The sequence below is a fragment of the Rutidosis leptorrhynchoides genome, chromosome 1 (assembly GCF_046630445.1).
Source record: "Rutidosis leptorrhynchoides isolate AG116_Rl617_1_P2 chromosome 1, CSIRO_AGI_Rlap_v1, whole genome shotgun sequence".
NCBI classification, from domain to species: Eukaryota; Viridiplantae; Streptophyta; class Magnoliopsida; order Asterales; family Asteraceae; genus Rutidosis; species Rutidosis leptorrhynchoides.
The window spans coordinates 237,813,616-237,957,794 of NC_092333.1; the positions used below are offsets into that span (position 1 = coordinate 237,813,616).

Genomic DNA, 144,179 nt, shown 5'->3' on the forward strand with positions numbered 1-144,179 from the left:
GTGGGGTCGACTTGCTAGGCCGGCTTGCCAGCCTTTCCCAGCCAAACTTTTCCTATAAATTGGGATTTTTGGGCTCATTTTTACATACACTCAATTTTCTACTTCAATTTAGATTTAAATATTAGTTTTTAGAATTAGCTAGCTTAGCTTTTATTTTTCGAAGGATATTCCGGCGAGTCTTGCGATATCTGGCAGAGTTCTTCGACCTTTTTAGGTTTTTATCTGAAACGCTTGTCTTGTTAATTAAACATGTATTGTTACCATTTATGTTTAAAGATGCGTTTTGATATTACTATGTTAGCTTAATTAATCTGTATGTTGCTATGATAGAAGTTTGGGTTAGCGTAGTTATGTTAAATTAGTACGATTACTGTTGTTATACTGAATTTGTAACCTTGATTGATTTGTATGCTAGCATCTTAAGGATTGACCAACTAAGACCCCCTGATTATACTGTACCTGAGGATTCTATGAACTCGGTATGGCCGGTGTTTTCGAGAAGCATCTAATGTGCTTTTAGGACACATAACTTAGGAATTGAGACATCAATGACATAGTATACCTATTACTTGTTCCAAGGAGACCTCTTAGGAGCCATTAAGTTCTAGTTAGTGCCTTAAATGTGTGACCCAATCCTATTGCATGTTCTTGTTTGATTGTTGCCCTAGGGTAATTAAGTCATATCAACTGTTTCAGGTATCTATTAGGTTTCTATCTGCTTTACTTTCAGTATATCAACTATAATGCTGTAAAATGTTTAGATTAGTATGATCTCATTAGTATGATGGAATGGTTGTTAGTTTACATTAGTGTTTTGTCAACTTGACCCGACGGACTCCTTCCGTTTGTGATCAGTGTTCACTCAACACGACACATTATTCAGTTCTCTAAACTGATAACGAGGGTTAGGATTAGAATTCAACTCACTAATAAACCTAGTACTTTACTAAGGATAACCTCTGAAGTTTAGATACCCTTCAATTATACAACCAGGTGACATACTTCTCACTGCTCAACGAGAACTCCGAGAGTCTAGATAAGTAGGTCTGTGTAATTGGCTCATCCAACTAGATCTACACCATTCTAATCACAGCTTTAACATAAACATAATTACATTTCCCTAGATCAAACTGATATCTTGGTTAACATTTCTCTGATCTGCATACTCCAGATATCCCTCCATTACATTTTCGCAATTAGGATTATCAGCTTAAAATCAACTACTATCTTTCATCTAGATAATTTAATCAAATACATTTATCCACTTGATTTTCAATTCGTTAAACCATTCAAAAACACGACCCTAGGTTAACTTACACTTTCTACCCTAGAAAGTTTAAAAGTAATTTTAGGCCCCGCAAAATATAAATAAGAAAAAGAGGAAACACTGTTGATAAGTTCATACTGCCACCTTGCGACACGACACCGTATAAATAAAACCGTCAAGTTTAGACATATCATAGGGAGACTAATTTATTGGCGCCGTTGTCGGGGAGTCAAATATTTTGATTAAGAATGGTTTTAAACAGACAAAAGTGCTATTTGGTGGTGTCTAAGAAAGACAATTATACATGGACTTGGTTGTTGGATTTTTCGAACAATCTCCAATTTTATTAGAACCAAAAGGATCCTGCCTCTCTGTAGTCGATCTGGCCACTTAGGTACGAACTAATCTATAAGAAACACTATTAATTGGAATATCCGATAAGGTTAGCAAATTTTAAGAATAATTGTTTTAATTAAATTATCGATCCTTTTAGTTAATTGATATTTTCTGAAAGTTACTTTTTGAGCCTTAAAACAGAAAATCTTAAAAATAAAACAACAAATCACCCTCGCTTCTGTGCAAAAGCCATGCTTAGATGAGAGAGGAGCACCAATCATCTTAGGAACCGAAGGGATCCCTGAAATCAGTTCACATATGATCAAATTGGTCAGTATAATCTGTAAATTTTAAGGATTTCCAACTGACGATCTAAACTTTCACTTAAACAAATTTATCAGTCTGGTTGAATCTATCAAGAAGGAAGAAATCGAGAAAAACATTTTGAAACTTCACCCTTTCCAATATCTTTGTCTACAAATGCTTTAACATGGGTTGGTGAGCTTAAACCCAATTCAAATCATTCATGGGAAGAATTAGCCACAAAGTTTCTAAACAAATTTTATCCACCTTTCCTGCAAACCTGTTTAAGAAATGACATCACAAACTTTTCTCAAAAAGAAAATGAGTCATTGTGTCTAGCTTGGAATAGAGTAAAGATGATGTTTAAAAGATGTCCGAATTATTCGTTAAGTCGGGCAGACATAATCTGCATAGTTTACAATGGTTTGACCAAGGATGATAAGTCTTTCCTAGACATGGCTTCTCAAGGAAATTTCATGTCACGAACAACAGATGAAACATTGAATCTCTTAGAAACGATAGTTGCACAATAGGAAGATTGGAGCAATGAAGCTGCTGAGAAGGATGACATCTTCATCAAACGGTAAAAATGCTAGAAACCAGGTTACAAGATCTCACCCTCACTCTTCAAAGTTTATCAATTCCAAAAAGTCTCGATGTTACTAGAACCAGTCTAAGGTATCTTTACCCTAGATGGGCATATAAACAACAAACAGCTCGAACTCTAATATATTCTTCCCATTACACCAACCTACTCTCCATCTCAGAAAACGTTAGCTGACTTTATGACAAAACAATATATAATAAATATTCAAGAACTAATTTGACATTTTAATAATGACTTTTGAAGAACTAATAACAAATTTTCAACTTATTCTTAAACGATTAACCACTAAAGTTGAAATAGAGTGTAGTGAGTCTGATGCCCTAGTAGTAACTAGAGGTGGGAAGAAAATGACTGTTAACATACCCATACAAAACTTTTCTGATACGGAACCTGTGCCAATTGACCTAGTTTTCAATCCACTGGAACCTATATCTCCTAAAGCTTCAGAAATTATTCCGCGAGCCCGCATACCTTTTCCAGGTAGGCTTAGGAAGTAAAAGCAAGAAGCGTGATTCGCTAAGTATTGGGATATTATCAAAAACCTGTATTTGAATGTACGACTAGTAGATGCCGAAATGCCAAACTGCGCTAAATTTTTCAGAGAATTACTTTCAAACAAAGAGAAATTAAGAGAGATAGTTAGCTTACCCTTAAGTGAGGAATGTTCGTTAGTGTTACAACATGGTATTCCCCCTAAGTTAGGAGATACAGGAAGATTCATTGTACCTTGCTACCTGCAAGATGTCCAAATTAGCAATGCGTTAGTAGATCTGGGAGCCATTTGTTGGTACGATTTTCCGTGTAGCGGTTGTAAGGTACCAGTACAAGACAATAGCTTCTCAGTGTAGTGACCCGAACTTTTCCGAACCTTTATATGATTATATGTTTAATGAAAACTATATTTACATGATTAAATGTTTCCAACATGTTAAGCAATCAAACTTGTTAAGACTTGGTTAATTGAAACGGAAATTTTGTAAACGTCTGATTACCCAGTTTGACCAATGATTCACGAACGCTATAAGTTGTATATGACATGATGATACATAAATGAATAAATATATATGTTTAACATGATATAATGATCATCAAGTATCTCATTAAAAATAGTAACAATAAGTTATATACTTAAAAAGAGACTATTGACGTATGAAACTGGAAACGATACATATAACGATTATCGTTATAACCACGTCTTACTAAATATATATGAAGCATATTAATACATTGTTATATTATATATAACATGATAATATGATAATTAAATATATCATTAAGTGTATTAACAATGAACTACATAAGTAAAAACAAGACTACTAACTTAAGGATTTCGAAACGAGACATATATGTAACGATTATCGTTGTAACGACATTTAAATGTATATATCATATTAAGATATATTAATATATAATAATATCATGATAATATAATAATTTAAAATCTCATTTGATATTATAAACTTTGGGTTAACAACATTTAACAAGATCGTTAACCTAAAGGTCTCAAAACAACACTTACATGTAACGATTAACGATGACTTAACGACTCAGTTAAAATGTATATACATGTAGTGTTTTAATATGTATTCGTACACTTTTGAAAGACTTCAAGACACTTATCAAAATACTTCTACTTAACAAAAATGCTTACAATTACATCCTCGTTCAGTTTCATCAACAATTCTACTCGTATGCACCTGTATTCGTACTCGTACAATACACAGCTTTTAGATGTATGTACTATTGGTATATACACTCGAATGATCAGCTCTTAGCAGCCCATGTGAGTCACCTAACACATGTGGGAACCATCATTTGGCAACTAGCATTAAATATCTCATAAAATTACAAAAATATGAGTAATCATTCATGACTTATTTACATGAAAACAAAATTACATATCCTTTATATCTAATCCATACACCAACGACGAAAAACACCTACAAACACTTTCATTCTTCAATTTTCTTCATCTAATTGATCTCTCTCAAGTTCTAACTTCAAGTTCTAAGTGTTCTTCATAAATTCTACAAGTTCTAGTTACATAAAATCAAGAATACTTTCAAGTTTGCTAGCTCACTTCCAATCTTGTAAGGTGATCATCCAACCTCAAAAAATCTTTGTTTCTTACAGTATTTTATCATTCTAATACAAGGTAATAATCATATTCAAACTTTGGATCAATTTCTATAACTATAACAATCTTATTTTAAGTGATGATCTTACTTGAACTTGTTTTCGTGTCATGATTCTGCTTCAAGAACTTCGAGCCATCCAAGGATCCGTTGAAGCTAGATCCATTTTTCTCTTTTCCAGTAGGTTTATCCAAGGAACTTAAGGTAGTAATGATATTCATAACATCATTCGATTCATACATAAAAAGCTATCATATTCGAAGTGGTAAACTAGTAATCACTAGAACATAGTTTAGTTAATTCTAAACTTGTTCGCAAATAAAGTTAATCCTTCTAACTACACTTTTAAAATCAACTATACACATGATCTATATCTATATGATATGCTAATTTAATGATTTAAAACCCGGAAACACGATAAACACCATAAAACCGGATTTACGCCGTCGTAGTTACAACCGGGGGCTGTTTTGGTTTGGATAATTAAAAACTATGAAAAACTTTGATTTAAAAGCTATACTTCTGGGAAAATGATTTTTCTTATGAACATGAAACCATATCCAAAAATCATGGTTAAACTCAAAGTGAAAGTATGTTTTTCAAAACAGTCATCAAGATGTCGTTTTTTCGACGGAAATGACCACCTCTTTCAAAAATGACTTGTAACTTGTATTTCCTACTATAAACCTATACCTTTTCTGTTTAGTTTCATAAAGTCAAGTTCAATACGAAACTGTGGCAGCTTAAATCACTCAAAACGGATTAGAAACGAAGAAATGGCGAGCAAAACAAAATTGGTAAAAACTACTCATTTTAGCTACGTGAAAATTGGTAACAAATCTATTCCAACAATAACTTAATCAACTTGTATTGTATATTATGTAATCTTGAGATACCATAGACACGTATACAATGTTTCGACCTATCATGTCGACACATCTATATATATTTCAGAACAACCATAGACACTCTATATGTGAATGTTGGAGTTAGCTATACAGGGTTGAGGTTGATTCCAAAATATATATAGTTTGAGTTGTGATCAATAATGAGATATGTATACACTGGGTCGTGGATTAATTCAAGATAATATATATATCGATTTATTTCTGTACATCTAACTGTGGACAACTAGTTGTAGGTTACTAACGAGGACAGCTGACTTAATAAACTTAAAACATCAAAATGTATTAAAAGTGTTGTAAATATATTTTGAACATACTTTGATATATATGTACATATTTGTTATAGGTTCGTGAATCGACCAGTGGCCAAGTCTTACTTCCCGACGAAGTAAAAAATCTGTAAAAGTGAGTTATAGTCCCACTTTTAAAATCTAATATTTTTGGGATGAGAATACATGCAGGTTTTATAAATGATTTACAAAATAGACACAAGTACGTGAAACTACATTCTATGGTTGAATTATCGAAATCGAATATGCCCCTTTTTATTAAGTCTGGTAATCTAAGAATTAGGGAACAGATACCCTAATTGACGCGAATCCTAAAGATAGATCTATTGGGCCTAACAAACCCCATCCAAAGTACCGGATGCTTTAGTACTTCGAAATTTATATCATATCCGAAGGGTGTCCCGGAATGATGGGGATATTCTTAAATATGCATCTTGTTAATGTCGGTTACCAGGTGTTCACCTTATTAATGATTTTTATCTCTATGTATGGGATGTATATTGAAATATGAAATCTTGTGGTCTATTGTTACGATTTGATATATATAGGTTAAACTTATAACTCACCAACATTTTTTTGTTGACGTTTTAAGTATGTTTATTCTCAGGTGATTATTAAGAGCTTCCGCTATCGCATACTTAAATAAGGACAAGATTTGGAGTCCATGCTTGTATGATATTGTGTAAAAACTGAATTCAAGAAACTTATTTCATTATAACATATTTGTATTGTAAACCATTATGTAATAGTCGTGTGTAAACATGATATTTTAGATTATCATTATTTGATAATCTACGTAAAGCTTTTTAAACCTTTATTGATGAAATAAAGGTTATGGTTTGTTTTAAAATGAATGCAGTCTTTGAAAAACGTCTCATATAGAGGTAAAAACCTCGCAACGAAATCAATTAATATGGAACGTTTTTAATCAATAAGAACGAGACATTTCAGTTAGTATCAGAGCGTTGGTCTTAAAGAACCAGAATTTTGCATTAGTGTGTCTTATCGAGTTTGTTAGGATGCATTAGTGAGTCTGGACTTCGACCGTGTTTACTTGAAAAATGATTGCTTAACAAATTTTGTTGGAAACTATATATTTTTAACATGTGAATATTATGTGATATATTAATCTCTTAACGTGTTTGATATTATGTGATAGATGTCTACCTCTAGAACAAGTCCTATTGACTCACCTAATAATAATGAAGAGTCAAATGTAAATTGGAATGATTCGTGGACTGATTCACAAGTTCCCGAAGAGGAACCGGAAGAAGAGTCGGAACCGGAAGAAGAATCGGAATCGGAAGAAGAATCGGAATCGGAAGAAGAAATAGAACCAGTGGGGGAAATAATAAAATGGTTAAGTAGAAGAAAATCCTCAACCAACCGACCAAAGTTAATTATGGTCAATGGTGTTTCCGCCAAGGAAGCAAAGTATTGGGAGGATTACCAATTCTCCGATGAATCGGATCCCGACAAGGATTCCGATGATGTTATAGAAATTACCCCAACACAATTTAATAAGGCAAAAGAGAACAATAAGAGAAAGGGCATAAAAATAGAGAAATTTGATTCCAAACCCGATGAACTTTATATGTATCGTCAACACCCGTATTTCTTAAGTTGTGACAATAACCCGGGAACCTCTAAACCACCAGGTGGAAAACGACGGCTCGTATTAGGGGAACATCATATATCCCTAGAAACTTGGCAAAACGAACCAAAACCGAAGAAGAAGAAACGAGCGAGTCGGAATAAGATAGTTGTATTCGTGTGGTGTAATATATGTAATATAGTGTGCTTATGCTTTATGATATATGTAAAAATTGCTTGTATTAATAAGTATTTTTTTTATGAATCTAACTCTTGTCTATTTTACAGTATAAAAACACAAAATGGATAGACAATTCAATATTTTAAGAGACCTACCCGGAGACATGATTGATGAAATCTTGTCTAGAGTCAGTCAGAATTCCTCGGCACAACTATTTAAGGCGAGATCAGTTTGTAAGGCATTCGAAGAACGTTCTAAGAATGCCTTGGTTTATAAAAGGCTTTCGTTCGAAAGATGGGAGATATCACATTGGGAAATCCATAAGTTACGATGTGTTTACTCTGACGCATATATTGCGGGGAACCCAAATGCTATTTTATGCAACGGGTTAAGAAATTATTTTGACTCAATATATCCGAATATAGGACTTTGTGATTTACAAAAAGCGGCTAACATGCAACATAAAGAAGCATGTTATGCTTACGGGTTAGTAATGTTCGCCTCTCACCAAAGTGAGAACAAGAACATCGGGCTACAACTATTAAACAAAACGTTCCCACAGGTGACGGAGTCGGTAATTGGGGTAAGAAATGAGGTTTTTAGATTGTTACAGGACTGTTGGACATTACGTAACCCTCGTCCCTTTGACGACGTTACAACACGATGTCTTATCAACGGCCATAACGGTTATGTTCCACAAGACCAAGGATGAGAAGTAGTCCTAGTAAAACCAGAATGCATGACTTGTTTCTGGACGTATGAATTACGTGTCTTTATTGCCTTTGCTGAACGACTTGTGTACTAGCTAGAATTATCTTCACAACCATCTTGTATCAAATTTATTATGTGTTATATTTCATGCTATATGTAAAATAAGCGGTATTGTAAGTTTGTAAAATATTGTGTAAAAGTTTGAACGCGAAATATTATTATAATCAGTTTTTCATATAGAATTGTAGTAGTTGAATTGTATATTAGCTACTAAGTATGAACTTAACGGGTAGGTACTATCCGAATTTAAACTTATAAAACGCTAATATGAAGAAAAAGCTTTTATAAATGAGTTCATATTATGCTACGAGATACTATTGACTACTCTTAATATTCTGTATGATTAACTTGTTTCATTTGACTATTTTGAAGGAAATGGCACCAACTACTCGACACACCTTGAATATGAGCGAAGAGGAATTTCTTGCCTTTCTTGCTTCAAACATAGCCGCAGTACAGGCTGCGCTACATACCAACAATAACCTTGGATCTAGCAGTTCAGGAAATCGTGTAGGATGCACCTACAAAGAATTCACTGCCTGCAAACCTTTGGAATTTTATGGAACCGAAGGACCGATCGAATTGAAACGGTGGACCGAGAAGGTCGAATCGGTGTTTGCCATAAGTAAGTGTACTAAAGAGGACAAAGTGAAGTACGCTACGCATACCTTCACAGGTTCTGCGTTAACATGGTGGAATACCTATCTAGAGCAAGTGGGACAAGATGATGCTTACGCACTACCATGGTCAGCATTCAAGCACTTGATGAATGAGAAGTACCGTCCCAGAACTGAGGTCAATAAGCTCAAGACAGAACTTAGAGGGTTACAAACCCAAGGATTTGATATTACCACGTACGAAAGACGATTCACAGAATTATGCCTATTGTGTCCGGGAGCGTTCGAAGATGAGGAAGAGAAGATCGACGCGTTTGTGAAAGGATTACCGGAAAGAATCCAAGAAGATATAAGTTCACACGAGCCCGCCTCCATACAACAGGCATGTAGAATGGCTCACAAACTAGTGAACCAGATTGAAGAAAGAATTAAAGAATAGACTGCTGAAGAGGCAAATGTGAAGCAAGTCAAAAGAAAGTGGGAGGAAAACGGTGATAAGAATCACCAATACAACACCAACAGCAATTACAACAATAATCGCAACAACTATCCCAACAATCGCAACATCAATCGCAACTACAACAAACGGCCCAACAACAACAACAACAACAACAACAATAGCAACTACAACAATCATCCCAACAACAATAATAACTGCAACAACAACAATCAGAAGCAGCTATGCCAAAGGTGTGAAAAGTATCACTCGAGATTCTGCACCAAATTTTGCAACAAGTGTAAAAGAAATGGTCATAGCGCGGCAAAGTGTGAGGTCTACGGACCAGGGGTTAACAGAACGAAAGGAACAAATGGTGTCGGAACGAGTAATGGCGGAGTAAGTAGTGTCGGAGCAAGTTATGCCAATGTAGTTTATTATAAATGTGGAAAACCGGGCCACATTATTAGAAATTACCCGAACCAGGAGAACACGAATGGACAAGGCCGCGGAAGAGTTTTCAATATTAATGCGGCAGAGGCACAGGAAGACCCAGAGCTTGTTACGGGTACGTTTCTTATTGACAATAAATCTGCTTACGTTTTATTTGATTCGGGTGCGGATAGAAGCTATATGAGTAGAGATTTTTGTGCTAAATTAAGTTGTCTATTGACGCTGTTGGATAGTAAATTTTTACTCGAATTAGCAAACGGTAAATTAATTTCAGCAGATTATATATGCCGGAATCAAGAAATTAAACTGGGTAGCGAAATATTTAAGATTGATTTGATACCAGTAGAGTTAGGGAGTTTTGATGTAATAGTTGGCATGGACTGGCTGAAGAAGGTGAAAGCAGAGATCGTATGTTATAAAAATGCAATTCGCATTGTACGAGAAGAAGGAGAACCCTTAATGGTGTACGGAGAAAAGGGCAACACGAAGCTACATCTTATTAGTAATTTGAAAGCACAAAAACTAATAAGAAAAGGTTGCTATGCTATTCTAGCACATGTCAAGAAAGTACAAACTGAAGAAAAGAGCATCAATGATGTTTTTGTCGCAAAAGAATTTCCCGATGTATTTCCGAAAGAATTACCGGGACTACCTCTACATCGATCTGTTGAATTTCAAATAGATCTTGTACCAGGAGCTGCACCAATGGCTCGTGCTCCTTACAGACTCGCACCCAGCGAGATGAAAGAACTGCAAAGCCAATTACAAGAACTTTTAGAGCGTGGTTTCATTCGACCAAGCACATCACTGTGGGGAGCTCCTGTTTTGTTTGTCAAGAAGAAAGATGGTACATTCAGGTTGTGTATCGACTACCGAGAGTTGAACAAACTTACCATTAAGAACCGCTACCCACTACCGAGAATCGATGACTTATTTGATCAACTACAATGAAAGGACCCATCCTAATCCATCCGGATGAAGTCCATATCGATTTCAAACGATTCACAATAGTTGATTTCATTGCGAGGTACTTGACCTCTATATGATACATTTTACAAACATTGCATTCGTTTTTAAAAGACGAACTTTTGTTACATCGACAGTTGATAGACATGTATAGCATTTCATAATATATCCAACTATAATTGACTTAATAATAATCTTGATGAACTCAACGACTCGAATGCAACGTCTTTTGAAATATGTCATGAATGACTCCAAGTAATATCCCTAAAATGAGCAAATGCACAGCGGAAGATTTCTTTCGTACCTGAGAATAAACATGCTTTGAAGTGTCAACCAAAAGGTTGGTGAGTTCATTAGTTTAACATAAATAATTATTTCATAATTTTAATAGACCACAAGATTTCATATTTCCATTTCTCATAAACATACATCCCATGCATAGAGACAAAAATATCATTCATATGGATTGAACACCTGGTAACCGACATTCACAATATGCATATAAGAATATCCCCATCATTCTGGGATCCTTCTTCAGACATGATATAAATTTCGAAGTACTAAAGCATCCGGTACTTTGGATGGGGCTTGTTGGGCCCAATAGATCTATCTTTAGAGTTTGCGTCAATTAGGGTGTCTGTTCTCTAATTCTTAGATTACCAGACTTAATAAAAAAGGGCATATTCGATTTCGATAATTCAACCATAGAATGTAGTTTCAATTACTTGTGTCTATTTCGTCAAACATTTATAAAAAATTTCTCATGTATTCTCAGCCCAAAAATATAAAGGGTAAAAAGGCAAATGAAACTCACGCATATAAATATTGTAAAACAGTTAATAAAGTATTTGCATGTATTCTCAGCCCAAAAACGTAAAGAGTAAAAAGGACAAATGAAACTCACAATACTGTATTTTGTAGTAACAATACATATGACGACATTGCACAGTGCAGGGTTGGCCTCGTATTCACGAACCTATATCATTTGTATATTTATTAATATACATAATTGTAATCGAACAATTATATGTATATACATTTATTAGTTATTTCTTTTTTTTATATTAATAATATATATATGTTTCATATATCCATTTTGTATTTAAATATGTTAATTTTTGTTATGTTATATATATATTAAACATATCATTTGTATATCAATAATAATAGTTATAATAATACCAAAATAATATTAATAGTGGTAAAGTAATAATAATTATAATACTTAATATTACTAATAAGATAATAATGTTAATAATTCTATTATTAATAATAATTATGATATTAATAATTATAATTGTAAAAATATTAATTTTTCTGTAAATGACAGTTTTGATAATGGTTTTGATAATTATATAATAACAATACCCATGATATTATTAATAATCATACGTATGTTAATAATAATAATTCTAGTATTTATAAAATGATATCAATACTAATATTTGCGAAAATAATAATAACTTGTATTATTTTCATAATAATAGTAATAATAATAATCATAATCATATTAATACCTATTTTAATATTAGTAGTGACAATAATAATTATAGTTATGATAATAATACTCATTTATTTGATATTAATATGTAATTTTATTATTATAGTGATACTAGTAATTAACTTAACCATAATATTAATATCTATAATAGTAGTTATACTTATGATAATAATAATAATTGTTAGTTAATACCTTTTACTAATGATAATAATAATATTGATAATAATAATCATGTATTACTAATCATATTAATAATAATAATAATAATAATAATAATGATAATAATAATAATAATAATAATAATAATAATAATAATAATAATAATAATAATAATAATAATAATAATTCTATTTCTAATATTACAATTAACATAATAACATATCAAAATGATTTATATCAACAATAATAATATTAACAACAACAATAATATTAATAATAATAATGAAAATGATAATAATAAATTTTGGTATTAAAAACTACCTTAGAAGCCCTTTAAAAAAATAGTTGCACGAAGCGAGGATTGAACCCGAGACCTCTCGCTAAACCGACACTCCTCCTAACCACTCTTCCATTATGATTTTTCTGAATTAACACAGAACTGTATGTATATAACTCGTATAAATTAATTGTTCATGTTCTTCATCTTCTTCCTTAATAACATCGACCACATATGTTTCAAAACTAAAATATCGAATATTATGGCTTCATTTAAGACTTGTAAACATTAATAACATCATAACATGTGGTTTTGAACAATAAAAAAAAAAGAAAAAAAAAGAAACAGCAAACTCGCTGCAGTCGCTGAAATTTAAAAAAAAATAAATAAAGATTTCGCATTAGAAGTTGTTTTGGACAAAACTTATAATATGAATTGTGTTTCAAAACACTTCTGTAAACTTTTTCAATCGTTAATTTAACTGAAAACATTGAAACAAACCCAAATTTTAATGAAGAACAATTTAGTTGACTTTTTGAAATTTATCTTTGACTCAAAAATTCGAAGTCAATTTAACGAATTAAGACTCGAGAATTTGAGGAAACATTCACGAACGGATTTAGAACATTTTTGTATTAATAGATTTTTAAAAAGGATTTGATTTCGAATCTTGAGTAAAAAGCTACATAACAGAGAAAAAAATAAATAAATAAACCCAGTTTGATTCTACAAATTCAATGCTGTAAATGGTTAATTGTGATTGATAATTGTTGTTTAGATCGATGGTACCAGACAAAAACTTGAGTGGATCGTTTATATATTGATTTTGAAGTCGACCAATATTTTCTTCAGTACAGATATATATAAAAAAAATAAAAAGAGAAACCCATAAATATCTGATTTTGTTTGTTTGCAATGATATTATTTGATTTTTGTAGATAGAAAACAAAACTAGTACACTATGATTTTGACAAAAGAAGATTTCAATTTGAATATATCTGATTCTTTATAATTCGAATAATGTAAATAATATTAATAAATAATTAAGTATTAATAATAATAATCCTAATAATAATAATGATAAATATTAATGATAATAATAATAAATTTATTAGTGATAATAATATTAATAGTAATAATAATAATAATAATAATAATAATAATAATAATAATAATAATAATAATAATAATAATATGATGTTATTAATAATAACAATAATAAATAATAATCTTTAATAAGCTTAATATTAATTAATGATAATGATAGTAATAATAAAAATGTTAATAATAATAAAAGGTATTAGTTCCTAATAATAATATCAGTTAATAATTCTTAATAATAATAATAATATCTAATAAAAAAAAAATAACAAGTTACATGTATTCTATTTTCATATTAGGATAATGATATTAATAATACTGATATAGATATTAATGTTAATATCAATAAAAGTAATCATAATATTATACAAATATATTTCCAACTTATAATTACATTTAATATATTAATGTTATAGTTTAGTAATTATATCATATTACTATTAACATATATTGAATATTTAGTATTTATATATATATATTATAAATGTTATAATATAATAATTACTATTAGAGATCTTATATATATATATATATATATATATATATATATATATATATATATATATATATATATATATATATATATATATATATATATATATATATATATATATATATATATATATATAAACTTATTAATAGGAATCATATATAGATTCATATATATATAATTATATAATAGTAACTTATTAATTCTATTTATTAATTTACATATTATGTTCTAATGATTCAATTATATCATATTATTTCCACTACTTACATTTATATATATATATATATATATATATATATATATATATATATATATATATATATATATATATATATATATATATATATATATATATATATATATATATATATATATTTATAGTAATTATTCGTGAATCGTCAGAATTGGTCAAAGGTTAAATGAATCCATGAAAATAGTTCACATGTTTTGATACTCAACAGTACAGACTTTGCTTATCATGTCGGAATCATATAAAGATTAAGTTTAAATTTGGTCGAGAATTCCCGGGACATCACATACAAGGCTCATCTGTTTATTCAAAGATTGACTTACGTTCCGGGTATCATCAAATGCGGGTGAAAGAAGATGATATTCCAAAGACTGCTTTCAGAACACGTTACGGTCATTACGAGTTTATGGTCATGCCGTTTGGTTTAACTAATGCACCAGCTGTGTTCATGGACCTTATGAACCGAGTGTGTGGACCATACCTTGACAAGTTTGTAATTGTTTTCATTGATGACATATTTATTTACTCAAAGAATGACCAAGAACACGGTGAACATTTGAGAAAGGAGTTAGAAGTATTGAGCAAGGAAGAATTGTACGCTAAGTTTTCAAAGTGTGCATTTTGGTTGGAAGAAGTTCAATTCCTCTGTTCCATTCCTCGGTCACATAGTGAACAAAGAAGGTATTAAAGTGGATCCGGCAAAGATAGAAACTGTTGAAAAGTGGGAAACCCCGAAAACTCCGAAACACATACGCCAGTTTTTAGGACTAGCTGGTTACTACAGAAGGTTCATCCAAGACTTTTCCAGAATAGCAAAACCCTTTACTGCATTAACGCATAAAGGGAAGAAATTTGAATGGAAGGATGAACAAGAGAAAGCGTTTCAGTTATTGAAGAAAAAGCTAACTACGGCACCTATATTGTCATTGCCTGAAGGGAATGATGATTTTATGATTTATTGTGACGCATCAAAGCAAGGTCTCGGTTGTGTATTAATACAACGAACAAAGGTGATTGCTTATGCATCTAGACAATTGAAGATTCACGAACAAAATTATACGACGCATGATTTGGAATTAGGCGCGGTTGTTTTTGCATTAAAGACTTGGAGGCACTACTTATATGGGGTCAAAAGTATTATATATACCGACCATAAAAGTCTTCAACACCTATTTAATCAGAAACAACTGAATATGAGCAGCGTAGGTGGATTGAATTGTTGAATGATTACGACTTTAAGATTCGTTACCACCCGGGGAAGGAAAATGTGGTAGCCGACGCCTTGAGCAGGAAGGACAGAGAACCCATTCGAGTAAAATCTATGAATATAATGATTCACAATAACCTTACTACTCAAATAAAGGAGGCGCAACAAGGAGTTTTAAAAGAGGGAAATTTAAAGGATGAAATACCCAAAGGATCGGAGAAGCATCTTAATATTCGGGAAGACGGAACCCGGTATAGGGCTGAAAGGATTTGGGTATCAAAATTTGGAGATATGAGAGAAATGGTACTTAGAGAAGCTCATAAAACCAGATACTCAATACATCCTGGAACGGGGAAGATGTACAAGGATCTCAAGAAACATTTTTGGTGGCCGGGTATGAAAGCCGATGTTGCTAAATACGTAGGAGAATGTTTGACGTGTTCTAAGGTCAAAGCTGAGCATCAGAAACCATCAGGTCTACTTCAACAACCCGAAATCCCGGAATGGAAATGGGAAAACATTACCATGGATTTCATCACTAAATTGCCAAGGACTGCAAGTGGTTTTGATACTAGTTGGGTAATAGTTGATCGTCTCACCAAATCAGCACACTTCCTGCCAATAAGAGAAGATGACAAGATGGAGAAGTTAGCACGACTGTATTTGAAGGAAGTCGTCTCCAGACATGGAATACCAATCTCTATTATCTCTGATAGGAATGACAGATTTATTTCAAGATTCTGGCAGACATTACAGCAAGCATTAGGAACTCGTCTAGACATGAGTACTGCCTATCATCCAGAAACTGATGGGCAGAGTGAAAGGACGATACAAACGCTTGAAGACATGCTACGAGCATGTGTTATTGATTTCAGAAACAGTTGGGATCGACATCTACCGTTAGCAGAATTTTCCTACAACAATAGCTACCATTCAAGCATTGAGATGGCTCCGTTTGAAGCACTTTATGGTAGAAAGTGCAGGTCTCCGATTTATTGGAGTGAAGTGGGGGATAGACAGATTACGGGTCCGGAGATAATACAAGAAACTACTGAGAAGATCATCCAAATTCAACAACGGTTGAAAACCGCCCAAAGTCGAAAAAAGAGCTACGCCGACATTAAAAGAAAAGATATAGAATTTGAAATTGGAGAGATGGTCATGCTTAAGGTTGCACCTTGGAAAGGTGTTGTTCGATTTGGTAAACGAGGGAAATTAAATCCAAGGTATATTGGACCATTCAAGATTATTGATCGTGTCGGACCAGTAGCTTACCGACTTGAGTTACCTCAACAACTCGCGGCTGTACATAACACTTTCCACGTCTCAAATTTGAAGAAATGTTTTGCTAAAGAAGATCTCACTATTCCGTTGGACAAAATCCAAATCAATGAAAAACTTCAATTCATTGAAGAACCCATTGAAATAATGGATCGTGAGGTTAAGAGACTTAAACAAAACAAGATACCTATTGTTAAGGTTCAATGGAATGCTCGTAGAGGACCCGAGTTCACCTGGGAACGAGAAGATCAGATGAAGAAGAAGTACCAGCACTTATTTCCAGAAGATGAGCCAACACCTCCAATCGCTTAAAATTTCGGGACGAAATTTATTTAACGGGTAGGTACTGTAGTGACCCAAACTTTTCCGAACCTTTCTATGATTATATGTTTAATGAAAACTATATTTACATGATTAAATGTTTTCAACATGTTAAGCAATCAAACTTGTTAAGACTTGGTTAATTGAAACGGAAATTTTGTAAACGTCCGATTACCCAGTTTGACCAATGATTCACGAACGCTATAAGTTGTATATGACATGATGATACATAAATGAATAAATATATATGTTTAACATGATATAATGATCATCAAGTATCTCATTAAAAATAGTAACAATAAGTTATATACTTAAAAAGAGACTATTGACGTATGAAACTCGAAACGATACATATAACAATTATCGTTATAACCACGTCTTACTAAATATATATGAAGCATATTAATACATTGTTATATTATATATAACATGATAATATGATAATTAAATATATCATTAAGTGTATTAAAAATGAACTACATAAGTAAAAACAAGACTACTAACTTAAGGATTTCGAAACGAGACATATATGTAACGATTATCGTTGTAACGACATTTAAATGTATATATCATATTAAGATATATTAATATATCATAATATCATGATAATATAATAATTTAAAATCTCATTTGATATTATAAACTTTGGGTTAACAACATTTAACAAGATCGTTAACCTAAAGGTCTCAAAACAACACTTACATGTAACGACTAACGATGACTTAACGACTCAGTTAAAATGTATATACATGTAGTGTTTTAATATGTATTCATACACTTTTGAAAGACTTCAAGACACTTATCAAAATACTTCTACTTAACAAAAATGCTTACAATTACATCCTCGTTCAGTTTCATCAACAATTCTACTCGTATGCACCCGTATTCGTACTCGTACAATACACAGCTTTTAGATGTATGTACTATTGGTATATACACTCGAATGATCAGCTCTTAACAGCCCATGTGAGTCACCTAACACATGTGGGAACCATAATTTGGCAACTAGCATGAAATATCTCATAAAATTACAAAAATATGAGTAATCATTCATGACTTATTTACATGAAAACAAAATTACATATCCTTTATATCTAATCCATACACCAACGACCAAAAACACCTACAAACATTTTCATTCTTCAATTTTCTTCATCTAATTGATCTCTCTCAAGTTCTAACTTCAAGTTCTAAGTGTTCTTCATAAATTCTACAAGTTCTAGTTACATAAAATCAAGAATACTTTCAAGTTTGCTAGCTCACTTCCAATCTTGTAAGGTGATCATCCAACCTCAAGAAATCTTTGTTTCTTACATTAGTTTATCATTCTAATAAAATGTAATAATCATATTCAAACTTTGGTTCAATTTCTATAACTATAACAATCTTATTTTAAGTGATGATCTTACTTGAACTTGTTTTCGTGTCATGATTCTGCTTCAAGAACTTCGAGCCATCCAAGGATCCATTGAAGCTAGATCCATTTTTCTATTTTCCAGTAGGTTTATTCAAGGAACTTAAGGTAGTAATGATGTTCATAACATCATTCGATTCATACATAAAAAGCTATCATATTCGAAGTGGTAAACTAGTAATCACTAGAACATAGTTTAGTTAATTCTAAACTTGTTCGCAAATAAAGTTAATCCTTCTAACTACACTTTTAAAATCAACTATACACATGATCTATATCTATATGATATGCTAACTTAATGATTTAAAACTCGGAAACACGATAAACACCATAAAACCGGATTTACGCCGTCGTAGTTACAACCGGGGGCTGTTTTGGTTTGGATAATTAAAAACTATGAAAAACTTTGATTTAAAAGCTATACTTCTGGGAAAATGATTTTTCTTATGAACATGAAACCATATCCAAAAATCATGGTTAAACTCAAAGTGAAAGTATGTTTTTCAAAACAGTCATCAAGATGTCGTTCTTTCGACGGAAATGACTACCTCTTTCAAAAATGACTTGTAACTTGTATTTCCGACTATAAACCTATACCTTTTCTGTTTAGTTTCATAAATTCAAGTTCAATACGAAACCGTGGCTGCTTAAATCACTCAAAACGAATTAGAAACGAAGAAATGGCGAGCAAAACAAAATTGGTAAAAACTACTCATTTTAGTTACGTGAAAATTGGTAACAAATCTATTCCAACCATAACTTAATCAACTTGTATTGTATATTATGTAATCTTGAGATACCATAGACATGTATACAATGTTTCGACCTATCATGTCGACACATCTATAAATATTTCGGAACAACCATAGACACTCTATATGTGAATGTTGGAGTTAGCTATACAGGGTTGAGGTTGATTCCAAAATATATATTTTGAGTTGTGATCAATACTGAGATATGTATACACTGGATCGTGGATTGATTCAAGATAATATATATATATCGATTTATTTCTGTACATCTAACTGTGGACAACTAGTTGTAGGTTACTAACGAGGACAGCTGACTTAATAAACTTAAAACATCAAAATGTATTAAAAGTGTTGTAAATATATTTTGAACATACTTTGATATATATGTACATATTTGTTATAGGTTCGTGAATCGACCAGTGGCCAAGTCTTACATCCCGACGAAGTAAAAAATCTATGAAAGTGAGTTATAGTCCCACTTTTAAAATCTAATATTTTTGGGATGAGAATACATGCAAGTTTTATAAATGATTTACAAAATAGACACAAGTACGTGAAACTACATTCTATGGTTGAATTATCGAAATCGAATATGCCCCTTTTTATTAAGTCTGGTAATCTAAGAATTAGGGAACAGACACCCTAATTGACGCGAATCCTAAAGATAGATCTATTTGGCCTAACAAACCCCATCCAAAGTACCGGATGCTTTAGTACTTCGAAATTTATATCATATCCGAAGGGTGTCCCGGAATGATGGGGATATTCTTAAATATGCATCTTGTTAATGTCGGTTACCAGGTGTTCACCATATGAATGATTTTTATCTCTATGTATGGGATGTATATTGAAATATGAAATCTTGTGGTCTATTGTTACGATTTGATATGTATAGGTTAAACCAATAACTCACCAACATTTTTTTGTTGACGTTTTAAGCATGTTTATTCTCAGGTGATTATTAAGAGCTTCCGCTGTCGCATACTTAAATAAGGACAAGATTTGGAGTCCATGCTTGTATGATATTGTGTAAAAACTGCATTCAAGAAACTTATTTCATTGTAACATATTTGTATTGTAAACCATTATGTAATAGTCGTGTGTAAACAGGATATTTTAGATTATCATTATTTGATAATCTACGTAAATCTTTTTAAACCTTTATTGATGAAATAAAGGTTATGGTTTGTTTTAAAATGAATGCAGTCTTTGAAAAACGTCTCATATAGAGGTCAAAACCTCGCAATGAAATCAATTAATATGGAACGTTTTTAATCAATAAGAACGGGACATTTCACTCAACGTGTGGCGTATTTTGTTGATTGTTGTTTGCCCTCGAGAAATAATCTCTGCAAACCCGGAACACATATGTAAGATCTGTGGGGTGGCCTCAATCAATCTGTGGATTAATCTGTAATGGTCCATCTAGCGTACTGCTGCTAAGCGGCTAATGTTATTTTTAGAGTGAGAAAGAACTGTGTGAGAGAGAAAGTGTACTTCTCTATGACTGAAGTTCAGATCCGAATGATGTGAAATGTGGTGACCTAGGGGGTCTATTTATAGGCGTAGAATGTCCGAAATTCACGGGATACACGTGTCAATCACTGAATGGTTCTGTTACGTGAAGTATCCGGAATGTCGGTTGATCATATACATATTTATGTATATGTATATTTTTAGTGCGTAAGGCCATTTAAAGGCAAAAGCATAAGACAGCTAAACCGCGGTGAATCTTATAGAACGCGGTAGGATTACGCAGAATATTAAAGAGTGCGAAGGATTCTCGCAGTGTTTGTGCGGAATGCCTAAGTGCCCGCACATCTTACTTCCGCGTAACTCCTGAACCTATAAATAGGGAGCTTGGCCTCTCATTTTAGGTTGTTGATTCTGGAAGAATTGCTCTAGCCATATTGATCTCTCTCGTGACTTTGCCCGAGACTTGATCATTGTTTAGTTAAGGTAATTTACGAAGACTGGGACATGGTTGTTGATCGTTTAGCACTTAATGAAATATGACAATAAGGTCCCAAAACCATAATCGACGTCCATTATACTCCCTAATTGCACTCAATCCTTGATTAACCTTAATAGGATAATCTAGGATTGATCAATTGGCGCCATCCGTGGGACGCGAATAGAATTGAAATGAGAAATTTGCGTTCGTTATAATCGAGCTATTAAACTCATTTTCTAATTCTAATCGTGTTGCTTTCTGTATTATATTGCAGGAAGGTGTTCTTAATCTAAAAGAAGTGAAAATTTCAAGTCATTCTTGAATAAGCATGACTACGTGCAATAAAAACAAGAATACAAGCACTATGGGTGCATTGGATCCAGAAAATGCTTCGAATTTTGACTTTCAATCAAGTCCTGAAGTTAGTCAGCAAACTAAAGAATTGCTTGTGAAAGCATCTGCAAATGCTAAAGCAATGGAAGAAACACAATCAAATGTTTTAGCTGAGAAAATGAATGCGGCAAGGCGGAATGTGCCGCAGACGCGTGAAGAGCAGAGAACAGAAGAAATAAATTCCAAATTAACATCTGCAAGTGCGGAGACAAAAATGGATAAAATGTCAGTTAATGAAGGTAATGCGCATAGTGACACTGAAATCGCTGAAAAAGGAATGTCAAAAAAGAATGCGAAAAAAGTGCTCACGCCTTTAGAGGCAAAGCAATTGTTAAAAGAAAGAGGTTTTGACCTCCGTATTCCAAACAATTTTGAATGGCCACTCAATGAATCATCACCGAATGCGTAAAGGTTAGTAATACAACATGATGAAGGTGTGCGAGATGAAGTGCAAGACCAAAGAGCTTTTGGTTCACCAGTGCTACTTTTAAAGAAAGCGAAAAGTGCTAAAGTTGTATTGCCAAATTTTGATAATTCTGAAAATTCTGAAAGTGATCCTGAAGTGGTGGAAATTGCGAAGTTAAAATACAAAAGGCCTTCCACGCCTGTTCTTCATTACTATGAAGAAGGAGAAACATCCCAGGCTGGGAAAATGGAAAATGCACAAACATTTTTAGCAGATATGTTTAAAAAGTTGGCACCAAAGGATATGCAACACAAATTTGAGCATCCAGATGTTATACAGCAAATGATTGAGAAATATTGCGTAGAAAATAAAGAAGTGCGGCCAAAAAGGCAACTGAAATTACATTTGTGGTTGATAAGTTTGTGGAGCACATATCTGATTACTCAATCACCACACCACCCATTGTGCCTGTAACTTTGGGTGTGTATTCAGGGTTAACAGATCCACTTGATTTTTTGCAAAAATTTGAAGGTGTTGTAAGCACGTATAATTGGGATGAGGTGGTTGCGTGCCGCGTTTTCCCAATGGTGTTATAGGGATTAGCGCATGAATGATTTCATAATCTAAACGCAAGAAGCATTGCGGGATTTGTTGATTTAAGAGAAAAATTTCTCTTGCAATTTCAAAACTTGTTACCGCAGAAAAAGACGCACATCGAGTGCCATGACATTAAACAGGGTTTTAAGGAAACATTGGGAAGTTTATTGATAAGGTACATTTATGAATGTCAAAAAATCCCAAATCTTAATGAAGATCAAAAAATTTCTGGTTTTGTGCATGCGACAAATCCGGAAAGGCACCCAACACTTGTGCGACACCTTCGCAGAGATGTTTCTCGTAATTTTGCTAAAGTTATGCAGGAAACATATGATTATATTCGCTATGGTGAGGACAGTAATATATTGCAAAATTGCGGATGGGGCAAGGACAGAAATTGGCGTGATGATAATGACACATACCGTGATGGTAATGGGGATGGATACCGTGATTATAACTGCGGATCTGGTCAGCAAAGAAGGAATAACAATGGCAGAAATTGGCATAATGATCGACAGCGTAATAATTTAGATGGCAGAAATCAAGGTTATAATAATCGCGATAAGAGTTACACGCGAAAATGGAATAATAATTCCTTTGCTGTAATTCAAACATTGTCCAAGACGCCAAAGGAAATAGTCTTGCAAGAGCGTGTTGCTAAGGCATTTCCAGACCCACCACAGTTGAGTGATAACAATAGGCGTGACAAGTCAAAATTTTGTATCTTTCATGACGATTATGGGCATGATACAAACAAATGTCGCGACCTTGTTGAGTTAATCGCAGACGCGGTTGGGCAGGGAAAATTCAATCATCTTTTAATTAACAAGGAAGCAAGCTCCACTGACGTAATGGTTGTACCCGCATTAGCTGCTACTCCAAAAACACCAAATGTTAATAGGGTGGTACAACAAGAGCGCAAAGCACCCACGGTTAAAAACTTAGGTGCGAAGGTGGTTGGAAAAAAGGATACTTTGCAGCAAATTCAAGTCATAAACATGGTGACTATTAATGGTGATATACAGACGCAAAAACCACTTGAAAGTTATGAAAAATGGCAACTTGAGCCTATAACTTTCGCGTCAGAAAATGGTTGCGGATTTTTAGAAGAACCAATTGTGATATCATGCAAGATTGCGGGACTGGGTATTCAAATAATGAAAGTTCACATAGACACTGGTAGTAGTGTTGATGTTATGTATAATCGGTGTTTTCACAAACTGCCAAAGGATGTTTAATCCAAGCTAAAGCCAACCACAATGTCTTTATCAGGCTTTTCTGGTGAATCTGCGTGGCCTATAGGGCAGTTAGAGTTGGAAATTGAAGTTGTTGATGAACAAAATGCGTAGCTTTCGCGTAAAGCTTTATTGAATATGTATGTAATGAATTCTGTTTCGCGTTATAACATTCTTCTGGGGCGTACAGCTGTTTGTAAGCTGGGCATTGTTTCATCCCCAATTCATGGGATGGTAAAGTTTGCAACTTGTAATGGCATTGCGACAGTTACATTTGCGGTTCAACAGCCATTGTGTGCATCTATAATGATGAATGGTAATGTGGGAACAGAAGGTCATGTAGTGGTTACAAACGTAGAGGTTATGGTGATAGATTGATATTAAATGTGAGTGTTTGAAATTTAGTATGGAAGTTTTAGTGCGAATGATGGTTAATGCGGATTTTCACACACATATTATTGTTTATAAGTAAAGATGGCAAGTGCCTTTACTTACTGTATATTGTTTGAAACAACAAAATGTGAATAAATAAAGTGTTTCAATTTCTGTTACAATATCATTGTACGCATGAATAGATATATCGCGTAAACTATGATACATAATGCATATATAACTGCAAACTTCCTGCGACAAGGGAAAGTTTTTTAAAAAAAAATGATGATGATGAATGAGGCCTAAAGTGATGGAAAAGCCCACTTTATGCAGAATTATATTAAGGCTCGGAATGCAGTGATTTTATCAAAATAATGCTGTTTAAATTGATAACCATTTTGTTATGCGAAATGAAATGATGGATATAAATGAAAATCTGTGCGAAATTTGTAAATCAGGAACAGTGTGAAAGTACCAGGCTAAAAATTGAATAAGTGATGGTAAAGCCAACTTAATGTTTAAATATAAATAAATAAAAGGTGTAAGCGAAAAGACGGATACTTATAATTTTCCCAAGGTATTTAAATGTTTGGAAGCTTCGCATAAAACACAAACTTGCCTAAGGATCGTTTCGGCGGACTTGGAAGATTCATAATGTGTGAAAACACGTGCATACAGGTTGTTTCGCATAAAGTAATTGTTTATTATGTGCACAATAATAAACAGTGAAAATGCAAAGGACAATGCTAGTGATTATGAATATTGAAAAGTACTTAAAGCGCTATAAAAATAAAAAGTTGCAACTAATATAAACATTTTCCATTAATAAAACCGCATACAACAGTGGTCAAGTGTTATAAAAAATAAACACAATCATAATTGCGGATTCACTATAAGTTTACAATTCAAGTTCCATAATGTCCTTAATAGTAATATTCTTCTGTTGGCTAAGTGCGGCAAGAGCTGGAATATCAATACGCTCTATGCCTTGGCTGGTTTCGGTGTAAATCTTCTCCGCAACCTCCATATCGCATACTTCCTTATCAATAACCTCTGGATATGGTGCACCAATACCATAAGCGTCTGAAATTGTTGACAGAAATTCGCAGCATTCGCAGAGCTTAACCGCATTAAGGTAGGCTTGGAACTTCTGCGAAACTGGTTTGGAATCCATGCTCTTATGGCTAAGGTCAGGAAGGAATGTGATAAGTTGTTTAAACTGGTCATCTGTAGCTACAAACTGATGTTGGGACTCAAGCGCAGTAGTGAGCGTAGTCACTTGAGCCTCGGCTGATTGAAGTGCAGTTTGTGAAGTTCCAAGTTCTTTTTTCAGTTTGGCGTTTTCTTTTTCCAAACGCGCAATCTTGTTATCGGCCTGCTTTAATGCTTTTTCTTGAGCTATAAGCTCTTTGACTAATTTGACCCTGTGAGGGACGTCATCAACAAGAAAACACACTGCAACATATAGGTTCTGCACGCTAGCACGTTCCATGGTTTCATCATCAAACTTTTCAAACTCCGCACGAACATCTGCGGGAACCGCAGATCCAAGCTGAAATAATTGGTCTGCGACTATTTCACGATCGATGTTCACGTGTTCATGGAGATGGTCGAATTTAACTGACATGATTGGGCTTGCTGGAGTAAAGCCTTTATCAAAAACATTGTGCGGAATTTCCTGAGAGATATTGAACTGCGGACCTTCTTGTGAACTTTTTGTAAGATCGATGGGTTCTGCATGAAAAATTTTCATAAAGAATTATATTAAGCAAAAGCAGTATGAATGCGTAATGATTGCAGTATGAATGCAGAATTTTTTATAAAGTAATTGTTACAAATATTTTATATACCTTCTTCCTCGAAATCATCTTGAACAACGCGTTTTGAGCGTTTCTTTCCTGAAGCAGCGGGATTAATTGTAGAACTTTTGCGTTTCGACTTTTCATGGATTTCCGCAATCATGTTCTCATTAATCAGCTGCTCTTCAACGTCAATAATTTTGTCATCCTCTAACGAACGACGATAAGAAGTGTATCCCGTGATATTCTTCTGACGCATAAGGTGGGCGAGAGAAATCTCTGCGAAAATAATGATAAATGTTAACAGTTGTACATATATGAAAATACGCGTTAACAAAATGAAAATTGTCAAAAAGGCAAGTATATACCGTTATCGTCTGCATCCTTGAAGATTCCAATTTGGTTTGCCCATATCCAATGCGTGGAGATTCTGCCTACGTGTAGAGGCACAATCTCATAAGGACGAATTTGCAGACGAATATTAATGATCTGCTGGAAGGTTTCTGTTTCGTATTCATCAAGGGTAACGCGGTCTTTGCTGTATTCAGAACATGCGGTTACCCAGGTGTTAATCTTCTTGTATCCGCGGAGAGCAGTGCTTTTTATAAAGAAAAAAGATTGTTGCCAGTTGCCAACATTCTCTTTTGGTGTGTCCATAACACCATTGCGGCACTTAAAGGTAAACCAGCTGGCATCGTGAGTTAAGATGGTAGAAAACTTGCGGAATTTGTCCAGAGAAGCTGGCCTACTGATGGCATTACAGTATATCTCAAATAATATAAGTTTCGCCACTACATTAGGATGCAATTGGACAGGACCAACCGCGTAAAAATGGCACGCAGTCAAGAAGAAGTCAGTAAAAGGAATCCTAAGATTGCCTAAGTAAAGCGAGGTTTCGTATATGGTAATATACTCCTTTGGGGGATTATCAGCAGTAACACCTGGTGCAGGTGCAATGGGTACGAATTGATCAAGCATCGGATAATTAAGCTTGATCTGTTAGAGTAACTCTTCGGTAATAAGTGAATTGTAATCATTCACTGAAGGACTAGAGGTTGCTGGAGAGCGTGATGTAGACATGATGAAAAGTAAGTATGTGATTTGGCTAAGTATGAGAAAGGAAAACGCAGAAAGTAGAATGAATGCGATGAAAATTGTATACGCACTTTTTTAGAGAGAGAAATTAGTGGGAGAAAGCGAAAATGGAAATATGCAGTTATTTTCTCTATTTATACTCATAAGGTTGCAAAATAGCCGTTTACAAATACTCATGATGATCCAACGGTTATTAAAATGCGAAGGGATTGCAACGGCTAGAAATATAGCCGTTAGAATTAACAATATAATGCGGATGGATCTTTAAGATGATATGCGAAACTGCGTAATATATGCGAATGGTTTTTAAGCCCCATACAAACTACAATTTTTTAAGAGTTTATTGTCTTACATTTTCTGCAAAAATGTAACACAATAAACTGGGGGACTTGATCATATACATACTTATGTATATGTATATTTTTAGTGCGTAAGGCCATTTAAAGGCAAAAGCATAAGACAGCTAAACCGCGATGAATCCTATAGAACGCGGTAGGATTACGGAGAATATTAAAGAGTGCGAAGGATTCTCGCAGTGTTTGTGCGGAATGCCTAAGTGCCCGCACATCTTACTTCCGCGTAACTCCTGAACCTATAAATAGGGAGCTTGGCCTCTCATTTTAGGTTGTTGATTCTGGAAGAATTGCTCTAGCCATATTGATCTCTCTCGTGACTTTGCCCGAGACTTGATCATTGTTTGGTTAAGGTAATTTACGAAGATCGGGACATGGTTGTTGATCATTTAGCACTTAACGAAATATGATAATAAGGTCCTAAAACCATAATCGACATCCATTATACCCCCTTATTGCACTCAATCCTTGATTAACCTTAATAGGATAATCTAGGATTAATCATCGGTGGCGTGTGCTGACGTGGCTGCGTGCCGTTCACGCACTGAGTTAAAGGGCTTATGCATAGAAGCTGCCTGCCGGGCTTACGCTTGACGCTGGGCGGCAGACTCTGAAAACTGTCAAATTTTGTCATGTTTTGTGTTGCTTGATCCATATTTTTGTACAAAAATGGTGTTTTTATGCGTGTATCCCCTAGGATACACCATTAAGTCCCTCTAGTTTAATGTCTTTATTTTTGTAAAAAATAAAGTCATTAAACTAAAAATAACTAATGCCTTTTTGCTCGGGAACAAGAACCTGCAGTAGCCGAACTTTTTCTGCCATGTCAGTTACTTTTTGATAATCGTCTATAAAAAGTACCGCTTTTTTGATTTTGAATTTCATTTTCCAATTTTTTCCTTTCCCGCATATTTACGCAGTGAACTCGTGGCATCATATCATCCATACGATTAACCGCCAACTATTCATCTTCCACTTCGCTATTTAAGACATGAATTTTTCTGCTTTGCATTTACTTCATCTCGAATTTACTTTTCTTCATCTACCTTAAAATATTTATTAAAAATTCTGTTTTTAACTAACCATCAATGGCTATCCATAATGTTGAAGATATTCTAAGCAGAATCTCCTCAATCTATCTTGATCGTGTCAGAATTGCATTCCCCAAATTTTTTGGGGCCGATGCTGTTATTCCAGGTCCACATGATCGTGCCTCTCATCCTCCTTCTGGAAAGGTTGCCATTTACGATCGTGCTCTATATTTTTCTCATCTGCGAATTCCTTTTACAAAATTCTTCTTAGACGTCTGTTGCTTCTATGGTGTTAGTGTTGGGCAATTTGAGCCTATGTCCATTCGTAAAATCATGCTGTTTTAGATGTATTGCAGGGCTCGAGATATTACCCCTTCTGTGCGTCTTTTTTCTAAATTTGCAACCATAAAACCTTTTGATAAAGGATGGTTTTGTCTTACTCTGGATGGATTTTTGCTTAATTCTGGTTATACAAATGAAAATTGGCTGAATACATTTTCTTTATTAACAGCGAAGTTATTCCCAATGATTGCTTGAAAGCTCGTTATTGGCGTACCACACTTGATCCTCCTAAAATTATTCATTCGAGGATAACTCCTGATGAACGCAAATTGTTAAATACCATTAAAAAGGAGAAAATTCCAAATCGTCAATATCCAGAACATATGCTCTCTTTATGTTCCCTCAACGCTGATGGGATGCTGTAACGACCCAGATTTTTCCGATCATTTTATACATATGAGATTAATATTTACATAAGTTAAACATTACCAACATGATAAGCAATCCAAATTGTTGAGTCTTGTGTTTTTAAAAAGAGTTTTACACAGCGTTTGACCGTCCAATTTGATCGATGATATCACGAACTATATAACATATGATAATTATACGATTGTGTACATATACGTATTTATACATATTTAACATGATCTAAGGATGGTTTAACATATCATTGTGTACTAATAACAATGAGTTATAAGTATACTTTGAGACTACTAACTTAAGTTTTCAAAACGGTAACTATACGTAACGTTCTTTGACATATATACCTATAATCTATAATGCTTATATAAGTATCGTATAAATACGTATTTAATCACTTTTAAAGGGCTTAAATACATAAAACAATATAAGTATATTCACAAAAGATAGTTATATTTGAATTCTTGTTCCGTTTCCTTAAGATTTCTACACGTATACCTAGGGTATATGTACCCGTATTATACACAGCTTCTAGATGTATTTACTATTGATAAATACCAATTATTAGACCTTAATTATCTGCTCTTAGCAGCCTTGGTTAGTTAACAACATGTGGGATCAAGCAGGAAGACTTATGAGCTAAAAATCAAAACTTAAAATCTATATATATATATACATACATATACACGTTTACATATACATACATATACTTCCATATCAACTTTATTTCAAGATAAATGATCTTCTAAACTCTCTCATCTTTAACCTTCAAGTGTTCTTCAAGGTCTTCATAAGTTTTTAACTTCATAATCAAGGTAAAACTATGTTTAAACTTCGATTCAATTCATGTAAGTTAATTATCTTAAATCAAGATATAAACTTACTTACAACCTTTGTTTCTTACATGATTTCACTTCTTAATCTTCCAAGTCATCAAGAACAAGTTCATATCTTGTTTATTCAGTAACTTTCTTCATCATACTTGAGGTATAACCTTTGTTCATCATCTTGTTCAATTATAACTATCTTATTAAGAATATACAAATCATAACAACAAGAACATAGTTTGAATGATTTCAAACTTGTTCGCAAACTAAATAGATCCTTCTAACTTGACTTTTAAAACACTTCAAGACCTATAATATATCATAATGATATGCTAACTTAACAAGATACAACTTGATTTTACAAAGAACACCTTAAAACTGAATCTACATCGTTGGAGTGCAACCGAGGGCTGTTTTGGGTTGGATAATTAAAAACCATCTTAAACTTTGAATTGGAAGTTTATATTCTATAAAAATGATATTTCATATGAATATGTTAATATATAAAAATCTCATGGTGTAACTCAAAGTGTAAGTATTTTTGTAAAAATGATCATCTAGATGTTTTTACGACGAAAATGATCACTTTCATAAGATTCACCAAAGTTTGACCTATAAACTGTGATATCAAATGCAAACCAAGGTATTTACAGTTCATATTCATAAATAATGGCTCGATCCAAGGAAGTGGCAAGTTGAACCAACAAAAACGGAGTTGTATTGAAGAAACTACGACTAAAACAAAATCGGGTATCCGAAGCAAGTTTAGCTACGAAAATAATTTGACTAAAACAAAACTAATCATATCTTGGCTAATTAACATGATATTTTATATATATTTACTCATGATTTGATTTTACATATTTCAGGACCACCCGTAAACAATACGAGAAGATTAATTATAAGACCTCATGATTGTATGCAACACGTCATTTTACAACACGGTACTTTATGTATGCAACACGTCATTTGACAACACGGTACCATGGGTCGAGATTAATTCCGATCAATACGAATATGATGGGGTCTTTATTTATTTTATTGGACAACTAATTGTGGACTACTAACATCGGACTGCTAACTACGGACTATTAGATATTGAAAGTATTATAAGTATACATGTAACGATTATTTGAAAAGAAAATATGTTGATATATTATATATGGTTAGGTTAGTGATATCTATCGGAGACCAGGTCGGGTTATATATCTTCAAAGAAAAAGTGAGTATATAGTCCCACTTTTAAACTCTAAACATTTCGGGATGAGAATACATGCATTTTATGATTTACGTTATGGACACAAGTGATTAAAAATAAATATTCTATGTTGAGTTGTACCACTGGCATACTTCCTTGTAACTTGGTAACTACTATTTACATGCGGTATTGTAAACGCGAATCCTGTTGATAGATCTATCGGACCTGACAACCCCAACCGGACTGGACGACCAGTATTCAAAGGTTGCACAGTACATTGTTTCGGTGACTACACTTGGTACGGTGTAGTGAGATTTCATAATAAAGGGAATATGCGACGTTGATTAAATGTTAAGTATGGTTATCAAGTGCTCAATCACTTAGAATATTTTTATTAAAACGTTTATGTATATTAAATCTTGTGGTCTATATTTATAACGCTGCTAGCATTAAACCTATATCTCACCAACTTTATGTTGACGATTTAAGCATGTTTATTCTCAGGTGATAATTAAAAGCTTCCGCTGCATTATGCCGAATTTAAGCAGGATTTGGAGTATGCATATTTGTGTCAAAAATAAAACTGCATACCGAAAGATTTGTAATGTGAAATATGTTGGAAATCGTATTGTTATTATCAAATGTAAAGTTTGTAAGACTAAGATTATCGCTAAACGATAATCATTATGTTGTTTAAGCCTTTGGTTATAATAAAGGTTATGGTTTGTATCAAAAAAACGTATGCAGATTTTGAAAAATGTCACATATAGAGGTCAATACCTCGCAATGACACCAATAAGTACGTGACGTTTATAATCGATATGAACGGGACGCTACAGGTGGTATCAGAGCGTTGGTCTTAGAGAACCAGAAAATTTGCATTAATGTGTCTTATCGAGTTTGTTAGGATGCATTAGTGAGTCTGGACTTTGACCGTGTTTGATTTCGAAAACTATTGCTTATCCTTGTTGGTTAAAAAATTAATATGTAAATATTATGTGGTACTAACGTGCTAGTTGTTGTGTGATAGATGTCTGGCTTAGAACTTGTTATCACATTCAGCGACTCCTAACCAGAATCCTCAGATAGTGTTCCAGTCATTAACCTATCCGATGATGAAAACGACACCTTTGGGGAAGACTCACAATTTCCGGATGAATAAATTGAAGAGGAACCGGAAAGTGATCCCGAGGAGGAAGAAATACAGGAAATTACGAAAGACAAGTTCGAACGAGGAAAGAAACGAAAGGCTACTGAGTTGGAAAATCCAAATCCTGAGTTTAGTGAGGATGTTGTGGCACCAACTCCACCAAATACTACCACCCCTATTCCCGCTATTTCTATTAGTTCTATCCCTGCATCCAGTTCTTTGGCCCCTCATCCAAAACGCAGGGAGACAGCCAGGATAAGCATTAAGCGATTTCTTGAATACAAACGTTTTGGGTATATAGGCTAAATGATGCGCTGTTGTTTTAAACAATGGGATCATATAACATTTTGTATAATATTACTAGTGTGGTTTGCTTAATATTTGATGTAAGATAAGCATATGTAAAATAGTGAAGTGTGAAATGCAATAATTTTCCATGGTGGAGTATTATTTGGATGGTAGTAATTAATTTATGTACTAAGCTATTAAATATGAACTTTAACGGGTAGGTACTACCCTAGATATAATTATAAAACGCTAATAGGAAGAAAAGGCTTTTATAATAATAACTGGTTCATATTATTAATAAGCTACGATGTACTGTAAATACACACTACATCTATAATATTCTATGTGAATAATTATTTTTTTTCATTCTTATTGAAGAATATGGCGCGATTGAACCGAATGACGGAACAAGAAATCGAGGAACTCATCAATCAGCGAGTGAACGACATAATGTTATGGGTCGAGGCTGTAAGAGGTGCTGCAGTTAACCCAAATCCTCGTGTGGGATGCACCTACAAAACTTTTCAAGGTTGCAAGCCCTCATCATTCAGTGGAACAGAAGGACCGATCGGTTTAACCCGGTGGATCGAAAAGATTGAGTCTGTGTTTGAAATCAGTGGTTGTATTGAGAAGGACATGACCAAGTATGCATCGTGCACCTTACAGGATAGTGCACTCACGTGGTGGAAAAACTATGTGAAGGCCGTAGGAGGAGATGTAGCTTATGATACTCCATGGGAAGAATTCAAAACAATGCTAATCAACGAGTATTATCCAAGGAACGAGGTTAGGAAGTTGGAAGCTGAATTACGAAGCCTGAAAGTTGTTGGTACTAAACTCACCAACTACAATCAGTGATTCATGAAATTAGCTTTGCTATGTCCCGAATTGGTACCAACCGAAGAACGGAAGATAGAACTTTACAAAGATGGTTTGCCTAAAAATGTCAAGGCAAATGTTACAACATCGAAACCCAAGACTATTCATGAAGCCATCACTATGGCAAACAAGTTGATGGACCAGATTATTCTGGATAAGAACACCGATGTCAGGACATCGGAAAACAAAAGAAAGTGGGAAGGTAATCATCAACAATCCAACAAGAAACAAGAAACCACGCAAGGTGCGAGTAGTGGTTCAAGCTCAGGTTACAAGGGACGAAATCCTTTATGTAACAGATGCCACAAACATCACTCTGGTTATTGTAATGTGGTGTGCAACAATTGTAATCGAAGGGGTCATCTTACTGAAGATTATAGGGTTCCCGTTACAAATGCAAATGGAACCAAGACTCCTGCCACCAATGTAAATGGAACTTCTTTGGCCACTGTTACCTGTTATGGGTGTGGGAAACAGGGTCATTATAAGAGCCAGTGCCCGAATCCAGAGAAAAATAACGGATCTGCACGTGGAAGAGCATTTATTATTAATGCTAGAGAGGCGTGTGAAGACCCGGAGCTTGTTCCGGGTACGTTTAACATTAATAACTTATCAGCATATATTATATTTGATACTGGTGCCGATAGAAGTTACGTGTGTAGAGACTTTGACGCTAAATTGAATTGTTCATCATTACCTCTAGATGCTAAGTACATGATTGAGTTAGCTAATGGTAAACTAATTAAAGCCGATAAAATTTGCCGTGATTGTAAAATAAATTTAGCCGGAGAAATGTTTAAAATTGATTTGATACCCGTAGAATTAGGAAGTTTTGATGTAATAGTCGGCATGGACTGGATGTCCAAAATAGGAGGTGAAGTTGTGTGTGCCAAGAAGGCAATTCGCATTCCTCGTAAGGATAAAACGCCGGTAATGATTTATGGAGAGAAGGGTAACTCAAAGCTAAAACTCATTAGCTGCTTGAAAGCCCAAAAGTGCTTGAAGAAAGGGTGCTATGCTATCCTAGCACATGTTAATAAAGTGGAAACAAAAGAAAAAGAGAAGTGCATCAACGACGTGCCTGTGGCAAGAGATTTTCCTGAAGTCTTTTCGGAAGAGCTGCCGGGATTACCTCCATTTAGATCTGTAGAATTTCAAATAGATCTAGTACCAGGAGCTGCACCAGTGGCTCATGCTCTATACAGACTTGCACCATCTGAGATGAAAGAGTTACAAAGCCATTTACAAGAATTACTGGACCGTGGTTTCATTCGACCGAGCACTTCACCGTGGGGAGCTCCGATTTTATTCGTCAAGAAGAAAGATGGATCCTTACGAATGTGTATAGATTACCGTGAATTAAATAAGTTAACTATCAAGAATCGGTATCCACTACCGAGAATTGATGACTTATTTGCTCAACTGCAAGGATCATGTGTTTACTCGAAAATCGACCTAAGATCGGGCTATCATCAACTACGCGTCAAAGAAGAAGATATTCCGAAAACTGCTTTCCGGACACGCTACGGTCATTACGAATTTTTGGTTATGCCGTTTGGATTGACGAATGCGCCAGCTGTATTCATGGACCTCATGAATGGAGTTTGTAGTCCGTATTTAGATAAGTTTGTTATCGTTTTCATTGACGATATTCTCATCTATTCCAAAAATGAGCAAGAGCATGAGCAGCATTTAAGGTTGGTATTAGAATTGTTAAGAAAAGAACAGTTATACGCCAAATTTTCTAAGTGTGCTTTTTGGTTGAAAGAAGTGCAATTTCTTGGCCACGTTGTTAGTAGCAAAGGAATTCAGGTTAATCCAGCTAAAATTGAGGCCATTGAAAAATGGGAGACTCCTAAGACACCAACACAAATACGTCATTTTTTGGGCTTAGCCGGTTATTATAGAAGGTTTATTCAAGATTTTTCCCGAATAGCTAAACCATTGACAGTGTTAACGCAAAAAGGGAAGAAGTATGAATGGACCTCTGAGCAGGAGAGCGCATTTCAATTACTGAAGAAGAAGTTGACTACGGTGCCTATTTTATCGTTACCTGAAGGGAACGATGATTTTGAGATATATTGTGACACTTCGCGACAAGGTTTTGGCTGCGTCCTTATGCAACGAAAGAAAGTTATTGCGTACGCATCCCGACAATTGAAGATTCATGAGCGAAATTATACGACGCATGATCTAGAACTGGGAGCAGTAGTGTTTGCATTGAAGATATGGAGACATTACTTATATGGGGTTAAATGCATTGTGTTTACCGATCATAAAAGCCTTCAACATATTTTCGATCAAAAACAGCTGAACATGGGGCAACATAGGTGGGTCGAGCTGATAAACGACTATGATTGTGAGATTCGCTATCATCCCGGAAAAGCGAATGTATTGGCTAACGCTCTAAGTAGAAAGGAACGAGAGCCAATTCGAGTACGAGCGATGAACACAAAAATTCGCATGAATCTCAACTCACAAATCAAAGAGGCTCAACGAGAAGCTCTTACTAAGGAAAACATAGGAAATGAAATAATGAAGAACTATGAGAAGCAACTCGTTATACGGGAAGACGGAATTCGATATTTTGCAAAACGTATTTGGGTACCAAAGTTGGGTGGATTAAGGAAGTTGATATTGAACGAGGCACATAAGACAAGATACTCGATACATCCTGGAGTTGGAAAGATGTATCAAGATCTTAAGACGCATTATTGGTGGTCTAATTTAAAGACAGACGTTGCAACATATGTCGGGGAATGTTTAACTTGTTCCAAAGTCAAAGCAGAACACCAGAAGCCGTCAGGGTTACTTCAACAACCAGAAATCCCAGAATGGAAGTGGGACGGTATTACCATGGATTTTATCACAAAGTTACCCAAGACTGCATGGGGTTATGACACCATTTGGGTAATAGTTGATCGTCTCACCAAATCTGCACATTTCTTGCCTATAAAAGAAACGGATAGAATGGAGAAACTATTACAATTATACATAAAAGAAATTGTTTCAAGGCATGGAATACCTATTTCCATTATATCCGATCGTGATAGTAGATTTACATCAAAGTTCTGGCAATCACTACAGGAGGCCCTGGGAACTCGTTTGTATATGAGCACCGCATATCATCGTGACAGGCAGAGTGAAAGAACAATTCAGACTCTTGAAGACATGCTCAGGGCATGTGTGATCGATTTTGGAAACGGATGGGATAAATATCTACCATTAGCAGAATTCTCGTATAATAATAGTTATCACGCGAGCATTAAAGCTGAACCATTTGAAGCACTGTAAGGAAGGAAGTATAGATCCCCTATCTGTTGGAATGAATTAGGAGATCGATGATTAACTGGTCCCGAGATCATACACGAAACTATTGAGAAGATAGTACAAATCAAGGAGAGATTGAAAACAGCCCGTAGTCGCCAAAAGAGCTACGCCGATGTCCGAAGGAAACCATTAGAGTTTCAGATCGGTGACATGGTTATGCTAAAGGTGTCACCGATCTGAAAGGGGTAAACTGAACCCAAGGTATGTAGGCCCGTTCAAGGTCATCGAACGCATTGGACCGGTAGCTTATCGACTTGAGTTACCACAACAACTCGCCGGAGTACATAATACGTTTCACGTTTGAAACCCTAAGAAGTGTCTTGCAAAGGAAGACCTCACCATTCCTATTGAAGAAATCCAAGTCGACGAGAAACTACAATTCATAGAAGAACCAGTCGAAATCATGGACCGTGAAGTTAAACACCTCAAGCAGAGCAACATACCAATCGTTAAGGTTGGTTGAAATTCTCGAAGGGGTCCTGAGTTTACTTGGGAATGAGTAGATCAGATGAAACAAAAGTACCCACATTTGTTTCCCGAGAACGCAAAATAGGTACAACTTTAAAATTTCGGGACGAAATTTATTTAACGGGTAGGTACTGTAACGACCCGGATTTTTCCGATCATTTTATACATATGAGATTAATATTTACATAAGTTAAACATTACCAACTTGATAAGCAATCCAAATTGTTGAGTCTTGTGTTTTTAAAAATAGTTTTACACAGCGTTTGACCGTCCAATTTGATCGATGATATCACGAACTATATAACATATGATAATTATACGATTGTGTACATATACGTATTTATACATATTTAACATGATCTAAGGATGGTTTAACATATCATTGTGTACTACTAACAATGAGTTATAAGTAAACTTTGAGACTACTAACTTAAGTTTTCAAAACGGTAACTATACGTAACGTTCTTTGACATATATACCTATAATCTATAATGCTTATACAAGTATCGTATAAATACGTATTTAATCACTTTTAAAGGGCTTAAATACATAAAACAATATAAGTATATTCACAAAAGATAGTTATATTTGAATTCTCGTTCCGTTTCCTTAAGATTTCTACACGTATACCTAGGGTATATGTACCCATATTATACGCAGCTTCTAGAGGTATTTACTATTGATAAATACCAATTATTAGACCTCAATTATCTGCTCTTAGCAGCCTTGGTTAGTCAACAACACGTGGGATCAAGTAGGAAGACTTATGAGCTAAAAATCAAAACTTAAAATCTATATATATATACATACATATACACGTTTACATATACATACATATACTTCCATATCAACTTTATTTCAAGATAAATGATCTTCTAACCTCTCTCATATTCAACCTTCAAGTGTTCTTCAAGGTGTTCATAAGTTTCTAACTTCATAATCAAGGTAAAACTATGTTTAAACTTTGATTCAATTCATGTAAGTTAATTATCTTAAATCAAGATATAAACTTACGTACAACCTTTGTTTCTTTCATGATTTCACTTCTTAATCTTCCAAGTCATCAAGAACAAGTTCATATCTTATTTATTCAGTAACTTTCTTCATCATACTTGAGGTATAACCTTTGTTCATCATCTTGTTCAATTATAACTATCTTATTAAGAATATACAAATTATAACAACAAGAACATAGTTTGAATGATTTCAAACTTGTTCGCAAACTAAATAGATCCTTCTAACTTGAATTTTAAAACACTTCAATACCTGTAGTATATCATAATGATATGCTAACTTAACAAGATACAACTCGATTTTACAAAGAACACCTTAAAACTGAATCTACATCGTTGGAGTGCAACCGGGGGCTGTTTTGGGTTGGATAATTAAAAACTATCTTGAACTTTGAATTGGAAGTTTATATTCTGGAAAAATGATATTTCTTATGAATATGTTAATATATAAAAATCTCATGGTGTAACTCAAAGTGTAAGTATTTTTGAAAAAATGATCATCTAGATGTTGTTTTTACGACGGAAATGATCACTTTCATAAGATTCACCAAAGTTTGACCTATAACCCATGATTTCAAATGAAAACCAAGGTATTTACAGTTCATATTCATAAATAATGGCTCGATCCAAGGAAGTGGCAAGTTGAACCAACAAAAACGGAGTTGTATTGAAGAAACTACGACTAAAACAAAATCGGGTATTCGAAGCTAGTTTAGCTACGAAAATAATTTGACTAAAACCAAACTAATCATATCTTGGCTAATTAACATGATATTTTATATATAGTTACACATGATTTGATTTTACATATTTCAGGACCACCCGTAAACAATACGAGAAGATTAATTATAAGACCTCATGATTGTACGCAACACGTCATTTGACAACACGGTACTTTATGTACGCAACACGTCATTTGACAACACAGTACCATGGGTCGAGATTAATTCCGATCAATACGAATACGATGGGGTCTTTATTTATTTTATTAAACAACTAATTGTGGACTACTAACATCGGACTGCTAACTACGGACTATTAGATATTGAAAGTATTATAAGTATACATGTAACGATTATTTGAAAAGAAAATATGTTGATATATTATATATGGTTAGGTTCGTGATATCTATCGGAGACCAGGTCGGGTTATATATCTTCAAAGCAAAAGTGAGTATATAGTCCCACTTTTAAACTCTAAACATTTCGGGATGAGAATACATGCATTTTATGATTTACGTTATGGACACAAGTGATTAAAAATATATATTCTACGTTGAGTTGTACCACTGACATACTTCCTTGTAACTTGGTAACTACTATTTACATGCGGTATTGTAAACGCGAATCCTGTTGATAGATCTATCGGGCCTGACAACCCCAACCGGACTGGACGACCAGTATTCAACGGTTGCACAGTACTTCATTTCGGTGACTACACTTGGTACGGTGTAGTGAGATTTCATAATAAAGGGAATATGCGACGTTGATTAAATGTTAAGTATGGTTATCAAGTGCTCAACCACTTAGAATATTTTTATTAAAACGTTTATGTATATTAAATCTTGTGGTCTATATTTATAACGCTGCTAGCATTAAACCTATATCTCACCAACTTTATGTTGACGATTTAAGCATGTTTATTCTCAGGTGATAATTAAAAGCTTCCGCTGCATTATGCCGAATTTAAGCAGGATTTGAAGTATGCATATTTGTGTCAAAAATAAAACTGCATACCAAAAGATTTGTAATGTGAAATATGTTGGAAATCGTATTGTTTTTATCAAATTTAAAGTTTGTAAGACTAAGATTATCGCTAAACGATGATCATTATGTTGTTTAAGCCTTTGGTTATAATAAAGGTTATGGTTTGTATCATAAAAACGTATGCAAATTTTAAAAAATGTCACATATAGAGGTCAATACCTCGCAATGACACCAATAAGTATGTGATGTTTATAATCGATATGAACGGGATGCAGAAACACGTGACTGTGCCATTATTATGGTGTAAAACAAAGGTATAATCTAATTAGAATTTGGTTATCTATTGTTATTATCTGTATAATAATTACTGTATACTTATGATTTTTAGTAATTACTTCGCTCTCCGCCCTGCGTTACACCAAATTTAATGAACTGCAATTTAGATCTAATAGCGTTACACCAGATTTAATGAACTGCAATTTAGTAATTACTTCGCTCTCTTTTGAATCAATAGCAGAAGAAAACCTTTATTGCTCTTTCCATATGCCCAGCAATGGTGGCTATTATAATGTTGATCCTGATAAATATGCAATATTTAATTGTGAATCTTCTTTTCTGGATTGGAAAAACTTCTTGAATAACAACTGTTATTTTAATTCAGCCTTGGCAGCGAAGGAAGAAGCACAGAAGAAACTTTCTCTTCCGCCTCCCGCTCAGCGTTGCATAATAGGGGAAAGCAGTTCACAAATTAGCATTCCCAATTTAGATACTACTGGCTTAATAACTCTCTTAGCTGGTCCTCCTGGTAATTATGAGGATTTTATGAAGTATCTTGAAGCGATGCTGTTGCCTTCACTTATTAAATTCTTTGAGAGTTTATCTGATGGTGATGCTCAAAAATGTCAAGCACAAGGCATTATTTGTAATATTGCATCTGAATTCAATAATCTAAGGCGTTTAGAGCATTCTGACCAAGTGCATCGTGACAAGTCTGAAAAATTGAGAAAAACACAGAGGCCCTGAAAGCTGCAGAGCTTGAGTTAGATGCTGCTATTGCTACAAAGAATGCTGCTGAGGCTCGTTACGTTGAATTGGCCACAAAAGAAAAATGGTATCTTCACAAGATTGGGACATTAACTCAATCTGAAACATCATTAAGAGAACAATTGGAATCAAGCCAGAATGAAACCAGGCGTCTGATTGAAGGTGTTCCGAAAATTGTGAAGAGTGATTTCACTTCTGAGAAGTTAACTAAGCCGTTCAACGAATTTATAACTGTTGCGCTGGACGCTGACCGGATACGGTTTCTTGAGAGGTTGAAAAATGATATACCTAACTTTCCAAAGTCTTTGCCGGAGTCTCTTATATCTCAGTTGAAGCCAGATGCAGAAGATAGACTTAAAGTGCTTGGTGATGAAATAGAACATCTGTCTTTTCCTGAATTAGAGAATTTGTGTAATAATGCTACTACATCGGCAGACGATGTTCTAAATTTGAAGTTGTAATCTGTATTGCTTATGTTATCTGTTAATTATGTAATGTATATAAATGTTTTTTACTTTGCTGATGATTTTGTCAAAGCTTTATATGTTTTATTTGAACAATCAAAATTATGACTAGTCATATACTGTTTGTATAATTTTTACGTCATGACGGTCGTAGATACATTCTATTGCCTGGATGTTCAGCGGATTTCTACGTTATCCGCTGCCATTTCAATCTTTTGTTTATGATTGAACTTCTGCCACCGAGGAAAAAACTTCTCTTTTGCGGGTAGCGATGACACACAGCTTTGTGACATCTGATTAAAATCCTTGGCCAGATAAAAATTATGAATAATATGCCATAAGAAATTTTTCTGAATTCTTATTTCTTTAAAGAAATTTTTACATTTATGATTGCATCTCATGCTCTAAATAGTTGATCAAGCTATTTGAACATGCAATACTACGCATAAAATTTCTTTAAACTCATTGCAAGCCATGTTCGTGGAATTTCTTCACCGGAAGGCGCTGAGAGGGTGTATGACCCATTAGGATGTGCCTTTACAACTTTATATGGGTCTTCCCAGCGTGGTCCTAACTTCCCTTGTTTTTCCTGCCTACTTGCCTCATTATCTCTTAACACTAAATCCCCCTCCTTGAATTGCACATATCTGACTCGTTTGTTATAATATTTTGCCATTTTTTGTTTTGCATCCGCTTGACGGATGACGGCCATGATTCGCCTTTCTTCCAATAAATTCAAGTTTTCACGTAAGATGGATGAATTATTTTCTGTATCAAATGCCAAAATCCTTTGTGTTGGAACACGGATTTCAGCTTGTATCACTGCCTCGGTGTCGTATACCAAACTAAATGGTGTTTCACCCGTGCTCCATTTTGGCGTTGTGCGGTGAGCCCACAATACATATGGCACTTCATCTACCCACTTAGTCTGACTCAAACCCAACCTAGCCTTTATGCCAGCTACAATTTCTTAAAACGTGCTTAAAACGTCAACAAAAATGTTGGTGAGTTATAGGTTTAACCTATATATTATCAAATCATAATAATAGACCACAAGATTTCATATTTCAATATACATCCCATACATAGAGATAAAAATCATTCATATGGTGAACACCTGGTAACTGACATTAACAAGATGCATATAAGAATATCCCCTATCATTCCGGGAAATCCTTCGGACATGATAAAAATGAATTTGAAGTACTAAAGCATTCGGTACTTTGGATGGGGTTCGTTAGGCCCAATAGATCTATCTTTAGGATTCGCGTCAATTAGTAGATCGGTTTACTAATTCTTAGGTTACCAAGCAAAAGGGGCATATTCGGCTTCGATCATTCACCCATATAATGTAGTTTCATTTACTTGTGTCTATTTCGTAAAACATTTATAAAACTGCATGTATTCTCATCCCAAAATATTAGATTTTAAAAGTGGGACTATAACTCACTTTCACAGATTTTTACTTTGTCGGGAAGTAAGACTTGGCCACTGGTCGATTCACGAACCTATAACAAATATGTACATATATATCAAAGTATGTTCAAAATATATTTACAACATTCTTAATACGTTTTAATGTTTTAAGTTTATTAAGTCAGCTGTCCTCGTTAGTAACCTACAACTAGTTGTCCACAATTAGATGTACAAAAATAAATCGATATATATTAACTTGAATCAATCCACGACCAAGTGTATACACGTCTCAGGCTAGATCACAACTCAAAGTATATATATTTTTGGAATCAACCTCAACCCTGTATAGCTAACTCCAACATTACTGCATATAGAGTGTCTATGGTTGTTCCAAATAATATATATACATGGGTCGATATGATATGTCAAAACATTTGCATACGTGTCTATGGTATCCCAAGATTATATAATATATTAGAATACATGTATAATACAATATAAGTTAGCTAGGATATGATTTGTATAGAATTGTTACAATATTTCCCGTAGCTACAACAATCAAAAAATATCCAATCTTGTTTTACCCATAACTTCTTCGTTTTAAATCCGTTTTGAGTGAATCAAATTGCTATGGTTTCATATTGAACTCTATTTTATGAATCTAAACAGAAAAAGTATAGGTTTATAGTCAGAAATATAAATTACAAGTCTTTTTTGTAAGAGGTAGTCATTTCAGTCGAAAGAACGACGTCTTGATGACCATCTTGAAAAACATACTTCCACTTTGAGTTTAACCATGACTTTTGGATATAGTTTCATGTTCATAAGAAAAATCATTTTCCTAAAAGAAAAACTTTTAAATCAAAGTTTATCATAGTTTTTAATTATCAAACCCAAAACAGCCCGCGGTGTTACTATGACGGCGTATGTCCGGTTTTACGGTGTTTTTCCTGTTTCCAGGTTTTAAATCATTAAGTTAACATATCATATAGATATAGGAATTGTTTTTAGTTGATTTTAAAAGTCAAGTTAGAAGGATTAACTTTTGTTTGCAAACAAGTTTAGAATTAACTAAACTATGTTCTAGTGATTTCAAGTTTAAACCTTCGAATAAGATAGCTTTATATCTATGAATCGAATGATGTTATGAACATCATTACTACCTCAAGTTTTGTGGATAAACCTACTGGAAAAGAGACAAATGGATCTAGCTTCAAAGGATCCTTGGATGGCTTGAGAGTTCTTGAAGCAGAATCATGACACGAAAACAAGTTCAAGTAAGATCATCACTCGAAATAAGATTGTTATAGTTATAAAAATTGAACCAAAGTTTGAATATGAGTATTACCTTGTATTAGAAAGATATCTTACTATAAATAAGAAAGATTTCTTGAGGTTGGATGATCACTTTACAATATTGGAAGTAAGCTAGCAAACTTGGAAGTATTCTTGATTTTATGAAAGATTTCTTGAGGTTGGATGATCACTTTACTACATATGATCACTTTACATATGTAGTTCATTGTTAATACACTTAATGACATGTTTACTTATCATTTATCATGATTAAACATATTGTATCAATATCTTAATATGATTCATATGTATTTAGTAAAACGTTGTTATAACGATAATCGTTATATATATTGTTTCGAGTTTCTTAATTCAATAAACTCAATTTTATTTATATAACTCATTGTTAAAATACCTAATGAGATACTTACTTATCATAATATCATGTTAACTATATATATATATATATATATATATATATATATATATATATATATATATATATATATATATATATATATATATATATATATATATATATATATATATATATGTCATCATAAGTTTTTACAAGTTTTAACGTTCGTGAATCACCGATCAACTTGGGTGGTCAATTGTCTATATAAAAGCTATTTCAATTAATCAAATCTTAACAAGTTTGATTGCTTAACATGTTGGAAACATTTAATCATGTAAATAACAATTTCATTTAATATAAATAAACATGGAAAAGTTCGGGTCACTACACTACTCATCACTACTAGCACCTCCACGATTTACTACTAGATACTATGCATCACGACTCATTTTTGATATATCTTTAGAGGATGAATTCCTTGTAACAGCCTGTGAAATCCGTAGTAGATATCTTCTACTTAACGACCGACTTTCCTATCATTCAGTTACCCGCGGTTTCATGATTTAGCTTCCCAATACTAGTTTACCGAAAGAGGTATTCACACCTTCCCTCATCAAGGGTATTCTGTTCTTCTCCCCCCCCACCGACGTGGGACAAGTCTGATAACTCATCCTGATTTCAACTTCAACTTCAATGAAGTTTGTCACGAATTCATTTTTACTCAACAATCATAATGTTTATATAATCTCCACACTGGTGCTAATAGAAGCTTGGTCGCTAAAGAATTCCATCACAACATTTAGAATCCAGTATCTGCCTTAGACAACGCAAACTCTATGGAACTATCAACTAGGAAGAAAATGCTTAAAGATTGATGTCATTTTGGTTTAAGGAGGTCCTGCTTTAAGAAGTTTGATCGTACACTTCCATCGTAAACGTCTCTCACCCGAAACTCACCCCAAACTTAAATCAACGATTGTTCCTAATCCTTTGCAAATTATAAGTTAAGACCCATACCGTTAAGCTCATAACAACCTTCTGTACCGAACAGTACTCTTTTCGACTATTGGAGAGCCATTACAATAGAAATCTACTTGATATATGTTTGGAGTTAATTTATTTTACTTGCACTACCATATTTCTTTTGCTTGACCATATGGTTGGAATGGACTGGTTATCTGACGACACAGTTGAGGCTGTTGTGACCAAAAGGCCATTTGAATTCCTTTTATCGATGATGAATCAATGATGGTGTACGGAGAGAAGATCAGTACACCGTTGTGTTACATTAATTGCTCGAAGGTCCAGAAGTACATGAGATAAGGAGGTCTCGTAATTCTGGCACAAGTGAGCAAAGTTGAATCAGCAGTTAGGAGACCCAAATATGTCCCAACCATTAGAATTTTTCCTTAAGGTCCTTCAGATAGAATTACCATGTCTTCCACTGTGACGACCCGGAGATTTCCGACCAAATTTAAACTTAATCCTTATATGTTTCTGACATTATAAGCAAAGTTTGTAATGTTGAATCTCTAAACTTTTGAACTATTTATGAATCTATTTGACCTTTGACTAGTCCCGACGATTCACGAATGATTGTTGTAACTAAACATGTATACATATATAAATGTAGGTATAAATATAACAATTTGAAAAATTTTAAAATACAAATTAAACATTAAAATTAAAGATGTAAAATAAGACATAAAATAATTAAGTTATACTTAAATGAAATTATATTTAAATATATGATTTATATAAATAATTAATATTGTAATATATATAAAAATTATAAATATTAAAAATTCATTAAAAGTTATTATATATTATATGATTATTAAATAATTACATGATTAATAATATCTAAACTACAAGTTGAATATGGTAATTATTATTATTAATTACTATGTTAATATTTGTATCAGTAATATTATTATTTCTAATATGTAATATATATATATATATATATATATATATATATATATATATATATATATATATATATATATATATATATATATATATATATATATATATATATATATATATATATATATATATATATGAAATTTGAGATGTATGAATTATTATATATTTATTATTAATATTATTATTATCAATAATAATATTAATATTATTATAAATGGTAATATTATTAATATCATTAACATTATTGTTTTAAAGACATAACATATAAATATAAAATTTGATATAAAAATTGATATATTATTATTATTTATATTTATTTTCTTTATGAGTTAGTATTATTATTATTATCAATCATAATGTTATGAATATCATTTTCATTATTATTAGTATTGTTACTTATTATTATATCTAGTATTAATAATATTAAGAGATTTTTAATAATAGACTCATATTATTAATTAATATTACAAAGTTAGATATTACAGATATATATACATAATTGTACGCGTACCAAATATCTGCCATTTTCAGTTTTATTTATTTATTTGTTTTCTTTTTCAGCTCGTGATATATGGTCGGATCAATCACCACAATAATACAAATAATCAGTATATTTCTATTATTGACAACGTTTAGATAATGATTATTATCACTGTAAATTGAATAAAAGGGAAGTCCAAATTGAATTGAAGAATCACAGCTATTTATTTCTTTTTATTTTTTTATCGGTACGCTTCAATTTTTTTTTCTTCTCTTAATTGAATTTCGAATCAATTAGCAAAATCTATAAATGTAGGATTGTTTGAAATCTTTTACTTTAACTATCTGTAAAAATTCAATCTTCAATTCTTTCTATTGATTAATAATTCGAAGAGTCAAAGTTATTTTTCAAAAGTCAACAGATTGTTCATTGATCAAATTCAAGTTTAATTGGATGTTATCAGTTCAATTGGGATTGGAGAAAGTTTCTAGTGATGATTTAACACCTTTTTCATGTTATAATCTTTTGCTTAAACGTCATAAAAATGCGAAATTGATTTTGAGTTCAAGCGTATACTTCTTAAACTGATACAGCTATTTTTTTTCGTGTATGTTCTTTCTGTTTTAATTAATTTAAATACTCAATTACTGTTTCTGTATACACTTCAAATCCAAAAGAACCAAAGAACGTAATTAGTTGGAAGCTTGATTCGAACCCTGGTCGACTGTATATATCGAAGAGGAAGATGACAGTGGAATACGGGTTATATTTATTTCGGGTGTTATAAAAACAGAAAGATAGATTTGCTTGGATGGTTTGGGTGTTGGGTCGGGTAAAGAGAGGTCGGAGGTTCGAGCCTCGTTGTGGGCAATTCTTTTTACACGAGCTTTAAAGGGTATACAAAATTTCTTTTATTGTTATTATTAAATAATATGATTATTATTATTATTATTATTATTATTATTATTATTATTATTATTATTATTGTTATTGTTATTGTTATTGTTATTGTTATTGTTATTGTTATTGTTATTGTTATTGTTATTGTTATTGTTATTGTTATTGTTATTGTTATTGTTATTGTTATTGTTATTGTTATTGTTATTGTTATTGTTATTGTTATTGTTATTGTTATTGTTATTGTATTATTATTAATTATTAGGAATATTATTGTTATTATTATTATTATTATCATTAGTATTAGTAAAAGTATTGTTTATATAATTATTATTATTTTAGTATTATTATCATTGTTAGGATTTTGATTATCATTATTAATTAATATTATTACTACAAGTATTATAATTATTAATACTATTATTACCACTAATATAAGTATTACTATTATTATGATTAAGATTACGAATTGATGTTATAGAAACTCTAATTATTAATTTAGAAATTTAACATGAAAATCTAGATTATAATTAACATAAGTATTAATATTATCATGAGTGATGAAATTGCTATAATAATTATTATTAAGTATTATGTATTATTATAAAAATTATTATTTTCATTATCATTATTAATAAACTTTTCATTAAAACTGTTATTATTATAATTATTCTTATTGTTATAAGTACTATTATTATTCCTATCGTTACTTTTATCGTTTAATGAAATCATAAACATTATTATCATTATTATTAATATTAAGTATTATCATTATCATTTTTATCAATATAAATATTATTTTAGTATCATTATAATAGTTATCATAATAAACAAATATATATATATATATATATATATATATATATATATATATATATATATATATATATATATATATATATATAAAAAGATATATTTAATAATTATGACATAACAAAATTTTAAATTAAACATATGAACGAATATATAAAATATACATATTAATAATTTAAATATAATAAAATTAATAAAGTTATATATATATATATATATATATATATATATATATATATATATATATATATATATATAAATTTGATTGAATACAATTATGTATATTAATAAATATACAAATGATATAGGTTCATGAATCCGAGGCCAACCCTGCATTGTTCAGTTTGTATAATGTCGTCATATGTATTTTTACTACAAAATACATTAGGTGAGTTTCATTTGCTCCCTTTTTAAATGCTTTTGCAATATATATTTTTGGGACTGAGAATAAATGCGCTGCTTTATAAATGTTTGATGAAATAGACACAAGTACTTAAAACTACATTCTATGGTTGAATTATTAAACCGAATATGCCCCTTTTTAGTCTGGTAATCTAAGAATTAGGGAACAGACACCCTAATTGACGTGAATCCTAAAGATAGATCTATCGGGCCCAACAAGTTCCATCCAAAGTACCGGATGCTTTAGTACTTCAAAATTTATATCATGTCCGAAGGAGGATCCCGGAATGATAGGGGATATTCTTATATGCATATTGTTAATGTCAGTTACCAGGTGTTCAATCCATATGAATGATATTTTTGTCTCTATGCATGGGACGTATTTTTTTTTATTAGAACTAAAAATGAAAATCTTGTGGTCTATTAAAATGATGGAAATGATTATTTATGTTAAACTAATGAACTCACCAACCTTTTGGTTGACCCTTGAAAGCATGTTTATTCTCAAGTATGAAAGAAATCTTCCGCTGTGCATTTGCTCATATTAGAGATGTTACTTGGAGTCATTCATTTCATATTTCAAAAAACGTTGCATTCGAGTCATCGAGTTCATCAAGATTATTATTAAGTCGATTATAGTTGGATATATTATGAAATGGTATGCATGCCGTCAACTTTCGATGTAATGAAAGATTGTCTTTTCAAAAACGAATGCAATGTTTGTAAAATGTATCATATAGAGGTCAAGTACCTCGCGATGTAGTCAACTGTGTGAATCGTTTATAATCGATATGGACTTCGTCCGGATGGATTAGGATGGGTCGCTTCAGTTGGTATCAGAGCGGGGGTCTTAGCGAACCAGGTCTTGCATTAGAATATCTAACTGATAGTTGTTTAGATGCATTAGTGAGTCTGGACTTCGACCGTGTCTGCATGTCAAAAGTTTTGCTTATCATTTCTAGTCAGAAATCGTCTGCTTATCATCCTTAGGAAATTACCTGCTTATCATTCTTAGTCTAGACACATCTTACTGCATTGATTGCATAAATAGTGTATAGACAAAAGTCATATCTTACCATATCTGCTAATTCATATTTTAGCGTATCTGTTACTGTAAAACTTTGCCTAACAGCTTCCGTAGATTCCTCCGTAACTTATGGGATTTTAGTATTATATATGCATATGTAAATTATGTATTTCAGGGTACTAATCTACATCCTATAATCTATTTCATATCAAAAAATCTTTCATCCGATCGTACGAGATGAATCCCTCAACCAGTTCGAGTTCCTCAGATTCCAATAGCTATTTCGATAGTTATTCCAACAGCTAGTCCGATATGGAGTTTCACCTAAGCTCCGAAAGCAGTGTCACCAGAATGAATGAATCAACCAATTCATCTGATGGGTTCGTAGTCGATTTAACCAATGGAGACGAGAAGAAGGCGATCCTTTCCACCAACTAACTTCACCTCTTAGTGAAGAACCTGATGCACTTATCGGCGAACCTATCCGAAAAACCATTTTCACACTCATTTCCAGAGTATCTCGCCAAGATTATATTCTATCTAAAATTATAAACCTTATTCATTCGCTCGTTCCAACCGACAATCACCCCAGAATAATAGAAGAAGTCAATAAATTTCGCGCTCGAAAAATAAATTTGGAGAATATGGTGCAAAATGTACTAGCTTCAGCAACATCACCAGCACCAACAGTACCATCAGTAACAGCACCAGTACCATCAACAATCCATGCCTCAACATCTCATTCTGTACCTCGAGTATAATCATCGTTCTACGTATAGTTCTACATCGATTATCTTCGTTCTTCATGGAGATTAAGTAATCTCTAAAGGTTTTAGAGATTATGTATTCTAGTTATAACGGTAAACCAAATAAGTTTAATATTATATTAACTCAATGAATCCATGATTACATCTGAAGAAAATATATATGTATATATGTTTTCATAAAGATTGTAATTAAAAATTCTTTCGTACAAAGTGTTAATTGTGAAAATATTTTAACGGGTAGGTAATACCCGAGGAATATTCAGATTTCACATTAATAAGTTACAATGTACATTCTTCGAAGCTGATTCAACAGTCGTTTACTATCCTACTTACATCCACTGATATACAAATCCGTTCACCACAGAATAACCATATTCATCCAATTTCATATTTGGATTTTGATTTATCAGAATTCAACAAGTGGCATAATGAAGAAAAACATTTGATAAAATAAAATTTGTTAGAAACAAACAAATTAACTATGAGGAATTTTGTTAAGAATTCACGCTAACTGTTCCTAGCTAACTGTTCCTAGCTAACTGATTACATTTTATTTATCGCAGTTTATTTATCGCAATTTAATTATCGTAATTTTATTTATCGTCATTTAATTTTTGTTATTTACTTTACGCACTTTATTTATCGTTATTTAATTTTTGTTATTTATTTTACGCACTTTAAATATCGGGACACGTATACAAGGTTTTGACATATCATATCGACGCATTTATATATATTATTTGGAATAACCATAGACACTCTATATGCAGTAATGATCGAGTTCTCTATACAGGGTTGAGGTTGATTCTACAATAATATATATAATTTGAGTTGTGATCGAGTCTGAGACATGTACACGGGTCACGATACATATTAATTAATTCGAATATTATAAATTAAACTATATATGAATTATTGGACTGTTAACTGTGGACTAATAATATTGGACAATTAAAATAAATTAAAATATTGATAATAACATATGAAACTAAACATTTCTTCAAGTTTGCCACTTGATCTCATCTTAAACCTCATTTGTATTTTGACGATTACAATTTGCGTTCAAACTTTTCATGATTCTTGAAAACACCTCAATCGAGAGGATGAACCAACCACACTTCATCTACGGAAGAAAAGATTGATGCATATAGTTATGCATCTGAAAACTCTTGAAAATTGAGTAACACATATCTGTGCTAACTCCTTCAGCGTTGTTATTACCGATAATAACTTTGCAATCCCTTTCCAAGTAGTCAGTTTTGTCACAGCTCCAACAAGTCAACTTCGACTTTCATTCGAAACAACCTTATTATAACCTTGATATATATGCGTACTCTTTTATTGTTACCGGGAAACATTTTATATTCCATCATATTACCAGCAGATGTACCAGCAACCTTGTTGCTCCTTGGTTTAAATCTCTCTGACAAATCACTATATTTATCTATTGAAGTCTCATCATGTACTCATCCGCATCTTGTAACGAGAACTCACATACCAATTACTGGGAATCAGCAATCAGTACTTTGAAAACTTACATCATATCTACATCAACAGTTATATGTATAACATTCATCTCTTAAAATTATGATCTTTCATCTGAAATCCTGAAAAGCACTCAGTCTACAAATCAATACTCTGAATGTTGAAAAAGCTGAATGAAGCAGCAGAAATCGTAGACAACCGTAAATGACCTTAATCATCGGAAGTTGTTGATAAAGAATAGTATGTTGGAAAAGCTCAGAAAAGTTGGAACTGGAAAACAGATTGAGCTAACCATGAAGGAGACTCTAAACAAATCACAAGGACTAAACTTGTATATTAAGAATCCCGATGATTCTGTTTCTGATAAAATCTTTAGCGATTACCTTGCTTCTGACTCCAAACTCTTGCGGACAAATTTTCTTCATCATCCTTCGATATTAGAAATTCCAAGATATCATTGTATCTTTCATTATAAATATCCTCTATATTTCTGAAGATATTTTCATAACTATTCTTATCTGAAATCATTAATCTCATCGTGCTATCAGTATTACATCATATAGAAACTGTTAGTTTCTATATTCTGTAAACTTTTGAGCTTAAAATATGAATGTTATTGATGTAATGTTGGGAACTGATGCATGAGTTAGTATAATATAATGACACTTGATCAACGTGATTATATTACAGTAAGTCATGCTGAGTTTCTAATGAAACGTGATGATTCACAGACTATAACGTCATCATGTGCCATGTCACACGACTCCTACATTCTATCTAATCTCTAAACATGTCAGGAACATATATTCTTGATAGTTCTATCTTTTCTCTTGAATTCTGATAATTTAACCAATCAAGATCGTGCTATTACGAATTCATTAGCTATGTTCATTCCAAAACTCATATCTATGAATTCTAGATCATTATTTGCTGTACTAAAAGTCAAGGAAAGAAAAGTATAGGAGTGATGAAAATAAAGGAAATGAAGAGAGTGGATTTATAGTAAAATATCTGACAGAGCAATCGAAACAGATCATCGCATTTAACCAAGAGGATTCTAATTTCATTAAGAATCAAATCTTTTAGATTCGGAGATTTTCTTTAATCCCTTGAATTCCGAAATTCAACCATGACTAGTCAAAAGTTATGATGAAACTTGTCTTTTTCATTTCACTATTTAGTGATAGCTTCATTCGTACGCTTCAAGTAGTTGAATTGTTTTATCAAACTAATTCAATGGTGATAAAACTCTATTCTGCAACTCTTATTCGTCATGAAAACATTTTTATTGTTAACCATGACGACCTCACTCAGATTTCGGGACGAAATTTCTTTAACGGGTAGGTACTGTGACGACCCGGAGATTTCCGACCAAATTTAAACTTAATCCTTATATGTTTCTCACACAATAAACAAAGTCTGTAATGTTGAATCTCTAAACTTTTAAACTATTTATGAATCTATTTGACCTTTGACTAGTCCCGACGATTCACGAACGATTGTTGTAACTAAACATGTATACATATATAAATGTAGGTATAAATATAATAATTTTAAAAATTTTAAAATACAAATTAAACATTAAAATTAAAGATGTAAAATAAGACATAAAATAATTAAGTTGTACTTAAATGAAATTATATTTAAGTATATGATTTATATAAATAATTAATATTGTATGTATATTGTAATATATATATAAATTATAAATATTAAAAATTCATTAAAAGTTATTATATATTATATGATTATTAAATAATTACATGATTAATAATATCTAAACTACAAGTTGAATATGGTAATTATTATTATTAATTACTATGTTAATATTTGTATCAATAATATTATTATTTCTAATATGTAATATATATATATATATATATATATATATATATATATATATATATATATATATATATATATATATATATATATATAATATTATTATTATCAACAATAATATTAATATTATTATAAATGGTAATATTATTAATATCATTAACATTATTATTTTAAAGACATAACATATAAATATGGAATTTGATACAAAAATTGATATATTATTATTATTTATATTTATTATCTTTATGAGTTAGTATTATTATTATCAATCATAATGTTATGAATATCATTTTCATTATTATTAGTATTGTTACTTATTATTAAATCTATTATTAATAATATTAAGAGATTTTTAATAATAGACTCATATTATTAATTAATATTACAAAGTTAGATATTACAGATATATATATACATAATTGTACGCGTACCAAATATCTGCCATTTTTAGTTTTATTTATTTATTTGTTTTCTTTTTCATCTCGTGATATATGGTCGGATCAATCACCACAATAATACAAATAATCAATCTATTTCTATTATTGACAACATTTAGATAATGATTATTATCATTGTAAATCGAATAAAAGGGAAGTCCAAATTGAATTGAAGAATCACAGCTATTTATTTCTTTTTATTTTTTTTATCGGTACGCTTAAATTTTTTTTCTCTTAATTGAATTTCGAATCAATTAGCAAAATCTATAAATGTAGGATTGTTTGAAATCTTTTACTTAAACTATCTGTAAAAATTCAATCTTCAATTCTTTGTATTGATTACGAATTCGAAGAGTCAAAGTTATTTTTCAAAAGTCAACATATTGTTCATTGATCAAATTCGAGTTTAATTGGATGTTATCAGTTCAATTAGGATTGGAGAAAGTTTCTAGTGATGATTTAACACCTTTTTCATGTTATAATCTTTTGCTTAAACGTCATAAAAATGCGAAATTGATTTTGAGTTCAAGCGTATACTTCTTAAACTGATACAGCTATTTTTTTTTCGTGTATGTTCTTTCTGTTTTAATTAATTTAAATACTCAATTACTGTTTCTGTATACATTTCAAATCCAAAAGAACCAAAGAACGTAATTAGTTGGAAACTTGATTCGAACCCTGGTCGACTGTATATATCGAAGAGGAAGATGACAGTGGAATACGGGTTATATTTATTTCGGGTGTTATAAAAACATAAAGATAGATTCACTTGGATGGTTTGGGTGTTGGGTCGGGTAACGAGAGGTCGGAGGTTCGAGCCTCGTTGTGGGCAATTCTTTTTACACAAGCTTTAAAGGGTATACAAAATTTCTTTTATTGTTATTATTAAATAATATGATTATTATTATTATTATTATTATTATTATTATTATTATTATTATTATTATTATTATTATTATTATTATTATTATTATTATTATTATTATTATTATTAATATTAATATTATTATTATTATTATTATTATTATTATTATTATTATTATTATTATTATTATTATTATTATTATTATTATTATTATTATTATTATTGTTATTGTTATTGTTATTGTTATTGTTATTGTTATTGTTATTATTATTGTATTATTATTAAGTATTAGGAATATTATTGTTATTATTATTATTATTATTATTATTATTATTATTATTATTATTATTATTATTATTATCATTAGTATTAGTAAAAGTATTATTTATATAATTATTATTATTTTAGTATTATTATCATTGTTAGGATTTTGATTATCATTATTAATTAATATTATTACTACAAGTATTATAATTATTAATACTAATATTACCACTAATATAAGTATTACTATTATTATGATTAAGATTACGAATTGATGTTATAGAAACTCTAATTATTAATTTAGAAATTTAACATGAAAATCTTGATTATAATTAACATAAGTATTAATATTATCATGAGTGATGAAATTGCTATAATAATTATTATTAAGTATTATGTATTACTATAAAAATTATTATTTTCATTATCATTATTAATAAACTTTTCATTAAAAACTGTTATTATTATAATTATTCTTATTGTTATAAGTACTACTATTATTACTATCGTTACTTTTATCATTTAATGAAATCATAAACATTATTATCATTATTATTAATATTAAGTATTATCATTATCATTTTTATCAATATAAATATTATTTTAGTATCATTATAATAGTTTTCATAATAAACAAATTATATATATATATATATATATATATATATATATATATATATATAAAGATATATTTAATAATTATGACATAACAAAATTTTAAATTAAACATATGAACGAATATATAAAATATACATATTAATAATTTAAATATAATAAAATTAATAAAGTTATATATATATATATACATATATATATATATATACATATATATATATATATATATATATATATATATATATACATATATATATATATATATATATATATATATATATATATATATATATATATATATATATATATATATATATATATATATATATATATATATATATATATATATATATATATTTGATTGAATACAATTATGTATATTAATAAATATACAAATGATATAGGTTCATGAATCCGAGGCCAACCCTGCATTGTTCAGTTTGTATAATGTCGTCATATGTATTTTTACTACAAAATACATTAGATGAGTTTCATTTGCTCCCTTTTTAAATGCTTTTGCAATATATATTTTTGGGACTGAGAATACATGCGCTCCTTTATAAATGTTTGACGAAATAGACACAAGTACTTAAAACTACATTCTATGGTTGAATTATTAAACCGAATATGCCCCTTTTTAGTCTGGTAATCTAAGAATTAGGGAACAGACACCCTAATTGACGTGAATCCTAAAGATAGATCCATCGGGCCCAACAAGCCCCATCCAAAGTACCGGATGCTTTAGTACTTCGAAATTTATATCATGTCCGAAGGAGGATTCCGGAATGATAGGGGATATTCTTATATGCATATTGTTAATGTCAGTTACCAGGTGTTCAATCCATATGAATGATATTTTTATCTCTATGCATGAGACGTATTTTTTTTATTAGAACTAAAAATGAAAATCTTGTGGTCTATTAAAATGATGGAAATGATTATTTATGTTAAACTAATGAACTCACCAACCTTTTGGTTGACACTTGAAAGCATGTTTATTCTCAGGTATGAAAGAAATATTTAGCTGTGCATTTGCTCATATTATAGATGTTACTTGGAGTCATTCATTGCATATTTCAAAAAACGTTGCATTCGAGTCATCGAGTTCATCAAGATTATTATTAAGTCGATTATAGTTGGATATATTATGAAATGGTATGCATGCCGTCAACTTTCGATGTAATGAAAGATTGTCGTTTCAAAAATGAATGCAATGTTTGTAAAATGTATCATATAGAGGTCAAGTACCTCGCGATGTAGTCAACTGTGTGAATCGTTTATAATCGATATGGACTTCGTCCGGATGGATTAGGACGGGTCGCTTCATCTACCGCATAGAGACGTAGAATTTTAGATTGACTTAATGCTTGGAGTGGCGCCCATAGCACATGCACCGGATAGGCTTGCACCTTCAGAATTGAAAGAGCTGTCTAGTCAGTTACGAGAGCTTTTAGACAAAGGATTCATTCGACCGAGTTCTTTGCCATGGGGAGCTCCAGTACTTTTTTTAAGAAGAAGGATGAATCTATGAGACTCTGTATCGATTACAGGGAATTGAATAAGCTGACTATCAAGAATAGATGTCCGTCACTGAGGATTGATGATTTGTTTGATCAATTGCAAGGATCCGCATGTCACTCTAAGATCGATCTAAGGTCAGATTATCATCAGATGAGAGTAAAAGAGACATATATACCGAAGACAGCATTTAGAACATGCTACATACATCATGAATTTATCGTAATGCTGTTTGGATTGACGAACGCACTGACAATGTTCATGGATTTCATGAACCGTGTGTGTAAGTCATATCTGGACAAGTTGTTATTGTGCTTATTGAAGATATTCTGGTATATTCTAAGAACGGGGAAGAACATGAACAACATCTCCGTTTAATACTAGAGATGCTCAGGAAGGAGCAGCCGTATGCGAAGTTTTTCGAAGTGTGACTTTTGGCTGCGAAGATAGAAACGGTCATGAAATGGGAGACTCCTAAGTCGCCAACGCAGGTTCGGCAATTTTTAGGTCTTGCCGGTTATTATAGAAGATTCATTAAGGGATTTTCTACTATTTCCCGACCGTCAACAACATTGACTCATAAGGGTAAGAAGTATGAATGGACAGAGTTGCATGAACCTGCATTTCAGTTGTTAAAAGAGAAGTTAACAACTGCACCGATTTTGTCTTTGCCCGAAGGAACCAAGAATTTCGTGGTTTACTGCGGCGCTTCACGATAGGGTTTTGGTTGCGTGTTGATGCAACGTAAGAAAGTGATTGCATATGGATCACGATAATTGAACATACATGAACATAATTACACCACACACGATTTAGAACTTGGTGCTGTGGTCCTTGCACTGAAGATGTGGAGACATTACTTGTATGGTACTAAGTTTACTGTTTTCACGGATCACAAGAGTTTGCAGCATATTTTCGATAAGAAACAACTTAATATGAGACAGAGACGTTGGATTGAACTATTGAATGACTACGACTGTGACATTTGCTATCATCCTGGCAAGGCTAATGTAGTTGCAGATTCATTGAGTAGGAAGTAAAAGGTTAAGCCTATTCGAGTTAGAGCATTGAATATGACTATTCGAAGGAACCTTACTTCTCAGATACACGATGCACAACTAGAGGCGTTGAAAGAAGAGAACGTCGAATCGATAAGAAGTTTATTGCTTGAGAAGATGGAACCAGATATTTCATCGACAGAATATGGGTACCAAAGTTTGGCGGATTAAGGGAACTAGTGCTAGATGAGGCACACAAGACAAGGTATTATATTCACCCTAGATCCGACAAGATATACCAAGAACTTAAGGCGCTGTATTGGTGGCCTAATATGAAAGCGGATATAGCAACCTATGTTAGTAAGTGCTCAACGTGTGCTAAGGTAAAAAGGAGAACATCAGAAACTGTCGGGACTGCTGACACAGCTAGAGATTCCCCAGTGAAAATGGGAATGTATTACTATGGATTTCATCACTAAGTTACCCAAGACTGTGGGAGGTTATGATACGATTTGGGTTATCATTAATCATCTCACAAAGTCAGCTCATTCTCTACCGATTAAGGAAACTGATGAGATGAAGAAGTTGGCACAGATTAATATAAAGGAAGTATTTTCTCGACATGTAGTGCCGATATCCATTATTTTCGACAGATACAGTAGATTTACATCTAGATTCTAGCAAGCATTGCAAGAGACAATGAGAACTTGTTTAGACATGAGCACAGCGTATCACCCACAAACTGATGAACAAAGCGAGATGACCGTCCAAACATAAGAAGGCATGTTGAGGGCATGTGTTATTGATTTTGGAAATGGATGGGATGGACATCTACCGTTAGCAGAATTCTCCTATAACAATAGTTATCATGCAAGTATAAAGGCAGCGCCTTTTGAAGCACTTTATGGAAGAAAGTGCAAATCACCCGTATGTTGGACCAAGTTAGGGGATAGTCAATTGACTGGTCCTTAGATCATACACGAAACAACCGAGAAGATCGCGCAGATGCAAGAGAAACTGAGAACAGCGCGAAGTCGTCAAACGAGTTACGCCGATGTTAGAAGGCGAGATTTAGAATTTCAGGTTGGAGACAAGGTTATGCTCAAGGTATCGCCCTGGAAGGGTGTAGTTCATTTTGGTAAAGGAGGCAAGCTAAGCCCGAGATATTGGATCGTTTGAGATTACCGAGAGAATTGGACCGGTAGCGTACAGGCTGAAACTACCGCAAGAACTCAGCGAAGTTCATGACACTTTCCATGTTTCAAACTTGAAGAAATACTTATCAGACGAAAGTTTGGTAATTCCTCTGGAAAATATACCAGTTGATAGTAGACTTCATTTCGTAGAGGAACCTATTGAAATTACGGACCGTAAGGTCAAATGTATATAGCAGAGTAACATACCGATTGTTAAAGATCGGAGGAACGCCCGTAGAGGACCAGAATTCACGTGGGAGCTTGAAGAGCAGATGAGACGAAAGTATCCGCAACTATTTTTTGAGGAGACAGCTACGGCAAAACAAAATTTCGGGACGAAATTTTTCATAACATGAGGGTAATGTAACAACCCGACTTTTTCCGTTACTATCGTTACTTGTCCGTTAAGTATTTAACGGTGATTACTTAAACTTTATGTGTTTATTTGATTTAAATGCATACATGATCCTAGTGGGCTACTTGAATTAATATGTTATATTAATTTATGAACTTATTTCGGATAGCGAAATAACTAGAAAACGTTACGATTAAGTTAATCGCCTAGAAATCTTTTCAGTTTACGGAACTCAGTAAAATGAAAAAATAATTATTTTTAATAATTATTGACTTTACGAAGAACTTATTTAATTTACTATTTATTTAGTAAATTAAACCCGGTGAATTCGTTTCAACGACTAGTTAACGTTCCGGAGACCCAGTACGGTTAACGGCACTCGAAACGGACCACGCGCATACAAGAAAATAACGAAACGAATGGTATTTCACTTTTAATAATCATTTTATGTAATTATTATGTTTTAAAAATACTTTTAATCTATTAGAAGTTTTGTAACTTAAAAAAGCGTAGAATTCGCTAAAACGCTCAGTTAACGTTCCAATTTGCGATTTCGACCAACGACACCTAACGGGCTCCACAAGGAATGATCTAGCTATTCAAAATAGGCTCGTGACCACTATGTTTTCAGCCTATGGCCGAAATCCTTCTCCTGGGGGGGTATTTTGCCAAACCTTGAAAGTTATTAGGTATTTAAGGCAACTTAACCCTAAACCAAATAAAATAAAACAAACTGTACTTCTTTTTCCTCCTCCCCTTGGCCGATCGTGCAGCTCCCAAACCCCCACAACATCGACTTCTTTCATCACCACAATTCACCATCAAAAGATTGCTTGATCGTTCAATTGGATGCGAATCCGTGCTCGTCTCGTTCTCCTCTACGCGATAGTACCAACAATTGCTTGATCTAGGGTATAAATCTTAGAACCTTAATTTGATTATTCATGTTTAAATCTGTATTTATGCAATTACATAGTGTAATGAGGTCTAGTGCTCAATTGATTGCGTATAGAGTTGTCGTTTATCGTTTAATTGCTCGATTGATGTTGTTTGCATGAATCACGAATTTGTATCTTATAAATATATTAAAATTGACTTATGAACTAATCTTGTGTGATTATCTAGATGGTAGAGATCGAAAAACTATTGAATTTGGACTTTGATTTTACTTGATTTCGTTATCGTATGCTCAAGTTATGGTTAATCGAAGTTTCGTTAGGGTTTCACATGTAATCCGAATTTTCTGAGTTGCATGCTTTGTGTTTTATTTTATAAAAAGTGTACTACTGTATTCCTTATGGAAATTTATGCAATTTTGACTTAAGATTTGCGTCAAAAGATTATGTAATGCTCCCGTTATGTCAAAACAAAGATTTGGTTCTTAAAGTGAGCTGAATCTGTTTTCAAAGTTACATAAAAATTTCTAGAGTGAAATGGGGATTTATTGAGACTTTGATCTTCTGGAATATGTTAGTCTAAGTGTTCCTTGACATGTTTCATTTGTATGTGAACTTGCGAGAATATGATTTGCCATGAGATATATGCTCGTCTAAGTGATGTGTTTAATTGATGATTAAAAACTGATAGGTCTGTAAAAGTTTGCTAAACTGTACGATTATTTTATCACTAAAACTTTGCGATGTTTTGAGATGACTCCAATTGACCGTTCGTCAAAATCTATTTTCTATAATTTTTGAGAAATGTTTAAAAACTGACGCGTAGGCAGAAATTGCTGTAATGAACTATGATTAGACCCTTTCTGATATTGGACTTTTATATATCGTATGAGGCTTTGGACAGACTTTTTGGAATCTATTTTAAGTGTAGTTATGATCTGGAGTTGTTCATAATTTTATGATTTGTGTGCTATGAGCTATAGTTGAATCTTTCTACGATGTACGTTTTTCGAACGCATGCTTTAAGATGCAAAAGTGCAATTTGCTTAACTATGACTTGTAAAGTGATATTTAACCTAGGTTTGACTTGTTGACCATGTTTGCATGACCTACTGAGATGTTTGACTTCAGTTGACCACTTTGACGGAGTTGACTTTTGGTTTGACTTTGGTTGACTTGCTTGGATTAGTTGACTTTTACTTGTTTGTTGAGTCAGTCTGAGCACTAGGACTTTGTGTACACTATGGGTTGACATAGTTTGACCTATAATTGTATACTTAAGATGATTTACTTGTTTAGGTTGCGTTGTTCAATCGAGATTGTTCGACAACCGTACGTTTTGCTAAGATATTTCAGGCGCTTTTGCTAAGGTGAGTCTACAGTCCCTTTTTCAGCAACACTTTTGGGATGAGATACATGCTGCTTTTGAAACTATTTAATAAATTGTTTTTACAACTATTTTACATATTAGGCACAAGTAACTTACCAAGAATATACATATGAGTTCAGATCAAAAATCCCTTAGCTTGATTATATTAGTTACTTTGTAAGCTCGACTTATAGGGACGGTACCGTTAGGTTTGACAAACCTCACTGCAACATAAACTGGTGCTTATTTTGTTGTTACTCGTACACTTGATTGGTGTATCGCCAAGATAGGGTAAACTAAGATGTGTGGCTCAGCTCACGCAAAGGTTAAAGCTTTATAATCAAGTGCTCATGATAAGTGTATATTATTACGAAGTTTTTCAGAAATCTCGTGGCCTAACTTACGATGAATGTTACTTAAACATGATGTTTACAAACTTGAAACTAGACATGGTAATGTCTACAAACAGATGAAACAAAAAGAACTCTTTGATGTCACTCACAGTTGAAACTTGACATCTTACAAACAGTTTATTACTTAGCATTTGCTATACGCAAACTTTTGAGATTAAACCTTAGCGATTTATTCAGATAAACGATTTTGAGAAATGATTTTCAACAAACGATTTATGGAAACTGTTTTATGAAATATACGAGAACTATTTACTCAAACCTGCAGATTCACTCAACTCTATGTTGATCCGTTTTGCATGTTTATCTCAGGTATTAGTTGCTTCCGCTGTAGAACATTGCCGTTATGTAGAAGTCAAGCCAAGCATTGGGACCAGAGTTAATACTGGATTCTGACGGAGTATTACAAGCAACATGGATTCTTCACCGGAGGAATCTGTTTACTTCTACTATTACTTTGGGGTTATAGTGTTTTTAATTCTCCCGTGTCTTTATGTTGCTATATGTATTGATATACACAGTTTGTAATTTATGTGTTGTTATTGGGTTTTATATTTTCCCTTATATTTCGGAGCTCCATGCTTCCGTATCGTTATTCACGGTTAATGCTCTCTCCCATTTGCTGTGATTTATACTCCTATTTCTATTTCGAAGCTTCATGCTTTTGTTTTTACTTCTCGACTTTAAGTACAACAAGTAATGGTCCAGAATTTGTAGGTATGAATTTCGAACTAACATAGCTAATGTTCTTAGAAAGAAATTGTAATAGGACAATCTTGATTTGTTAAATTACCAGAAGTCAAAGTAAAAGATAGAACTATCAAGAAAATATGTTCTTGATATGTTTAGCGATTAGGTAGAATGTAAGAGTCGTGTAACATAGCACATGATGACGGTGTGATCTGTGAATTATCATGTTCCATTAGAAACTCAGCATGACTTACTGTAATATAATCACGTTGATCAAGTGTCATTATATTATACTAACTCATGCTTCAATTCCCAACACTACTTCAAAAACATTCAAATTTAAACTCGAAGGTTTACAGAATATAGAAACTAAACAATTTCCTTTATGATGTAATACAGATAACGCGAGGAGATAAATGATTTCAGATAAGAATAGTTATGAAAATATCTTCAGAAATATCGAGGATATTTATAATGAAAGATACGATGATATCTTAGAATTTCTAATATCGAAGGATGATGAAGAAGATTTTTCCGTAAAGGTTTAGAGTCAGGAGCAAGGTATTCGTTAATGACTTCAGTAGATACTGAATCATTTGGATTCTTTGAAGGCAGGTTTAGTCTTTGTGATTTGTCCACAGCCTTCTTCATAGTTTGCTCAATCCGTTTTCCAGTTCCAAACCTTCTCTTTTTCTGAGCTTTACCAACACATTATTCTTTATCATCAAACTTTCGACTGTTAAGGTCATTTACAGTTTTTGTTGCTTCATCAGCAATTTTTCAAAAATTCGGGGAACTAATTCGTAGTTTGGGGTGCTTTTCAGAATTTCCAAATGGAAGATCATAATTCTAAGAGATAAATGTTATATGTATACATATAATTGTTGATGTAGAAACGCCGCGAGATTCGAAATGCTGATTGCTGATTCTTGGTAATTGGTATGGCAATTATCGTTACAAGATGCAGATGAGTAGATGATGGGGTTTCAATGAGTACATATAATGATTTTTCGGAGAGGCTTTTTGCCAAAGAGTAATGAAGTTGCTGGTACATCTGCTGATAATGTGGTGGAATATAAAAGGTTCCCCGGTAACAATGACATACAGGGCAACGTATATATCAAGATTATAATAAGGCTAATCCGAATGAAAAGTCGAAATTGATTTTGCTGGAGGTGTGACAAAATTGGCTATTTTGGAAAGGAATTGCAAAGTTATTTTCAGTAATAATAAATGCCAAAGGATCTGACACGGATACGTGTTAAACTTTTACTTAGGTTCCAAGTGTTCTCCAGGTGCATAACTATATGCATATATTCTTCGTATGTATCGTGTGATTGGTTCATTGTTTCGATTGTTCCTTAGTTGAAGTGTTTTCAAGAATTTTGAAGGGTTTAAATGCAGGTTGTCATCGTCAATATCCGTATGATGAAATCGTCGTGAATCTTGAATGATACGAATATCTTTATGATTTTTGTGAATAAAAGTGATGTTCTAGTATAGTTTGAATTTAAAGTATGATTTTGAAAGATGTAGAAATCTAAGGGTGATGTCTCCTGTAAAATCTTGACTTGGATTCTGATTTGTAAAATCAGAATATGTAATTGAATTTGTATGAAAATGATTGTGGATCGCTGTGAAGGTAGTGAGTATAGTAACGATTTATGAATCAAAACTGAAGAATGTACGGTGTAACATATTAATTGTGAACTTAAATATTTCTCGGGTATTACCTACCCGTTAAAATATTTTCACCATCAACAGTTTGTACAACAGAATATTTAATTACAATCTTTATGATAATATACGTACATATATAGTTCAGATGTAATCATGGATTTAATGAGTTAATATAATATTAAACTCATTTGATTTATGGTTGAAACGAGAATAAATAATCTCCAAAACTTTAGAGATTACATAATCGTCGAGGAATATTTCTTTATTGAAGTTATGAATCAATACTTCATCGTTCATTGTTATTGATATTTCTCGGTGTATGATGTTGGTGCTCGGGGAATCTTGTGAACTTCGCAAGGCACGAATGATGTTTTCTAAAAAGTTTCGAGTACATCGAAAATGAAAGTATACAATCAAATATGTATTCGAATAATACACTTGGTTTATTATGAAATGGAATTTGTTGAGTTGAAACAGAGATTATAGATAATGATTGTTAAGTCATTAACGAAGGATATATATCATAGCATATTAGTGATATGAATTAATCAAGTATTACCTACCAGTTAAGATTCACGCATAATAGCTTAGTATGAAAAGATTTTTTTTATTACGATTTCGAGATACACATAAATATATATATATATACATATATCTTTTAATCGTGAACCGGAAGTAATGAATTAATATTTCATAATTCATCATTCTCAGTACTCTTCGGTGTCTGTGGTGCTTACGGAGCTTGTGGTGATGGGAATGATGCTGGTGCTAGTGGTGTTGCTGATGCTGTTGGTATTGATGGTGGTACCTGCGTAGTAGGTGCGAGCCTGGCTTCCAAATCGAACACCGTCACCTCCAGGGTTTCTACTTTACGCTCGAGTCTATGAATTAGTTCTACCCATTCTTCCGTAAGGTTTGTCAATTCTTGATATTTAGTTTGAAGTCTTCTAACTTCTTCTAATAATCCTATATGATTAGAATTCGGGAGTAGAGGACGAATACTGTCTTTAACTACATTGAGTCGACCTTCGAGGCGGAAAATCCTTGCGAAAAGAGTGAAAACGGTGTTGCGGACAGGTTCGCCGGTAAGCGGATCGAGTACTCCGACGTTAGGTGGTAAGTTCGGCTCGTGATATGGTGTACCTTCTTCATTTCTCCATAGGGTGAGTATTTCACGAACCCATCCCCATTTTATAAAGAAATCACGGTAGTTGATCGGTTGGTGCGCTCCCGTCACGCTGTCTTCGGAGTTAGAGGAACTTGGTCTATTCGTAGATGCCATCTTACTTGATTACAGAAAAGATTTTTGGGTATGAAAAGATTGGTAATAGGAAATGATAGTTGGATGTATTCTCAATGCATAATATGCATAGATATATATAATACCAGGATTCCTTAAATTACGGAGGAAATTGCGGACATCGCCAAATAAGATTCACTATAATAGATATGATAGGATATGATTCGTCTATACACCGTGTATGCAATAATTGCAGTATGATGTGTCGAGAAAAAAAAATGATAAGTATGTAATCAGATAAACTTTTGATTAAAGACTTTCAATTCGTAATGGCCTATTCAGGTCTAGGGGCTTGAGCTATAGGATCCTTTAAATCGGTAATCCAAACCCTTCCATCCTAGAGTTTCGTAGACGCCACCCGTCAAGAAAGTTCAATGATCATAAATAACGAGAAAACAAAAATTTAAAAGTGATGAATATGAATAGTGATGACATTATAATGTCTTTGAGTTATCGAGAATCTTTATGAGTCAATAATGACATTTTTCGATTCGCAAACCAATGCACAAAGGCATAAGGGCACATAGATACGTAATATAACAGGGAGTTATATACGTTTGAGTATGAGTAGTAACAAACATAGAAATTTCAAAAATCATAGATAACATTTCATGTAATACATATGTAATACACAAAACCATGATAGATGACATAGGAATGTCAAGAATTTCAGAAATCATGAGTGACATCCCTTGGTTCCCTTAACCAAGGTAGGTTTATAAAGATAACTCGCGTGAGTTATAGAATATTTTGAATCACAATGGGAGTTTCCTCCCGGAGTTACAGAATAAGAGATATGTATATGTATAATGCAAGTAATAATATCTTAAAGTTATAGGTCAGGCTGTAGACAAGACTTTAATGCACCCTATTAATCTGGGTTATCCACATTAAGACTGCCTAGTTCCCTACAACCACCGCTCTGATACCAACTGTAACACCCCGTCCAAATTGACATTGACGCAGATGTTAACTCTGGTCCCAGTGCATGGCTTGACTTCTAAGTACATCAAAGTTCTACAGCGGAAGCATAATATATAAGTACCTGAGACAAAAAAAATAAATATTTAATCAACATCGATTTTAATCGTATATTAAGTATGGATAACAACCCTAGGGGAAAATTAGTCAATTCAATTATGAAAATGTGAGGGTTGTTATACATATCCTTAGTCCTTCTAAGGTATTTCAATATACTTTTAACTGCAATCCAATGACTGTTTCCTGGGTTATTCTGGTATCTACTTGTCAAGCTAAGAGGGCATGACACATCCGGTCTAGTGCATATCATCGCATACATGATTGACCCAATAGCAGACGCATATGTGACATTCTTCATTCTCTCCTATTCATCTTTCGTGGTGGGGCACTGAGATGAACTAAGAAGCATTCCTCTTTGAATAGGTACCAAACCTTTCTAAGAGTTCTCCATCTTGAACCTTTTCAAGACCTTTTCAATGTATGCACCTTGATTCAAACCTATCAATTTCTTCGATCTATCTTTGTAAATCCCAATCCCCAAAACGTATTGTGCTTCTCCAAGATCCTTAATGAAGAAGCATTTACTTAGCCAAGTTTTAACACCTTGCATTGCCGGAATATCATTTCCAAATAACAATATATCATCCACATATAGTACAAGGAACATGATAGTGCTCCCACTAGCTTTCTTGTATACATAAGCTTCATCACCATTTTTAATGAAGCCAAATTTCTTGGCCTCCTCATTGAAACGATGATTCCATATTCTAGATGCTTGTTTCAATCCGTAGATTGACTTCTTTAACTTGCATACTTTTTTAGGATATTTCGGATCAACAAAACCTTCAGGCTGAACCATATAGAAATCTTCATCAAGATATCCATTTAGGAAAGCGGTCTTGACATCCATTTGCCATATTTCATAATCATAATGAGCAGCAATGGCAAATAATATCCTAATAGACTTTGGCATTGCCACAGGCGAAAAAGTTTCATCATAGTCAACCACTTGAGTTTGAGTGAAACCTTTTGCTACAAGTCTAGATTTATATGTATCCAAGTTTCCATCTATGTCGGTTTTCATCTTGAAAAGCCATTTACAATCAACTAGCCTTGAGCCAGTAGGTTGTGCAACAAGTTCCCAAACTTGGTTGTCATACATGGATTGCATCTCAGCGTTCATGGCTTCCTGCCATTTATCTTTATCAATCCTTGATAAAGCATCTTGTTAGTTTTTTGGTTCATCCAAATCAACCACATAGCAACCATCCATGAGAAATCCATATCTCTCAGGAGGATTACTAATCCTACCAGATCTGCGAACGTCTTGTATACTTTGATCATCCATTTGATCATTCTCAACATTTTCATGTTGAGTGCTAGTGTCAACCAATTGCGTATCATCTATTTGATCTTGAACCTCTTCAAGATCTATCTTCCTTTCACTATTACCTTCGATTAGGAACTTAGTTTCAAGGAATTCCGCCTTCCGGGAAACAAATACATTTTGCTCGGATGGATCATAGAAATATTATCCCATATCATCCTTGGGATATCCTATGAAGATATACTTCGTGGATCGAGCATTCAACTTATTAGGGACATAACGCTTAGGGTAAGCTTGACATCCCCATACCTTTAAGTATGATAGAGATGGAGGTTTTCCAAACCACATCTCATGAGGTGTTCTTTCCACTTTCTTGGTTGGGGCCATATTTAGAATATGAGCCATGGAGCATAGACAATAACCTCAAAATGATAGAGGTAACGAGCTTCTAGCCATCATAGATCGAACCATATCCATTAGGGTTCGGTTCCTCCTTTCGGAAACTCCATTAAGTTGGGGTGTTCCAGGAGGAGTGAGTTGCGAGATTATCCCACAAATTTTAAGATGATCTTCGAAAGCATCGCTTAGGTATTCACCTCCTCTATCGGTACGAAGTACCTTGATTGTCTTATTGAGTTGATTTTATACTTCATTTTGATATTCCTTGAATGCTTCAAAAGTTTCGTCCTTGTGTCTTAACAAGTAGACATATCCGAAACGACTAAGGTCATCAATGAAAGTGACGAAATATCTTTCACCTTTCCTAGTCATGGGCTTAAAGGGTCCACATACATTCGAATGTATTAATCCCAATAAGTCTTTAGCCCTTTCATAGGTCCCTTTGAAAGGTGCTTTAGTCATTTTGCCTTGTAAACAAGATTCACATACATCAAATGAGTCTAACTCACTTGATTTCAAAAGGCCATTCTTTTGAAGTGTATGCATTCAGTTCTTGTTTATGTGACCAAGGCGACAATGCCATAAATAGGAATTACTCAAATCCCTTTTGAGTTTCTTGGTGTTTGCATGGTATATTGAGCTATTGTATGATGTGTCATCATGAACCAATTCATAAATACCATTCAAAGGCGAAGCCTTAAAATAGAACACATTATCTAAAGACACATGGATATCATCATCAGTGAAATTGAAATCAAAACCACATTATCTTAAACGGGAAATAGAAATAATGTATCGAGTCAAATCAGGAGCATACAAAACATTTTTCAAAACAATCTCCAAACTAGATTGTAGCTTCAAAAAAAAGTCTCCTTGTGCTTCTACGTGCACCTTTGCACCATTTTCCATGAAGAGACTTGTTGTTCCCGCATCTAGTTTACTTCTTATGAACCCCTGCAAAGAATTGCAAATATGAGTTCCACATCCTGTGTCTAATACCCATGTATTAGAAGAAGTAATACTTAGCTCAACGTATACCATATATACATTACCTGAGGTTTGCCCTGCATCCCTCTTTGCTTTCAACTCCTTTAGGTAGATCGGGCAGTTGCGTTTCCAGTGACCCATTTCACTGCAACCAAAGCATGGATCTTCCTTGGGGTTTGCTTGTCGGGCAACCTTTTGCTTTTTGTTCTTGTTGGTTGGGGTAACCATCTTCCCTTTTCCCTTGCCCTTGCCTTGGTAGGCGGGTCCTTTCCTCTTAGCCACCTTTGGCTTAGAAGTGTTATTGTTTTTGGACCTGCCTTCATTGATCATAAGCACGGGTGAAGTCCCTTTACCCATGCTTGCTTCGGCCGTCTTAAGCATGGCATGTATTTTGCCAATGCTCTTATCCCAACCATTCATGTTATAATTCATTACGAATGTGTTAAACCTTTTTAACAAAGAATTAAGGATAAGGTCCGTGGCTAATTCATTAGACACGTTGCAATTTAGACGGTTCGCTCGATCAACTAGGCTTTTCATTTTAAGGACATAAGATGAAACGGATTGGGAGTCATCCATACGACATGCATGAAGCGCTCGAACCGTTTCGAAGCGCTCAAAACGAGCTTGTTGAAGGAACATCTCCTTCAATTGTGTGATCATGTCATATGCACTATGATGCTCGAAGTCCTTTTGGAGTTCGGGTATCATAGTCTCAAGCATAAGGCAAGCAACTTGCACTGAATCGGTGCAATACTTATCCCAATAAGCCTTGCCTTCCGTATCATCCTCGTCGGGTTGATCGGAAATGGGGTCTTCCAACACATACGCCCTATCCTCAAGTTTGAGGACAATTCTTAGATTGCGAAACCAATCCATGAAATTCGTATGGTTGAGTTTTTCTTTTTCGAGGATTGACCTCAACGATAGGTTGTTAAAGTTGATTGGTGCGTTTGGAATGTTTTTGTTATTGGCGGCCATCTACAAAATTTAACAAAGTTGTTTAAGTATCAATTTTAATTTAACAACCAATACCCTTAAATCCAATTGATATTTATTAAATTTTAGAATCCAACGGTAAACCAAATTTCGGTTAGGTGACCTTTATCCCGTCATTTGATTTAGGTAGGTAGTCATTATATGACAATTGCAATCCTTTTGCAACTTCTAAGTTATGGGATCATACAATCCTTTTGCATGGCATATTTATCCCATCAACGCCTATTTGTTCCTCATGCTTCGGTGACCCTAAGTTCATGATTTTCAAATCAAGTCGTCCTACTTGTGTAAACGTGTAAATTTAACATACAAGTGGTTAGGTGACCTTTATCCCACAAGTGTGCGAAATTCACCTTAATCATATTAGCTTGCTTATAACGGTTAGGTGACCTTTATCCCATTATGAGTTCCCTAATATGTTTAAGTGTCACACAAAAGGATGGCGTTTAACTTGTTTGCCTTGTTAATAAGGGATTTTAAGTTTTCATTATTTCTAGTTTAAGAAAACTTTTATGCCACACACCAACATGCATTTAGTGTATGGTACTTATGAAAAACCATTTTCATGTCTTGTAATTAAGCCAATTACTTGATATAAACCATTTTATATATGTGATCCTTTTCATGTTCTTAATAACCGTTTATCAATGTCCTTTTGCCACTTTTAATTTAACCAATTAAATTGTCGTTTTGCATGTCGTTAATAATGTCTAATTTAACCAATTAAATTGTCATTTTGTTTGTTGTTAATTTTTGATTTACTTGTAGCAACCAAACATACAAACACAATAAACAACCATGCATGCAAAACAAATATGTTCACAATCAAGACAATTTGGTAGACATTTGTTTAGCCGAAAACAAATGCCACCGGTAAAGGGGTTATAATACAAAGTAGGATATTTTAAATCTCTCACTTAATCTTACATCCAAATGCTTCTTCTTGTGTTCTTCCAAGTCTTCATCTTGTATCTTCATCATATTACAAAATATATCCTAATACATTTTGTCTAGAAAATGAAATACAACCTAATCTATTTTACATACCAAATATAAAATAAATTACATAACCAAAATAATATTATTACAAACCAATTGAATAAATATTATTACAAACTAAATGAATGAATAATAAATCAACCAAACATTCAACCAAACAAACACAAGGTCAAGGCTATGATTGTGAACATCAACATACAACAAATATGACCAAAATTGAAGAACCCAAAACCCATTTTGGGACTCCAATAATTCGGCCAAAAAAAAAGAACCCACCCAAACAATTAATTTTTGCATTTTACTTTCATGCATGTATATAAAATGTAAAATATATAGTGAGTTTAATAACCATCTCGAAGCATATTTCAACAACTTCGACTCTAGATACCATTTTTGGTATTTAACAAGTTCATAATATTACTTAAAACATTTAAAGATCAAATTAAAGAGGAAGCATGAAAACCCGATTTATAACCATGTAATTACCATTTTAGAACTTGTATATCTTTAACCTTTTAAAGTTAAATCCCAAATAGGATCAAGTTGTGAAACATACTTACAAACTACAAGAAAGAAAGGAGATTATACCTACTCCAAGCTAGGTAATTGATTGATGAAGATGATGATGAATGGAGCTCCAAAAGATGAAGCCTCAAGTTGTAATACCCCAAGCTTTTAACCCCAACACCTTTGCTTTTGGTTAGGATTTGATTAACACTTGATATGAGCTTGCAAAAACTAATTTAGAACTCCCTTTTGAGTCCCAAATGCCCACGGCCAAACAGCAGCAGGAGCAAGTTTTTGTGCAGTGTTTTTTAATTGTTGTTTTGATGTGTTAGCATTTGTGTTGTGTCTCCAAGAAGTCTTGGTACATATGCACATGGAATATATGGAAGTAACCATACAAAGGCTAGTCAAATGGCATGCTAGTTGAGACTCCAATGCCACTTCCAAATTAGTTTTATAAAATATGTTTTATAAAAAAAAACAGATTTTATAAAACCATTTTATAAGCTTCCATATTTAGTTATGTACATTTTATATAAAACCAATTTATAAAAAATGTAATATAACATTATTAATTATTTACCTTTAAATAATTAAGTCTTAATTATATAAATTTTTCCATAATTTATATACACATCAAGTAATATTATTTTAAAAACCATTTTCTAAAATTCAAGTGTCGCGTATTTAATCAACAATCCAATCGCTAAGATCAAATACAAATAAGGTGTCGGTAAGCTTTTTATTGGGTATGACCCGACTTGGATCAAAACATATTAGCCACGTTAATTTAATATGTCTCTCGGGCATGCGAAACACCTTCAGGTTTGACCATTTGACCTAGTAATATCTTTGGTCATTTGGCAAGTCTAGTCCCTCAAGTTTGAATCGGGTGCGTGAATTACCTAAACGAGATATTTTAAAATGCGTATTAACGGAGGATGTTATAATTATATAACGAACTTTAAAATAGTATAACGGAAGGTAAATGGAAAAAGGCGGGATGTTACTTACCTACTCCTTAAAAGAAATTTCATCCCGAAATTTAAGTAGGCGTAGTAGTCGTTGTTTCTTCCTCGGGATCTTGCGTTCCTGAATCCACGAATAAATGAGGATACTTACTTTGCAATTGATCTTGTCTTTCCCAAGTAAAATCGGGTCCCCTTTTGGCATTCCAACAGACCTTGACAATTGGAATTCGGCTTTGTTTTAGCGTTTTGACGGAGTGGTCCACAATCTCAACCGGTTCCTCCATAAAATGAAGTTTGTCATCAATAGTAAGCTCTTCGAGAGGGATGACGATTTCAGGGTCGGCAAAACACTTCTTCAAGTTCAATACATGGAAAGTAGGATGAACGTAGCTTAATTGAGGCGGAAGATCTAAACGATAAGTAACGGTTCCAACACGGTCCAAAATTTCGAAAGGACCAATATACCGCGGATTTAGCTTTTCGCATTTCCCGAAATGGATTACACATTTCCAAGGTGCGACTTTTAACATTACGCGATCACCGATTTGGAATTCGAGGTCGTTGCGTCTAGTGTCGGTATAGCTCTTTTGACGACTTCGGGCCGTCCTAAGCCTATCTCGGATTTGAACGATCTTCTCAGTTGTTTCATGAATGAGTTCAGGTCCGGTGATTTGTGTGTCGCCTACTTCGGCCCAACAAAGAGGAGAACGACATTTTCGGCCATATAAACCTTCGAAAGGTGCGACGTTGATACTCGCGTGGTAACTATTGTTGTAAGAGAATTCAGCGAGAGGCAAGTGCTTATCCCAAGCTTTTCCGAAATCGATAACACAAGCTCGTAGAATGTCTTCCAAGGATTGAATTGTGCGTTCGCTTTGTCCGTCGGTTTGTGGATGAAATGCGGTGCTCATGTCTAAACGCGTTCCCAACGCTTCTTGTAAAGTACGCCAAAATCTAGAAACAAAACGGCCATCTCGGTCGGAAATAATCGATAAAGGTACACTGTGACGGGTTACGATCTCTTTAATGTTAAGTTGTGCAAGTTTCTCCATTTTGTCAGTTTCCTTCATGGCAAGGAAGTGAGCGGATTTGGTGAGACGGTCTACAATAACACAAATAGTATCATAACCGCTTACCGTTCTTGGTAGTTTTGTGATAAAATCCATCGTTATTCTTTCCCAGTTCTATTGTGGGATTTCGGGTTGTTGAAGTAGTCGGACAGCCTTTGGTGTTCAGCTTTGACTTTGGAGCAAGTTAGGCACCTTCCAACATAAGTAGCAACGTCCCTTTTAATATTCGACCACCAATATTGTTCCTTGAGGTCGTGGTACATCTTATTGGCACCGGGGTGAATCGAATACCTTGACTTATGAGCTTCGTCTAGAATAAGGCTTCGCAAGTCCCCATAACAAGGCACCCAAATTCTTCCGGCGAAATATCGGAGTCCGGTCTCTTTAACTTCGAATCGTGAGGTGAGGATGTTCAAGCATTCAAGAGATATGATTTCATCCTTAAGGGCTTCATCTTGGGCTATCCGAATCTGGTTATTGAGATTGGTGGGGATGGTGATGTTTAAGGCTAGGACACGAAGAGGCACCGCTCTTTCCTTTCGACTTAAGGCATCAGCTACTACATTTGCCTTTCCGAGATGATAACGAAGCTCACAATCGTAATCGTTTAAGGTTTCAATCCACCGTCGTTGTCTCATCTTTAGTTGCTTTTGATCGAAGATGTGTTGAAGGCTTTTGTGATCAGTGAAGATAGTACTCTTGGTTCCATAAAGGTAGTGTCTCCACATTTTGAGTGCAAAGACAACGGCTCCGAGTTCGAGATCATGTGTCGTGTAGTTCCATTCATGAATTTTTAGTTATCGGGAGGCATAAGCAATGACTTTCTTTCGTTACATTAATACACACCCAAAACCATGTTTCAAGGCATCGCAATATACAACAAAATCATCATTGCCTTCGGGAAGTGACAAGATAGGAGCAGTGGTTAGCTTTGTCTTCAAGATTTGAAACGTGAATTCTTGTTCGATTGCCCAAATGAATTTCTTTTCCTTGTGAGTTAACGCGGTTAGAGGACGAACAACCAAAGAGAAATATTTGATGAATCTACGATAGTATCCGGCGAGACCCAAAAATTGACGAATGTGAGTAGGAGTAGTAGGAGTTTCCCATTTGCTAATGGCTTCGATTTTCGATGGATCGACCTTAATGCCTTGGTCGCCTATGACATGACCAAGAAATTGAACTTCTTTTAACCAAAATTCACACTTGGAGAATTTGGCATAGAGTCGTTCTTGTCTCAAGAGTTCAAGCACAAGTCAAAGGTGTTGTTCGTGCTCTTCTTCACTTTTAGAATAGACCAAGATATCATCGATGAATACAATAACGAACTTGTCGAGATACGATTTGCACACGCGGTTCATAAGATCTATGAACACCGCCAGTGCGTTAGTTAGACCAAATGGCATGATAAGGAATTCGTAACTACCATAGCGAGTCCGAAAAGCGATTTTGGAGACATCTTCCCCCTTAACCCTTAGTTGATGATAACCCGAGCGGAGATCGATTTTTGAATATCCACGGGATCCTTATAGTTGATCAAAGAGGTCATCGATGCGCGGAAGAGGATATCGGTTCTTGACCGTTAATTTGTTTAGTTTACGATAATCGATGCACATTCGTAGGGATCCATCTTTCTTCTTAACGAATTAAATCGGAGCGCCCCATGGTGAATGGCTAGGTTGGATGAAACCACGGTCAAGTAATTCTTGGATTTGACTTTGCAGTTCTTGCATTTCGGATGGAGCAAGCCTATACAGTGCACGTGCTACGGGTATGGCTCCCAGAATAAGATCGATTTGAAATTCAAGCTGTCGATGAGGCGGAAGACCCGGCAATTCGTCGGGAAATACATCGGAATATTCACTAACAATCGGCACATCGTCGATGAGCTTATCATCGGTCTCGACTTTCTTAACGTGGGCTAGGATCGCGAAAAAACCTTTATGAAGGTATTTTTCAACTTTAAGGCACGAGACGAGGTTGAGTCCGGTGCAACTCTTATCGCCATAGACAATCTAGGGTTCACCATTCTCGATAGGAATTTGAATCGCTTTAACATTACAAAGGATGTGAAATTTCTTTTTGGCTAACCAATCCATACCAATTATTACATCGAAGCTCCCTAGTTCTATAGGTATCAAGTCAATTTCAAACTCTTTACACATTAAGTTTAACGTACACTCCCGGTAAAATTTGTCGGCACTCAATAGTTTCCCGTTGGCCACCTCAATGGTATAAGTAGTATCTAGTGGAAGTGGTGGAGTACTAAAAGAATGAGTCAAAGTCTTGGATACAAAACTCTTGTCGGCACCCGAATCAAATAAATAAGAGACATAAGAATTGTTGAGAAGAAATGTACCCGTGACTAGTTCATTGTCATCTCGGGCTTCCTCGATGTTGATGTTGAAAGTTCGGCTGCGTGCATTGGGGTTAGCTTTCTTCTTTGGGCATGCATTTCTAAAATGACCCGGTTGGCCACATTGAAAGCTAACGCCCGATTTTGGCGCATTGGTCCCCTTTTGAACGACGGTGGCAGCACTTCTACAATCATTGGCCAAATGACCACTTCTTTGGCACCGGTGGTAAAACGGCTTGTCACATTCACCATAGTGATGTATGTGGCATTTGTTGCAAAAAGGTTTATTTTCGACATAACTTTTCTTGCCGTCGGAGGTGAAAGGCTTTTTGGTGAAGTTGTTGTTGTAGTTGTTTGATGGAGTGGCTTCCCATTTTCTTTTGTTGCCACCCGACTTATCCTCGGCCTTAGGTGCCGGTACTACAATTTCATCTACCGTCTCTATTAATTGACGGGCCATCTTCAAAGCTTCTTGTAGGTTAGCGGGTTTGGATGACATTACCCCATGTTTGATGCTCTTAGGAAGGCCATCCATGTAAAGTTCAACTCTTAGTGACTCGGGGTTCACGAGGTTTGGGCACATTAAGGATAGCTCGGCGAACCATTGATTGTAAGCCTTGAGGTCGTTTCCAACCGCTTTTAAAGTTCTTAGCTCTTTTTCGAGCTTGCGAGACTCTTCACGCGAGAAGTATTCGATGATCATCTTTTCTTTCATATCGGGCCAAGAGAGAGTGTGGGCTTCATCGGTACCCACCGATTGTACATACGTGTTCCACCACGTGAGAGTGATACTGGCGAAAGTGTGGGTGGAGTATTTGACCTTGTCTTGGTCCCGTCAACTGCTTATGCTAAAGACGGCTTCCGTTTGCTCAAATCATCGAGTGAGAGCAACCGGTCCTCCGGTCCCATTGAAAGTATGAGGTTTGTACCCCATGAAAGCTTTGTAGGAACATCCCTTGTTTGAGTTACCGACTCTATTGTTGTTGTTGTTGTTGTTGCGGTGGTTGTTGTTGTTGTTGTTGTTGGATGAGTGTCCGGCCATGACCGCATCTACGGCTGTGGCTATCATTCGTTGAAGAGCTTGTTCGGGAGTTTCATGGCGTGGTACACGGCGAGGAGGCATTGTTCCTTCAAAACACAAGAATATCGTTGATTAGTATTCCTAATAATACTAACCGTGATATGGAATAAGGATAGAGAGAAAATTTTCCTTGACTCGCCTTAAATTCTTTATGTCATAATGTCGGAACGTTGATAAGGCTAAAAAGGAACATATATTTTATAGCATTATTCCCCAAGAAAGACAAGATTTTAGTTGGTATTGTTCGATTTACAAGCAATATTCGTTTAAATATTAAAAAGTGAAGACAAAAGGCAGATTCGACAAATTGAAGACAAAAAGGTCCAAAGAGCTAAAAAGTACAAGATACAACTAAAAAGGTTCAAAATATTGATGAGGAACGTCTCGAAATTACAAGAGTACAAGATTCAAAACGCAAAGTACACGATATAAAATAATACGCGAAGACGTCCGAAAATCCGGAACCGGGACCTGAGCCAAGAAGAAACGCCCGACGCAACGGACCAAAAATATCTAGTCTACTATGCACAAGAATATAATATAATATATATATAATTATATATAATTATATATTATATTATATATTATTATTATATTACGTCGGCAAGAAGAAAACAAGCCAATTTGGCTGGATCCAGGGTGGCCATGCGACTCGCATGGCCAGAGGCACAGAATCCATGCGAGTCGCATGGAGTGAAAATGCTGGTCAGGTCCTATATAAAGCCAGTTTTCTGCCGAGTTTTAAACACCAACAAAAACACCATAAAATCTATAATCTCTCTTCTCTCATATATACGAAAAATATATATATATATTTATAATTTATATTTTAATTTTAATTATAATTCTAATAATAAGGGTATGTTAGCGAATGTTGTAAGGGTGTAAGTCGAAATTCTGTCCGTGTAACGCTACGCTATTTTTAATCATTGTAAGTTATGTTCAACCTTTTTATATTAATGTCTCGTAGCTAAGTTATTATTATGCTTATTTAAAACGAAGTAATCATGATGTTGGGCTAATTACTAAAATTGGGTAATTGGGCTTTGTACCATAATTGGGGTTTGGACAAAAGAACGACACTTGTAGAAATTAGACTATGGGCTATTAATGGGCTTTATATTTGTTTAACTAAATGAAAGTTTGTTAATGTTAATATAAAGATTTACAATTGGGCGTCCCTATAAATTACCATATACACTCGATCGGACACGATGGGCGGGGTATTTATATGTACGAATAATCGTTCATTTAACCGGACACGGGAATGGATTAATAGCCACTAGAATAATTAAAACAGGGGTGAAATTACATTCAAGGGTAATTGGTGTAATTGTTAACAAAGTAGTAAAACCTTGGTTTACACGCAGTCGATAACCTGGTGTATTCATTAAACAAAGTATTAAAACCTTGTTACAATTCGAATCCCCAATTAGTTGGAATATTTAACTTCGGGTATAAGAATAATTTGATGAGGACACTCGCACTTTATATTTATGACTGATGGACTGTTATGGACAAAAACCAGACGGACATATTAAATAATCCAGGACAAAGGACAATTAACCCATGGGCATAAAACTAAAATCAACACGTCAAACATCATGATTACGGAAGTTTAAATAAGCATAATTCTTTTATTTCATATTTAATTTCCTTTATTTTATATTTAATTGCACTTCTAATTATCGCACTTTTATTTATTGTTGTTTAATCGCACTTTTAATTATCGTACTTTTTAATTATCGCAAGTTTATCGCACTTTTATTATTCGCAATTTCATTATCGTTATTTACTTTACGCTTTAATTTAAGTCTTGTATTTATTTTATATTTTACATTAGATTTTAACTGCGACTAAAGTCTTAAAATCGACAAACCGGTCATTAAACGGTAAAAACCCCCCTTTATAATAATAATATTACTTATATATATATTTGTATTTTTAATAAAAGTAAACTAATATAGCGTTGAGCTTTGTTTAAAGATTTCCCTGTGGAACGAACCGGACTTACTAAAAACTACACTACTGTACGATTAGGTACACTGCCTATAAGTGTTGTAGCAAGGTTTAAGTATATCCATTCTATAAATAAATAAATATCTTGTGTAAAATTGTATCGTATTTAATAGTTTTTCCTAGTAAAATATAAACTATTTTGTATACACCTCGCATAACATCAAGTATTTTTGGCGCCGCTGCCGGGGATCGCCGAAGTGAAACGCCATATTTTTAAATTTTAAGTTATAATTAGTTTTTGTAAAATTTATATTTTTGTTTAAAAATTAAAAATATAAAAAAAAAATTTTAAAATCTAAAAAAAAATATATTTTAAAGTGTATTTTAAGTTTTTCTTTATTATTTACAAAATATTAAAGTATTTGTATTTTATTTTAGTATTTTATTAAGTTTTTAGTTAAATTATATATTTATATCTTATATTATAAAACTGAAAATATAAAATAAACTTTAAAAATCACGTGACCTGTCAAATTGAACCTGTCAATTGAACCAGTCCAGTTCAGTCATGCGACTCGCATGACCCACCGGCTTATTTCATGCGACTCGCATAAGGAGTTTGACCAGGCCACCAATTTACCCTAATTCTGCATTTAATGCGGAGTAATATATTATTATTATTATAAAACCTAGTTTGTTTTTATTATTATTAATTAAGTTTTTAGTTTAATTATTTTTAACTACTTTTAATTAGTTTTATTATATTTAAAACTTAATACTTTAATATAATTAATATAAAAATAATATTTTAATAAAAATTGTATTTTTTTTATCACTTTTTATTTCTTTTAATATTTTGTACTTTTTAATCGTTTAGCGTAATTTTTATATTTTTATTGTTCGTACTTAGTTTTTAGACATAGTATTTGCCGTAGTAACTTAAGATTTTTAGGCTTTGCCGTAAACTCTCTTAAGTGCTTATTCCTTAGATTAAGTATTAGGTGCTTTAGAATTTTGCGACGCCTTTTTAAGTTTTAGTTTTCTTTTTTAAGTTATTTCCATTTGGGATTTAGTTTTTCCTGTAAGCTTTAATATTTTTAGACACCTTTTACTATGTATCAATTATCATTTCAATTAGTAATTTCAATTTGCGATTATAATTTTAAGTTAGTTGTAGTAATAAGGTTAGGTTAGTCAAGTATTTTTAAGTTTTTATAAGTTTCTTTTATTTTTCCGTCACCTTTTATTTTTCAACCATTTTTCTTTTTCGACCTTTTGCGACGAACTCTTTTTCTCTCTTATTTCTCGCTATTCTAGTTTTAGGACATAGATTGTTATTCTACTTCTTCTCTAAATTTCTTAAAATTACGAAAATTTATTTTAAGTGGTTAAATTAATAGACATCAAAATTTTCTGGTTCGTAGTAATAGTTGGATTTGTACGTGGACCGGGTTATTGGAGCCAAACAGTCCTCAATTATATTGAGACCAAACGAATCCTGCCCCTCTGCTGCATCTTTTGGCTATTCGAAACGTGGGCAAAATCAGAAAAGTCTATTGATTGGATAACTTATTATAATTTTTCTTTCCTTTTAAAAACTAATAGGATATTCAGTGAATGCACCGAGCAAGACGTTCACCACCTTTTGTACGTTCACCACCTGTAACTAGATCAAGACATTTAGCAAATATAACCGCCGTTGATTTTTCTTTAGAATCGTCATCCAGTCAACCAAGTACTTCAGTTCAAATTTCCGATAATCCATTTTTTGAACCCAACCTCACAATTGAGAATCCAGAGAATATTCAGGAACGGTTCATAGATCCTGAACCACTAAACTTTCCTCCGGAGCCACCAATCATTCAAACAGAGATTGTTGAGGAACGAACCATTAAATCAGAATCATCTAGTGATTCCGATTCAACAAATTCAATTATGGAGAATCTGGAACCTTTAAGTATGGAAGACCGAATGAGAGCTAAACGCACTGGCCAAGGTCACGCAATTACTCATCCAGACATTAATGCGCCAGATTATGAAATCAAAGGACAAATTCTACACATGGTGACTAATCAATGCCAATTTAGTGGTGCGCCGAAGGAAGATCCAAATGAACATCTACGTACCTTTAATAGGATCTGCACACTATTTAAAATCCGAGAAGTGGAGGATGAACAGATATATCTCATGTTATTTCCCTGGACTTTAAAGGGAGAAGCCAAAGATTGGTTGGAATCGTTACCTGAAGGGGCGATCGATACATGGGACGTTTTAGTTGACAAATTTCTTAAACAATTCTTTCCTGCATCTAAAGCCGTAAGACTTCAAGCAGAAATTGTTACGTTCACACAAAAGCCAAATGAAACTCTATATGAGGCGTGGACAAGATATGGAAAGTTGTTAAGAGGATGTCCGCAACATGGTTTAGACACCTGTCAAATAGTACAAATATTCTACCAAGGATGCGACATCACTACAAGAAAAGACATAGATATAGCAGCTGGTGGTTCTATTATGAAGAAAACCGAAACTGATGCTTACAAAATTATTGATAATACTGCTTCCCACTCACATGAGTGGCACCAAGAAAAAGATATCATTAGATCATCTAAAGCAGCTAGAGCCAATTCTAGCCATGACTTAGATTCCATTTCCGCAAAGATAGATGCTGTGGAGAGACGAATGGAAAAGATGACTAAGGATATTCACTCAATACGAATTAGTTGTGAGCAGTGTGGAGGACCACATTTGACAAAAGATTGTCTCAGTATTGAATTAACAATGGAACAAAGAGAGAATATTTCATACATAAACCAAAGGCCTGGAAATAATTATCAGAATAATTATCAACCGCCAAGACCGATTTACAATCAAAACCAGAATTATAACCGAAATATTCCATACAACAACCAACAAGGTCCTAGCAATCAACAAGTATCCAATAATACTTATAATCAGCAAAGACCGAATTTTCAAAACAAACCACCACAACAAACCGATGATAAAAAGCCGAATTTAGAAGATATGATGACGAAGCTAGTTGAGACTCAAACGCAGTTTTTCACATCTCAGAAACAAACCAATGAACAAAATGCTCAAGCATTTAGAAATCAACAAGCTTCTATTCAAAATCTGGAACAAGAAGTGAGTAACCTAGCAAGGTTAATAGGTGAAAGAAAACCGGGAAGTCTACCTAGTGATACAAATGCTAACCCCCGGAATGAAACAGCTAAAGCCATTACCACAAGAAGTGGTACAACACTTAAACCACCTGAAATACCTGTAACTTCTGATGAAACTATTCCTACTCCACAAGAACCACAACCTGATCAAGATATGGAAAAAGAACCGGTAGTTGAGAAGGTTAATGAAGATAACACAGTTAAGGATAAACCTTATGTTAAACCATACCAACCACCACTTCCTTACCCGAGTAAAATGAAGAAAGAAAAACTTGAAGCCGAGCAATCCAAATTTTTGGATATGTTTAAACAGATAAATGTAAATCTTCCTTTCATTGATGTGATTTCAGGAATGCCAAGATATGCTAAATTCTTGAAAGATCTAATCTCAAATAGAAAGAAAATGGAAGAACTCTCGGCTGTTACTATGAATGCTAATTGTTCAGCAGTGCTGTTGAATAAGATACCAGAAAAACTATCTGATCCAGGAAGTTTCACAATTCCATGTTTTCTGGGTAGTCTTAGTTCAATAGAAGCATTGGCAGACTTAGGTGCTAGTATAAATCTAATGCCGTATTCACTATACGCTAAACTAGACCTTGGAGAATTGAAACCAACCAGAATAAGCATACAACTAGCCGATAGATCAATAAAATATCCTAGAGGGATAATGGAGAACATGCTAGTTAAAGTTGGTACTTTAGTATTTCCAGTAGATTTTGTTGTTTTGGACATGGAAGAAGATTCTCAAGTTCCTCTCATATTAGGAAGACCATTCTTAAACACGGCTAAAGCAATGATAGACGTGTTCGGTAAGAAACTGACCCTAAGTATAGAGGATGAGAGTGTTACCTTTTCAGTTGATAGAGCAATGCAACAACCACAATCTGCAGATGATACATGTTATTATATTCAAACTATAGATGCACATGCAGAATTATTAGAAGAATTTCCAGAATTACAAGGAACAGGAGAATGTTCTTTAGGAGAAGGTAATGAACCAATTGATGAAGCTGAAATGTTAGCTACACTTATAGCTAATGGATATGAACCAACAACAGAAGAAATTCAAATGCTAAAAGAAGAAGACAGATATCGATATAAATCATCGATAGAAGAACCTCCGAAATTAGAGTTAAAGCCACTTCCAAACCATTTGGAATACGCTTATTTACATGGTGAATCTGAATTACCTGTAATAATATCGTCTTCTCTTACTGAAAATGAGAAATCACAACTCATTTCTGTGTTGAAAGCTCATAAACCAGCCATTGCATGGAAGATTCATGATATTAAAGGAATAAGTCCTTCGTATTGCACACATAAAATCCTTATGGAAGAAGGTCATAAAACGTATGTGCAACGCCAACGAAGACTAAATCCTAATATGCAAGATGTAGTTAAGAAAGAGATTATTAAACTGCTAGATGCAGGTTTGATATATCCAATTTCTGATAGTCCATGGGTAAGCCCAGTTCAATGCGTGCCAAAGAAGGGTGGCATGACTGTCATTACAAATGAGAAAAATGAGCTTATTCCTACTAGGACTGTAACAGGATGGCGTGTATGTATTGATTATAGAAAATTAAATGACGCCACCAGAAAAGATCACTTTCCCTTACCTTTCATAGATCAAATGTTGGAAAGATTAGCCGGAAATAGTTACTATTGTTTTCTAGATGGATTTTCCGGATATTTTCAAATTCCAATAGCACCCGAAGATCAAGAGAAAACCACATTCACGTGCCCTTATGGTACTTTTGCTTACAAACGCATGCCATTTGGACTTTGCAACGCCCCTGCAACCTTTCAAAGGTGTATGATGGCGATTTTTCACGACATGATAGAAGAATGCATGGAAGTATTCATGGATGACTTTTCAGTCTTCGGTGATACATTTAAATCATGTCTAGTTAATCTGGAACGAATGCTAATTAGATGCGAAAAATCAAATCTAGTACTTAATTGGGAGAAATGCCATTTCATGGTTAAAGAAGGCATCGTTCTTGGACATAAAATTTCAAAAGAAGGAATTGAAGTGGATAGAGCTAAAGTAGATGTAATTGCTAAACTTTCACATCCCACCAATGTTAGAGGAGTTAGGAGTTTTCTAGGGCATGCCGGTTTTTACCGACGTTTCATAAAAGATTTTTCTAAAATTGCCACTCCGATGAATAAACTCCTAGAAAAGGATGCGCCATTCATCTTTTCAGATGAATGTATCAAATCTTTTAATATTCTTAAAGAAAAACTCACTAATGCGCCGATCATGATAACACCAAATTGGAATCTACCATTTGAACTAATGTGCGATGCAAGTGATTTTGCAATGGGAGCCGTTTTAGGACAAAGGATTGAAAAACGATTTCAACCTATATATTATGCTAGTAAGACGTTACAAGGAGCACAAACAAACTATACAACTACTGAAAAAGAACTCCTTGCTATTGTCTTTGCTTTTGACAAATTTCGATCATATCTCGTTCTAGCAAAAACGGTGGTCTATACCGACCATTCTGCTCTTAGATACCTATTTTCAAAACAAGATGCTAAACCAAGATTAATCCGTTGGATCTTACTCTTACAAGAGTTTGATATTGAAATCCGAGATAAAAGAGGAGCAGAAAATCTCGCCGCTGATCATCTTTCTCGTCTTGAAAATCCCGAATTAGAAGTTCTAAATGAATCAGCCATACAAGACAACTTTCCTGATGAATATCTATTGAAGATAGATTATAAAGAAATCCCATGGTTTGCAGACTATGCAAATTATTTAGTATGTGGATTCCTTGAAAAAGGATTATCGTACCAAAGACGAAAGAAATTCTTCAGTGATATAAAACACTATTTCTGGGAAGATCCACATCTGTTTAAAAGTTGTCCCGATGGAATAATACGCCGATGTGTATTTGGAGATGAAGCTAGTAAAATATTAAACCATTGTAACACAGGACCAACAGGAGGGCATTATGGGCCTCAACTAACAGCAAGAAAAGTTTATGAAGCTGGATTCTATTGGCCTACAATTTACAAAGACGCACACCTTCTTTGCAAATCCTGTGATGCATGTCAAAGGGCCGGAAAAATAAGTCAACGTGATGAAATGCCACAAAATGTCATCCAAGTATGTGAAGTATTTGACATTTGGGGTATTGACTTTATGGGTCCATTTCCAAAATCTCATAATAATCTATATATACTCGTAGCCATTGATTATGTATCTAAATGGGCGGAAGCACAAGCTCTCCCAACTAATGATGCACGAGTTGTAGTCAACTTTTTAAAACGTCTTTTTGCAAGGTTTGGAACACCGAAAGCTTTAATAAGTGATCGGGGTACTCATTTCTGTAATAATCAACTTGAGAAAGTTCTTAAAAGATATGGAGTAACTCATAAAATCTCCACCGCATATCATCCACAAACAAGTGGACAAGTTGAAAATACCAACCGAGCTTTAAAACGTATTCTAGAGAAAACTGTAGGATCAAATCCGAAGGAATGGTCCATTAAATTGGAGGATGCACTCTGGGCTTTTAGAACAGCCTACAAAACTCCAATTGGAACCACACCTTTTAGACTTGTTTATGGAAAAGCATGTCATCTTCCAGTAGAAATTGAACACAAAGCATTTTGGGCTTTGAAGACATGTAATCTTGATTTACATGGAGCTGGACGTCTACGATTAAGTCAACTAAACGAATTAGAAGAATTAAGACATGAAGCATACGAAAATTCGTTAATCTATAAAGAAAGAACGAAGAAATGGCATGATAAAAGAATCAGAAGTTCAAAAGAATTTAAAGAAGGAGACAGAGTTCTTCTTTTCAATTCACGATTCAAGCTATTTCTTGGAAAATTGAAATCAAGATGGTCTGGACCATTCATAGTCAAAAGAGTTTTCCCATACGGAACGATAGAATTGATAAATTCAAATGGGATTGAATTTAAAGTCAATGGTCACAGAGTTAAACATTACATACATGGTCCGATGGAAGTCGACAACGAAGTTAATCACAATTTCGATACCACAGCTAACTAAGTGTGGGGAGAATCAAGTCTTTAAAGGATAATATGTATTTCTGTTAGAGTTAGATTGTCTGTTTTCGTGTAGTTCTCGAAAATGGAACCCGAATGGTCTTTCCCTAGCAGACCCTAAAGAACTAGTCTTCTCCCCCCATTCTGAATTTTTATTTTTTTTAGGTTTTTACAAAATGAAGACTGCCTGTGAACTAAACCATGGTCTAATGCTACACGCTTTGATCACTAAACGTAATAATGACATACTACCGAGTGAATTAGTATCAGTAATCAGAGAAAGAATGGACGGAGTTAGAAAAGAATCCAGATGCGAAGATAATAAGTTACAATTTGGTAAAGGAAAATCAAAATCCGCAGCGAAAAGAAGAGCACGACACCTAGAACGATGTCACAAATGCGGAAAATGGTCACATGGAGGTAAATGTTCAAATAATCAAACCTATTCAAATACCGAATTTGTTACTTTATGCAGAGACGGACCGTTCATATGTTTAGAAGAAAAGACACTGAATGCTCGAGGTTACGCTTATGTAGCAATGGAAAACCAATTAAACCGACTATCTTATGAATGGAATAGATCATATAACTAAGAAATCTATTTCACAGGTATGTCTGTACAGTTTTTATTTTTATTTTTATTTTTAACCTTTTGATAATAAACGCTAATTTGTTCGCTAAAAAGTATTAAATTGGTATTGAATAAAATTAGGTTTGGCGACCGAAATTATTGATATCATTCAAAAATTTATTACATCACTGCGAAATTTAACGTTTATTCTTAAGGTATAAATATCTTTAAACAATCAACCCAAAATATTTCAAAAATTCGTCATGAGTTAAATTAGGTCTTGGAACCGAAATTACTTTACCGAAAAGAGGGGCGTATATTTTTGATAATATTTGATTGATTAAAGTGGGATAAAAAGACAAAAAGATTTTTAATTTTATTTTTACCATGTTTTTAATCTTAATATTTAAATCTTAAATTAATATTGTAAACTTTGTAAAAACAATATATTTAAAATTGTAAATATTTGAAAAATTAATATAAGTTTGGTGTGAATTTATAATATGAATTTTTAAATTAAGATTGGTGTGAACTTTTAATTTTTAAAATATGAATTTTTAATTTTATGCATTTCAAATTTTAAGTTTGGTGTGAATTTTTAATAATAATTTTGAATTTTATATTTAAGTTGTGTAAATTTAAAAACAAAAATTTACTTTATCTTTTTAAGTTAAAAATATGATTTTCAAAATTCGTCGTGAGTTGAAAACTAGACCGTTGAGTCGAAATTGCTTTACCCGAGGGCGGGACGAGAATTTTTATTATCATTATTTTTAATCTTATTGATTTAAAGTATGCCAAAAAAATTAAAAAATCCAAAAATCTAAGCTTTTAAAACAATCGCTTGAAAATGACAAAATTTTAAAATTTTGTCGAGGGACGGACTAGGGCATCGTCCCGAAACGACCTCGTCTTAAAAAGAAACAAAATTTTTAAAATTTTATTTAATTTATGTTTTAAAAGTTTAAGGTTTTATAGTTAAAAAAAAAAAAAAAAAAAAAAAAAAAATATTAAAAATCCAGAAAATACACCCCATGCGAGTCGCATGGGGATAGGCACAAAGTCATGCGACTCGCATGGCTACAAAAAACTGGCCAGGATCAATTTATTCAGAATCTGCTTCTGTCTCTCACAAATACACACACATACACGAACTTACTCTCAAATCCTCTCAAATTTTCATCATTTTTCACCAAATTTCTTGCAAAACTTCACAACAATCATGCCTAGATTCAGTAGTCTCAACCCCTTCAGGAGAACGGTAAAGATTTCACCCCTAATCTCTTTAAATTCGAATTATGTGTGTTCTTGAGCCATTTTACCTAATTTAATTTTTGTTAATTTTTAGTGAAATTAGTGTTAAATTGATGTTATATTATGCATGTATATCCTAGATAGAAGCTATTTAACATGAATTGAAGCTAAAAACTTCAAATTTTTAAGAATCTAGGGTTTGTGTTCTTGAGCAATTTGGGTCTTTTTGATATAAACAGGTTATGGCCGATTTTTGTCATGAATTGTTGCTAAATTAAGTAGTGTAACATGTTTAGGTAGTTAATTGATCCAAACTTTGAGCCTAAACATGTTTTTGAGAATTAAAGTAGACTTTTTAAGTCTAAAAAATTCATGAACTTGGATAATTTAATGTAAAGGCCATTTTAAACTTGTTTAATTGCTAGTAGTGATTAGTTTGACATATAATTTGAGATGAATGATTAAAAACTTGATGAACATTTTCTTATGTACTTATTTGAAAAAGTGTAAACTTGACGAAATATGAAAATGAACATGAGTTTGATTTGAATGCCATGTAATAAGTGTTTAATTGCTATAATGATTATTGTTGACATGTTTAAGAGTTTAAATGTGATAAAACATTGTATACATTTTCGTATGTAAAAGTGTAGAATTATTATTGTTAGGAAAATATGTATAAAATGTGTTATGAATTGAACATGTCATCATAATTGTTTCAAGTTATTATTTTGCTAACACTAATGCATATTTGGATGCACAAATTTTGTGTTTAATGTGTTTTGCAGAGAAATACAGATACGGACGGTGCATCATCGTCCAGACAACCAGAGCCCGAACCGGAAATGTTTTATGAACAAGAACAACATATGCAACAAGAAGAAGAACAACATGAGGATCAACATATTCCATATCACGATCAAGATCAATTATTCATGAATCAGTTTCGTCAATTCGCTCCACATCAAATGATTCTGAGCTTAGACATTAATGAAGATCAGTTACACCCAAATCTGAGATTTGATCGATGTTGGATAGAGTATCCAGATTATCAAAAGAACATGCACATTCTCTACTTTAAGGTTGTTGAAATGCCAAGGGCAATTGACTGGGTACCTTTGGAAACAGTTGACCTTGCCGAACCGATTCGGGAATTATTGGTGCAAAGGTATGGTAATTCTCAGTTTAACGATTGGATGCGCCTATTTTCAATTCGTAGAACCATATATAGGGAATGGTGTATAGAATTACTTAGTACTATTAAGTTAAACAGTGATGTTAGGAGGATAGATGATAGAAGCTTTATTAGATTTCTGTTAGGTGGACGCATGTACAGAATGTCCATGATAGATTTAGCCAGGGCCTTACAGATTTACACCCCTGCTGAACTTTTGAGCCCCGACTGTAATAGCCTGATTGCCCAAGGAGAAAGGATAGATAGGGAATTTGATATTAACGCCGTCTGGAGGCGTATGTCCCACTTTAATGAATTTCACGCCAGTGGAAATCATACATACTTAGATATAGATAGAGCTGAACTCCGGGTGATTCATAGATTCTTAGCAAACACAATTACACAAAGGGGTAAGAATAAGGAGAAATTGACCGTAAACGATTTGTTCTACCTCAAGTGTATTAGAGACCCGAGGAGTTTCGTTAACATTCCCTATTGTGTTGGTTATTATCTCGCTAATGTAGTTTCGGGGATGAAATCGGGGAGTATTATAGGTGGTGGTATTTTCATTACTCTCATTGGAGAGTATTTAGGTGTGGATAAGCACCAAGGGGGTCCAATGAACGAAATAGAGGACGAAGGTGAAACTATAAGTTCAAACCTTTATCACGGTGCAAGGGTATTATTGATGAGACGTGGTCGGGTATATCGATACGAGGGACCTCAGCGACAGGTAGAAAGAGGTTCGGATGACGAAATGGAAGAGGCGAACAACATTATAGGAGTTGTTCGGGAGACTGCTCTTGATTTAGGCGTTCGTATGGAGGATGAATACATGACGAACTATGATAGGCATATGCAGTACGAGGCATGGCAACGTCGGAATGACTATGAGCATTCCCGGCAACGAGAGCATGGCCGATGGGATTATCATCAGCGCCAAATTATAAGCCAGTTGCAGCCTGGCGAGATGTATTATCCGACCCGACCCGCATACTATCCCGCACATCAACCAGAAATGAGACCACCCTATGATTTATATGATTATGACGCAGCATACCAGTTCACCTATCATCAGCAATGGAACCCGGACGCGAACATGAATTGGGATCCATATCCTAATTTTCCTCATAACCCACCTCCTGATGAGTAGAGATAAGTTGGTAATTTTTATTTTTATTTTAAACACTTAACATTTTATTACGTTTATGTAATGTTTGATATTCTTATTATTATTGTGTACTAATATTTTTCTTATAGTTTGAAAGTGGGATGCCAAAGTTCCATTTCAAATTGCATGTATGATTATATTTGTATTGTATGTATTCTATTTTATGCACAAAACAGGGTAAAACAACGCGTTTTCAAAGACTGGCATTAAGTTCAGCAAAAGCAAGTAATTTTTGACGACAATGATGCAAAATATATGTGAAATAACAACAAGACGGAATGAACAAATGACGTGCACCATTTATCATTCAAACAATCAAACGACAATATGTTTGAAACTTTGGTAAAATTTAATCATTTTTCTGCGATAATCACCCTCAATAATTTAAATTATTTCTGATTTCTTGCAAATGAGGGCATTGCAAGATCTTAAGTGTGGGAAGGGGTTAAATTCTTTCGGATTTTAAAATTTTTATCTTAAACACTTGGTTACCATTAAAAATACTAGTAAAGCAGTAGTTGTATTAGAATCTAGTGCTCTCTGATAAAAAAGAACAGCCCTGGTCTTATATACTGACTACCCACTTCTAGTAAAATTTTTCAAAATTTTCAATTAAATAAATTCAAAATCATGTTTATACATATTGATGAACGATAAAACTAGGTTTTAACACCGAAATTATTGTTACCTCAAAAAGGACATAAATTGAGAAACAAACTAAAATGTTAAAATTCATTTAAAATGGAATAGAGGACGATAAAAAGGAAAATAAAAGCCAAGTGTGGGAAAATTTACCAAGTTATCTTAAACATATGTCACATATATCTGTAACAAATAACTGAAAATACTTTTGCTTTGGACTAAATTAAACTATTTTACCCGATGAAAGAAAAGAAGAGATGGATCTACACGATGAATCAATTCCATCATTAAAAGGAAGTAAAGTCTTCCGAAAAAGACACGCGCTTCTTGATTTAGGACAAGAAGTTGTCGTCCAGATCAGCTGTAGGTTGACGAAAAATCTAGAAAAGTCATCACTAAAATCGGCTGGAAATCCACGGACCTCAGCATCAAACAGGGTCGCCAAGTGGTCAGATTTATCCTAACCATGAGAAGGATTTATCTCGTACAATGGGGGGGCACCGTGCAAATTAGCTTGATAAGACTAATGAATCAGATCCCCAGAAAGGATAATCTCCTTAAAGATTAAAAATCAGCTTTTAAGACTGATAATACTCAATCCTAGAGATTGACCTTAAAGATTGAGAATTCAAACTCATGGAATTCGATGATATCTAAACTCGAGCATGAACGAGAAAATATTTTGATCAAAAATACAAACCGATTTGTTTTCTGAAAAACCATTTTCAATGCGTTCATTACCATTGAACGTAAAATCCTAAGAAATTCACCTGGAATTCATTAGGTCACCTGAACCAAATCGGGTGTCAACCGTAAGAACGGTGGTTGCATAGCATGGTCGGAGACAGGACCTTGTGCCAGACCGAAAAATCATAGGATGATCTTTACTATTGCTCCTACCAAGGATAGTTCTAGCATCCGACACGTTAAAAGACCATAATCATCTGCATGTCACGGGACATTGCCTTAACAGTTTCTTGTTCATCGCTTTCCTTTACAACCGGACGGTAGTTTACCGAAAGTTAATATACGGAACAAGTAAACTGGATGTGTGCTTTCCGATACAGGGATAGCAGTGGATTACACAAACCTAAAAGTTTTAGCCAAAATATTGATCCACAAATATATTTTGCAACACCAAAGAATGGATTAAATCAGAAAACTTGTCTAGGATAAAATCTAGCTTGAATTTTCAAAAGATCAAATGTTTTCATAAAGATCCAATTTCCTTAAGGATCTACATTTTTATAAGTCATGTGGGACTGTAAACCGCCTTTCAAATGTGCACTTTACTTTGGAAACCGAAAGTAAATCGGCTATTTGATTGCCAGTGTCGTTGACCTAAACCCGAGGCAACTATAAAAGACACACCCACCTTAACCACATCGTTACTATCATTGTTTATACCGCCATATCAAAATCACTGATGTATAAAGTGTGAAGAATAAAGAAGTGATTTGTATGTTTTTATTTCAAGACTGTATTGCTTGAGGACAAGCAACGCTCAAGTGTGGGGATATTGATAAGGCTAAAAAGGAACATATATTTTATAGCATTATTCCCCAAGAAAGACAAGATTTTAGTTGGTATTGTTCGATTTACAAGCAATATTCGTTTAAATATTAAAAAGTGAAGACAAAAGGCAGATTCGACAAATTGAAGACAAAAAGGTCCAAAGAGCTAAAAAGTACAAGATACAACTAAAAAGGTTCAAAATATTGATGAGGAACATCTCGAAATTACAAGAGTACAAGATTCAAAACGCAAAGTACACGATATAAAATAATACGCGAAGTCGTCCGAAAATCCGGAACCGGGACCTGAGCCAAGAAGAAACGCCCGACGCAACGGACCAAAAATATCTAGTCTACTATGCACAAGAATATAATATAATATATATATAATTATATATAATTATATATTATATTATATATTATTATTATATTACGTCGGCAAGAAGAAAACAAACCAATTTGGCTGGATCCAGGGTGGCCATGTGACTCGCATGGCCAGAGGCACAAAATCCATGCGAGTCGCATGGAGTGAAAATGCTGGTCAGGTCCTATATAAAGCCAGTTTTCTGCCGAGTTTTAAACACCAACAAAAACACCATAAAATCTATAATCTCTCTTCTCTCATATATACGAAAAATATATATATATATTTATAATTTATATTTTAATTTTAATTATAATTCTAATAATAAGGGTATGTTAGCGAATGTTGTAAGGGTGTAAGTCGAAATTCTGTCCGTGTAACGCTACGCTATTTTTAATCATTGTAAGTTATGTTCAACCTTTTTATATTAATGTCTCGTAGCTAAGTTATTATTATGCTTATTTAAAGCGAAGTAATCATGATGTTGGGCTAATTACTAAAATTGGGTAATTGGGCTTTGTACCATAATTGGGGTTTGGACAAAAGAACGACACTTGTGGAAATTAGACTATGGGCTATTAATGGGCTTTATATTTGTTTAACTAAATGAAAGTTTGTTAATGTTAATATAAAGATTTACAATTGGGCGTCCCTATAAATTACCATATACACTCGATCGGACACGATGGGCGGGGTATTTATATGTACGAATAATCGTTCATTTAACCGGACACGGGAATGGATTAATAGCCACTAGAATAATTAAAACAGGGGTGAAATTACATTCAAGGGTAATTGGTGTAATTGTTAACAAAGTAGTAAAACCTTGGTTTACACGCAGTCGATAACCTGGTGTATTCATTAAACAAAGTATTAAAACCTTGTTACAATTCGAATCCCCAATTAGTTGGAATATTTAACTTCGGGTATAAGAATAATTTGATGAGGACACTCGCACTTTATATTTATGACTGATGGACTGTTATGGACAAAAACCAGACGGACATATTAAATAATCCAGGACAAAGGACAATTAACCCATGGGCATAAAACTAAAATCAACACGTCAAACATCATGATTACGGAAGTTTAAATAAGCATAATTCTTTTATTTCATATTTAATTTCCTTTATTTTATATTTAATTGCACTTCTAATTATCGCACTTTTATTTATTGTTGTTTAATCGCACTTTTAATTATCGTACTTTTTAATTATCGCAAGTTTATCGCACTTTTATTATTCGCAATTTCATTATCGTTATTTACTTTACGCTTTAATTTAAGTCTTGTATTTATTTTATATTTTACATTAGATTTTAACTGCGACTAAAGTCTTAAAATCGACAAACCGGTCATTAAACGGTAAAAACCCCCCTTTATAATAATAATATTACTTATATATATATTTGTATTTTTAATAAAAGTAAACTAATATAGCGTTGAGCTTTGTTTAAAGATTTCCCTGTGGAACGAACCGAACTTACTAAAAACTACACTACTGTACGATTAGGTACACTGCCTATAAGTGTTGTAGCAAGGTTTAAGTATATCCATTCTATAAATTGTATCATATTTAATAGTTTTTCCTAGTAAAATATAAACTATTTTGTATACACCTCGCATAACATCAAACGTCCATATGAGTCACCGTAATATAATCCCGGAAATTATATTACCCTAATTCATATGTGCATTCGACATTATTTCATATAGTCAAGGTGGCATGTCAATCAAATTAAACAACGTGAGATTAAGATGGAATAAGAGTTAGATATGAATAGAAGAGTTCGAGTATAAATGCACAAGTAGTCAAGTAATTCCTACTGCAAGTCTATATGCCGGTTGTAGTCTAGACTCACTAATGTACCCTATGACTCGGGGTTGACACCAATGAACTCTAAATCCCTACAACCAATGCTCTGATACCATCTGTAGCGACCCGACAAAATCGTCATTGACGGCGCCATTTACTTAGGTCCCGTTACATGGCCATAAGTCTTTAAAACAACGTTTGACCAAAATATGTCGCATTCATTTCAATTATAAAGATGTTCCAAAGTTTACAAAGTAGTTCGACGACCAAACATGTTACAACGTTTTAAGTACAATTGAAACCTATGCGACACAAATTAAGTTAAGTCAAAAGACGTTCCACGTATGCATGTATACTCGTCATCCAAGCAAGTATCAAAAATAATATGCGGAAGCATGTATCACCTAGCGTTCAAGGACCTGAGAAAAACATATAGAAAACTGTCAACGAAAAACGTTGGTGAAATCATAGGTGTATTAGTAACGTTGTTTTTGAACCACAAGATTTAATATAGTTGATTATCCAAATCGTTTGTATTCCAAAAGTATGTTCGCGAGCACCCAATTATCAAGACTTAACTGTTTGGTACCCTGTTACGTAGTGTTAGAACATACACTATACTCGAAAATATATTTCATCCGCTAATGGTAGCGAACCGTCCGAATGAGGGCTCGTCAAGCCCAATGTGATCACATAACATAGGTTCACATTTACACCATGCAAGTGTAACTAATGATAATTGAATTGAGGCTTTTTGTTCTAACTCGCTGTGGAATGTTTGTTTTCATACTTGTGTTCAAAGCATAAAAGTATGATACGTATATCTTTCTCATCCCATAGTTTAAAAGTAAAAGTTGTTGAAAAGGTGGGACTATGATCTCACCTTGGTTGCACGAATAGTAAATTGTACTTCATAAAGTAACGTGTGCAAGAACGAATGCTAGTCTTGACCTAAACAAATAGGTTCGTATCAATCTCGGTAAACACGGTTGATTAAAGTGTTCAATTAGTCCTATGGCTCATCATGACTCGATTATAAAGCATGTGAATCAAGTTGTCAAGTTTTATGCAAGAATCAAGTATACAAGAAGATTAGAACGGTTTAAACAAGTATTGGTTAAGTTTAGACAAAAGTCAATTTTGGTCAAGTCAAAGTCAACGAAAAATTCAACACGTTCGGGTCGGGTCCCGAACTATTTTTCTGAGCTTTTTAATCATATATAAGCATGTTAGAACAAGTTACATGTGAACCGGAGGTGCGTAGCATAGGAAACATTTTTCGTAAAAGTGTCATGGTGGTCAGCCGCTGAACACGGCTTATGTCGCCGCGACATGGGATGGTCGTGCCACGGCAATCAACTGGAGCTGGTGCCTGGCTCGTTTCAAAAGTCTAAGTCCCAAACCAAATTTCATTCAAACACATTTAACGAACCGTAAACATTCAAGGCACATATCTTATATCGTTGGAAAGGTAATTTGACGAGGAACACAACTAAACACATTTTATCAATCAAAATTATCATTTGCAATAATCAAATTTCCAAATAGAATGATCAATTAATGCCCATCATTATTGCTTCAAATTCATAAATGCACATTCATGATTTGGGAATTGAATGCACACATGTGATACGCCGTTTCGTAGGTAATTATGCATACAATACAACTAAACACTTAAAAACCACATTGCAAAGCATTCAATGCATCAAAAATTCATTTTACTTCTATCAAACCATAATTCAAAATCATAAATTTAGCAATTATGTTTATGGAGTCTTTCTAAGTTAACCTACACATCAAATTGAAGCTAGTGATGCTAGTAACACATTTAATACATGCACTTTTAATATCTAACAACATTTAGGCAAACAAATCACAAGTTCAAACACACCAAATTTCAAATTCATGCTAGTTACTTAAAATAACAAGATCGAGATATAAATCACATATTCATGTTAGACTTGAGCCATATACACTAATTAATACTTTTATAAGTTAAAAACATTAAGAACACAAAATCTAATGTTTTTAGAAAATTATCCAAATGCAATGAGATTGGTATGGATTCGAAGAGAAAGATGCAAGGATTCCGAATATGTAATTTGTTTGAATTGATGCTTGCTATATCTTGAATAGGTGATGAATCTTTGATTTGGTGTTTGAGAGAATAAAGTGGGAGTAGTAAAAGAGTAAGGAGGTGAATGAGTGAAGGGATGATGGTTTAACCATTTAACCAAGTAATATCTTTGGTCATTTGGCAAGTCTAGTCCCTCGAGTTTGAATCGGGTGCGTGAATTACCTACACGAGATATTGTAGAACGCGTATTAACGGAGGATGTTATAATTATATAACGAACTTTAAAATAGTATAACGAAAGGTAAACGGAAAAAGGCGGGATGTTACATCTACCAATTCAGAGCTCCCCGCGCTATAATAAGTGATAGCGGCACACACTTCTTGTAATAATCAATTCATGAAGGTGATGCAACAATACAAAGTAACCCACAAGATGTCAACCGCCTATCATCCGCAGACTAATGGTCAAGGCTGAAGTCACTAACAGAGCACTTAAAAGAATTCTAGAATGAACCGTCGGCCGTCATGGGAATAAATGGGCCAAGAAACTAGATGATACTATGTGGGCATTCCGGACTACTTACAAGAATCATCTAGGAACTACACCCTACCGCATGATCTATGGAAAATATGTTACCTTCCGCTAGAACTCGAATACAAAGCTCGGTGGGCACTGAAAACTTGTAACCTCGATCCTTCAGTAACCGCTAGGCATCAGAAGATGCAGATGATTGAACTCGCTGAATTAAGAGACCAAGCATATGAAACGTCATATATCTACAAGGAACGAATGAAGCTATCACACGATACAAAACTTATACCAACAAAGTTCTCTCTTAAAGATAAAGTTCTACTCTTCAGTTCTCGATTCAAGAAATTCGCTGATAAATTCAGATCACGATGGTGTGGACCATTTAAAGTAATACACTCCTTTCCGCATGGAGCCGTAGAATTAGAAGGACCCACCGGAAATTTCAAAGTCAATGGCCACCGATTGAAAGGGTATCTAGAAGACCGCAACAGGGAGAATATCTCTTCTGCCTTGATCCATTCTAAAGAAATACCAGAAGAAGTCGAGTTATAATGACTTGATAAACAAAGCGCTCTTGGGAGGCACCCCTTTCTTATCCTTTTTAATTTTAATTTATCGTGAAATGTATCTTGACAAAATGCTAAGTACAGGTGCTTCTTACAGCATACCCATCCGTAATAGGAGGACTCCTAGGGTTTATCTTTCAGAGAGCAGTACAGACCAGCCCATGCCTACAACGGGATAGCTAGGCTCGAGACATTTGATTTTAGAGAATGTTGATGAGCATATCAGTATGGCACCGCCAGTTCCTCCACTAGGACGCTCCAGGCATTTAGCCTCTAGGCCCGCTGAGCATCCAGAGCCTTGTGAATCACTGGTTGTGATTCACCATGGAGCTACCATGAGTGACCCGATCGTCACATGGGCATTACTTAGAGATCACTATAGACTCTACAGAGCTTTGAGAGCATATCTTCAACGTCAAGGAATGCCCTAAAGTAAACTAAGGCCTTCTTCATTCAGGTTAGCGCGTCGTGCTCCACCTGCACGTCAAACTACTCCTAGACGCTCTGCTCAAGTTTTAATTCAGTCCGTAGCCTCAGCAGTCGCTCCCGTTCGTGCTACTCCTATTATACTGACTGCTTCAGCTGCTCCACCTACTCCAGTTATTGAGACCATCGGTTATGCTTAGCACGAGATAGAGACAGTTCCTATCCCTGAGTTACCTGAGGGGTGCCATCTAGTCACAGTTCATATTTCAGTGGAACCTCCTATGGCTCAGGTTTTTGAGATAACTGGGAACATCCCTAATGAGGAGCCATTCAAGAGTCTCTCGCACCTTGATTTGGATGCGGGACAACCACTTGAGGACTTGCCAAGACTTGAAGACGAGGAGGACATCCTAGGCTCCTTCGGATACTTCAAAAACACTATTCCACACACAGGCCAGGGCAGTATTCGTAGACTCCTTTCCTTTTAATTTTATCTTTATCTTTTTCATAAAAGAATTGTATAAAAATATATCCAGTGGAAATGCTACTCTCTTTTGTTCTTTACGCAGAATCATATCAAAGAGACTGGTCCTTTCCAGCACTAGGAGCATAGCTTGACCATAAGAAGTCCATGCACTAAGAATAACTTGACCGTAGTGAAGTAATCTGTCCTCAAACCTCTTTCAATTATTACACACTAAGATCTATAAGTGTGGGGTTATACCCACAATAAACATAGAGATTCATCAAAGTGTTAAAATATTCTATTTTAGGGAACATCAGGGATAATGTTCTTCTAAGTGTGGGGTATTTGGTAAAGAAAACTGTAAAACGCTAAATTTATAAAATTCTTTGGTCTGAAAGTAATTAGCAAAGAATAATAGTGAAATTGGAAAAAATTCTCACCTCATTTTACCGAAAAGATTGTATAAAATTGCCAAAAATTAGTTTTCTGAACATTCACTAGAACAAAACGATTAAGTTAAAACTCATGATTTTTGTCAAAAGATTTCTTCCGAGTAAATGTGTAAAAGGCTACGCATGACCAAGCACGACCCCTACTCCCGAAAAGTAAGGAATTCTTGGACTCAAAGTGCCTGTATGAACAATCCATTCTACAGTACTTTGTCAATTCATTTGGTGAGCGTGCCGGTGTTTGGTTAGAGTTAGACCTTGGTTTTGATATACGTTTCAAGGCCAATGGTTAGTATGCACCATACATGGTGTAGGTGTGATACTCCCTCCGAAATCATTCTAAATAGAGAAGACAAAAACCATCCGTTTCTGTTTCCACTCCACGCATTTAAACCAATCAACTCACGCCAAAGGGGTGATGAATCAGAAAACCCCCAAATTTACACTAAAATACACTACCCATTCACCTTGGTTCCTTTCCTATTTTTCCAAAGACCAATAAAGAGATAGATCGATCAAGTTCACTTTAAAAGCACTTATCGAAAGTTTTCGAACCCCCCGATTGTTTTTGATAGGTCAAAGACCTATTTTTGGTGAATTATCACTTCCTCTCTGGGCACCAGGATCAAAAGACAAAAGTTATGAAGAAAAGGGTATGCCAAAAAAAAAAAAATATACTGATCATGAAAGAGCAAAATCTTAAAATAAAGGCAAGAAAAACCCAAGGAAGTAGCCCAAAGAAGGATTGCCGGAAGAGCCAAGAAAAATTATAGACAAAAGTCTTCACAAAATCCGCATCTTCCAAAGAACTCATCGCGAGATTCAAGCGACTTTATATCCAAAAAGATACTCTGAGGAACCTAAGTCTATCAATTCTCTTAAAAGTCAAAAAGATCCAAATACCTTTCACCTTTTCATCAACCTTCCCCCTTCTCCGCCAACCAACCTTACAACCTATCTTCCTCTTGAAAGAATGTCTAGGAAGAAGATCAGTGCCGTCCTTACTTAACCGGTGGAGCTATCGATGCTTTACCAAGCTTATGATGACAACCGTTACACGGCTGGCTTCTAAGCAACAATACAATTAGATTAGGTCACCCTAAACACTTGAGTGATATGAGTGATCCGCTAGTCAGAAGCCTGGTCATGTATACTCTACATCTGAGGCGATCAAAATCTAGTGACAGAACCATCGAAGTTTGAAATTTTTCTACTACTTTCAAAAAATGCGATGACTTCTGGTCAAGGCATAATAAAAGAATCCAAGGGTGGGCGAGGGAGAATCTATTAGAATATACCTTATATTCCCACTTTTTGCTTGAGGACAAGCAAAGCTAAGTGTGAGGTATTTGATATAGGCCAAAAACTCACGTTTTTACCCTTAATATTAAGCCCTAAACAAATAAAGTTCCAAACTTTATCGCCAAAATAATCGCATTGCCATTTAATTTTGTAGATCAAGTAATAACAAAAGCGATGCAATTAGAATCAAGTAAATCGGAGCTAAAACGGAAATTATAGAGCGACAACGGTGAAGAAAAGTTACGACCCCGGAAACCAAGTTACGATCCCAGGAACGAGCAAGAAGATCAAAGAAAAATAGCAGACTAGCCCAGGTACCAACCTCAGGCACCGGCCTTAGTTACCGGCTTGCCACATGGCGCCGGACTGCCAAATCACCCAAGCACCGGGCACAAGGAACGGGCTAGGCAGTCGGCTTGCCTGGCACCGGCCTTCCACACCAGCCTCTGGCGCCGGCTTGCCAAGTCGGCTTGCCAGCCGTTTAATATCGGCCAAAAATTCACGATTTACCCCCGATATTAAGTCCTAAATCAATAAAGTTCCAAAATTTATCGCCAAAATAATCGCTTTGTCAGGTAATTTTATGGATTAAGTAATTACAAAGTTGATGCAAAAAGAATTAAGTAAAACGGAGTTAAAACAAAGATACTAGAGCGAAAATGCTGAAAGACAAGTTACGACCCCGGAAACCAAGTTACGATCCCGGGAACGAGCAAGATGATACAAGCAAAACAGCAAATCAGCACCAAAAATGGCTTGCCATGCCGGCTTGCCAGACACCAGGCACCAGAAACAGCCACGAGGACCGGCTTACCCAGCACCGGGCACCTACGCCGACCATAGGCGCTAGCTTGCCAGAAACGGCTTACCAGGAGTTTTCAAGCCATTTGCCAGAGATACCCCCTATGTAACCTACTAGTTGAACCTACTTGCCAGGGGTTTTCAAGCCATTTGCTAGAGATACCCCCTATGCAACCCACTTGCCGCATCTCTTTACCAGGGGTTTTCAAGCCATTTGCCAGAGATACCCCCTATGCAACCCACTTGCCGCACCCCCTTGCTGCACATACTTGCCAGTTTTATTTACAACTTTACCATCAAGCTTTCCTATAAATAGGTGGCACATCCCACCATTTCAACACACACCTTCTTCACTTCTCTCTCAAAAATATCTCTCTATTGTCACTTTTTAGTGATCAGTAAGAGATTAGTTCTCTCTCTAGATTCCAGAGAGCGAAAGTTACAGAGATTAGGAAATTAATTATCTCTCTAATGTCGCTCTCTAGTGATCAATAAGAGGTTAGTATGTAGTTAGTAGTAGAAGCTATCAAACATTGTAACGCTATGGATATTACGAAGAAATACAAGTATTATTATGCCGGCATTATTCGGTAATATCTATCCTTTCTTTTATTAATTTATTATAATATTCTTGTTAGATGTTTGTGATTTTTTAATAAAAGAAATGCTTGTTGCCATAATGTGTGAGTAATTACTTGATTGTTTGCCATGATTTAACAATGTTAGTTAGGGATGATTATCGTTTTGTACTCGCTTTATTTATATGATATTAAACCTCGTTATTATCATCCTTCCACCAATAAACGTGATTAAAACCTTTTATAAAGTCGACAATTGTAAGGTAATTAATTATCTGTGTTTATACATTGGTCAAGGTATGAACCCATCAGAAATACTATAAAGTACATGGGGAATTATGATAGGACCAGATCAAGACATTGGTCAAGAGTATAAGACTCGAGAAAATACTGTTACAACAGTAGAGTACAGTGTTGATGTACTATAGGACCACTTGAGCATGGTCAAGGTTAGAAGCTATGGAACCACTATAAGTGTAGTACATGGTGGATAACTAAGGAATTTATTGGGTAGATTTAAGTAAGGGCTAGTTTAAATCATAAATGGGAATTTAACGCACTCTAATACAAACTAAGCTTATAAATCTTTAAGGATGACTGAGAACTATCAGAGGTTATAATTTGTCTACAAACATTTAGATTTTACCAAACCATTGACAGAAAGGATTTCAAACCACTCACTTGGGTGCTAAGGTGTTAAGAAAGGTTGGATATTATATCTATATGGCTATACTACATTATTCGTGCGCCCAATGTATGCATTGCATCCAAGATGGGCAACTTATATCCTTAAACCGGATAAGCGTTGGGAGTTGAGCATTGTCCATTCGATCAGAATCGCGATAGCCTAGTTCCTCGTGACATGCTAATCGAGAAATCAATTAGTAGGGTATCTAGTGTTTACACCAAGGTATATCTATCCAATGAGTGTCTGGCAATCATCCTGACACTACGTTATCTTATAGGATGGTGAATCACGTCTTCTCTGTCCTTAGCTATTGCATGCTAGCTAGCTTATTTTAATTATATTTCTTTAACATTTTAAATACAATTATTATCAAATCAACCCAACTATAGCCTTTACACAATTTGATATTCCGGATAAAGGTGGTGTCTAGAATAAACCGGTTGAACTTGGTTGTTGGATTTTCCGAACAGTCGCCAATTTATTGGGACCAAAAGGATCCTGCCTCTCCACAAAAGGTGTACCTGGCCACTAGTCTTGGATACTAAAGTGTGTACAAACCCAATCTTAATTACTAAATTATCTGAATAAGCTCCGTTTCAATTTCGACTACTCAAAGAACGACCCTAGGTCATTGATATCGGCTAAAAGGTCACATTTTCACCCCGGTATTGAGCCCCAAAAACAATAAAGTTCCAAGATTTATAGCAAAAATACTCACTTTGTCAGTTAAAAGTGAAGATCAAGTAATTATGAAGCCGGTGCAAAAAGAATCAAGAGAATCGGAGCTAAAACGAAGATTCTAGAGCGAAAACGGTGAAAGACAAGTTACGACCCCAGAAACCAAGTTATGATCCACAGAACAAGCAAAATGATCCAAGTAAAACAACAAACCAGGGCAGCCATACGGCCTGCCATCTGGCTTGCCATACGGCTTGCCATATCAGAAACGGCCTGCCATGCATACAACCAGGCCAAACGGTTTGCCTGGTCAAACGGCCAGGCTATACAGCTTGCCATACGGCCAGCCATCCATATGACTGCAAAAACCATTTCTATTTAAAGAGCATTTGTCATACATTTTTATGCACACTTCAATTCACTTATCCTTATCTCTCTTTCTACAATATTAGTCATACTTTCAAGGTCTTCGACTCTGTGAAGGAAACCTAGTACCAGGAGAAAAATGCCGAAGATTGTATTAGGAGCGGTCTGGAATTTGAAGTTGTCACTTTTGTATTCAGAACTCATTTAATCTACTGGTACTTCTACCATTGCCTTTATATAATGTACAACAACAACAAAACCCAATACCACATAAGTGGTGTATGGGTGTCTTTATATAATGTCTTCTATCATTATGATTTGTGATATTGTTTCCATGAATAGAGAGTTGTTATCTTTAGTGTATGCTATGATGTAGTCAGTTATAATGCTAAAATAATATTATGGTTTGTGTATGTTGTCGAGACGCTTTTCGATTATATTTTAAACTCAATCGCTTTTCCAAGTAATAGAACATAGTTATCGGCTCTGTTATTGGGAAGTCGCGAACCCCGATTCAGAGTACACTATCTGTGTCACCCCTTGGTAAGAGAATTATATCGGATACAACGTAAATTTGACTGAGGCACACCGGTTTTAGTAAGTCCACCGAGCCTTGGATTCCGACTGAGGACTCTTTCGTAGTGAAATATCTAACTAGGCCCATAGTACATTGTCGGTCTTAGACCATACTAGTGTAGTCACTAAGCATATAAACTTCATACGTGCACGCTGAAGCACAACGGTTGTTGTAAGTTGTACCTCTACTAAGTAAGGCCATGGAACCCAGTCAGTACTGATTAGTACACTTCACCATAACACGGGCTCAAGCATTACACCTTGTTTGAGGGATTCTTAGTTAATTAAGGAACTGTTTGTTTAAACACATAAAGGATTGGACTGTTAGGATAACCGAACGTGTTCATAGAAGTCAAACTTACTTACCCATGGTGTTCTTTATGGTTGAATTCTTTTCAAGGCCCTAATTATCTTTTTAAACTCAATCATTAACAAAAGCATCAAAACACATCATGTCTCTAGGATCTGGCATACCTTGTACTTCACTGTGCGTAAGAAAGTTTAGACCTTTGTGGAATGTTAATACGTCACCCAATCCGAGTCGCTCAATTGGATGAGCCATTTGAATGTGTATGCCTGTAGTCAGACTGCACGGGCATCGGGGGTAAGGGACGTTACTGTCTATTCAAGATCTTCAAACCTAACACATTACCCAGTGACATGTCTTGTGACAGGGGCATTAGGACCAGTGTAGTGAATACAAGGTCACTACCTATTCATGAGCCAACATTCCATAATCTCGGTAAAGTAACTGACGAAATCATAGTATGCATTTGCTTTAACCTTATCTGAATTACAAATTTTATTGCATTTACTTTATTTTATCTTATAATTTAGAAAACCTAAAATTAGGTGAAAACCTAAAATTAGGTAATAAATCACTACTCCTTCACTTTAGGATTATCTTAAGCTTTAGTTATAAGTTCGATTCTACTGATATCTTAAACATTTGACCCTAGGTCATACTTCCCTTACTCACCATAATAAGGAGTTGTACGATTTAGGCCCCACTAAATATAAATTTAAAACTATTGCCTCCTCTCCTGATAGCTGATTCTGACGCCTTGCGGCCTAACGACACCGCATAAACAAAATCGTCCATTTTGATCATATCAGTCATATTTTCCCTTGCTAATCCATTGGGAAGAATAATAAATTTAGGCCCATCAAAATATAAATTTAAAACTTTGTTAATAAGTTCGTAACGACACCTTGCGACCTAACAACACTGCATAAATAAACCTTTCGATTCGGGCATATCACAGTTATTTTTGGCGCCGCTGCGGGAAACGGTAGTATGATTTCGAGCCTGTTTAGATAAGTTAGCTTTTAAGAGACCCTTTTGACTGAGAGTAGCTTGGTGAGAAGTTACAAGTTTATCGTAGTTTGGTTAGATAATATTAAAAAGTTTAAAATGGACTTCCTTATTAGTGAACCTTTAGGATGGTTTAACTTACTTAGACCGCTAAGAATTCTTCCGACACATCCTTTTTTCTATCTGATATCATGCATTGTACCCATCCAAAGAGATCCACACTTACCTATCGATAGTTCGACGATGGTCGCACGCATCACTCTCACTGACATCACCAAACCCTCGTTAGAATGACGAGGAAGACCGATACTCTATCCAGAGGTTAACGAAGCGTCTTTTGTACTTAAGTATAGCATCATGCAAATCATTCAGAACCATTACCAATTTCATGGCTTACCAAATGACGATCTCAACTCTTACTTAAATAGATTCATCTCCTTATCTAACTCATATAACCAAAACGGGGCTGAACAAGATGTAGCTCATCTATATATGTTCCACTATTCCTTAACTCTTCATGCAAAAACCTGTTTCGAGGGATTAGAACCCAACTCTGTCACCTCATGGGAGTAAATGGGAACAACTTTCTTAATCAAGTACTTTCCCCTATCAAAACAAATTAGACTGAGGAATGATATCGTAAAATTTCAACAACCATACGATGAATCACTCTACACTGCATGGGAAAGATTCAAACATTTGCTTCGAAGATACCCAAACCACCATCTTGAGAGCTCTGTTCAAATTTTGACCTTCTACAAAGGTCTGAATTGGAACAACAAGTCTACTCGTGATGCTCTTTCTTAAGGTAACTTCATGAACTTCACTGCTAACGAGGCCTGGAGATTGATCGAGGAAATGACTATGCACCATCACGGTTGGAACACGAAAGAGCACATTTTATCAGCAACACCGCTTTCCGCCTCTAATCCTATCGAAAATGAAACCATCAAATTTCTCTCGGACCAAATAGAAAACCTCACCAAAGAATTCGGAGAGCTAAAGAAACTCCTGCAACATGTGTCTCAAGTGCAATTATGCCAGAATTGTACTGACCCACTTCCGGCCAAGGTATACGATGCTGAATGTGAGGACTCTGTTGTCTACTACGATAAGATCCTAGCTCATCTGCACAACCAACCTACCAAACCCACTACTCCACCAGAGACAAGTCCAGACAATGTCTTACTGCGAATCATCTATATGATCATAACAAGACAAGACGCAGCTGACTTAGTCATGACTAATCATTTGAGTAGTCTTGAAAATCAAATAAGCCAGCTAAATCAATGTCTCAATTCTCTAGGTTGTCCTAAAAATGACTTAAAGGTGGCACATTACCAACCTTCAATTTCTTTAAAGATGAAGAAACTAATTAATACATGTTCGGTAGTAGTCATTGAGTCATCACATAAACGTACTGGGAAAGCACCCATTCCATTCCCAGGTCGTCTCAAGCAAAGACATGGTAAGATGAAATATTTCAAGATTGATGGTAAATTTTTGAACACTGTGTCTAAAAATCCTCATAGCGTAACAACCCGACTTTTTCCGTTAACTTTTCCGTTAAATATTTAACGCCTGTTAGTTAAATTCTATGAATTTATACGCCAGAACTTCTTCTTAGAAAATACTATTTTTAATATGTGCTACATATTACATGATTCAATACTTTGGTTTAGAAGTATGCGAGAAACTTAGAAAACGCAAGAAAAACATATGGTTGGTGAAAACCGGAAAAATGTCTTTAAGACGATGAAATGATTATAATTCACTTTTAATAATTATTTTATATAATTATTATGCTTTAAAGATACTTTTAATTTATTAGAAGTTTTATAAATTTAAAACGCGTAGAATTCGCTAAAACGCTCGGTTAACGTTCAAGCTTTGGGTTTCGGTTAACGACACTTAGCAACGAATTAAATAATTAATAAGATAAATAATTATTCCATGTATTTTATAGAATTAGAAATTTTTATAATTATAGAATTTAATTTAATTCAAGAATCCGAAGGATTTAACGTTTAGTGACTCAGTTCGCGTTTTCGGTTAACGAATTATGGGAACGAGCCTAGATATTTAACTAACAACTTTTATGAATCTAGTGGCACCTCTTTTTAGCTCCATTCGGCCAACCATGTACCATTAGTCCATCCCTCATTTTTAATTATGGCCCGGTTTGCTTAATTGGCCCAAACTACCATCCTTTAAGCCCTAAACCCAACTTAAACCCTCATTAAACAAAAAATAAAGCAAAGCTTCTTCCTCCTCCCAAAAGTCACGACTAATATAGCCCTAAAAGCCTCCATAATGGTCGACATCTTTCTAGGATCAAGATCACATCAATTTCTTGCTTGATTGCTAAATCGTTTACGAATTCGTGATCCTCTCATCATTCTCTATGCGTACATACTTTTAATTTGTGTTTTTAAGGTATAATTGACAACCCTAACTTTTATATATCAGTTTCTATTTCAATTACATAGTGTATTAATGTCTAGTGCTCAATTGATTGCGGTTAGAGTCGTTGTTCGTTGTTAATTTGCTCGATTATTGGCGTTTGCATGAAACACGAATTTGATTGTTATAAAACTGAATATATAAGTTTGTGTAATGATCATGTATTGTATCTATATGGATAGATCTCGAAAAATTGATTAAATTTGGACTTTGATTTTGCATGATTTCGTCATCGTATGCTTAAGTTATGATCAGTCGAAGTTTTCGTTAGGGTTTTGCATACTATACGAATTTTTTGGATTATATGCTTTATGATTTGGTCATTAAAAAGATACCATTGAGTTCCTTATTTAAAATTACTCAAGTTGGACTCAAGAATCGTGTCAAAAGGTTTTGTATTGCTCTCGGTGTGATAAAATAAAAATTGACGTTTCATAATGAGCTGAAACTATTTTCGTAGTCACGGGAAATGACCTCACATGAATTATAAGTTGATTGAGACTTTGACCTTCTGGAATATGATTATATATATGTTCCTAAGCATGTTACATTTGTATGCTAGCTTCTGAAAATGTGATTTGTTATGTGTTTTACGTTACACCAAATGACATGTCTGATTGTTGTTAAAAAACTGTAGGTCTGACTTCATTGAATTAACTGTACAAATTGGCTACATGATAGTCTTTGGTTATTTTACCACTAAAACTTTGAAGTGTCTGGAGTAATCTTCAATTGGCCATTCATTAAAATATATTTTCAATATTAAATGAGAATATTTCTAAAACTGATGCGGGTGCAGAAACTGATTTGATAAACCGTAACTAGACCCTTTCGGAAACCCAATTTGTAGACATCGTATCAGGCCCTGGCCAAGCTTTTTGGAATCATTTTTGAGTCTACTTATGATCTGCATTTTTCCATGTTGTCATGATTTATGTGCTATGAATTATGCTCTTTGCTTCTAAGATGTGCTATCTTCGATGCCATGCGATAAATTGCGTACGTGTACCTGACAAACTATAAGCTATGACATGTTACTTGACTTAGGATTGACATGTTGACCAGGTTTTGCCTGACCTACTGAGATATTTGACTTTTGTTAATGAGTTGACTTTTAGTTTGACTTTGGTTGACTTTTATTGACTTGCTTGGACTAGTTGACTTTTTCTTGTATGTTGAGTCAGTCTGAGCACTAGGACTATGCGTACACTATGGGTTGACATAGTGTGACTTATGTATTTACTTAAGGTAACTTGTTTGCTTAGGTTACGTGTATTGGTCGTGATTGTCCGACTACAGTACAACTTTACTAAGAGATTTACCGTGCTTTTGCAAAGGTGAGTCTACAGTCTCATTTTCTTTAACATTTTTGGGATGAGATACATGCTGCTTTTGAAACTATTTCTTAAACTATTTTTACAACTGTTTTACATATTAGGTACAAGTAACTTAAACATATACATATGAGTTCAGATCAGAAATCTCTTAGCTTGATGATATTAATTACTTTACGTAAGCTCGACTTATAGGGACGGTACCGTTAGGTTTGACAAACCTCGCCTCAATGTACAGGGTGCTTATTCTATTGTAACTTGTACACCTGATCAGTGTATGCTTAGAAAGGGTAAAAGGAAGACGTGTAGCGCTTTAGCTATCCGCGGGTTAAAGTCTTATAATCAAGTGCTCATGATAAATGTATACTTTTACGAAGCTTTTCAGAAATCTCCTGGCCTAACTTACGATGAATTTTACTTAAACTTGGTATTTACAAACTTGAAACTAGACATGGTAATGTCTACAAGCAGTCAAAACAAAAAGAGCTTTTGATGTCACACAGTTGAAACTTGACGTCGATGATTTCAAACAGTTTAACACCTGACATTTGCTGTATGCAAACTTTTGACATTAAACCTTGATGGTTTATACTGATAAATGTTTACTGATTTCTGAATACTGATTTTCGGATACCGATTACTGATAAACGATTTTGAGAACTGATTTTCGACAAATGATTTATGGAAACTGTTTTATGAAACATACGATGAACTATTACTTATACCTGTAGATTCACTCAACTTTATGTTGACCCGTTTTGCATGTTTTATTTCAGGTATTGGTTGCTTCCACTGTAGAACATTGCTGTTACGTAGAAGTCAAGCTAAGCACTAGGACCAGAGTTAACTGTCCGTTAATGGATTCTGATAGGGTGTTATACATAGGAAGAAGTATTTTAGGAAAGAGTTAAAGCCAAAAACAGGCTACAAACTTACACAAATGTACCGATGTTGCCCACATACTCATTTTCGTCCTACTGTCGCCTACAAACTTATTAAAAAGTGCTAATATAAACAAAATACTTTTTTTGACCGTCAACCACAATGGTTGATTACGTGGCTTTTAAGTAATCATGACACGTTGGTGATACATTGAAACAGAACTGAAAGTATATGGACGACATCGGGACACAACTGAAAGTATATGGGCAACATCGGGACACAACTGGACGACATCCAGACATTTAAATGAATAAAAAAGTTAAATAATTAACTTTACCGGTACAGCAGGTAATCGGTAACGAAATGTTAACATCAGCACATTTTTTATAAGTTTGTAGGAGACACTAGGACAGAAATGGGTTTGTGGACGACAGCGATACATTTGTGTAAGTTTGTAGCCTATTTTTGGCTTTAACCCTTTAGGAAACTCCTTTCAACCAAGGATAAGGTACCCGAAGTACCCAATGTACTGCTGAACGCGGATTATTCAGCCATTCTCTTAACTACTCTTCCTGAAAATCTAGGGGATATCGAATGATTTACCCTTCCTTGTTCTATCTACCAACCTGGTACTATCTATTCTTTCGCTGACCTTGGTGCCAGCATCAATCTCATGCCCTACTCACTGTTCCAAAGACTCGAAATTGGAAACCTTAATCCGACCAAAATGAGCATCCAGCTAGCTGACCAATCCACTAGATATCCTAAGGATATATCTGAGAACGTCATGGTTAAGGTCGAAAAAAAATCCTTTTTCCAACCGACTTTGTGGTTATGGATTTTAAAGAAGACGTGAAAACCCCTATCATCTTAGGAAAGCCTTTCATGAATACAGCCTAAGCGATTGTTGACGTTTATTCACAGACTATCATCTTAAAAGCATGTGGAGAAGAGTTCACTTTTGCGATCGACGAGTCAGTATGTCCTTCTGATGGGAACGCAAAATAAATACCATATCCACTAAAAAAGTCATCTTCCGTGAACCAAATTCCGAGAATGACGAGAGGAAGATAGCAGTAGAAGCCAAGAAGGATGACCACTCAATACCTATCCAAACTTCTAAATCTTCATTTCCACCTTATTTTGATCTTTTAATGATAAGAGAGGACTTCGTTATAGAAAAATCTCTGAACCAATTTTAATTGAAGCTCCCGAGTAGAGTGACGAGGAGGTGGATGAAGAAATAGAAATGAAGAGCCCCGATAATAAGAAATAGATGGAGGATTCTAGCACCGAAGTAGTTGCTAATGTTGTAAGCATATTAGAGACATTAATGGAAATTGTCCCACCTCCATACCTAGAGTACAACATTACGACCAACCAAAAGTCACTAAGAATAAAGTCGAATTTTGCGTCAGGGCTACCCTATAAACCATCACTCAAATACATAATGACATACATATTATGGAGTGATGAGGACCTCTTTGACCAACCCGAACAAATCAAGGAGGTAGAAGAAGTTTAGAGCTTTGTTATACCTCAAGTTAAATAAAGCATTCACTTCAAACCACCTTCTCCTCTCATTGGACATACGTTATTCTATGTCCGCTTCAATCTCATCGTTATGATCCAATATTACCTCTTGTGTCTACTGATGGATGCAAGAGAGCTATCTAGATTTCCTGAGAAATAAGGCTAGAGTCAGGCTCATGACTCGAACAAAAAAAGCGGTTCTCGGGAGCCAACTCGTGTGTTTATTTTTCTATAGCTTTAGTAATAGTTAGATTAGGATGATTAGGTTAATTAAATAAGTGAAAAGTGAAACTTAAAATAAAATTTCAACATTTCTTAGGACGAGTTCACTTCTCCTACTTGTCTTGGGCTTAAGTGAATTAACTTCTACATTATTTCAAAAGTCTTTCAAAAGTCTTAAAATTAAAGGCAGTCAACACTTTAAGTGTGGGATTAAGCTTTTTAGTCATTCACTGATTTGTTGAATTTTCAAAAACCTAGTTTTGAAACCCTCAAGTTTTCAAAAAACTTTTTCATCAAAATGCAAATAAGTGAGTCTCTGGCCTAAAGTTTAATCACCTGTCTAGGTTTGATCTTTTCCATTTTTACAAGTAATAGACAGTTATTGATGCCTGTGGTGAAGACTGTTTGAATAATGATGAAACGATAAGGAAATTCGTTGATTATTTCATTGCAAGTTATTGGTGGATGGTGTATGGAGGATGAGAACGCCCTAATGAGCTCGAGTACAATTCAAGAAGAACGATTCGAATCCAGCAGAAGATGGTTCTGACTCAGTCTACCTTCAGATCCTCAGCTCACAACTGCACCCAAGGGGAGTAATTCGTTTCTTTCTCTTCATTTATTTATTTTGCTTCGTTATATCCTTAAACTCTACCCTATCCTAAGCTTATCACCAAGTGTGGGATTCCAACCCAATATTGAGATTAGATACATTTTCCGACATGTTCAAACTCTAAGTGTGGGATTTTAGCTCCCTAAAATCTAAGAATGAACATTAGGGACAATTTCCTCTAAGTGTGGGATAGCGGTGTAGTACACTGTAATTAACTATGAGATGCTCGAAAAATGTTCTAAACTTAAACTTTTACTAAGATTTTTGAGTATACCCAGTATTTAGATTCTTTGTCCCCAACATAAAATTTTCAAACATTTTGACTAAATGATACATTCTGAAAAAGTACCTTCAAAAATAAAGCGTGTTTGCTCTAAAATTAAGACAAATGAGGATATAAATCTTCTTAAGGATGAACAGATTCTCTCAATGAGAATTGCATGACTAGGCATTATCGACCAAATATAATTGTTGTGAGGCACCCCAAAAATGGCCCAAAAACATTCATTTTTAATGCTTCACTATCTTTTCTGTGGAGAGTGACGATGTTAGAATTTATAGTTAGAACTTGACCTTGACATACATTTCGCGGCCAATGGTTAGTAAGCGCCATACGTGGTGTAAGTGCGATACTCCTTCCGAAATCATTCTGAATAGAGAAGACATGTAACAACCCAAACCAACCAGCGATTAAACCGTGTAAAATTACAAAAAAAAAAAAAATTGCTGAACTGCCACCTGGCGCGGCCCGCCCACCAGGGGTGCGCGGCGCGCCAAACCTGTCTGTCCGGAAAGTCTTTAAACGCGAAAATGTTTGACTAGTTCCCGACATATTTAGGCGTAACGCTTTTAACCCCATGTTCCATATATAAAAACTAGCACGTTCTATTAATAAAATTATGTTTACGAAGCGGGGCCCACATCGACCCAAATTACCCTTTAAGTATCAAAATACAATTTTCGACCATAAGACTTTTAATACAAAACAAAGCCGAGCATGGCGATTGGGGATACGCTACCCAATCCTAATAAATCCAAAAGCAATCCTTCTACGCAAACTATGCAAGTCCTCTAATCCTCGCGCTTACCCGAGCCACCATCCGCATGCAATCTATAAAAAGAGTCAACAACGAGAGGGTAAGCTAACGCTTAGTGAATGATAATATACTACATACATATATATGTATAAAATGGACACGCCACAAAATAACAAATACCGCATACCGAGGCATCCATATAAGGCACTACACTAAGCATACCGTACGATCTCTAAGCAACGAGCTAAAGATACAACAACAATATAAGTTCACCAACGACGATGTGAACAACGCCAAATAGCTACACCCGGAGGGTTAGCTACAACACAACAATACATTAATATATAACAATATAAACGAACAAGGTTAACACCTTAACCCAATACCGAGAACCAAATACCACAATGAAGATTGGCCGAACTACACGAGCCTTAGTAATCCGAAACCACACGAGATTACTATCTTCACAACATCGAGGTTGGCCGAACTACACGAGCCTTAGTAATCCGAAACCACACGAGATTACTACCTCAATAAGATGACCGAACTACACGAGTCACCATGAATCCGAACTACACGAGATTCATTTCCACAATACAATAAGATGACCGAAACCACACGCGTCATCGTGAATCCGAATACACACGCGATTCACTTCTCAATATTATACCCTTCGCCATTGGGGTTATATCAACCACATCACAACTACGTGTGATAATGTGCACGCGAACGCGTACTTCGCCAAAGATGGTCAACCAAAACGCACAACCGTGCCAATTGGACACATACAAAAGTCCATCAAATCCATCTATATGTGAAGTGAGCTCTATAGCCGAGAATCACTTCACCCGACTCGCACCCATCCTACACATACATATGCACATAGGATATTATCACTCACCTTGAAGTCTTGAAGAATGCTTCCAAGTAATCCGCAACTCGCCAATGGAAAGTACCTATTCCATTATCACAATTACAACAATACACTTAGAGTGGATTTACAAATCAACCCAATTCGTCACTTAGTGCAATTTCGACCCAAATGCACTTCCAAGCACAAACCGTGCCCAAAACTAACCAATAATCACTAACACAAGTGAGAATGGTCCTAGTACGCCAATTAAACCCGAACTCAAGTGTTAAACACGTGTCATACCCATTTTGACACTTAAACCCTAATTTTGACCCATAAGGTCAAAATCTCACCATTTACAAGTTTTAACACCAAAACACATTTAACTCGGTTTAATACTTCAACTTAATCTATTTTAAGTTTATAAACCTCATTAAATCGCCAAATGGGTCATAATCACCACCAAACCCTAATTTGACCCAAAGTCACAATTAGTCAACCAAATAACCTTAAATAGGTTTCAATACTTCCATAATCACTAACTTAAGTGATTAAACTCAATTTCAAGTCCTAAACATGGCCAATTAGTTCACCAACCCAAAATCCACCAACAATTAACAATAAACCCAATTACTAGCATCACTAAACCCATTTCATCATCTAAAAGGGTTTTTCATCAAACTAACTCAAACCCTAACTTGAATATCAAATCAAATAGATGAAATTCGGAGTTTGAGCTTACCAATACCACCACAACGTAGCTAGGAACGAAAGGAACAACTTTAGAACTCGAGCTTTTGATCAATTCGGCCTCCTTCTTCACCAAAACCCTAAATCTCTCTCTAGAACTCTTACTCTCTCACTAGATAAGGTTGGGAGTGTTTGATGAGTGAAAATGTGATCCAAACTGATCAAAGGATCAGTTTTGATGACCCCAAACCGACCCCAAGTGAAAAGACCAAAGTACCCTTCATTTAGACCTTTTAAAAAGGCTGAAAATTGCATCAGACGGGTTCGGCGCGCCGCGCCGAATGGTGGAGCGCCGCTCCAACCTTCAGGTCAGTTTTCAGTTTCTTGTTTTGGCCATAACTTTTTGACCGTAGCTCCGTTTTCGATGAATCAAATATCGTTGGAAACGTAATAAGATATTCTATCCAATGGTAAGGCTTTGGAACATCAACACAAACTTTATTTGGGGTTGAAAGGATACGTACACACCTTGTCACTTCAGACAACGTCCAGTTTCCTTCGGCGTTCGAGCAAGCAACACGTAAACTTCATACACGCATCGTACACCATAAATACATTATGTACAATAAATATTTGGGTCTTACAACTCTCCCCCACTTAAACTCGATCACGTCCTCGTGATCTTCTCCACTTAACCAATCCGGACCTACCCAACGATCCTCACTCAAGTCCCAATACGAACTTTCCTAGACAATTCTTCCCAACGAATCGCCTACAACAACTAAAATTGTCACCCACGATTTTCACAAATCCACAATCCGAGCACTAAAACTATGCTCCTTCCCTAACATCGGGAAAAACTCAACTAATCTCGTACCGAGATATCAATCCCTTAGCGTACTATTACCGAGTATAACGCCAAAAGCAACAAGGTCTCAACCTAAGGTCAACAACCCAAAACGATGAAGACCGAACCAAACGAACCCTTACGGATTACACCAATCACTAAACATCCCTTGTAGTGCGCCATACGACCAATACACGACTACCGTAACATCATAATCCAACGGCTAGAACCGATAGCGCCCAAAACGACTATGGAAACGCAAAACCCAAGGTGTACGAAATTAACCATCGTCACACCCGTAACAAACATGTGAGCGAAACACGGCTATCGCCTCACTAATCCCACAACATGGTCCTCACGACCCCACCATCGACGTATAAAACGACCGATAGTTCCCGCAACATGGTCCTTACGACCCTACCATTGGTGTATCAAACAACCAATAGATCACAAGACACGAAGGCTGGCCGAAAACACACGCGCCCTAGTGAATCCGAACTACACGCGACTCACTACCTTCACCACAACAACAATCGGGAATGGCCGAACTACACGCGCCATAGTGAATCCGAACTACACGAGAGTCACTATCCCGGAGGAATGACCGAACTACACGAGTCAATTGTGAATCCGAACTACACGAGATTCACTCCTCAATACAATGACCGAAACCACACGAGTCATTCGTGAATCCGAACTACACGAGATTCACTTCCACAACATCGAGGTTGGCCGAACTACACGAGCCTTAGTAATCCGAAACCACACGAGATTACTACCTCAATAAGATGACCGAACTACACGAGTCACCATGAATCCGAACTATATGAGATTCATTTAGTTAAGATGACCGAAACCACACGCGTCATCGTGAATCCGAAACCACACGCGATTCACAATCTCAACATAGGAATGGTACTCGCATTTCCCACCGGTACTCGCATTTCCCGATAGTGTTACACCATACTGACATAACACTACTCCCTTGATGAAGTCAGCGGACCCCGAAGGTCATACTCCATCAATCTCAACACCGGATGAAGTCAGCGGACCCGAAGATCATGATTCACCGATATAACATCACGCTCATGATGAAGTCAGCGGACCCCGAAAGTCATGCTCCACCAATCACGTATTCCCATGATGAAGTCAACGGACCCTAAAGATCATGCTTCATCAAACAACCATACCATAATCGAGCAAGAACCACCTATACCAAACATAGGTACAAAACAATAATTCTCTAAAAGAGAATCCGACACACACATCCCTTAACCGAGGGATTTCACCTTGCTTGCCAAACACGTCCATTATCTCTCAACGAGATTTACCACATTACCACCTCGGTGATAATTCAAATCCAAACCATAAGTACAATTTATCCGAAATTGTACTCTACCACAGATCGACCAAAACCAGGTCTCGACAACATTTTCCGGATCTACCAAAAGCATCATCCGAAATCTCACACTAAAACTTCCTCGTGCGGGAGTGTAACTCCCCCACTTGGAACCACGTTCCATATCCAAAACTCGTACAACCGCACAATGCTACCACATGTAGACTTTACCAACGATTGGGCTCACACGACCCATTACCACATCTTGCTCCAACCTTGAGCACACGAAGGATTTTAACCAACCCTTAAACACTTTGAACGAAAAGTGTACCGCAACACAATCAGAGTCGAACACCATGCTAGTAGGTATAAAAGAGGCACCTAATGTCGCGTCATAAAGACTCCATTACCAACACACATCGAGATTTAAAACACTCGATCTCAAGGGTTCCAACCAACTGACGAACCTCATGATTCGTCACTTCAACATAAAAGCGAACACGCGCTTAACAACCAAACACCAAAACCATTTCCGTGGATTGGTAGAAACGTTTCCCAAATACTAAGGAATGCTTGGTTGCACCAAGTCTTACGCCCTTCGCCCGTCAATCAAACATCAACATAGGGTACTTCCATTAGGAACGTCACCCATACCATAACATGCACAATAAAGGCATACAACTCAAACTCAAACGGCATTTAATAAATAATCAAAAGACATATTTATTAAAATGAAACGTACCTTAACGTCTCCTTGCCGCACCCATCCCCACTAACTTGGGACATTCCGACTTACGATGTCCTTCTTTTTGGCAATTGAAGCACACCATACCATCACCCTTTGGTACCGAACATTCCCAAGACTTGTGACCCCTCACGCCACAATTGTAACATCTAGCCGCACTAGAATCCGACATACCCGTTCGCGTACCACCCGTGCTCACACTCGGACCCTTAGCCCTCTTACTCGGAGCACCATAAGAAACGACCCTTCGCTCACTTGAAGGTTCACCCTTTTTCGATTGTGAATACGACTCGAAACCTCTAGCCAAGTCGAATAATTCCGAAAATGATTTCGCTTGACCCCGGCAAATTTTACTTTTCAACTCATCATTCAAGGTCCGATAGAAATCTCCCATCAACAAACAATCATTCCCCAAATACTCCAGACAAAAACGAGCCTTTGCCATAAAGGTCGTCTTGAGAGTACTCAAATCCATAGATCCTTGTCGCAAATTTCGCAACTCATTACGCAATTCCCACAAATCGGCCGAAGTCCGGAACTCCTCGAAGAATTCCTCCTTAAAGTCGTCCCACGATAAAGCCATAAACGTCTCGCCACCGACAAGATCAATCTTACCATCCAACCAATCCCTTGCCCTACCCCGCAACAAACTCGTAGCGAGTCTCGTCTTTCTCTCGGGAGGGCAATCAATAGTACGGAAACACCCTTCGACGTCCGAAATCCAAGTTGTGCTTACCAAAGGATCCGGCTTTCCATCATACATCAGGGGTTTAGTCCTCATGAAGCTCTTAAGATAACGCTCCATTTCACCACTACTTTGAAGTTCGGAATACCTCCTTTCCATTCTTTCTTCTAACGCACCCATTTGCTCCGCAACGGCGGCCGCAACCCTAGCGTTAAACTCCACGTCATTCGCCTCGGTCTCGTTTCGCGTCGTCATTCTAAAGAATGCAAAATGATTAGTCCACGAACGTGTAAAACCGTACGCACGACACAGCCCCATCTTGCTAAACACTCATAGTACATCACTTGTTAGACACGATTTGCACCCGTAATAAGGTTTGCAAGTTCTTATTACGCACACATGCCGCATCGACTCGTTAGTACAACGACCGTCTCGCTCAATGATATACACAAACACAACCAAAATTCTACGCGGTACAAACACACGCGAGAATTATTATCACAACACAACAACATATTAATAATATCCGCATTACTAATATAAACCTATAGCCAAGGCACTAACCAAACCCATTCTGACCCGTAATCCTACAAGTCCCGCAACAATTTAAGCACACACAAGTCTAAGTCTAGGCACCTATCTCAAGTTACCTAAATCCCTTAGACCATGCTCTGATACCACTTGTAACAACCCAAACCAACCCGCGATTAAACCGTGTAAAATTACAAAAAAAAAAAATTGCTGAACTGCCACCTGGCGCGGCGCGCCAAACCTGTCTGTCCGGAAAGTCTTTAAACGCGAAAATGTTTGACTAGTTCCCGACATATTTAGGCGTAACGCTTTTAACCCCATGTTCCATATATAAAAACTAGCACGTTCTATTAATAAAATTATGTTTACGAAGCGGGGCCCACATCGACCCAAATTACCCTTTAAGTATCAAAATACAATTTTCGACCATAAGACTTTTAATACAAAACAAAGCCGAGCATGGCGATTGGGGATACGCTACCCAATCCTAATAAATCCAGAAGCAAGCCTTCTACGCAAACTATGCAAGTCCTCTAATCCTCGCGCTTACCCGAGCCACCATCCGCATGCAATCTATAAAAAGAGTCAACAACGAGAGGGTAAGCTAACGCTTAGTGAATGATAATATACTACATACATATATATGTATAAAATGGACACGCCACAAAATAAGAAATACCGCATACCGAGGCATCCATATAAGGCACTACACTAAGCATACCGTACGATCTCTAAGCAACGAGCTAAAGATACAACACCAATATAAGTTCACCAACGACGATGTGAACAACGCCAAATAGCTACACCCGGAGGGTTAGTTACAACACAACAATACATTAATATATAACAATATAAACGAACAAGGTTAACACCTTAACCCAATACCGAGAACCAAATACAACAATGAAGATTGGCCGAACTAACGAGCCTTAGTAATCCGAAACCACACGAGATTACTATCTTCACAACATCGAGGTTGGCCGAACTACACGAGCCTTAGTAATCCGAAACCACACGAGATTACTACCTCAATAAGATGACCGAACTACACGAGTCACCATGAATCCGAACTACACGAGATTCATTTCCACAATACAATAAGATGACCGAAACCACACGCGTCATCGTCAATCCGAATACACACGTGATTCACTTCTCAATATTATACCCTTCGCCATTGGGGTTATATCAACCACATCACAACTACGTGTGATAATGTACACGCGAACGCGTACTTCGCCAAAGATGGTCAACCAAAACGCACAACCGTGCCAATTGGACTCATACAAAAGTCCATCAAATCCATCTATATGTGAAGTGAGCTCTATAGCCGAGAATCACTTCACCCGACCCGCACCCATCCTACACATATATATGCACATAGGATATTATCACTCACCTTGAAGTCTTGAAGAATGCTTCCAAGTAATCCGCAACTCGCCAATGGAAAGTACCTATTCCATTATCACAATTACAACAATACACTTAGAGTGGATTTACAAATCAACCCAATTCGTCACTTAGTGCAATTTCGACCCAAATGCACTTCCAAGCAAAAACCGTGCCCAAAACTAACCAATAATCACTAACACAAGTGAGAATGGTCCTAGTACGCCAATTAAACCCGAACTCAAGTGTTAAACACGTGTCATACTCATTTTGACACTTAAACCCTAATTTTGACCCATAAGGTCAAAATCTCACCATTTACAAGTTTTAACACCAAAACACATTTAACTCGGTTTAATACTTCAACTTAATCTATTTTAAGTTTATAAACCTCATTAAATCGCCAAATGGGTCATAATCACCACCAAACCCTAATTTAACCCAAAGTCACAATTAGTCAACCAAATAACCTTAAATGGGATTCAATACTTCCATAATCACTAACTTAAGTGATTAAACTCAATTTCAAGTCCTAAACATGGCCAATTAGTTCACCAACCCAAAATCCACCAAAAATTAACAATAAACCCAATTACTAGCATCACTAAACCCATTTCATCATCTAAAAGGGTTTTTCATCAAACTAACTCAAACCCTAACTTGAATATCAAATCAAATAGATGAAATTCGGAGTTTGAGCTTACCAATACCACCACAACGTAGCTAGGAACGAAAGGAACAACTTTAGAACTCGAGCTTTTGATCAATTCGGCCTCCTTCTTCACCAAAACCCTAAATCTCTCTCTAGAACTCTTACTCTCTCACTAGATAAGGTTGGGAGTGTTTGATGAGTGAAAATGTGATCCAAACTGATCAAAGGATCAGTTTTGATGACCCCAAACCGACCCCAAGTGAAAATACCAAAGTACCCTTCATTTAGACCTTTTAAAAAGGCTGAAAATTGCATCAGACGGGTTCGGCGTGCCGCGCCGAATGGTGGAGCGCCGCTCCAACCTTCAGGTCAGTTTTCAGTTTCTTGTTTTGGCCATAACTTTTTGACCGTAGCTCCGTTTTCGATGAATCAAATATCATTGGAAACGTAATAAGATATTCTATCCAATGGTAAGGCTTTGGAACATCAACACAAACTTTATTTGGGGTTGAAAGGATACGTACACACCTTGTCACTTCAGACAACGTCCAGTTTCCTTCTGCATTCGAGCAAGCAACACGTAAACTTCATACACGCATCGTACACCATAAATACATTATGTACAATAAATATTTGGGTCTTACAAGACAAAAACCATCCGTTTTCGTTTCCACTCCACGCAATTAAACCGACCAACTCACGCCAAAGAGTTGATGCAGAAAATACTCAACCCCAAATTCACTAGCAAATACGTTACCCTTTCCACCCTCTTTCCTTTCTCATTTCCAAAATCTAGAAATTCAAAGAGATAGATCGACCAAGTTTACTTCAAACACTTGTCGAAAAATTCTGAAATTCCAGACTGTTTTTAATAGGTCAAAAAGACCTATCTCTAGTTAAACACCTTTCTCTCTGGGCATAAGAAGAAATAGAGAAAGTTACGAAGATGGGATATGCAAAAAGAAAAAATAAAAAAAAAAATTATAGTTGAGCAAAGTCATAAAAATAAAGAAGAGAAAAGTCTTCAGATAAAAGCATAAATCCTCCAAGAAAAATGAAGATTGTGAGCCAAGAGGATTGCAGAAAATAAGCAAAGTGTTCGCTGAAAATCAGCACCCTCTAAAGGAAATCTTCAACAAAAATGGAGTACCATCTTTCCTAGAAAAAGTATATCCTCATGAAACCGAAATCTATCGAATGTCTTAAAATTTCAAAGATTCAAAAATCACCCTTTTCGCCATATCAAAACCTTCACTTTTCTCCACAAACCAATCTTTAAACCCACTCTTCCTCTTGAAAGAATGATTAGGGAGAAGATTAGTGTCGTCCTTATCTAACCGGTGGATATTTGATTATTGTCAAACCTATGACAATACTTGCAATATGTCTGACGATGAGCGAATTCATAGATTGATAGGGAACTCCCAAACACTGAGTGATTTGAGTGACCTGTGTAAGGAAGCCAAAGTCATGTTACCCCCCCTCATGCTTGCAGAGATAGTTTCTACCCTTTTAGAAGATGGTTTGTCTGATTTTGCTCTTATAATAAATAATAAGCCACTTAAATAATAGAACGAAAACCTCAGAAGCATCCTTAAACTCAAAATAAAAGTAAGGTTTGCCTGAGGACAAGCAAAGTCTAAGTGTGGAATATTTGATATCGTCCAAAAAGTAATGTTTTTACCCCCGATATTAAGTCCTAAATCAATAAAGTTCCAAACTTTATTGCCAAAATAATCGCTTTGTCGGTTAATTTTGTAGATTAAGTAATTACAAAGTCGATGTCGAAAGAATCAAGTAAAACGGAGCTAAAATGAAGATTCTAGAGCGAAATCGGTGAAAGACAAGTTACGACGCTGGAAACCAAGTTACGATCCTGGAAACGAGCAAGACGATCCAAGCAAAACAGCAAATCAGCACAAAAAACGGCTTGCCAGGCCGGCTTGCCATTAGGGGCCAGCTTTCCAAACACCGGGCACCAAAAACGGCCACGAGGACTGGCTTACCCAGCACCGGCCACCAACGCCGGGCATAGGCGCCAGCTTGCCAGGGGTTTTCAAGCCATTTGCCATAGATACCCCATATGCAAACCTACTTGCTGAACCTAATTGCCAGGGCTTTTCAAGCCATTTGCCAGAGATACCACCTATGCAACCCACTTGCCGCACCTACTTGCCAGGGATTTTCAAGCCATTTGCCAGAGATACCCCCTATCCAACCCACTTACCGCACCGCCTTGCCGCACCTACTTGCCAGGTTTATTTACAACTTTTCCATCAAGCTTTCCTATGAATAGGTGGCACATCCCACCATTTCAACACACACCTTCTTCATTTCTCTCTCTAAAACATATCTCTATTGTCGCTCTCTAGTGATCAGTAGATGATTAGTTCTCTCTCTACTTTCTCTCTCTAGATTCTCGAGAGAGAAAAGTACAGAGATTAGGAAATTAATTATCTCTCTATTTTCGCGCTCTAGTGATCAATAGGAGATTAGTATGTAGTTAGTAGTAGAAGCTATCAAGCATTGTAAGGCTACGGATATTATGAAGAAATACAAGTGTAATTATGACGGCATTATTTAGTAATATCTATCCTTTCTTTTATTAATTTATTATAATATTCTTGTTCGATTTTTGTGATTTATTAATATTAGAAATGCTTGTTACCATGATGTGTGAGTATTTACTTGATTGTTTGACATGATTTAATAATGTTAGTTTGGGATGACTATCGTTTCGTACTCGCTTTCTGTCTATTATATTAAACCTCGTTATTATCATCCTTCTACCAATAAACGTGATTAAAACCTTTTATAAAGTCAAAAATTATTAGGTATTAGTTATCTGTGTTTATACATTGGTTAAGGAATGAACCCACAAAAATACTATAAAGTACATGGGGAATTATCGTAGGACTAAATTAAGACATTAGTCAAGAATATAAGTCTCAAAAAAATACTGTTGCAACAGTAGAGTACATTGTTTATGTACTATAGGGCCACTTGAGCATGGCCAAGGTTAGAAGCTAGAGAACCACTATAAGTGTAGTACATGATGGATAACTAAGGGATTTATTGTGTAGATTTAAGTAAAGGCTGGTTCAAATCATAAATGGGAATTTAACGCACTACAATACAAACTAAGCTTATAAATATTTAAGGATGACTGAGAACTATCAGAGGTTCTAATTTGTCTACAAACCCTTAGATTTTACAAAACCATTGATGGAAAGGAATTTGAAACACAATCATAACCACTCACTTGGGTGATACACTAAGGTGTTAAGAAAGCTTGGATATTATATCTATATGGCTATGCTACTTTATTCGTTCACCCAAATGTATGCATTGCATCCAAGATGGGCCGCTTATATCCTTAAACCGGATAAGCTTCGGGAGTTAAGCATACTCCATCTTAACAGAATCATGATAGCCTAGTTCCTCGTGACATGTTAATCGAGAAAACAATTAGTAGGGAATCTAGTGTTTACACTACGGTATATCTATCCAATGAGTGTCTCGCAATCATCCCGACACTACGTTATCTTAAATCATGGTGAACCAAATATTCTCTGTCCTTAGCTGTTGCATGCTAGCTAGCTTATTTTAATTATATTAATTTAATATTTTAAATACAATTATAAATCAAATCAACCCAACTATAGCCTTTACACTATTTGATATTTTGGATAAAAGTGTCTAGAATAAGCTGGTTGGACTTGGTTGCTGGATTTTCTGAACAGTCGCCAATTTAATGGGACCAAAAGGATCTCACCTCTCCACAAAAGGTGATCCTGGCCACTAGTCTTGGATACTAATGTGTGTACAAACCCAATCTTAATTACTAAATTAGCTGAATAAGCTCCATTTCAAATTCGAACGCTCTAAGAACGACCCTATATCATATTTTCCCTTCCTAATCCATAGGAAGGAATAGTAGATTTAAGTCCCGCAAAATATAAATTTACACATCTGTTGATAATTTCGTATCGACACCTTGCGGCCTAACGATACCACATAAATAAACCGTCCGATTCAGACATATCACTGTTCCCAGCCAAATTTTTCCTATAAATTGGGACTTTTGTGCTCATTTTTACACACACTCAATTTTCTACTTCAATTTAGATTTAAATATTATTAGTTAGTTTTTAGTAGTAGCTAGCTTTGCTTTTATTTTCCGGAGGATATTCCGGCGAGTCACTGCAATCTCGGGCAGATTTCTTCGGCCTTTTTAGGTTTTTATCCAAAACGCTTGTCTTGTTAATTAAATATGTTTTGTTATCATACATGTTTAAAGATGCATTTCAATATTACCATGTTAGCTTAATTAATCTGTATGTTGTAATGATAGAAGTTTGGGTTAGCATAGTTATGTTAAATTAGTACAATTACTGTTGTTATACAAAATTTGTAACCCCGACAGATTTGTATACTAGCATCTTAAGGACTGACCAACCAAAGTTGTGATCAAGACTTATCCGTCTATATGAACTTAGCTACTTCATAGGACTAAGACCCCTGATTACACTGTATCTGAGGATTCTATGAACTCGGTATGGCCGGTGTTCCCTAGAAGCATCTAATGCGCTTTTAGGACACGGAACTTAGGAATTGAGACATGAATGACATAGTATACGTTTTACTTGTTCCAAGGGGACCTCTTAAGAGCCATTAAGTTCTAGTTAGTGCCTTAACTATGTGACCCAATCCTATTGCATGTTCTTGTTTGATTGTTGCCCTAGGGTAATTAAGTCATATCAACTGTTTCAGGTATCTATTAGGTTTCTATCTGGTTTACTTTCAGTATATCAATTATAATGCTGTAAAATGTTTAGATTAGTATGATCTCATTAGTATGATGGAATGGTTGTTAGTTTACATTAGTGTTTTGTCAACTTGACCTGACAGACTCCTTTCGTCTATGATCAGTGTTCACTCAACACGAAACGTTGTTATTCAGTTCTCTAAACTGATAACGAGGGTTAGGATTAGAACTCAACTCAATAATAAACCTAGTACTTTACTAAGAATAACCTCTGAAGTTTAGATACCCTTCAATTATACAACCAGGTGACATACTTCTCACTGCTCAACGAGAACTCCGAGAGTCTAGAAAAGTAGGTCTATGTAATTGGCTCATCCAACCATATCTACACCATTCGAATCATAGATTTAACATAAACATAATTACCTTTCCCTAGACCAAACTGATATCTTGGTTAACATTTCTCGAGATCTGCATACTCCATATATCCCTCCATTACCTTTACATTGTCTCAATTAGGATTATTAGCTTAAAATCAACTACTATCTTTCATCTAGATAATTTAATCAAAGACATTTATCCACTTGATTTTCAATTCGTTAAACCATTCAAAAACACAACCCTAGGTTAACTTACACTTTTACCCTAGAAATTTTAAAAGTGAATTTAGGCCCCGCAAAATATAAGTAAGAAAAAGAGGAAACCCTGTTGATAAGTTCATACTGCCACCTTGCGACCTAACGACACCACATAAATAAAATCGTCCAGTTTAAACATATGATCCACCAACGATCCAGCATACATGATTGAGTTGTTAAAAGCATGAATGATTCATAGTTCATGGAACATACCTGAAATCCTTATAGTTTGTGATTGTCGAGAGAATGCTTATTCGTTTGACTCGTGTGCTTATTATGTATGTACGTATTGTAATTTAGGGGTTTAAGGGACTTGTATTAATAGGTTAACAATCGGAGTTGTATTAGGATACAAACCCTAGATACATGAAATCCTTTCCATAACTAACTTATTTTAATTAAGGAAATAGAATCAAGATTGATCTTATCCTTTAGCTACAAGTTAAAAACAATATCTGTTTAAAAAGCGCATCCAATGGTATAGGCGCACCCATATGTGCGCGACTATACTATTATGCTCATCTTGACACATTGCGTGGATGCTGAATATGCGTCTATAGTACTTGTATCATGCACGAAGTTAGGGTTACATGTGCATAGTATGCGGATGCGTAGCTATGCGCATGATTAATCACAAATCTTTCACGAAGGTCGAAATATTCTTTAATTCGGCACCTTGTACAATCTTCTTCTTAGGAATGGTCATTGATTTTATGATATCTACAAAATAAGCCAAGAAAAGGTAATTTTTGGATCTTTTAATCGATAAAGTATCTTAAATGGAAAGTATAACGTGGTTAAAAAAAGACTCTTAGCGCATTATCAGCCTCTATTTTCCTAACCAGTGTAGTAAGTGGGCGCCTCCTAACATACCCAAACCATCGAAGCAGTTTTCTCTAAGTTTATTGATGATGCTCCGTACATCCAGGTTCTCCATCATAACATTTATTGAATGTGAAGTAGAATCAAACAAATAACAAAGTTGGTTTGCTGCATGACTTCGTGACCGGGACATGGATTTTGCGCTCTCAAAAATTGGGAAATCAGATATCAACAACAAATACTTTCGGGCCATAATATTACTGTTGCAATTTACAGTTTGATAATTAAAGCTTCTCGGTCGTGAAGCTGGTGATTGTGGTCACGTAAGTGGTTAGGCAGGGAAGAATTTGGAAACCAAGTAGGACTCTCCATTTTAGTTCTATTCATCTTTATTCATACTTTATAAATAGACACTATGTATCTCATTAATTGTATGCCCGAAATTAATCAATAAAATACTCTCTAGTAAGTCGGTGGATTGATATAATCACATTGATTACATATAGTCATGTTATATCTTATGTTCAATCTTATATTCGCATTCTTACTTTCGTTTATGGTTGTGGGTGACTGATTATGTTGAATCACTTGCATTGTTTGGGTCCTAAAAATCCTTACAACTATTATCAGAGTCAGGCTATTGCTCGAATGTGGTAAACAGGGTAGTGGGCCCACCTCTGAGCGCACGTTGTGATGTGGCGTACCCCTTGGTAGTCGTAACAATGAGTGGACCCAGCTATCGTTTGAGGGGAGGCCTAAGGGAAGGACTTAAGTTTGATGAGAGGTTCGTAAGGGTGTAAACCAAAGTCCCACATCGGTTATAGGAAAAACAAATTTATACATATAAGTCTAAGGGGAACTCCCTCTAACATTGATTGGTTTTAGAAAAGAAGAGACTCTTGAGCTTATATTGTAGGACATGTTGTTGGACAATACGATCTTATAGGAACTCGGTCGATGAATTGGAAACTCAAAATTAACAGTCTAATTATATTCTAAGTCTATTCCAATGCTCTGCACGTATACTAACGAAAAAGATCATGGTCGAGCGATTCCATCCCTCGATGACAAAGAGGATATTCAATAGAATTTTTGTCAATGCCACGCACCGAAAGATTCAAGTGTGTCGGTAACCCGTCAATGAAAATCCGCCACAAAAAAACATTAATCTTTCGAGAGAGAATATTAAACCACGTTGTCGAAAGCAGCATAGATGGAAATAGGTAATTATCAATAAAATCTCTCGCGTGATGGGCTGAGAAGTTTCCATCCAAAAAATTGGATGAAACTTAAACTCAGGGGTGTCACTAAGTTGAACATGAGCAACCTCTAAATTAATATTAGCCAGATTTGATTCAAGCTGTAATACCCTCTGACTAGACCTAGTTGTAAGATTACTGTTTTACCCTTAGTTATTATATGTGGCTTTATATGTATTTTTATTTTAATTAAATGTTTATTATTATTGAGCTATGTGGTTAAGACCAGTTTGTGACAAGGGTCACAGAACATGTTTTTTTATTTAAATTGGACTCCGTTAGTGTTGTCTAATAATGTACAAAAGATATCAGATAACTGATAAATATCCGTATGTTTTGGGGTATGGGATTTTAATCCCAAATAAGTGACTAGTGCAGTTGTTTCCTTTTCATTCTCTAGAAAATTCACACACACATAAACACTCCATACCTTCATCTCTCCCATCTACCAAACCCTAACTTCTTGATTCTTGTTCTTGAGCTCAAATCGATTATATCATCTTGTTCCTTGTAATTTACTGAGTCTTTTGAGGTAAGAATCAAAGGATTTCATGCTTTAATCTTCGAGAAAATGAAGTTTTTGTGTAGGTTTGTTCAAAAGTGTAATTTGTGTCAAAATCCTTTAATTTAGTGTTGTTTGCACTAAAATCCAGTGGGTTTATGTTTCTAAATGTTTAGTGTACTAGATGTGGTCAGTCTTGAGGTAAAAATCAAGCTCTATAGCAAGAATTGGTAAATTTGGTGTGAAACCCGTAGTTGTGTTCATCTCCTTCTACAGATAAACACGGTTGGCCGAGTGTCTCTTGACAGTCGACCGACAGTCTCGACCATCGACCGAGTGTATCTGTGAGTGACCATCGACCGAGTGATTTGACACTCGACCGAGTGTGTGTTAATAGTCGACCGACTATCTCTGACAGTGGACCGATGGTCTTTGGGTAGTTAGAATTTTACTAAGTGTTGTTGCCTAGCCGTTATGCTGCTCGTAGGTCTAAATCTATTGTGAACCCTTTAATGATTAGGATTGTGCTTTTAATATGATTGTGTTATGTAAGTCATACGTGAGGGCGTGTTAAACCATTCCGTTGAAGGAAAATGTGGCCTTGTTAGGGGTCATCAGATGTAGACCTTGTTGATTAATTTGTATTATCATTATTCTCTCGATAAACTTACTGAACTGTGATATCTTTACTCAGGTGATAAAAATAGAGAGAATGCTCAGAAAGATTAGACCTTTTGAGATCCTTCTATTGCTGGTATTTGGTGAGTGGGACTAACTGGCAATTGATAGTATTAAATAACATGTTTTTATATATTTTCCTAAATTGTAAAGATTAATATGCAATTATTATTAGTTAGTTATGGCTATGTGATAACTACTTGCTATCTGATGCCATGTGTGTTGGAGCCCAGTGCGAACCTATCGCGTGGTGGCCTAGGTAGGAGAGATTAACCTGCGCGCTGAGTTCCTCATGAGGTGGCCAGCATCCATGTTCGTATATGTTTGAATGATGTGTTCGTCACATGTGGATATTTATGCATTCATGGATGTGCGAGAAACTTTTGGTAAGCACCAGTCTGATTAACTGGTGGTTAATAGTTTGGTCGGACCTCCAATGTCTCTGTAGACTGCACTTGGGTGATGTATGTGTTAGATGACATGATTAGTGTAACTGCTGTGATATACTATTGCCTGTAGTTAGTTGCACTCACTTAGCTTTTGTAGATGTTACTTTTTGGGAGAGAAGAAAGGCATGAAGATGTTATGTTTGACAAGACTTAACTCTGATATTTTCTTACTTCATTTTAAAACTGGTTGTGACTAGAGTTAGCTATGGATGACATATAACATTTGAACTGCATCCTTTTGTAAATATTACATTGGATACGTCTTTTTCAGGTAAATCTGTATTTTTCTATAGTGTCACATGGCATCGGTTGTAATGACTTAACATTAAGTTGTAAGTTACATTGGGTTGTAAATATCAAGTTGTTTTATGTAATCAAAAGTTTTCTGGCTTTAGCTAGCTATTACCACCGGTTTATTAAAGACCTTTCTAAAATAGCGGGTCCGTTGAACAAACTGACCAAAAAAGATGTAGCCTTTCAATGGACTGATGAACAACAAAATGCTTTTCAGACACATAAACAATTGTTATGTTCAGAGCCGGTTTTAGCTTTTCAGAGGGGTTCAAAGATTTTGTGGTATATTGTAATGCGTCTCACACTAGTTTGGACTGTGTTTTGATGCAGAGATATTGGGTTATAGATTACGCTTCACGTCAATTGAAAGACCTTGAAAAAAAACTACCCTACTCATGATTTAGAGTTAGCTGCAGTTGTTTTTGCCCTGAAACTTTGGAGACACTACTTGTATGGTACACATTGTGAAATCTATACAGATCATAAGAGTCTTCAGTACATTTTCTTGCATAAAGAATTAAATATGCATCAACATCGATGGCAAGAACTTATTAAAGACTATGAATGTGAAATTAAATATCATCCAGGTAGAGAAAATGTGGTCACTGATGCTTTGAGTCATAAGAAAATAGTTGAAATGTCCGATTTATGATAATTGAGATCGTTTCCAATTTAATTGATCGATTAAAAACAGTGCAACTAGTGGCTTTCAATGAAGAAAACTTAATGAATGAGCAAATAACCAAAAGAAAGTTTAACCTATGCTATGAATCTAGAGGATTAAAGACCTATAATGATCAAATTTGGGTGCCTATGCTTGCAGATTTAAGGGCTTTACCTTACAGAAGCACATAAATCTAGATTGACAATGCATCCGGGTAGTACAAAAATGTATAGAGATTTGAAAATTTTGTATTAGTGGCCGGCGATGAAGACAGATGTTGCAAATTTTGTTGAAAAATGTCATATTTAAAAGCAAGTCAAAGCGGAACATCAGAAACCGTATTGATCTTTACGACAGTTGGAAATTCCTGAGTGGAAGTAAGATCATATTATAATGTATTACCCCGAATCAAGAAAGGTTACGAAATAATTTGGGTGATAGTGGATCATCCGATAAAGAGTGCTCATTTCTTAGCTACTCAAGCAACTTCTTCGTAGAGTGATTTAGCAGATTTGTACTTGAAAGAGATCGTCATCCAACATGATGTGTTGTTATCTATAGTTTTTTTTACAGAAATACTAGATTCGTATCGAAATTTTGGAACTGTTTACAACCAAATCTGAGTACACGTGTGAATCTGAGTACTGATTATCATCCATAGACAGACGATCAGAGTGAACGAACTATTCAGACACTAGAGGATATGTTGAAAGCATGTGTTTTAGAATATAGTGGTTCTTGGGATTCACATCTTCCACTAATAAAGTTCTCCTATAACAATTCGCATCATTCGAGTATCGGGATGCCGCCGTATAAAATGTTGTATGGTCGCAAGTGCAGAACTCCTACGTGCTGGTTAGAAGCGGGTGAGAAAGAATTTAAAAGTCCTGAAATTATTTGTATATATATATATATATATATATATATATATATATATATATATATATTCAAATAACAGCCGAAAAGGTTGAAATTGTACGTAAAAAGTTAAAAACTGCCAGAGACCGGCAGAAAATGTACGTTGATTCACATAGCTGTCTAGTAACCTATAGTGTAGGTGACCATGTATACCTGAAAGTTTTGTCGTAGAAAGGGGTTATCCAATTTGGTAAACATGGCAAATTAGCGCCGAGGTTTATTGGACCATTTTCGATCAGAGAGATTCTGAATGATCAAACTGTGGTCCTAGATCTTCCTTCTGAGTTAGCAGGATTTCACAACACATTTAATGTGTGCTATTTGAGAATGTGTAAGGTCTAAGATGAAAACCAGATTCTCCCATTAAAAGACTTGAAAGTGGATTTGAGCAAGAAATTAGTTGAAGAACCGATTAGGGTAATTGATCGAAAAGTTACCAAGTTAAGGAAGAAGCAGATACCTATGGTACTAGTTGAGTGGAGGCATAGTTTAGGTGAAAATATGACCTAGGAAACTAAGAAGTTAATGAGGGAGCGCTATCCTCATTTGTTTGGCCTTGACCAGATTTCGAGGACAGAATCTTTTAAAAGGGGGTGCATTTGTAACACCCTCTCACTGAGCGTAGCTGTAACATTACTATTTTACCCTTAGTTTGTATAAGTGGTTTTATATGTATTTTTATTTTAACTTAATGTTTATTATTATTGAGCTATGTGGTTAAGAACTTAAGACCAGTTTGTGACAAGGGTCACAGAACAAGTTTGTTTAATTAAATTGGACTCCGTTAGGTTTGTCTAATATTGTACGGCAGATATCCGATAACTAGATAATGGATAAATACCCGTATGTTTTGGAGTATGGGATTTTAATCCCAAATAAGTGACTAATGCAGCTGTTTCCTTTTCATTCTCTACAAAATTCACATACACAAACAAACACTCCGTACCTTCATCTCTCCCTATACGAAACCCTAACTTCTTGATTCTTGTTCTTGAGCTCAAATTGATTATATCATCTTGTTCCTTGTAATTTACTGAGTCGTTTGAGGTAAGAATCAATGGATTTCATGCTTTAATCTTTGAGAAAATGAAGTTTTTGTGTAGGTTTGTTCCAAAGTGTAATTTTTAGTGTTGTTTGTACTAAAATCCAGTGGGTTTATGTTTCTAAATGTTTAGTGTACTAGATATGGTTAGTCTTAAGGTAAAAATCAAGCTCTATAGCAAGAATTGGTGAGTTTGGTGTGAACCCGTAGTTGTGTTCATCTTCTTCTACAGATAAACACGGTTGGCCGAGTGTCTCTTGACACTTGATCGACAGTCTTGACCATCGACCGAGTGAGTAGACCATCGACCGAGTGTGTCTGTGAGTGACCATCGACTGAGTGACTTGACACTCGACCGAGTGTGTGTTAATAGTCGGTCGACTATTTCTGACAGTCGACCGATGGTCTTTGGGTAGTTAGAATTATACTAAGTGTTGTTACCTAGCCGTTATGCTGCCCGTGTGTCTAGTTACATTGTGATCCCTTTAACTATTAGGATTGTACTTTTAATATGATTGTGTTATGTAAGTCATACGTGAGGGCGTGTTTAACCATTCCGCTGAATGAAAATGTGGCCTTGTTAGGCGTCATCAGATGTAGACCTTATTGATTAATGATTTAGTTGTATTATCATTATTCTCGCGATAAAGTTACTGAGATCCTTCTATTACTGGTATTTGGTGAGTGGGACTAACTGGAGATTGATAGTATTGAATAGCCTGTTATTCTATGATTGCCTATGTTATAAAGATTAATATGCTATTATTATTAGTTACTTATGGCTATGTGATAACTACTTGTTATGTAATTCCATGTGTGTTGGAGCTGAGTGTGTATCTATCGTGTGGTGGCCTAGCTAGGAGAGATCAACCTGCGGATGGAGTTCCTCATGAGGTGGCCAACATCCATGTTCGTATATGTTTGTGTAAGACCCGAAACTCGATTGTACATAATGTATATATATGTTAAAGGCTACTGGATTTGTGTCTGAAGGTACGCGAGACGCGCATTTGGCTGCGCGGCGCGCAGACGCTGCTGACAGCTCACTTCATTTTTCCTCCATTTAAAATGGGTATTTTGGTCTTTTCACATTAGATTCGGGTTTGAGGCCACAAAACTGACTAGGCCTTATCCATTTCTCATTTACACTCATCTACCAACCTTATCTTCATCTCCTTCAAGCAGAGAGAAAAAGTAGAGAGAGAAAAGTGTTTTGTGAAGTTTTTCAAGTGGGTTTTGCTAGATTGGGATTAATCTTTCATGTTTCTACCTTCTAGAACCTCTTTAATTGTTATGGTAAGTCTTTAAACCGAGTTTTGTGAATTAATTGTGTTTAGGGTTCATAATTGAGACTTGCAAGTGTTTAAACCCTAAATTATACAAGATTGGGGGTTTATGGGTTGGTTGAAAGTAAAGAAACCCAATAATGGTGATTTTGAGTTGTTTGATAAGATTGCTAATAGTATGAACTAAAATTGGTTAAGTTCACTAATAAAGTTGATTTAACTAGTGATTTGGGTGTGAGACTTGCAAGTTTAATGGTTGACCCATTGTTAGGTCAAAATGGGTTTTTGGGTTAATGACCTAATGATCTATATTTAGGGTGAGTTAGGGCCATGGTTACTAGCTTTAGTGATTATTGGTGGTTTAGGCCTAAGAGTGGTGTTGTGAGTGAAAATGGTGAACATTTGCACTAAGTGTCTATTTGGGCGGGTCGAAAGCTCTATTTAGATGTGTGCTGATTTTATGTTAATGAAATAGGTGAATTGCATTGACGATGAGGATCTTAATTTGCTAACCTCCCTTCGATTTTATGTTAATGAAATAGGTGAATTACATTGTTGATTATATGTGTATGTATATAGTGTATTTATTTGTGTGCTATGGTATGAACCAAAGAGCTGGTAGTGCCATAGCATGTGCGAGTGTGCTATGATGTGAACCAAAGAGCCCGTAGCATCGTAGTGCGTGTGTTGTAATGTGAACCAAATAGCCGGTAGCACTATAGCATGAGTTGTTAAGGTGTGAACCAAAGAGCCGGTAGCACCTTAGCATGAGTACGACTCAAGTTGTGATGTGAACCAAAGAGCCGGTAGCATCATGACAAGTGTGTATGGTGTGAACCAAAGAGGCGGTAGCACCATGACGCGAGTATAGTAAGCCATATTGTATGTGTGTGAATAGATGTAGCATTATTTTAATTATATGCTAATGTTGATGCTAGCTCGTGAAGTATTGGGGACTTTAACTTGTACATTGAGATTTTGTGCTAATTGAATTGCTAGCATGTATGCAGTATGTGAGTAAGTGGTTGCAAATAAGTATATTATATGTGTGTGTGTGTATAACTGTTGCATTCACTAAGCTTTTACTTACTCTCTTGTTATTTACTCTTTTTAAGCTCCATTGTGGATATAGGCAAGGGTATACGTTTGGATTAGAGGTCTCCTCTCATGATGAGATAGAGGATGCTTTTGGATTTCGACCTAGGTTTGGGTAGTTTGACCCCAAACACCATGCTCGTGTTTTGTTTGGCAATTAAACTCTTTGGGTCAAAAATATTGTTGGAAATGTCGGGTCATCATACCCTTTTGTAAACTCGTAATCTTTTGAATTAGATAAATTATGTAGGTCGTTGAAGGAGTTAAGATCTTAAGTAATTGTATTTATGAAAATGAGTTTTGGTACAAGAGGAGCTGGTCGGGGTATGTTGTGCACTAAAGCGTGCCGCGCGAACTCCTGCGCACCGCGCAAATGGCTAAGATGAGATACTTGGTGCCAGAAACAAGTTCTTGAATCGTTTTGCGCTTTAGCGCACGCCGCACAATTAGATGTGCACCGCCCAAGTAGTCTGGCCAGCATAATCATGTTGTTTTTTTTAAAAAAAGGGGAGTGTTTTCTCGTAATTAGTTTGGGGACATTACAAGTGGTATCAGAGCATGGTCTAAGGAATTTAGGTGACTTGAGATAGGTGCCTAGACTTAGACTTTATTGTGTACATTTTATGTGGGACTTGTAAGATGCGGGTCGGACCCAGATTGGTTAGTGCCTTAACGTAGGTTAACTAACTATATGATAATTGTGTTGTATTGTGTTAGCAGTCGTCGAGCAAGATGGTCGTTGTACTAGAAAGTTGGTGCTCGCATAACAATGACTAGCTACCATTGTTAGGGGTTCAAATCGTGTCAAACAAGTGATGTACCACGAGTGTTGAGCAAGATGGGGCAGTGTGGTGTATATATCATTTTCATGTGTTTCGTTGCTTAACCTATTCCGTTTTATAGCATGAAGATGAGGAACGGTCATGATAATGGAAGTAGGAGTAAAGAGAGTGACTTCACGACCAATTTAGAGGCCATCTTGAAAATTTACAACGCGGAATTTCTCGCGAGTGTCAAGGTCTTCCAAGAATCGGTCGATGAGGAAGTGACCTACGTGATAATGGAGCAAATGGGGGCTATCATCCAAGAAGAGTTTGATAAGAGGTTCCCAAAACCTCAAGGGGTGTATGTTGAAAATGAGGCGGGGGATGGGGGAAGGAGGGACTTCCTCTACAAGAACTTTAAAATTTCTCAACCCCCCAACTTTGATGGCAAAAGAGACCCACTCAAAAGTACTCGTTGGATCTCCGATATGGAGGGGGCCTTCCGCACTAGTGAATTCCCTCTCGATAGAAGATGAGGTACGGAAGTTGCATGTTGAGGGGTGATGCAAAGATGTGGTGGGATGCAAAAATTCTAATTTTTGGTGAGGAGCAAAGCATGAGTTTGACTTAGGATGAGTTCAAGACGGAATTTTTCAAGGAGTACCGAACTTCGGCCGATCTTTCAAAGCTTAAGGATGAGTTGCGTATTTGAGGCAAGGGTCAATGGATTTAAACACTCTCAAGTCCACTTTCTTATCAAATACCCAATTTTTCCCGGAGTACATTAGCAATGATCATATGTTGATGGAAGATTTTTAACGAACCTTGAATGAAAACCTCAAAGAGAAGATTAGTATGGTTCGGTGAAATCTTTTGATGGGTTGTTTAATGTGGCTAAAGGTTTTGAGTCGTTTACTCCGAAAAAGAGTGACTTCACTTTTAGCAAGAGAAAGTTTGAAGCTATAAGTCATTCCAACAAGAAGAGTAAAGGTGCGACCGAGAGCGTCGGTAGTGTGAAGAAGGGTGCCTCCGGGGGTTTTGGACCCACGTGTTATAATTGTGGGCGACTATGGCACATGGCTCGTGATTGTACAAACTCATCTTCTAACAAAATCACTTATTTCAGTTGTCAAAAGGAAGGGAAACGAAAGTCAGAATGTCCCGATTTGCGGGGCGACCAAGTCAAGAAGCTCGAAAAGGCGGTGGGTATGGCTAGGTGCAAAATTATTTGATGACCCATGATGAAGCCAAACAATCCAATGAAGTTGTCTCGGTTACTTTCATTGTTAACTCTAATCCGGCGAGGATACTATTTGATAGCGATGCTAATTTATCGTTTGTGTCTCCAAAGTTTGTGCCTAAGCTTAATAAACCGCTAGCTAAGTTAAGTCCTCCGGTAGAAGTCGAAATAGCGGATGGCAAGACGGTGCTACGGGTTGATGTGTGTAAAAATTGTGATGTTGTGTTTGGGGCCGAAACCTTTAAAATCGACCTTATCCCGATGACCTTGGGTGAGTTTGATATCGTTGTTGGTATGGATTGGCTCAATCGTTATAGAGCCAATATTGCATGCCATGAAAAGTTCATTCTGGTAAAGACCCCAAGTGGGGGAGAGTTATTTATTTATGGTGAGAAACGGAGGAGACTTGTACCATTATGCACTTATGCACGGGCACGTCGTCTCCTTAGTGGCGGTGGCATGGCTTTTCTATCCCATGTAGTTGATACTCGGGAAGAGCTACCATCCTTTCGTGATATTCCAGTGGTGAACGAATCGAAGACGTTTTTCCGAATGAGTTATCGGGTGTTCCGGTGGATAGACAAGTTGAATTTCGCATTGAGTTGGTTCCATGGGCTAACAACACCTTACCGTTTAGCACCAACGGAAATGCAAGAATTGTTGAATCAAACCCAAAAGTTGCTTGAAAAGGTTTTTATCCGGCCGAGTGCTTCGCCATGGGGAGCTGTGGTCTTGTTCGTAAAGAAGAAAGATGGTAGTATGCGGATGTGCATCGATTATCAGGAGTTGAACAAAATGACGATCAAGAATCGTTATCCATTGCCTTGGATTGACGATTTGTTTGATCAACTCCATGGCACAACTTATTTTTCAAAAATTGACTTACGATCCGGTTATTATATAATGCGGGTCCGTGAGGAAGATATTGAGAAGACGGCCTTTCAAACTCGTTACGGGCATTTTGAATTTGTAGTGATGCCTTTTGGTCTTACGAATGCGCCTGCAGCATTCATGGATTTTATAAACCGAGTGTGCCAAACTATGTTGGATAAGTCGGTAATTGTGTTTATTGATGACACAATCGATTACTCCAAGAGTATGAAGGAACATGAACAACATTTGCGCGAAGTTTTGAAGACGTTGCAAAAGGAGAAGTTGTATGCTAAATTCTCTAAGTGTGAATTTTGGCTAAGGGATATGCAATTCCTTGGCCATATTGTGAACGAAGAAGGCATTCAAGTGAATCCGGGGTAGATAGAGGCGGTAAGAGGTTGAAAACACCCGACTACACCAACGAAAATTCGAAATTTTTTCGAATTGGCTGGTTATTATCGTCGATTTATACAAGACTTCTCTAAAATTGCTTTTCCATTAACCAAGTTGACAAGGAAGAATGTAAGATTTAATTGGGAGAACGAGCAAGAAATTGCTTTCCAGTTATTGAAAGAGAAATTTGTCAAGCTCCAGTGTTGGTGTTACTGGAAGGGATTGATGATATGACGGTTTATTGTGATGCCTCAATCAATTGGCACGGTTGTGTTCTAATGCAACGGGGTAAAGTCATCGCTTATGCCTCTAGACAATTAAAGGAGCACGAGAAGAGATACCCGACTCACGATCTTGAATTGGCGGCGGTGGTTCATGCTTTGAAAATTTGGCGCCATTACTTATATGGCGTCAAGTGTATGATTTATTCGGATCTTAAGAGTTTGAAACATCTCTTTGACCAACGTGATTTGAACAATCATCAACGTCGGTAGATCGATTTGTTGAAAGATTATGATTGCGAGATACTTTACCATCCGGGTAAGGCGAATGTTGTTGCGGATGCGTTGAGCCGAAAGAGTCAATATCCGGCGATACGAATGGGATCGTTGCGCATGACTATTACTAATGATGTTCTTGTAAAGCTTGGTGAGATTCAAATTGAAGTTTTTGTTAACAACAAGTGTGAAGAACGAATTATGGGGCAAAGGGAGTCTATTACCTTAGGCCCGCATGGTTTGTTGTCCTTTCAAGGTAGAGTTTGGGTGCCTAAGATGGGTGATTACTGACAAGTGCTACTTAATGAAGCACATAAGTCAAAGTATTCCATTCATCTGGGCGTGACAAAAATGTACCTCGATTTGATGAAAGAGTATTGGTGGACCGGAATGAAACGCGACGTGGTTAAGTATGTTGAACAATGCGTTACGTGTTTGCAAGTTAAGGCCGAACATCAAAAGTCGTATGGTATGTTGCAACCGTTAGAAATCCCGAAGTGGAAGTGGGAGCACATTACTGTGGATTTCATTACAAAGTTACCAAAAATGGTGAGAACCAAATTTGATATAATTTGGGTAATAGTTGATCGATTGACGAAAAGTGCCTTGGTTTTTCCCATCCGGGAGACAATATCGTCGGAGACATTATCAAAGTTGTTTATCAAGGAAGTGATATCGAGACATTATCATTATTTCGGATCGGGATACTCATTTCACATGTTAATTTTGGAACAAGTTTCATGAGGGTATGGGTACCAAGTTGAAGATAAGCACGGCGTATCATCCTCAAACGGAAGGTCAAACCGAACGTACGAATCAAACGTTGGAGGATATGTTACGAGCATGTGTTATTGATTTTGGTGGTAGATGGGATGAGCACTTGCCTTTGGTGGAATTCTCTTACAGCAGTAGTTATAATGCTAGTATCGGGATGCCACCATATGAGATGCTTTATGGGCTAAGGTGCCGAACTCAGGTTTGTTGGGGTGAAGTGTGTCAAAAAGAAATCGGGAGTACCGATTTGGTTTTAGAGACGAATAGCAAAATAGAAAGTATTCGGGCTCGACTAAAGGCGTCGCAAGATAGACAAAAATCTTATGCCGATAAAAGTAGGCGCCCGATTGAGTTCCAAGAAGGAGACATGGTGATGCTTAAGGTTTCTCCGTGGAAGGGTATTATTCGGTTTCGAAAGCGGGGAAAGTTAGCTCCTCAGTTTATCAAACCATTTAAAATTTTCGCGCGTGTTAGTGAAGTTCCTTACAAACTAGAGTTACCCGAAGAGCTAGCGGGGATTCATAACACATTCCATGTTTCCCACCTCCGTAAGTGTCTTGCGGATGACTCGACATTGGTGCTGTTGGATGAGATTTCTTTGAACAACAAGTTAGAATATGTCGAGGAACCGATTGCCATTCTAGGAGAGATCAACATACAGATCGAGTTCCTCATGAGGTGGCCAACATCCATGTTCGTATATGTTTGTGTAAGACCCCAAACTCGATTTTACATAATGTATATATATGTTAAAGGCTGCTGGATTCGTGTCTGAAGGAACGCGCATCGCGCATTTGGCTGCGCGGCGTGCAGATGATGCTGACAGCTCACTTCATTTTTCCTCCATTTTAAAATAGGTATTTTGGTCTTTTCACATTAGATACGGGTTTGAGGCCACAATACTGACTAGGCCTTATCCATTTCTCATTTACACTCATCTACCAACCTTATCTTCATCTCCTTCAAGTAGAGAGAGAAAGGTGTTTTGTGAAGCTTTTCAAGTGGGTTTTGCTAGATCGGGTTTAATCTTTCGTGTTTCTACCTTCTAGCACCTCTTTAAGTGTTGTGGTAAGTCTTTAAACAGAGTTTTGTGATTTAATTGCGTTTAGGGTTCATAATTGAGACTTGCAAGTGTTTAAACCCAAGATTGTACAAGATTGGGGGTTTATGGGTTGGTTGAAAGTAAAGAAACCCAATAATAACGATTTTGAGTTGTTTGGTGCAATTACTAGTAGTACGAACTAAAATTGGTTAAGTTCACTAATAAACTTGATTTAACTAGTGATTTGGGTGTGAGACTTGCAAGTTTAATGTTTGATCCATTGTTAGGTCAAAATTGGTTTTTGGTTCAAAGGTGTACTAGTATGAACTTAATGACCTAATGATGTATATTTGGGGTGAATTAGGGCCATGGCCACTAGCTTTAGTGATTATTTATGGTTTAGGCCTAAGAGTGGCGTTGTGAGTGCAAATGGTGAACATTTTCACTAAGTGTCTATTTGGGTGGGTCGGAAGCTCTATTTAGATTGATTTTATGTTAATGGAATAGGTGGATTGCATTGACGGTGAGGAGCTTATTTTTCTTACCTCCATTCGATTTAAAAGGTGAGTGGAATAATTATACGTGTATGTATATAGTGTATTTATTTGTGTGCTATGGTATGAACCAAAGAGCCAGTAGTGCCATAGCATGTGCGAGGGTGCTATGATATGAACCAAAGAGCCGGTAGCATCGTAGTATGTGTGTTGTAATGTGAACCAAAGAGCCGGTAACACTATAGCACGAGTTGTTAAGGTGTGAACCAAAGAGCCGGTAGTGCCTTAGCATGAGTACGACTCAAGTTGTGATGTGAATCAAAGAGCCGGTAGCATCATGACAAGTGCGTATGGTGTGAACCAAAGAGCTGGTAGCACCATGACGCGAGTATGGTTAACCATATTGTGTGTGTGTGTGTGTGTGTGTGAGTAGATGTAGCATTATTTATATTATATGCTAATGTTGATGCTA

At 35.1% G+C, this 144,179-nt stretch overlaps 1 protein-coding gene across 1 annotated transcript; it reads right to left on the reverse strand.

Annotated features, from left to right (window-relative positions):
• Positions 1-42,359: 42,359 nt before the first annotated feature.
• On the reverse strand, positions 42,360-99,861 carry LOC139896026 (uncharacterized). Its single transcript, XM_071878606.1, has 3 exons — positions 99,858-99,861; positions 99,479-99,709; positions 42,360-42,880 (listed from the first exon to the last, which is right to left on the reverse strand). Exons 1-3 carry the CDS (start codon positions 99,859-99,861, stop codon positions 42,360-42,362), a joined length of 756 nt encoding a protein of 251 aa, XP_071734707.1.
• Between the last annotated feature and the right edge of the window lie 44,318 nt (positions 99,862-144,179).

Coding starts and splice junctions, on each gene's coding strand:
- LOC139896026 (XM_071878606.1), bottom strand. Junction 42,881..99,478: donor TTTAAGAGAGAACTTTGTTG/GTATAAGTTTTG, acceptor AAGAAATTGTAG/CTGGCATAAAGGCTAGGTTG.